This window comes from Manis pentadactyla, chromosome 2 (assembly GCF_030020395.1).
Source record: "Manis pentadactyla isolate mManPen7 chromosome 2, mManPen7.hap1, whole genome shotgun sequence".
Classification (NCBI taxonomy): domain Eukaryota; kingdom Metazoa; phylum Chordata; class Mammalia; order Pholidota; family Manidae; genus Manis; species Manis pentadactyla.
The window spans coordinates 20,639,001-20,783,179 of NC_080020.1; the positions used below are offsets into that span (position 1 = coordinate 20,639,001).

At 38.6% G+C, this 144,179-nt stretch overlaps 1 long non-coding RNA gene across 2 annotated transcripts; it reads right to left on the reverse strand.

The window, feature by feature from the left end:
* Positions 1 to 19,523: 19,523 nt before the first annotated feature.
* On the reverse strand, positions 19,524 to 104,441 carry LOC118923334 (uncharacterized). 2 transcript variants are annotated; one of them, XR_008993238.1, is made up of 3 exons: positions 104,205 to 104,441; positions 24,602 to 24,724; positions 19,524 to 22,821 (listed from the first exon to the last, which is right to left on the reverse strand). It is a non-coding gene; the product is annotated as an uncharacterized LOC118923334 (long non-coding RNA). The 2 variants fall into 2 exon arrangements; XR_005029180.2 differs by lacking the exon at positions 104,205 to 104,441 and adding an exon at positions 24,815 to 25,551.
* Positions 104,442 to 144,179: the final 39,738 nt, after the last annotated feature.

Genomic DNA, 144,179 nt, shown 5'->3' on the forward strand with positions numbered 1-144,179 from the left:
TACACAGAAATCTGTGGCTTTCCTATACACTAACAATTAACTAGCAGAAAGAGAAATCAGGAAAACAATTTAATTCCCAATTGCATCAAAAAGAATGAAATACCTAGGAATAAACCTAACCAAGGAAGTGAAAGACCATTACTCTGAAAACTACAAGACACTCATGAGAGAAATTAAATAAGATACCAATAAATGGAAACACATCTGTGCTTTTGGATAAGAAGAATTAATATTGTCAAAATGGCCATCCTGCCTAAAGCAATCTACAGGTTCAATGCAATTCCTATCAAAATACCAATAGCATTCTTCAATGAACTAGAGCAAATAGTTCTAAAATTCATATGGAACCACAAAAGACCCCAAATAGCCAAAGCAATCCTGAGAAGTAAGAATAAAGCTGGGGGGATTACACTCCCCAACTTCAAGATCTACTACAAAGCCACAGTAATCAAGACAATTTGTTACTGGCACAAGAACAGACCCATTGACCAACGGAACAGACTAGAGAGCCCAGATAGAAACCCAACCATATATGGTCAATTAATATATGATAAAGGAGCCATGGACATACAATGGGGAAATGAGAACCTCTTCAACAACTGGTGTTGTCAAAACTGGATACCTAATGCAATGAAACTGGACTATTGTTTAACCCCATACACAAAAGTAAACTCAAAATGTATCAAAGACCTGAATGTAAGTCATGAAACCATAAAACTCTTAGAAGACAACATAGTAAAAAATCTGAATATAAACATGTGCAACTTTTCCCTGAACACATCTCCTTGAGCAAGGGAAATAAAATAAAAAATGAACAGATGGGACTACATCAAACTAAAAACCTTCTGTACAGCAAAGGACACCATCAACAGAACAAAAAGGCATCCTTCAGTATGGGAGAATATATTTGTAAATGATATATCTGACAAGAGGTTAACATCCAAAATATAAAAAGAACTCACACGCCTCAACACCCAAAAAGCAAAGAACCCAATTAAAAAATGGATGAAGGATATGAAGAGACAGTTCTCCAAAGAAGAAATTCAGATGGCCAACAGACACATGAAAATATGCTCCACATCACTAATCATCAGGAAAATGCAAATTAAAACCACAATTAGATATCACCTCACACCAGTTTGGATGGCCAGCGTTGAAAAGACTGAGAACAACAAATGCTGGTGAGGATGTGGAGAAAGGGGAACCCTCTTACACTGCTGGTGGGAATGTAACTAGTTCACCCATTGTGGAAAGCAATATGGAGGTTCCTCAAAAAACTAAAAATAGAAATACCATTTGACCCGGGAATCCCACTCCTTGGAATTTACCCAAAGAATACAACTTCTCAGAGTCTAGAAGACATATGTACCCCTATGTTTATTGCAGCACTATTTACAATAGCCAAGATATAGAAGCAATCTAAGTGTACAACAGTAGATGAATGGATAAAGACGTGGTACATATACACAATAGAATACTACTCAGCCATAAGAAAGAAACAAATCTTACCACTTGCAACAGCATGAATGGAGCTGGAGGACATTATGCTCAGTGAAATAAGCCAGGCAGAGAAAGACAAGTGCCAAATGATTTCCCTCATTTGTGGAGTATAACAACAAAGCAAAACTGAAGGAACAAAACAGCGGCAGACTCACAGACTCCAAGAAGGGTCTGGTGGTTACCAAAGGGGAGGGGTGTGGGAGGGCAGGTCGAGAGGGAGGGTGATGGGGTTTGCAGGGTATTATGTTTAGTACACATGGTGTGAGGGGTCACAGGGAAAACAGTGTAGTACAGAAAAGGCAAACAGTCAATCTGTGGCATCTTACTACACTGATGGACAGTGACTGTGTTGGGGTATGGGTGGGGACTTGATAATACGGGTAAATGTAGTAACAACATTGTTTTTTTTATGTAAAACCTTCAGAGTGTATATGAATAATACCTTAGTTTAAAATTAAAATAAAAAAGCATGGTCTATGTCTAAATCATGCTCAGTAAACATGGAAGTTGAAAGTTAGGCCACTGTTAAATCACAGAGAGAACCCTAAATGCCCTGCAGAACATCATGGACTTTGTGGCAGAGAGAATGGCTGCCAACTGGGGGACTGTGACGATGCTGCCTTACACGGTACTCAGGAAAGACATCTGAGGCTGCTCACATTCAGATGTCAACTTGGGTGTTTCTTAAGTATGTGGTCCTAGGCCAGTTATTTTACTTCTTTGAGGCTATTTTCTCAAATGGATTATGGGAAAAATAATAGATCTCATTTTATAGCTTTCTTTCATATATATATGGCAAGGAAGGCAGCCCTTGGTAATTATATAATAATAAATATTCAATCCTCATATAGCTTACAGGAAATGATTATTATCCCTCTTTCCAAAAATGAAAGCCTCAGAAGGTAATAACTTGTCTATCATAACACAGCTAATAAGAGCAGAATTTGGCAGTATTTTGGCCTACATAAAAGCTGGGTGGTACATCAGGGACCATTTATTTCAACACCCTTATTTTATAGTAAAGAAATTGAGTATTAGAGAGGTGAAGCCACTTGGCCAATGTCATACATTATGCAGTATGAGCACATCCCAATGTTAGGTAAAGAGATATAGTGGGGGTGGGATAGACCCCGCCCATAAAGAGCTTTCAGACCAGCTGGGAAGATAGCAGGTGTAGCAAGCAAGTCTGAATAGGATGAAATCATAGAGTTTGGGGTGGCCAGGAAAAGGTAGTTGCATCTGTGCCTTAGAATTTTGGCCCAATAGGCAGATGAAGGAGGTGAAGTCAGACACATACTGGAAATTACCCAGAGTGCTTCCTCAGCAACATACAGCCCAGGTGTTGGAGGAAAGCAACTTTGGAGCAGCCCCAGCCTCTTTAAACTACTCTCTGTAATTACGTCTGCTTTAAAAAAATTACCCAAAAAAGCTGGAGGAGCAGGGAACAGACCCTGTAGTTGGTCCCAGTTCCCAAACACGCCCCACCCCCACCACACACACACAATTCCCGTGGGGCACACCTGGGGCACATGCAGTGACACCTGTCACTCCTCGAGCCGCTTAAAATCCCAAAGTGGCCTGGGAGCAGAGGAGAGCCAGGGAAGATGCCTCTGCCCCCGCAGGGTGGCCGCCCATTGTGGTGGCTGTGCCTTGGAAGCACAGCCTGCGAGCCCCAGGCACCCCGGGCCTCAGCAGCTTCACTCTTTCCCCTCGACAGGTTGGAGTCCTGGGCTTCAGTTGGGGCTTTTCTACCAGTTGACAAACACTAATACAGATCTGAAGGCTGGACTCCCTCTCCAGAGCCTGTGTGACCGCCCGTGGCGCCAATCACTCCGTGGTCTCGCCGGAGAGCAGGTAGGGGAGGAAGACAGTCATTATGCAGGGAGCTTGCTGGCAAGAGGCTCCTGGGGAGGAGCACCTTTGCTCTGGTTCTGGGAGACGGTAATCCAATTGTACATTTCAAGAGATCCTTAATTTGAAAGTGACTGTCATAAGCTAAATGTGTAACTCAAGGAGAAGAGGCCAAGTAACCCTGTGGAAAGTAGAATTTTTGTTTTTGGGAGAGAAATCCCCTTCCCCTGTGATCCACTCCTTGACTGAAATACCACTACTTAGGGGCATAGACATGGTCTCTTTGGGACCTGAAGGTTTTCTGGAAAGGATAGCTGTTGAGGCAAGCTTCAATTATCAGGTAATACCCTAAAGAGGAATTTCTCTTGGGCTTCCTTCCAAAATCTGATCAGTAGGTGAGAAGAAACTAGCCACAGTGAGCAACCCTCTCCCACTAGGAAGAGTGAGTGGGCCAGGTGCAGGTTACATTTTGCCATGACCGTCCTTGTGTCTCTCTTACTGGAAATGCTGCCAACTTCCTCAACTCAACAGGAGTCAGATTTTGATCAGACCCAGCTTCTATCCATCTCTTCTGCTGGCTATACTCTGTGATCTCGGCAAGGTGGTTTATTATCATTGTCTCGTAACTACAGACAATGGCCATCCAGGTTCTTTTCAGAGCATGTTCTGACCCTTAGTATGCTTATCTTTGAAGTCCTACAGCCAAGCCATATCTCTCAGGGAGCCTTCCCTTCACTTCAGCAGCCACAGGGAGCTCTTTTTCCTCTAAAATACAATAAAAAGTAAGAATAACATAGCACTTTGTATTACTTCTAAAAATCTAATAAAAGTCAGAGTGAGGGATCCTACTTAAGTGGATGTTTACTGCATTTTTCACACCCATAAGAGTAAGTATGAAAGTAAAAGTCATGAACTCAGAATCTTTACAAGTTAAATTGACCCCCAATAAAATTAGTGTCTATGCAGCCATCTCTGTTTGCTCAACACTAGTATCAATCCACACTAAGGGTGGGCAAACATTTCCTGTAAAGAGTTTAGCAGTAAATAATTTGGGTTTTGTGGACCATATGGTCTCTGTCACAACTATTCATTTCTGCTATTACAGCATGAAAGCAGCCATAGACAATATATACATGAGTGGGCGTGGCTGCATGTCAACAAAACTTTATTTACAAGAACAGACAATGGGCCAGGTGACCCTAGTGTAGACTGCTATGTCACCTTCACTTAGCAACGTCTGCTGACTGTCAGAGTTTAGAGTTATGACACACTGTGAAGCAGCTACAGAGTCAGTTTGTAAACTGCAAGACTTCTCAATTTCTAGAGAGTGAAGTGGGGTAATTAATTGCTTAAGTTATACTTAAGCCATGGTAAAAATGAGAATCTGGTGGAATTAGACCACAGAGAGAGAGAAGAATTCTGTTAAGTGTTCCAACTGCATGGGAGCTTCAAGCAAGACAGGCTTGAATATTGAGAGATGTAGAAAAGCTCTTGTGAAAATTGATGAACCATCAAATATTTCACAAAAGTTGCTCATTTCACGATTGTGGTTTAAAAATCCAAACTAAAGCAAAGGGTGATATATCTTGCTATTACAAAATTAAAGAAAAATTATGGCAGCTGATAATGTGGTTCATATTTTATGCATCCTATGAATTAGGACATTTTGCAATTTTAAATTAAAAGCTGATAAATGAAAAAAAACCAACAGTTTTTATATTTTAATTTCATTTTTTCAAGACCAGTTCCTGGCCAAATTTTTTCCCTCATATATTTACTATAAAACTTTGTTCCCTATTTTGAGTGTTTATTTTTAAGGTGAATTATCCTTATACAACAAATACTTCCTTTATGTGAAATCCTCATCTTAAAGAAGGCCTTGAAGTCCTTGACAGTAATAACCACATCTAATTCATTCTTCTTCCCACAGCTTCCAGAACCATATTGTATAGCCAGTAGACACTAAATGAATATGTACTTCCTTTGTAACTCATGTCCCCTAATTTCTCCCTTTAAAAAAGATGCAGTCCTCACTTTAGATGATGATACAGGACCATAAAAGTGATTGTGTACACTGGGACTGTGCAAAGCCATCCTAATGATCATGCAATAATTATGAATGTTCTATAACCTTTAAAGTATTTTTAGCAAACAATAAAACTCTCTTACTGTCATTATACATATATAAGGAAATTAAAAAATTGTGAATCTAACATTTATCTATATATAATTAGGATATTAGAAATAGTGTGAGAATGTTTTATTTCTTCCTAAAAAACCTATCTAGGGTAGTTTGAACAGTGGTGTATCTCATTCTTAGGTATAATTTACCACACAGTGAACATGTTTTCTCTGCCTTGAAGAATTGTCATTATCCTAAGTTTTGATTCACTTTTAACATCTTATCTTTTTATTTCAATGTCATGAAATATCTCTTAAGCATTCTTTTTCTTTTGGAGAGGAGGGAGATGTTACTTTTCTTTTTTATTGAAGTATCTTTGATATACAATCTTATATTGGTTCCAAATATACAACACAGTGCCTCAACAGTTACCCATATTCTTAAATCCTCACTCCACTAGTGTAATTACTATCTGTCAACATAGGAAGATGTTACAGAATCACTGGCTATATTCTCCATGCTGTACTACCATCCCTGTAACCAACTTATATTATGGCTGAGAATCGTTGTGCTACTTTATCCCCCTTCCCCTCCACACCCACCCATTTCATCCCCTCTGTGGTAACCACCAGTCACTTCTCAGTGTCTATGAGTCTACTGCTATTTTGTTCATTTTGTTTTGTTTTGAGATTCCACAAGTAAGTGAAATCATATGGTATTTGTCTTTCTCTGCCTGGCTTATTTCACTTAGCGTAGTATCTTCTAGGTCTATCCACATTGTTGAAAATAGCAGGATTTCTTTTTATGGCTGAATAATATTCCATTGTGGATATGTACCACATTTTCCCCTTTATTTTTTTATTAAGGTATTATGATATACACTCTTATAAAGGTTTCACATGAAAAAACAATGTGGTTACTACATTCGCCCATGTTATCATGTCCCCCCAATACTCCAATGCAGTCACTGCCAAACAGTATAGTAAGATGCCACAGAGTCACTATTTGCCTTCTCTGTGCTACACTGTCTTCCACATGATCCCCCACACACACCACGTGTGCCGATCATAATACCTCTTAGTCCCCTTCTCCCTCCCTTCTTACCTGCCCTCCACCACCACTCCCCTTTGGTAACTGCTAGTCCCTTCTTGGAGTCTGTGAGTCTGCTGCTGTTTTGTTCCTTCAGTTTTGCTTCGATGTTATACTCCACAAATAAGGGAAATCATTTGGTACTTGTCTTTCTCCGCCTGGCTTATTTCACTGAGCAGAATATCCTCCAGCTCCTTCCATTTGTTTCTGCAAATGGTAGTATTTGTTTCTTTCTTGTGGCTGAATAGTATTCATTGTGTATATGTACCACATCTTCTTTATCCATTCATCTACTGATGGACACTTAGGTTGCTTCCATTTCTTGGCTATTGTAAATAGTGCTGCAATAAACATAGGGGTGCATATGGCTTTTTGAACCTGAGAAATTATATTCTTTGGGTAAATTCCAAGGAGTGGAATTCCCGGGTCAAATGGTATTTCTATTTTTAGTTTTTTGAGGACCCTCCACATTGGTTTCCATAATGGTTGAACTAGGTTATTACATTCCCACCAGCAGTGTAGGAGGGTTCCCCTTTCTCCACATCCTCACCAGCATTTGTTGTTCTTAGTCTTTTTGGTACTGGCGATCCTAACTGGTGTGAGGTGATGTCTCATTGTGGCTTTTATTTGCATTTTCCTGATAATTATGTGGAGCATCTTTTCATGTGTTTGTTGGCCATCTGAATTTCTTCTTTGGAGAAGTGTCTGTTCATATCCTTCACCCATTTTTTAATCAGGTTATTTGCTTTTTGGATATTGAGGCGAGTGAGTTCTTCATGTATTTTGGATGTTAATGCCTTGTCGGATATGTTGTTTACATGTACCACATCTTTGTTATCCATTCATCTGTTGATGGACACTTAGGTTGCTTCCATATCTTGGCTATTGTAAATAATGTAGCAATAAACATAGGCGTTCATGTATCTTTTTGAATCAGGGGTTTTCTTTTCTTTGGGTAAATTCCTAGAAGAAATTTGTTGAGGTACATGAATTCTTTATATATTTTGGATGTTAACCTCTTATGAGATGAATCATGTATGAGTATATTTTCTCATACTGTGGGTTGTCTTTTTGTTCTGGTGATAGTGTCCTTTGCTGTATAAAATTTGTTAGTCTGATATAGTCCCTTTCGCTCATTTTTTATTTTGTTTCCTTTGCCTGAGGCTTAAATTGCTCATGCTTATGTTCAAGAGACTTTTGCCTATGTTTTCTTCTTCTAATAGTTTTATGGTTTCACGTCTTACATTTAGGCCTTTAATCCACTTCAAGTTTACTTTTGTGTGTGGAGTTAGATAGTCTTCCAGTTTCATTCTCTTGCACGTAGCTATCCAGCTTTTCCAATATGAGTTCTTTTTCATATGAAGTGTTTTATGGCATTACTTTCTCTGGGATGTCTTTATCCTTCTTGTTAGCAACACTTTCTTAATTAATTTTGATAAGTTTGCCTTTGCTAAGTTTAGTTGGGCTGCATATTTGGAGTATTGGATGTTAACAATGTTAACATTTCCATGGTTGGGTCAGCTATTTTTTCTATTAATTCCATCATATCTGATTCAAATTTCACTTCCAACGTTACCACTTTTTTTCCTTTGTTGTACTTTTTTCTTTGTGGGCATATTCCTTTTTTGTGATTATCCATTTCTACAGAACTCACATGGGCTTATCACTGCAATACAAGAAGGCAACACACTACACCCTTTGCTGTATGTGTGTAACTGAACACCAGACATGCAGTGACCAATTACTGCCAGACTGTTAAGAAGTGACATGTCTATTCATTGAGCTTGATGTGCACATATTATTTATGTAGTGATCTGTGGACTGAAGAGCTAGCATCAAACTTGACATTCTGTTCACTACTCATAGTTAATAGACTATAATAACTGAACTACGATTGTTCATAGAACTGAATGAAGTTGTAGAACCACAGGATTGCAAGCCCCCACCCTCAAGGGCCAATAATTTACTTATTCATGGATGAATCTCATGCATGGATGATTGTCTCCCTTGATGAGTTTCTTGGAGCAGATACAACTCTGGAGAAAGCCTACCGTAGTAAATGTCAGAAAGTTCTGAGTTTGAGGTATGTGCTGCAGGATCAACAGCAGGCTCTGGTAAGGAAGACCAGTGCCCCAGGATGACACCTGTAGTGGTGGCATTGAATTAAAAATATTGGTTTAGTAAAGGGACATTTAAACCAAAGGAAGATCTGCCTTTCTGTCTGGAGTCGACCCTGCTGTGCCCACCACAGTGAACATTCTCCCACCTGCTACTGTAGCACCTTAATTTCCTTTTGGAGAATCCTCCCAGCTCACTCTCTCTTCTTGTAATTTTAATGAGCTCTGGGGTCCCAAGGATGACAATAATACAGCCATAGCTAAATCAACCTTTCTTTCTGGCCAGGGACAAAAGCATGAGTGATGCTGGAAGTGGTAAAATAGGATATTTTCTCTACCAGGATTGCACCTGGGAAGATACAAACCTTTAGTTGTTAGGCTCCATCATACAAAGAAAGGCTGCCCGAGGAAAGCTAAGGGAAAAGCAGAGATGAGTGTTGGACAGTGGCAGAGGTCTGATATTATTGGAACCCCTGGATCCAGCCATCCCTGATGCCACTGTCTGAACTCTTCAGTTACATTATCCAATAATAGTCCTAATGGTGGGAGGGAATGAGGGATCTCAGTATAGCAAAGAAGAAGGGTCTTACTCAAAGTCACATGGCTTATAAGTGGCAGAATTGAAATAACCACTCAGATCTTTAGACTCCAATTTCAGGGCTCATTTCACTCTTAAGATTATAGGGATAAGGGATGAAAAGAAAAAAACGTGAGAGGTGAAGTTAGCAGAGCCATGATTCAGGGTAGGAGACAATGCTGTTATAGGAACACACAGAGGTTAGCACTTCAAATTGCAAAACCATACTGCCATAGCACATAGCAGAAATATTACACTGTAATTTTGGCCACTCAAATATGACCAAACAATGTGGTTGATGAAGCTCTCATCCCTGGAAACTGGTGACCAGAGCAATCTCCTTTATGCATTAGAGTTTAATGCCAAGTTTCACTTTCTCCCACATGGTTTGCACTTTACCATGTAGTTCCATCACTGAATGTCTCCCATAAGCCTATGGGGAGCATCGTCTCTGCCTCAGAGAAGTCTTGGCTTTTAAGTCACATATTTGTGGCTTTTAGAGCCTAGAACAAAAGTTTTGTTATTTATTTAAAAATCACAGAGTAATGACGATTTTTAAATGTAGGCACTAAATTTCTCTATTGCTCAATTTTGATGATAATATAAGAAAAGAAAATTCCAAGCACTGAGTTTTGAGTACATACCAGTGTCACTGAATTTTAAGTATGTACCAACATATGTTTTGCCTGATGGATTGAAAGATTTTCTGGAAGGACCAAGACTCTGGTCTAAATAGCCCACAGTCTCACCTTTTAGACCTTGCAATCACTTTCACTTGGTTCCCAAATAATTTTTGTCTGTCTTTGTTCCCATGCCTTCCATAAATTCTATGGGGTCATTTTATTTTACCTTTGGAGTATTTACCTTATAAAAGTTCCAGCAAGTTACATGGCAATATGGCGGGATTAGGGACATACTGAAAATGGTTCTTTGGTATAAACACATGATTCTATGGAGATAGTTACAGTCAAGTACATCTTTCTTTCATGGACCTGCCTGTCCTCGGTCTTTCCTCCAGAAACTGAGAAGGAACAGATTACAATGCCTTGATTATGTCCTTATCACTCTTACAAACACATCTGTGTCTTTGTTTCCAAGATAATCCCGCACAATATTATGAGATGAGTGGCAACAAAACATTTATATTTTTCTACAAAGGAAGAAAATCTAGGAAATGATTGAATTTGTTTGGTGAGAGAGAAAGCCTGTTTCTGTCCATATGTTTTCTTTGGTTTCCTGACAGTGAGAATACTCCTTACAAATCAAATGATAGAATGGCTATTGTTAGTTGAGAATGGGAACTCAGTATTATGAAAAGGCATGGTAAGAATTACTCTCAAAAAGTTCTATTTTCCTGGCCTGGGAGAAAACACACTTAGAGAATTGTTAAATAAGATTACTGAACCACTGACTAGTTTTTGAGGGACCCTTTTAAAATAGAAACTGTCATAGGTAATTAGAGATGGGCCTGGAGATTCAAGCAACTCCTGACCAATGAGCACAATGTCAATTTGGAGGAAAATTTAGAATAAAGTATTTGAAGATGTTTTGTAACCCCTTTTAAGAAGTTGTAATTAGTGAGAGCCAACATGGCTTTATCAGAATTATTGATTTATCCTTAAAACATTAATGGAGAGACAAATTTTTCTGGGTGTTCATTTGGATACCTTGTGGAATAACTCAAGTTTCTGCTTTCATGTTCCCTACATCTAGTTGGGTAAGACAGACAAATAACTAAATGGATATTTTCTGCTACAAGTTTTATAAGGAAAACTGTATTAAGTTTAGGACATAATATAAATTAGCTCCTTTTAATTTTTTTGATGATATTATTAATCTAGAGCAAATGATTCTCAACTGGGAAAATTTTACCCTTCTCCCTTGGGGCATTTGGCAAGGTGTAGAGACATTTTTGATTACCACATCTGTGTAGAGGAGCTATTTGCATCTAGTAAGTAGAGGCCTGGGATGCTGCTAAATATTCTATAAAACACAGGACAGCTTCCCACAATAAGAATTATTTGCCCCAAAATATCAGTAGTGCTGAAACTGAGAAACTGGTGTAGAGCATGCATTCTCAACAGGGGCAATATTGTCCCCAAGGGGGAGAAAATTGGCTTATAGGAAGTAAAAAAAACATTATTTTTATGTATAAAGCACAGATACACATATATTACATGAACAGATATATAGTATATCCATGGCATTAAAATTTTATGGGGCTGGATGATTAGGGGGAAAAAAGGTCTCAAAAGTCTCCTTTTGAGGGGAGAATGATAATGGAAGAAATTTTGGGAAACACTGTCCTAGAGTGGAGATGAGCAAACCTTTTCTGCATAGGGCAAGATAATACATATTTTTGCATTTGTGGCCATACAGCTTTTGTGGCAACTATTCAGATGCCATTATAGCACAAAAGCTGCCACAGACAATATATAAAAGGGGATGGCTACATTCTAATAAAACCTTATTTAAAAAAAGACAAGGACCACATTTGACCCATGGGCTATAATTTCCTACATCCCAGCCTAGGGCCTCAGGAAAAAAACCCAAAACATTATAAGATACATGCCTTATTGTACAGAAACATTGATGATAATTATCAATGCTTGGGTGTGTATATGAGCATTTAGGATGATTCTGTTATATGAATGAGTGATTAAGGAGATTTTTCCCTTTAGATATTAAATGATTATCCTCCAAAATTTGCTGAGTGGCTGGATATCAAACTTGAGGGAAATCTCTGATGATATGCCACAGGGTAGTATGGTTGGTATAATTTAAAGTTATAACAAAATAAATTCATGGGACATGCTTATCATGTGTTAAAAGGCTGAGTGTGAGAAAGGAGGAAAACTTCATTAAATGTCCAATTAAGGAAGCACAACAGAGAGGAATGGAGGGACTGGAGTGGAGAAATATAATGAGGTTTAAGCATCAAACTGCAATCTCAAAGAGCCCCCTGTCTGCCTCCCAGGATGTTACATGGGATAGTAAGAGCCATCAGCTTTAGCTTGTAGTGTTTACATCTTCCCCATCTACTTCCCGAATCAACACCATATATTCTGGGTTTATTTTATCTGCTAAATGTTACTCCTGGAACACAATACAGAGAGCTGGCACTATTAGTAGAGTGTGGACCTAGATGCATTTAATAATGTAGGCAGTGGCTTAAATAAAGTAGTGTATTTCTCTCTCATGTAGTTGTCTAAAGGTAGGTAGTCAAGGGTATGCCACACCATCTTGGTTCACTGAGATCATTGAGGGACCCCAGTTTCTTGTCAGTGAGCTTTATTTCATTTTATCCATGTAGATTTAATACCATCATAGTATGTATCTGTTCATGTTCTTAACTTATTGTCCTGCTATCCCTAAGATGCAGCCCCTCTTCTGTGCCATTCAAGATGGCTTGTTACCAGGTGTTGGGATGAGAAGAGGGAGGGAGAATACTCCCTTTAGGATCATGACTCAAAAGTGGTACATGTCACCTTCGTTCACATTTCATTGACTGCAATAGCCATAGTCATGTCTGTCCCAAAGGAGGGTGGGAAATGTAGTTTTAGCTGGGAGTCATGTGTTCACATTATATTAGAAATGGTATATGGACATTGAGGGCCAACCAGAAGTCTCTGCCATGGAATTTAAACAAAAATAAGCAGGTTTTTGAACAGCTTGAGGAGGGAGATTAGAGTGTTATTGGTGCTTGAAGCCATGTACTAAAAGGAAGAAAAGGATATTTATAAAGGAAAAGAAACTGGGAATCATGAGACCAGTCTTCAGGTGCTTGGAAAAGAGATGGAAGCTCTTCAATACCTAAGTTAGATCGGTACCAGGATCAATGGCTAGAAGTTACAAGGGGGAGGTTAAGAAAATGGAAAGTCAAGGTATCTGTATGAGTTCAAACAAAGTAGTACTGGGTATAAAAGGGAGCATATCACTCATCATTCAAGTTTTCAAACATTCTGTAAATTAAAGAAATACATATTTATTGAGTAACTACTTTATGCCAGGCACTGATTTTTGTGGCAAGGATATAAAGTTGAATAAAACAGTTGTGGCATGTAACCTTCTAGATAATAATAAGCAGTGAGTGAGTGTGTATGTATGTGTGCAATGGGCTAAAGGGTTGTGTAACTACTAGCAAACTGGTAGAAATATTTGGAAATGTAGTCATTACCAATAGTAGGGATTTTTCTGTACTCTTGAAATGTCTTTGTATTTCCAAGAGGTATGATTCTCTCAAATATAGTTTTTCATTTTCAAGTCCTACCAACACGTTGCTTAAGGATCAAAAACAAGAAATTGTTTAAAGAATGGTGGCCTTAAAAAAATCAGGTATTTAAACTACAACAACGCTTGTTTGTTTTAAGGACTCTAAATTAAATACAGTGTCGAGGGCGTCTAATTGGTGGGTGCATTTATTCGCAAGTCTTGGCCCTTGTCATCCCTGCAGAAATCTATAACCCTCATGCTGGAGCACTCCGCAATCTGTCACTCAGGGGTTGATGCCCAGCGGGGAGCAATTTAAATGCTCGGGTGCCCCAGTAGGAGTAGTCTCATTCCCACAAGCACTGCTCAGAATCTCTATGTGGATGCATTTCTTCAGCTCATAAGGAAATCAGAACTTATTTACAGAAATAAAAGCAAGATTAGTTTTTCAGGGAGTAGGAAGAGACATATACAGAGCAGTAGACGGAGACCTGGTTAAGGACAAAATAGGGCCTAGAGTCAGTGTCAAACCCCACCACTGAGAAACATCCCGGTAGGTCCATTTGTTTCTCTGGGCTTCAGTTACCTCACCAGTAAACTAGGGGTTCATGACCCCAATCCATTCTGCCAATATTAGTTATGTAGCTTATACTATTTGGTTAAAATTGGCTGGAAAATGTACAGACAAGTTGTGACCTATGTAGTACACCACAGTCCTTATCACTCCCTAATGTCATGCTGAGGCCTGCTTTATTCCTGAACATTAACTTTCAAGTCTTGTAGGCATGTGAGTTTGAAATATAAACTCACAGTAGCACTTTGTATGAGCGAGGCATTTGTATATATTATCTCTCTTAATATTTGCAGCAATTCTGAGAGAGGTACAGTTGATAGATAAAAAAACTGACTTCACAGGATTTAAGTAACTTGCTCAAACTAATGCAGTCAAGAATTAGTTGAGACAAGATTCAGATCTAGGCAGTTTGTCCTCAGAGCATGTGCTCTTAACCACTTTGTTCTGTTTAAAAAGTTTCTGAAGTCATGAGATCTGCCAGAAATTAGTGAGGTATTAGAGAGTTCTAGAGTCTCTAAGGTAGTTGGGTAGACCAGAAGTTACAAAAAAGGCCTTGTGGTATATATACAATATTGCTGTGTTCTCCTTGTTCCCCTCAGCCTGAACCCAGATGAGGCTCACACTTCACTATTTTCAAAGCACATAGTGGTACCAACCATGTGGCACATTTAAGGTGCATTAGCAGGAAGGAAGGAACCCTGAATGAGGCAGCACTCTGCACTTCTGGGCAGAAATCCAAAGGAAGTGGACTTTTCTTGCTTTGAATTAGACTAGATAATGACCAAATCCCCATTTAACTTATATCTATGTTGCCTATTTTATTAAAAACACTGTGCTATGCACATAGGGAAACTTCAACCCATCAGAGATATAACTTCCAAAAAATGTACATACATTATTCACTTGCTTCACCAATCTGGCTTCTATCTTAAGTGCCCTCATTTCATTATGCAGATATAGAAAAATCAGCATTTTGGAAGTATTCTTTCTCCCACTTCATAGAGAGAGAACTTTCTTTGTTATTTGTTGATTTCCCCCTATACTACATATTCCTGACTGAAGAGCCCTATACATTTCCTAATTCCAAAGTGGTCTTTTGAGATAAGAGTCAGAGCCTCTCAAAGGCAGAGAAATAGTCCAGTTTACTGTGTAACCCATATGAAAACCAACCTCAAATCTATTTTACCACTTGGTGGATTTGATTCACAAATGATTCATTTAAAATGGAACCCCTTCCCTGCCAACAAACAAATAAATAAATAAGTAAACCTTAGCAAATTTAATCCTAGTGGCTTCCTAGGGTACTTTAGAATACAACAGCTATAAGTTGGCTAACCAGATGAAAGGTTGTATGTTTTATTCTAGCACTATAAACCTCAAAATGTCCCTAGTAAAAAATATTGAAGTACCATTATGGACATAAAAAAGATTCTGTTAAAGTGGTATCCTGGTGTTTCATGTTTATTCATTCATTGTGTAGCATTTGAAATCAGTTTTGCTTTCTAAGGTTTAAGCAATTCTCTCTCAAATTGGTAATAGGTTACATTGTGAGACTCCCAGGACAAGAGTGTAGAGGTCGGAACACACTATGAGATCACCTGATTGATTCTTGTGGTTTCACAGATGAGAAAAATGGATATTGAGATAAAAATGGAGGTTGTTCTAGGCCATAGCAAAAATGAGGAGTGTATCCCAATCCTTAGGCAATAATCCTTTTTTTCCCTATAAAGTATTTTCTGATAAAAGAAATTCAAGGTGCTTCTAGTCACCTTCTTAATGTAACTGACTCCTTATCATGTTTTGGAATGTAGCTGAAAGATAGAACTGACTTGTAGGATCCTAAATCCAGGGATATTATTGATGATCAGTAGAATTGTGAGTAGCTTATTACTGAGCTATCTATTATTGGACACCTACTATGTGCTGGTAATTGTGCAGGCCAAAGGGATACAGGAATGCATAGGACCAACAAGGTCCCTATCCTCATGAAGCTTACATTCTACTGGAAGAACAAATAAAATAAGTAAAATAAACATAATAATGTGGAGCTTAATAAAGACTGTAAAATAAATATATTGGGATGAGATAGTGATTATCTAGAGGTGAAGGAGCTGCAGGGATGGGGAAGGCAGAGCTCTTATAGGAAAGGTTGTCAAGAATGGCCTTTCCTGAAAGGTGATATCTGAGGTGAGACTAAAGGGATGAGAGGTTTTTTCCAGGGGCAGAAAACTGCAGCAAGAGAGAATATCCAATGTAAGGACAGTGATGAGATAATGGCTTAGGGTGTTTGAGGAATAGAAAGAACCAGATGAACCATTCAGTTCATAGTGACTGGAGGAAAGTCAGATAAGAGAGAAAAGCAGGGGACTGGGTCATGTAGAGTCTTATAAACTGTGATAAGCACTTCTGATTCTATAAATCTATGTAATCTATACAAGCTATAATGTATACAGAATAAGCACACATACAAGTAATTTGTGACACCAGACATAATAGTGGATTAAGAACTTCTGAAAATCTTCTTGTCTATAAAGCATCAAGAATGTGGGAAAGTTCACCAGCATCAAATTCTTTAGAACTCTGGAAATTGACCAAAGAACTGTAGGAATCTGAGGAACATTATTTTTTTTTAAAAAAGGCTAAATATTAGTACGAATATCAAGTTTGTAGCATTTTAATCTGCCCTATTCTCCCCTACTCCCCCCACACCTCTGCATTAGCCTTGGAAGTCAGCAGGCTGCGATGACCATGAAAACCAGCCTGGCAGCTCCTAGAGGTGACAGACTTAGCGGAACTCTTTGAAAGCCCTACTCTAAGAGAGAGGATTATGATCCTTTTGTCTCTTTGGTGGTTTATTGGCATATCTGATTTGTAAGACTGACTTCATTAGACCTGGTTTAGAGCTCACCCAGTGTGACCAGCCTTTACCCTGAAGTGTTTGTTGAAAACAGTTAGAGGCAGTTTATTTCTATTTTTATTTCTTTTTATCATTTGCAGCAGCCTGGGGTTATGAGTAACAGTTGGGGCAAGCAATAAATTAACCAAAAATCTTAAAAAAGTTGAGGAAAATGATGTTTGTAGAGGGCTTTGGAAGTTTCTGATAAATAACTGGGAACCTAGAGGGCCACACAAATACATGGAGTTTGTGCCTGCCTGGGGCTATTCACGTGTTCAGGAAAGAGCTGGGAGGTGCCTAGGTGCCTTCTCTGGCTGACCTTGATGTTATGTGTATGCAGGAAGTGAAGGCTTAGACAGAGTTATAAGTTTCTGGCTGAGTGTTGAAGGCACATACACCCAGCTCCTCAATGTCTGGGAGGCTTGCTGCTATGATGTATTTAAGGAAATCTTTACTCTGTTATCAGTTTAGCACTAAGATAACTGAGCAAAGGTTTCAGTAGCCACACAATAAAGGAATATAGGCTTTAGAAAATTAGACCAGAAGAGTCTCCAAATGGACAAAAACATCCTCAACAGCAACAAAAAGCAATGAAACAAACCCGGGGAAGTAGAAAAATCATTTCCAGATTTTCCACTTTATAGTGTTTAAAAAGTCTGGCTTTCAAAAAGTAATTATAAGACACACTTAGAAGAAAATATGGCATACTTATAGTGTGGAAAAGTAAGTGTCTTTAATGGATCCCAGGCATTGGACTTACTAGATAAGACTTAATATCAGCTATTTTAATTATGTTCAAAGAGGGAAGAGAATGTCTAAATAATTAAAAGAAAACATGAGAACAGTGTTTCAAGGAAATAGGAAATATTAATGAGGTGATAAAAATTACAAAAAGAACAAAGTAGAAATTATGGAGTTAAAAAATATAATACTGAAATGAAAATTTAATGAGAGGTGTTCAATAAAAGATTGGAACAAACAGAAGAAGGATTCAGCAAACTTGAAGAGAGGTCATTTGAGAACATCCAGTGTGCAGAACAGAAAGAAAAATGAATGAAGACAAATAAACAGAGCTCAGAGACCTGTGGAAAGCTATCACATATACGAGCATATATGCATAACGGGATTCCAAGAAGTAGAGGAGAGAGAAATAGTTCATAAATAATATTTGAAGAAATAATAGCCCAGGTTACCCAAGAAACTCAGCAGACTCTACACAGGATAAAATATCAAAGAGTTGCTCACCAAGACACATCATAATCAAACTGTCAGTAGCCAAAGGTAAGGAGAAGGTCTTTAAAACAGCAAGAGAGAAGTGGCTCATCACATACAAGAGCTCCTCAATAAGACTAACATTTGATTTCTCATAAGAAACCATGGAGGCCAGAAGGCAGTAGGATAACATATTCTGAGTGCTGAAAGAAAGAGTCTATCAATGAAGAATTCTTATATTCAGCAAAACTGTCCTTCAAAAATGAAGGAGAAATTAAGATATTCCCAGATAAACAAAAAGAGAGAATTCATTACCAGTATACCTGGCCTGTAAGAAATACTGAAGAAAGTCCTTCAGAATAAAATGACAGAACACCAGATAATAAGTAACTCGAATCCACATGTAACTCCATAGATAAATATAAGACAGGCATAAATGCATTATTTGCAATTCTTTTTTCTCCTATATAATTTAAAATCAACAGATAACTGCATAAATAAAAAAGTGTAAATCTGTGTTGATAGGCACCTAATATATAAAGAAGTAATTTGCATGACAATTGCAATACAAAAGAGGGGAAAGGAATGAAGATCTATAGGAACAACATTTTTGTATACTATTGAAATTCAGTTTGTGTTAATATATCAAAGATACAACTGTAAGAATTAAAACTATAAAATTATTAGAAGGAAACAAAGGGGCAAATTTTGATGTCCCTGGATTAGACAATGGTTTCTTAGATAAATCACCAATATTAGAAGCACCTAGAGAAAAAAACAGATATAGTACACAGTACCAAAGTTAAAAGGTTTTGTGTAGGAACAGTATCAAGAAAGTGAAAAGGCAGTCTATCAAGGGGGATAAAATATTTGCCAATGTTATACCTGATAAAGGTTGCATAATCACAAATACAATAACACTTAGAGATCAACAATAAGAAGACAAATAAACCAATGAAAATATGGTAACAGATTTGAATAGACACTTCTCTATAGAAGATACACAAATGATCAATAAGCATCTGAAGTGATGTTCAGTATCATTAGTTACTAGGGAAATGTGAATCAAAACCATAATGAAATGCCATCCTTATCTACTGGAATGGGTAACACCAAAAAGACAAACAGTAGAAAGTGTTAGTGAGGATGTGGAGAAACTGGAACCCTTCTATATTACTAGTGTGAATGTAAAATTATATAACTGCTTTGGAAAACAGTTCCTTAAAATTTACATGTTGAGTTACCATATAATCTGGTAATTTCATTCCTAAATTTGTACACAAGAGAATTGAAAACATGTTATATAAAAATTTGTAAATAAACATTGATAGCATTATTTATAATAGAAATAGGAAAACTCAAATGTCCATCAGTTGTTGAATGGATAAATAAAATTTGTATATAATACAATAGAAAATTATTCACTTACAAAAAAGGAATGAAGTACTGATACATACAATGTGTATGGACCTTAAAAACATTATGCTAAGTGAAAGAAGCTAGACACAAAAGGCCATGTATTTTATGATTCCTTTTATATTAAATGTATAGAATAATCAAATCCAGAGATAGAAAATAGGTTAGTGGTTCCTAAGGGCTGGGGTACAGAGGGTGAGGGAGAAATGGGGAATGACTGCTATATAGGGTTTCTTTTGTGAGTAATGAAAATGTCCTGGAATTAGATTGTGAATATAGTCAAACATACTCAATTGAGCACTGTAAAAGGATGAATTGTCTGGAAAGTGAATTATATTTCATTTAAAAAGTGTTATTTGCAGTATGGGAGCTTATCACTGACCAGGTTCAGGAAGGGTTATCACTAACATATTCACTGAGGTGGACTGATTCTTCATGGAACAGTCAAGAAGAGTGTGGAGATGGACAAATGTGGCTCAAATAGTTCATAACTGAAGAATTTGAATGGTATAATCAGATTAGTATGGAAATTTGGTATCCTGGGCTCTATTTAGGTTAGCCATCATTAGGGGATGATAAACTGATTTAAATTTTCATGCTAAATTTAATTGATTTGAAGTGGCTACCTGGATCTTTGTGTTGAAAAGGATTCTGAAGCTCAGTCCAGGCTTTACAGAGAATTGGTGATGATTGCCATGAGTGTGGCACACATGTCATAGTTCTACTGCTTCCATAAGTCATTGTTTGACTTGAGACAAATATTTTAAAAATATATGGCAGACAGATGTTCAGATAGGTGTGCTGCATGATCTTTAAGCATCACTTAGTTTTTAAAGCTTTTCTTATATGATATAATGATCCAATTGCCACATCTTTCAAAAGTATGATTTATACAGTTTAAAAAAAGACTTAAAAATAAGCAATGTCAGTAGCAAGCATGCACAGTCTGAGGTATTCGAGCTGGAGGAGTACATAAATAGCTGTGGTTGATGATCTTGCCTTGTTATTTTCTAAATACAGTGCTTCTCAGTGCTAGCATTTAATTATGCACTGTACTTGGATAAAAATGAGCATTAGGAAAGATAGCTTTTATGATGGATATGTTGGATCCTAAATATGGCTTAAATCTTTGCTACTGCAATTGGAAAACCAACAACCCACAGATGAATGCTTATTTCTTATGGAAGTGCAGTGGGATATATTTGCTTTTGTATTATTTGAAGACATGCAGTCAGCACCAACTTTAACACTTGACAAGGTGGATATTGTAGTCTTCTAAGAGGCCTCTATTTGCAGCCCAAATGTCCCACAAATAATTTCAACGTACTTGTCTTCACTCTCTTATAGAGACTTACACTCTGGTCCTCGGACTGCTTAGAATGACAACTTTTCAGCTTTTCTCTTCCTCAGTATATGGAATGGATGATACTGAAATGGGTATGCCCATGTGTCCATTGGGATAGGTTAAACTATAAACCTCTCCCCTTAATTCAAGAATAATGATGATGATAATAGTAATAACAATTACCAATATCTATATAGCACTTACTGTGTGTCAGATGCTGTTGTAAGAACTTTCTATATATTAACTTATTTAATTTCCTATGATATATTATTATTATTATTATTCCAAATTCTATGAAGCACAGAGAGGTTAAAGAATTTGCCCAAGATCGTATGTCTAATAAGATCTAAGATTCAAATCCAGACTGTCTGATCAGAGGGCCATCTTTCTAACCATTAGGCTACACTGTCTCTTGGATGCATGCTAAGGAGAAGGCTATTATCATGAGGACGACTATATATCCAACTTAGTGCATAAAAAAGAGAATTAATTTATTAACTATGGTATTTTGTCTACTGACAATGAATTGTTTGAGGTGGACCCCACAAGCTTCCTTACAGAGGACTGTGACCCCAGTGTGCTGCAGTATTGTGGTTCAGAAGCCATGGGCTTGAGTACCCACTCCCACATCTGTCCCAGAAGTCCAGTTCTAACCTATCTAACCTTTTTTCTTTACCATGGCATTCTCCACTGGTCATCATTCCTTGTGTCACTGAACCCTCTTACCTAAGTAAGAACAGATTTTCTTACTACCACCCACTGTGCTCTTAACTTTTCCAGAGATCTTATTTCTGATCAGCTTATTTATTATATGAAATGGACTTATCTGACTACTAGAAAATAATCTGTTCATCCCACACTGGTCCAACACCACAGGGACATGACACACAGCTAGGAAGCCGAGGTGATTTATTCTCTCCTCTGTCCATAGTCACCTTCTTCTTAGAGTTGCCACTTCGTCTCTCCTTCTCCTTAAATCTCTTCCAAGGGTGTCCCTCACCACAGGTGTGCACACATGATTCACCTGGTCCTGGTAAACTGCTCTCTGTCACAGTGTTATAGGGGGATGAACACGATTGAAGTCAGACCAATTGCAATTCTCTTCTGAGATTTTTTTAACTGAAATGTTCTGGCAGGGAAGAACTTTCTTTGGTCTCCAGCCACACAGCTCTGAGTACAAAAGCTATGTAAAAATGATTATAAGTTTCTGAGGACATCAGATTTGAGAGTGAAGCCAAAACCTAGGATAAAATGCAGAAAGAGAGAGAAAGAGCCCGTGTGCTATTTGTGTCCCTGGTTCCAGCTGTCTCTAAGGCCAGATCCTCCTCTTCCCCTCTGGAAATGTGATGACATGGGACAACACAGCCCCCTTCTTATTCATAAGCTGGGTGAATTTGAGTTTCTGTCACTTTCAACCAAGAGATTTAACTAATACAGACTGACACTGAAAAGGATATTGGCGAACAGGAACAGCCCCGTGTTGGAGCAAAAGAGCAGAAAACTGAGCCACACAAAGGGAGATCAGAAAAGAAAGGGGGATGTTTAAACAGAAGAGAAGGTCAGGAGTAGCTGTCCTTTAAACACTAGAAAGGCTAAGTATTAGATATATGTGCGGTGTAACAAATTACTCCAAAACTCATTAGCTTAAAACAATCACTATGTATTAGACAGTTTCTGAGGGTCCGAAATCTGATAGAACATAGCTAAGTGTTTCTGGCTCCGGTCCTTTCATCACGTTGCAGTCAAAATGTTGGCTGTGACTGCAGTCATCTGGCAGCTTGGCTGGCAATGACAGATCCATTTCCAAAATAGATTATTGGCATGGCTTCTGGCAGGAGGACTCAGATCATTGCCACGTAGACATCTCCACGAAGCTTCTTGAGTGTCCTCAGGACATGGCAGCTGGTTTTCCCCTGAGCGAGTAATCCAAGAGGAAAAGATGGCAGGTTCAATGACTTTTATGGCCTAGCCTTGGAAGTCACATTCTGTCATTTCAGTATTATTCTATTCAATACTTAAGTCAGCCCTCTTCAGGGTGGGAGACTACACAAAGGTGTAAATACTTAGAGGCAGGGATTGCTGGGAGTCATTTTGGCAGCTGGCTCCCACAGGCTGTCACTTGGAAGAGGCCTTAAATATATTTCATTTACATGCAGGATAAAAGTTGGCCACCAGTGGGAGATTCCAGCAGATTCTGACTCCATATAAATGAAGTCAGTAATATACAGGGATGATCCCAAAGCACAAAACAAAACAAAACAAAAACATAAAGAATGACATCTGCATATAAAGTGTACCCTGACAATGAAAGGATAGCAGAAATCACTTTTTTAAGTGATATTAAATTAAGGGTCTTCACCTTTCATGGGTTGTAAAAGAAGGGGTTAAAAGAAGCAGTAAATGACTTCTGGGATTCAGATACATCTTTCTTCATTTAACTCCTAAAACACTTTTTAGTGTATTTTGTGAAACCAGCCCCTATCACCTTGGCCTACCCTAGGGGTTACTGGGAGATAATTTTCATATATGATTCCTATATTGCTCTGCCAAGGTTGTTTTCTGGCCAAGAAAAGCTGTCAACCAATGGACAAGAGTTAAGTGTACCAGCTTCCCTACACCTCTGGTGGGATAATTCTAGGCCATGAGGTTCTCCAAATTCCACAGTGCTATCCCTTTGGTTAACACATCAATTTCTAACTTACTCTCCTTTACTCCTCAACTCCTATACCGTGTCTTGGAATCACCAATAAATTAAACTGTTCATGTCCAAATGCTTCTCTCAGGTCTCTTTCTGGGGGAACTTTAAGACACCCCACTATTCCAAATCTTACAACTGAGCAGTCCATTGTATACTTCTGGTTATTTCGATATCAATGCACTAGATATATAAACCTCCTACTCTTGAGCAATGAATTTTATGTGTTTTGTGTTTTCAAACCCTAGTTGTAGGCTCCAATTCAAACACAGTCCAGAGGAGAAATGCCTGCATTGTTGGTGACTCAGAAGCAGCGTGCTAGCACTGGGGTAGAAACCAGAAGTTCTGGTGTCTAGAAGTTCTGTCTCTCTCTAGCCATGTGATCTGCAATTCACTTGACCTCCCTGGGCATCTGTTTGCTCAAATTTAATTAAATGTTGATCTAAATCAGTGATCCTTAAATATTTTGAGCCCTTTAAAAATACTAGTACAAGTTTTATACTCTCTTCCCTGGAGAAAAACTAATGTGTCCAGTGTTTACACATGTACATAAATGAATCTGTGCATAATCTCTGGTTATTAATGAGGCCACTGAGGCCTATGAATGGCCTCTAGGTAGAACTGAAAGGACTTCAGATTGTACCCTTCTGGTTTAGATGCTCTTTAACGTCCCTATAAATTTCATCAGTCTATGATTCAAGGAGTAATTAATTAAATAATGATTTCTTACAGACTGGGGTTTCTCAATAAAGCAATCTTCCAGCTAAAATTTAGCTGCTTTACTAAACCTGACATTAGATTCAATAACCAATCTATTGGAAACTCATGCTTGTTTCCCCAGAAAGTGTAGCTTCTCTGGAAAAACTAGGGAGTCAGTCATTTCAGAGAGATATAAGCAAGAAAATCTCAGACCAAATCCATACCAACAGTTGGTGTTTTTCTTAAGCTGATGGACTACCTCTAGAAAACATAAGATTTCCTAAAATAAACTTCTTCACCTGACCAAACTGCTCAGAGGGAAGGATAGGGCAGAAAATTCAATCCCACTTCTTAGGAGTAGAAATATCTCTGCCATTCGGTAGTCTTGCTGAAGTCTCCTCTCTGCTGTCATAAGTCAGGGCCTGGAATAGTATAGGAAGGAATAGTATTTCAGGCCGCATGAGAGACCCCATTTCAAGTACCACATGGTTTCCTCTGCAGTCAGTCAGTACCTTTTCCCACAGTCGTTTTGTTAGCCATTTCAAATGGGCACCTCTGAGTTGCAGGATTGATTTATGTCTCTGGAAGAGTTATGATCAAATCCTATGGGCCACTGAAAATTTCTGTGAAGAACATACAAGCCAATTCTTTCTCTTCTTACAATATTGGGCTGCATCTTCTCTGTGGTGACCGTGAAATATTAATCCACATTTTTATGGAACTGTCCTACAGAGCTTCAGAGGAAGAAAATCTAGTTTCAGGTGTTGAGAAAGTGCACAGCAGGAATATAGCCACAGACCCTTGTGTTTCATTTCGTTAGATGGCTTATATGTCTGTTTCTCATCTTAAGTAGTATCTAAATACTTAATGTGATTTAACTAAAAACCAAACAAACTTGCATTTATGCAATTAAAGACATGGTAGCAATTCTAACCAACTAGTTGCTCTTTAAAAACTGGCTTTTGTTAAGGGATGGCAATTTCAACATGCAGCATTGGCTGAAGCTTTCAGAATAACAAGTTGCTGCTTCTTGGCCCAACTGCTTTAATTAGGGACAATAAGCCTAAGATCAGAATAGCGCAGAGGTTCTGGGCATGAATTTTAGTAACAAATAAACCTGAAATCCAATGCTTGATTTATATACATCAGCTATTGACCTTGGATGAGTTTCTTAACATCTGTAAGTCTCATTTTTCTCAGCTGAGAACCTTTTTTACCTTGCAGCACTGTGGAAGGATTAGACGAGACAATGTATGGTAACATCCTAACCAGCAAACATTCAAATAATAAATATGGTTGTCTTTATTTAAAACATGTGAGAATTTTAATGTTCATGTATTTTATTTTTTAGATGTAATAAAGTTCCCAAGAAGGAGATGTAACAAAATGCCTATTTCCACTTTGGCCAAGTGTTAGACCTGCTGGGTTTTTTAAGGGCTCAGCTGCTCTGGACAAGCTGAGCGTGTTTGTAAAGAAGGGGCAAGCAGAAGGCAAGAATGAGTATCAACAACTACTCTGTTACATCAAAGAAATGCTCAACTACATAGCCAACAACTGAAGTAGTTTAAAAGGAACTCTTAAAAAATAAAGACAAAAAGAGGATTAAAGACAGCGGCGTGAGAGGAGAGACAGAATCTTCCTCCTAAAACTGGATACAATTAGAAAATTTAATTGGCGCAACTAATCCTGAGAGAGCAACAGGAAAGAGGACGGGTCAGACTGCACACACCTGTAGAAAAAAAGCAGACCTCACGTACCAGAGCTGTGGCTCCACGGGACCCGAGCCCCTCCCCCACCCAGCTCACGGGCGGGAGGAAGACAAACGGAGCAGGGAGGGAGTGGAAGGCCTGGGACTGCTGAATACCTAGCTCTGGAGATCTGCGCTGAGAGCACAAACCTACATTTCATGGTGCTTTCATGAGACTTGCATGACTACCGGGTTGGAAAGTTAATACAGGCAGAATTCCTGGGGAGACTGGTATTCCAACTGCTTGTGTAAAGCAGGGATCCATATCTGGCTGCTCTGAGATAAAAACATACCTGTGTGCCCAGCCCACTGGCTCAGGCAGTGGAGACAGGCACAGGAGCCAGGAGGCGGGGAACAGCTCTTTCCTACCCCCAGTACCGCTCCCCTGCAACCCACGACATTGCTTCAGGGGCTCAGCAGCTCCAGAATAGAGCTTCTGGACACTAGAGGGCGCCATATACAAACATGAAACGCCAAAGGAACCTTGTCCAGAGTAAAATTGTTAATACAACTCCCAAAAAAGATTTAAATGATATGGACCTCGTGACTCTTCCTGAAAGGGAGTTCAAAATAAAAATCATCAACATCCTAATGGAGGTACAGAAAGACATCCAAGAACTCAGGATAGAATTCAGGACAGAGATCCAATCGTTAAATAACACGATGGAGGGTATTAAAAGCAGGTTGGATATGGTGGAGGAGACAATAAATGAAATAGAAAATAGAGAAGAGGAATACAAAGAAGCTGAGGCACAGAGAGAAAAAAGGATCTCTAAAAATGAAGAAATATTGAGAGAATTGTGTGACCAATCCAAGCAGAACAATATTCGCATTATAGGGATACCAGAAGAAGAAGAGAGAGAAAAAGGGATAGAAAGTGTCTTTGAGGAGGTAGTTGCTGAAAACTTCCCCAATCTGGGGAACAAGATAGTCAATCAGGCCATGGAGATCCACAGATCCCCCTACACAAGGGATCCAAGGAAGACAACACCAAGACACATAATAATTAAAATGGGAAAGATCAAGGATAAGGACAGACTGTTAAAAGCAGCCAGAGGCAGAAATAAGATCACATACAAAGGAAAGCCCATCAGACTAACAACAGACGTCTCAACAGAAACCTTACAGGCCAGAAGGGAGTGGCATGATGTATTTAATGCCATGAAGCAGAAGGGCCTGGAACCAAGATTACTTTATCCAGTGAGATTATCATTTAAACTTGAAGGGGGGATTAAACAATTTCCAGATAAGCAAAAGCTGAGAGAGTTTACCTCCCACAAACCATCTCTGCAGTCTATTTTGGAGGTACTGAGATAGATGGAAGTGTTCCTAGGGTTGGATAGCTGTCACCAGAGGTAGTAAAATCATGGTAGGGAGGGTGGAGCAGCTGATTGCAAGACAAATGCAAAATTAAATTGACTATCCCCAAAGCCAATCACGGGATAGAGAAAAAGTATAGAATCTGATACCTAATACATAAAGAATGAAGGAGGAATAAAAAGGAGGAGAAATAGAGAAGAATCTTTAAATTGTGTTTGTAACAGCATGCTAAGTGAGTTAAGTTAGACTCTTAGATAGTAAGGAAAGTAACCTGGAACCTTTGGTAACCACGAATCTAAAGCCTGAAATGGCGATAAGTACATAACTATCAATAATCACCCTAAATGTAAAAGGAATGAATGTACCAATCAAAAGACATAGAGTCACTGAATGGATAAAAAAACAAGACCCATCTATATGCTGCTTACAAGAGACTCACCTCAAATCCAAAGACATGCACAGACTAAAAGTCAAGGGATGGAAAAAGATATTTCATGCAAACAATAGGGACCAAAAAGCAGGTCTTGCAGTACTAGTATTAGACAAAATAGACTTCAAAACAAAGAATGTAACAAGAGATAAAGAAGGACATTACATAATGATAAAGGGCTCAGTCCAACAAGAGGATATAACCATTATAAATATATATGCACCCAACACAGGAGCACCAGCATATGTGAAACAAATACTAATAGAACTAAAGGAGGAAATAGACTGCAATGCATTCATTTTAGGAGACTACAACACACCATTCACTCCAAAGGACAGATACACCAGACAGAAAACAAGTAAGGACACAGAGGCACTGAACAACACACTAGAACAGATGGACCTAATAGACATCTACAGAACTCTACACTGAAAAGAAACAGGATACACATTCTTCTCAAGTGCACATGGAACATTCTCCAGATAGACCACATATGAGGCCACAAAAAGAGCCTCAGTAAATTCAGAAAGATTGAAATCCTACCAACCAACTTTTCAACGACAAAGGTATAAAACTAGAAATAAATTGTACCAAGAAAGCAAAAAGGCTCACAAACACATGGACACGCTTCTAAATAGTCAATGGATCAATGACCAAATTAAAATGGGGATCCAGCAATATATGGAAATAAATGACAACAACAACACAAAGCCCCAACTTCTGTGGGACACAGCAATAGAAGTCTTAAGAGGAAAGTATACAGCAATCCAGGCATATTTAAAGAAGGAGGAACAAACCCAAATGAATAGTCTAACATCACAGTTATCAAAATTGGAAAAAGAAGAACAAATGAGGCCTAAAGTCAGCAGAAAGAGGGACATAATAAAGATCAGAGAAGAAATAAACAAAATTGAGAAGAATAAAACAATAGAAAAAATCAATGAAACCAAGAGCTGGTTTTTCGAGAAAATAAACAAAATAGATAAGCCTCTAGCCAGACTTATTAAGAGAAAAAGAGAGTCAACACACATCAACAGAATCAGAAATGAGAAAGGAAACATCATGACAGACTCAACAGAAATACAAAGAATTATTAGAGAGTACTATGAAAACCTATATGCTAAGAAGCTGGAAAACCTAGGAGAAACGGACAACTTCCTAGAAAAATACAACCTTCCAAGACTGACGAAGGAAGAAACACAAAATCTAAACAAACCAATTACGAGCAAAGAAATTGAAGCAGTAATCAAAAAACTAACCAAGAAAAAAACCCCTGGGACAGAAGGATTTACCTCAGAATTTTATCAGACATACAGAGATGATATAATACCCAATCTCCTTAAAGTTTTCCAAAAAATAGAAGAGGAGGGAATACTCCCAAACTCATTCTATGAAGCCAACATCACCCTAATAATAAAACCAGGCAAAGACACCACCAAAAAAGAAAATTACAGACCAATATCTAATGAACGTAGATGCAAAAATACTCAATAAAATATTAGCAAACTGAATTCAAAAATATATCAAAAGGAACATACACCACGACCAAGTGGGATTCATCCCAGGGATGCAAGGATGGTAAAACATTCAAAAATCCATCAACATCATCCACCACATCAACAAAAAGAAAGACAAAAACCACATGATCATCTGCATAGATGCTGAAAAAGCATTCGACAAAATGCAATATCCATTCATGATAAAAACTCTCAGCAAAATGGGTATAGAGGGCAAGTTCCTCAACATAATAAAGGCCATATATGATAAACTCACAGCCAACATCATACTGAACAGCGAGAAGCTGAAAGCTTTTCCTCTGAGATCGGGAACAAGACAGGGATGCCCACTCTCCCCAATGTTATTTTATATAGTACTGGACGTCCTAGCCATGGCAATTAGACAAAACAAAGAAATACAAGGAATCCAGATTGGTAAAGAAGAAGTTAAACTGTCACTATTTGCAGATGACATGATACTGTACATTAAAAACCCTAAAGACTCCAGTACAAAACTACTAGAACTGATATCAGAATACAGAAAAGTTGCAGGATACAAAATTAACACACAGATATCTGTGGCTTTCCTATACACTAACAATGAGCCAATAGAAAGAGAAATCAGGAAAACAACACCATTCACAACTGTATCGAAAATAATAAAATACCTAGGAATACTCCTAACCAAAGAAGTGAAAGACCTATACCCTGAAAACTGTAAGACACTCTTAAGAGAAGTTAAAGAGGACAATAACAGCTACGCTGATGGACAGTGACTGTAAAGGGGTATATAGGGGGGACGTGGTATAGGGGAGAGCCTAGTAAACAAAATATTCGTCATGTAAGTGTAGATTAATGATAAAAAAAAAAGCAGTTCCTGTGTGGTGACCTCCACTGAGTTCTACACAATGATATAAAGGGCATATAAAAGTGTAGGCAAAGGGTCTGTTTGTGTTTATACAGAGGATCAAAGCCTAATTGGGCTACCCCGAAAATGAACTAAGATACGATATGAAAAAGAACTACCAACATCAGCACTCTCGGGAAGACTCATGCCAGAAGATGATCATCAAAAAACCCTAACAAAGATCCGCACACTGCTACAGGTGTAGATGCACTCATCCCACCAGTTCCTGGACTTGCCATGGGAATGAAGAAGGAGATATCTAAGCTGGCCTGTGCATATAGTAAAACAACAAATTTGACTGGCTCTATACTGTTGGAACTCAACCAAGAATTAGGAGAAGTGCAAATTGTAGTGCTCCAAAATCTTACAACTACAGATTATTTACTGTTAAAAGAACATATGGGATGTGAACAGTCCCCAGGAATGGACTGTTTTAATTTGTCTGATTTCTCTCAGACTGTTCAAGTTCAGTTGGACAATATCCACCATATCATAGATAAGTTTTCACAAATGCCTAAGGTGCCTAACTGGTTTTCTTGGTTTCACTGGAGATGTCTGGTAATTACAGGTATGCTTTGGTTATGTAACCGTACTCCTATTATGTTAATGTGTGTGCACAATTTAATTAGTAGTTTAAAACCTATATATGCTGAAGTTACTCTACAAGAAGATGTCAAAGAAATAATCAATATTCCCATGTTTTCTTCCACCTGCTACTTCTATAGCTTTTCTTCTTCCTTCCTAATTACAACCCTTAAATAGAATTCGTGCCTCCTATCAAATTTACCGAGTATCATAATTCTTCCAAGTGGTAAAGATACCTCAAGACAAATGCTGGGCATAGAAGCCACAGGGCATAAATATGCAAAGAAGTAAAAAGCTAACCTTTTCAAACAATAAGGCTTCTCTCTCACTTACCAACTTTACATTTCCCTGTATGGCCCTGGAAGATGACTGGTTAGCCACAGACGGGTAAGATTCCTCAAGGGAGGAACAACGTAAGACAGGCACAGTCGCAGGGGGGCCATCAGGTGAGAAAAAGGGGGATCAACAGAGGTGAGGCTTAGAACCCCCCCCCCCCGTTCTGAGAGAAATCTTCTGCATCCGTGGATGTTTTATGGCCCTTGTCTAGCTTAGATTAACTCATAGTCTACAGGCACACACCTGATCATCTGCATTTGCTCTCTTACAACACTAAACTATGTTTTCTACCTTTATCTTGTATCTACCTACCACCTCAGCATTTTATTAAAAATAATAATAGAGAAATGTGGTATCCACATATAAATCAAGTATAAAGATCAAATGAGTATTCATATTTGAACTGTTTATAGTTCATAATGCATAAGCAAAACTGAAAGCTTCTGTGATGACTGCCCTTGTAATGTTCACCATGTAACTTATTCACTATGTAAGAATTTGTTCTCCATGTAAGAACTTGTTCGTTATGCTTCAGAAGATTGGAGACTGACAAAAATTAGGCTTGGGGTGGATTAATGATTGTGCATTGAGCACTGACCCCCCTATACAGAATTTTATTGTTGTTAACAACCATTTGATCAATAAATATGAGAGATGCCCTCACAAAAAAAAATATATATGTATACACACTTCCAATTGTAAAATAAATAAGTAACCGGGATGTAATGTATAGCATAAGGAATATAGTCAAAATATTGTAACAACTTGGTATGGTGATAGCTGGTACCTAGAATTATCATGTATATAAATGTTGAATCACTGTGTTGTACACCTGAAACTAATGTAATACTGTGTGTCAACTACCCTTCAATAAAAAATAATTATCTAAAAATAAAAAAAAAGAGGACAATAACAAATGGGAACTCATCCCATGCTCTTGGCTAGGAAGAATTAATATCGTCAAAATGGCCATCCTGCACAAAGCAATATACAGATTTGATGCAATCCCTATCAAATTACCAACAACATTCTTCAATGAACTGGAACAAATAGTTCAAAAATTCATATGGAAACACCAAAGACCCTGAATAGCCAAAGCAATCCTGAGAAAGATGAATAAAGTGGCGGGAATCTCACTTCCCAACTTCAAGCTCTACTACAAAGCCATAGTAATCAAGACAATTTGGTACTGGCACAATAACAGAGCCACAGACCAGTGGAACAGATTAGAGACTCCAGACATTAACCCCAACATATATGGTCAATTAATATTCGATAAAGGAGCCATGGACATAACAATGGGGAAATGACAGTCTCTTCAACAGATGGTGCTGGCAAAACTGGAAAGCTACATGTAAGAGAATGAAACTGGATCACTGTCTAACCCCATACACAAAAGTAAATTCGAAATGGATCAAAGACCGGAATGTAAGTCATGGAACCATAAAACTCTTAGAAAAAATCATAGGCAAAAATCTCTTAGACATAAACATGAGTGACCTTTTCTTGAACTTATCTCAAGGAAAAGAAAAGCAAAAATGAACAAGTGGGACTATATCAAGCTGAAAAGGTTCTGTATAGCAAAAGACACCATCAAAAGAACAAAAAGTTACCCTACAGTATGGGAGAATATATTCGTAAATGACAGATCCGATAAAGGCTTGACATCCAAAATATATAAAGAACTGATGCTCCTCAACAAACAAAAAGCAAATAATACAATTAAAAAATGGGCAGAGGTGCTGAACAGACAGTTCTTCAAAGAATAAATTCAGATGGCCAACAGACACATGAAAAGATGCTCCACATCACTAGTTATCAGAGAAATGCAAATTAAAACCACAATGAGATATCACCTCACACAAGTAAGGATGGCCACCATCCAAAAGACAAACAACAACAAATGTTGGCAAGGTTAAGGAGAAAGGGGAACCCTCCTACACTGCTGGTGGGAATGTAAGTTAGTTCAACCATTGTGGAAAGCAGTGTTCCTCAAAATGCTCAAAATAGACTTACCATTTGACCCAGGAATTCCGCTTCTAGGAATTTACCCTAAGGATGCAGCACTCCAGTTTGAAAAAGACAGATGCACCCCTATGTTTATTGCAGCACTATTTACAATAGCCAAGAAATGGAAGCAACCTAAATGTCCATAAGTAGATGAATGGATAACGAAGATGTGGTACATATACAGAATGGTATATTATTCAGCCATAAGAAGAAAACAAATCTTACCATTTGCAACAACATGGATGGAGCTAGAGGGTATTGTGCTCAGTGAAATAAGCCAAGCGGAGAAAGAGAAATACCAAATGATTTCACTCATCTGTGGCGTATAAGAACAAAAGAAAAACTGAAGGAACAAAACAGCAGCAGAATCACAAAACCCAAGAATGGACTAACAGTTACCAAAGGGAAAGAGACTGGGGAAAATGGGAGGGTAGGGAGGGATAAGGGCGGGGAAGAATGGGGGTATTATGATTAGCATGAATAATGTGGGTGGTGGGGGAAAGGGGAGGGCTTTGCAACACAGAGAAGACAAGTAGTGATTCTACAGCGTCTTGGTATGCTGATGGACAGTGACTGTAATGGGGTTTGTGTGGGGGACTTGGGGTAGGGGAGATCCTAGTAAGCATAATATTCTTCAAAAAAATAAAAATAAATAAATTAAAAAAAAACCAGACACACACACACACACACACACACAAAACAAAAAAAACAAAAAAAAACTGATCAGTGCTGAAGTGAATTCCATACATCTCTTTTGTTTCTTTAAGCAACTTGAGAGCAAGAACTGTTTTGTTTTTCATGTTGTATCCCGTATATAGATTTTAAGAGTGTTTTACATGTGACAAATGCTTAATAAATAGTTATTGAATAATTGAATAAATCTATTTTAGTAATTTTGGAGAAAGTTTAAAGTGATCAATCTAGTATTAATTCATGGAAGTTTCCAGGAGATCAATTTATACTCAGTTGAAGAAAGACCTTTCTCGGAGTCTGCACTACATAGTTTGCAATGGATTGTTCTGGAAAATACCACTGGGTATATTCTAGTCTAGGTGAAAGTCTGCTTTTGAGGATTATCATAATGGGAATTCACAAAAGGATTAAAGATTGAACTACATGTCCTCTATAATTCCCATTTTATCTTCCTGGGAACTCTGAATCCAAATGCAGGCAAGAAATCTCACTGGAATATGTTTTGATCATTTGCTCATGCTGTCAACAAGCTAAGCTCTCCATATCCGTCATTAGCTATTTTTCTTTTTCCTACCCAGTTTTCCTTTCTGGACTATTAAACTATATTAGGTGACACCATAACAGCTAAAAAGCATTAGCAAGGGTAACTGATACTTCTTGTGAATCCATGAAATGCATGTATTTTATTTGAGACTAACTTGGCTTTGAGTTAAAATATTTACCAGGTTTCTCTCCCCATTTTCCCTTTAAAGGGTAGTTTCCTGTTATTGGGTCTTGGTTTCTGAGAATTGCCTGTTCTACTGCCTATCTTACCTGTGGTACTGAAATCCAATTTGTAGCAACTAAATTCCTTTCTCTGAATCCAATTTATACAGTGACAGATGGGGGATTCCAAAAGGGACAGTTCCATTCATATCCAGCAAATCTTCTTTATGGGAAGAAAGTTAGACACAAACTTGGTGACAAATCCAGAAATATCACTTCTGGAAAGCATTATCTTCTATTTTTTAATTATTTTCCTATGAAGTAGCTGGAGCCAGCATAAGTTTGTGCCTATTTTCAGATATTCAAATTAACCATTGATGAGTGATGATGAATTTACCTTAGTAAGCAGTATTATAAATTAGTTTTCATTTCCTTCCTATCTTCATCTTTGGATGTACCATTCATACCACAAGAACTACTTGATAGGGACATAATTCATTTCAAGAAATTAAATGTCCAATTTCTGACTTTTTACCCCTTTTCTTATTTTTGAAAAATTTACATTTACAGAATTACTTTGGCCCCAAACTATTGCATACATAGAATTTTTAATATAAATGATCTGTTGTTAAGTCAACTTCCTTGCCTGATAGCTTATCTTTTTTGAGTTTTCTTTGTCCTGAAAACCTAATAATGTTGTTTTGGCTACTGTTTGATGTGTGCATGGGGGAATAGTAAATGAGATTAATCATAAGATTGAAAATTATAAGATGTAATCATGAGATTAAAAATGGCCTGAGCAGAGTATACCATAGCCTGCTAGAATGCTGTGGGAACCCTAAGGCTGTTAGGTAGTGAGGACACACGAAGTTGGTGGCCATAATAATAACGATGCCAAACTTCATTCTGTGCTCCTGATGTTCCATGTTCCAGTCACTCTTCTAAATTCTTTTAAATTACACTTCATTTAATTAATTCATTTATGGTGTTGTTGCTGTTAAGAATAGATGAGAAAAAATGAGTTACAGAAAGGTTAAATATTTCACCTAAAGTCACAACTCTAGTAAATGAGAGAATTGGGAGCTGAACTTGATGTGAATGCTTCCCAAACCTTGCTCTTACACATTATGGTATTCTATTTTCCAGAAATATGTGGACTCATTTTGAAACGTCTATAAATGTCTGCATATATATAGGAGAGGAGAAACACACACATACGTACATATATCTAGCCTACATGGATATTGTCCTGTTTTATTTGCAAAGCTCTGCCTCTAAACAGGGACAGGATGACTAACAGCTCCTTCTGGTTGGTTCATTATCACAATATAAATTCCTACAAATGGAAACCATTGCCCTAGCTAATCTTAACATCCCCACATCAGTAGCTATTTCAAGAAAAAGTAATTCCCATCTGTTGCAGAGGCACATTCAGTGGCAGCACACACCTTGTCGTAGTACACCATTTCATTGCAGCGCAATGGTGAAAACAGCATGATTTTCTTTGTTAATTCTGGAAAGCTCTCTCTAAGCCAAATGTGAAGGGACTCAGTACCTTCTTGGTTGTAAGCCACAAAAGCTCAACTACTACCTTTGTTTTACCTTTTGAATTCACCTAAGTGATCAGGTGTAACCATCAAAGCTTTGGGTTTTACATATTTTTCTTAGAATATAATGGACATCTGTTACTTTTCTGCTCAGCATGTTTTTCCTTTGGGGAAATACTCCACCCCATTGTCATTCACATGATTCGGACTTGCCTGCAGGGATGGGCTCATGATGGCATGGCCATTCAGTGTATCCCACCTGCCTGGATGCTGAGATTGTATCAGGGATGAGCACTTGACCAAAAGTGGGCTTTCCCTAGATTTCTGCACGAGCCATTGAGGAAGATGGTCTGTCCTCTCTTGAAGATTTCTAGGTGTGAGGAGAGTATGAGCCTGGGATTGCTGAGAGCCTTGGCTGGCATGTGAAAGGAATCTGCCTGAGAAGCCAAAAAGGAAAAATGAAAAAAATAGAGATACAAAATTGTAAACTGTTGAATGCAGCCATATCAGAAGCTAGGGGCAAATTTAGGGTTTCCATCACTCAAGTTTAAGTGGAAGGAGAGCTTCTGTCACTCGCAACAGGAAGTCCTAATACATGGATTCTTAGGGAATTTGGAGGGACGTTAATGACTTAATTTCCCACTGGTAAGAAATGGTTCTGTCATTGGTTCTATCTCTGTGTGAATTCCTCTAGTGACAGTAGGTTTGTTATTAAACTTAGCAGTTCATTCCACTATTGGCCAACTTTCCAGACAGCTTATTTTCCTAATATCAAACAAGTTGCCTTCTTAAATCTTCCCTTCACCAGCCTTACTCTGTTCTCTGGCGCTTCACAGAAAAGTCAACTTGCTTCTTAAAATAATTGAAGGTAGTTATCTTGTCTCATTTCTTTCAAACATTCCCTCCACTTCATTCAAAGAGGAGCAGACTGCTGCTCTTCCTCCCTGCCTACATCGTAGTTCGTAAACACTCTGGTTCCACGAACCATAAAGCTTCCCTCCAGCTGTCTCAGAAGCTACCCAGGGAAAGTGAAAGAGGCTGTTCCACCTACACCCCGCTAACTGTAGTTTTTTGTAATGTTTCTGTATATTGCTTCCTTTGAAACAAAATTGGATAGTCACTGCACTTTTGGTTTTCAGCCTTAAACTATTCCTGGATGTCAGAAGTAATCGGAGTATGATATGAAAAGAACCTCTCTAAATGAGGGTTGATTTGCTCAGAGTTCATTTAGATTATCCCTGGTCATGATGCTGGCATTATGTATTTACCAAGAAAGCCTTGTATGGCTCCTAGCTCAGGGAAGCTCAGAATCAACTGAAATTCTCAGATCCTTTATTGTTTAAACAATTACCAAATCTGAATGTTTGAAATTCTCAGATCCTTTATTGTTTAAACAATTATCAAATCTGAATGTTTATGTGTTTCCAATTAAAATAGTGATACCAATGATGAAAAGGAGAAATGGATTAATCTCTGGATTTGACGGTTTTAAGCACATTTTCTTGCTAACATCATCCTTTATGTAAAATTAAACTATGTTCTCTCAAAAAATTTATTAATGTAACTCCTATAATAAGCCAATTAATTTAGAGATGCTTAAGGGAAAACCTTAATAAGTCACATCATTGCTTCCACTTGTACTTCATTGAGGGAATCATAGTGAGCAGTCAGATTTATATTCTCCCACATAAAAAATCTATATACTCATAAATATGCACACATGTATTAATTTACCTTTGTGAATGTCTTTTAAAAATTCATGGATTCAGCAAGTGCTTATGGAAGGTCCATCATGCATCAGGCACTGTTCTAAGCACTGGGGACAGGGAGTGAGCCGAACAGAACTCTGGCTTTCCTGGAGCTTATATTCTAGTGATGGGGAGAGAACCAATGCACAATGTAATTGGGTAAAATCCATGGTATTGTTATATAGCAACGTAATTAAAGGGAAAAGTAAAGTAGTAAAGGAGGATTAGAGGTATTAGGGGGTTGCATTTTAGTTAGTGTAACCAGTCAGGACTGTGGAGTGAAGAGTTGGCTGTGTCTGGGGAAAGGGAAGAGTATGGACCAAAGCCCTGGGGCTGGAGGTCCTGTGTGTTCAGCTCAGCTGGAGTAGGGTGACTAAGGGAAAGCGTAGAGTGGGTGAGGCAAAGTAAAGGTGGGGGTCAGTTCTTGTAAGGCCTTAAAGTTTTCTGTAAGGACTTTAGAGTTTATTCTGAGAGCCTGAATTGTTTTGACCCAAGAACTAACACCCTGATTTACCAGGGTCACACCAGGTAATACCAGGTATGACCAACATACCAGGATCCCTCTGACTGCAGTGCCGAGAATAGACTGAAGAGTGACGAGTCTTAGCAGAGAGCCCAGCTGGCAGGCCATTGTAATAAATCTAGGAGAAAGATGATGATGGAGCAGTATGTTTGGATGTGTGTGTGATATAAAGGGATAGAATTCTGGATACATTTTCAAGGTTGAGTCCCCAGATTTGCTGAGGAACCATGTATATCGTATGTGGTATAAGACAAAATGTAGAAGCAAGGTGTGGATAAAATGAGAGTTCCTGTGGCCAGGATTCTCACCTGGCCCTGGCTGATTAGCTCACTGCACACCTGTGGGCAATACATGGCTGTTGACTCTATATAAAGAGCTCCGCCCAGTGCTCTGGGTGTGACATGGTGGCAGGGCTGCAAGGCTGCAGGAGAGCAGAGGCTGGAGTGGTGGCAGTGCCAAGGACTGAGGCTCAGAGGATGGCTGTGCGGACAGAGGGGCCCAGAGGCAGAGTCCGGCTTGCTGCATGCAGACTCGCTCTGAGTGAACGGGATTTTAGTCACTGACCTGCTACCTGGAAATAAAGTTGGGTATAACCCTTTCACCCCAAGAATATTCTGACAGTTTGTTTGGACACATTGAATCCATAGCAAGCTTGTCTGGGGCTGAAACCCATTGCTGAGACACGAGGATATTAAGGCTTTTATCCTAAAATGTTAAAGAAGAGTTGCTGTAAACTCAGATGAGATTGACTGCATAAGGAGTCAGTATTTTCAAGAGAGAGACAAGAAGTCAAGTTTTAAGGCATATTTAAGTTTCAGATGCCAATTGGACATTATTTTAATAGTGGCATAATATTTCATAACATAACTAATCTAACCATTCCTTTGTTACTAAAATTCAGGTTGTTATCAGACGTTTACAAGTATAAACGTCACTGCAGTTTTTCCAAGGCTGGACTCTTGTTTTTCAATTCTCAGCTTAAATGTCACCTGCTCAGAGGGCCCTTTATTGATCACCATTTTTAAAGTTACAAGTTATTACATTGCTTTATTTAGAGTCTCTATGTAACATTATTCTCTGCCTGTTATTTTTCCTTATATATTTATCATCTATCTCTGTCCCTTAGAAATATTAGCACAGAGGAGGTACTCAAAATATTCTTACAGAAAGAACAAACACTGAATGTATCCAGGACCTCACATACTGATGCCTTTGTTTTTTTATAGGATAGATTTCCCATAAGTGGTATTCCTGTGTCAAATTGTATTTTTAATTGTCTGATATCATCAAATTAATTTCCTAAAAGGTTATAGCAATTCTTCTACCAGTGATTCTTCTACCAACAATGTGCAAAAGCAGTCATTTCCCTGAATCAATGGCACTGGATAATTTTGTTCTTTGATGTTTTTCTTTAGCACTGCTTTCTCATTTTTTAATCTTTCTGCTTCTGATGGCTCCAAGTAGCTTAATTAATTCACATACAGTTAATGAATTCCTATATAAGGCAGCAAACAATTTGTCTTGGTTGCTGATATTGTCTTAAAGACTATATTCACTTTAACTTCTAGGATTGCTTGGTATTGTGAGCATAGGTGGTTTATCAAGGATAGATTTAACTCTTCAGCCCCTTTCTCTTCAGTGATTGGAAACTTGAAACCACTAGGAGAATAAAGTTTTTCCCATTAAATACCAGATGGTTCTTTCAAAGAGAGATTTATGAGAAGTTCTGTAAATCTGTATTTTAAAATGCATGCATGTTTGATCATTCTAGGAGAGGGATGTGAATAATGGCATAATTAGTGAAATAAGTGTTGGGTCCATGTTGAAAATAATTTATTTCTGCATAAAATCTATAAGGCTGTGAAACCATCCAGCTGAAACACATTATTTACATCTCCATTCAGGAGAGGTAGATATTCTTCTCCTCTGCCCCTTCAAATGGTCTTTTCAGGATCTTCATTCATATCATTCATCTTGAGGAAGCTTTTCTTTTGTTCCTTGACTGTCATGTGCCCTTCTTTTTTAGTCTGAGTTTCTTCTTTTCATCCAGCTGTGATATTTTCTTCCCACTCTAGGAATCAGGATATTTTTAAAGTAAGAGTACACCAAGTCTGAGACTGAGTTGAGGTCAGATGCCTTCCCTTACTCTGAGCCTACTGTGTGATGACAATCAAGCTCCACAATCTCATTCTTCCAATTTTTCCAGCACAAACACATCAGGTACAGAAATGTCTAACAACTAGATGGGTGGGCTTTCGGTGTTAAAGTTATAGTACCCCCAAATTCCACCATCTGGCTAGAAAGAAAGTGGTATGGAAAAATCTCCTTGATAAATCGTATCAGCAACAGCATTTGTTGAGCTTCTGAAAACCAGACACTGGGTAAGGTCTTTCCCAAAGATCTTATCTACAATACAAAATCCAAAAACCTCTGAAAATAGTAAGATTTGATGTGAATTTATCTGGTGGTAAACTTGACCTGAAGTGACTTGAGGCTATTTATAGTCTTTATCCCACTTAAAATGAATAGTTACATCTTTTTCTGTATAGATATTAAGGTGCACAACTATGAGGTACTGATCAGATCCTATATATTACCTGTCAAAATCCAAAATAACTAGACCTCTGTTACCCAGGGGTTTAGGGTAAAAGCTTGTGGACCTGTAGATAAACCTATATGAATATTGAAAAAAAACAATTAGAATATCTCATAGATATAAAAAAGAGACAAAGTATCTAATAGTACCACATCAGAAGCAAAGAGACAAATGGAATTAAGGTATGTGTAAGTGTTTTCACAGACTAGGTGAACAAAAAGCAAGGGTAATTTCTAGTGTAAACAAAGAATAGAAAATATATCTAAATTTCAAACTAATAGAGGGAAAAATTCTTAAAAATTAAAAAACAAGGCAAAAAAGGAGTAAAAGGAACAGAATAAGCAAGGAAAATATGAAATATACATTGTTTAATGGAACTAAATACACCACGTAGAAGTAATATATGTGTATATATATATACATATATATTATATATATATATATGTGTGTGTGTGTGTGTGTGTGTGTGTATGCACATGAATAAAAAAGAACAAGACAAAAACTCATTTAATATTTCTCCAAAAACCAAAGTGGCATCTTTTGCACATAAAGGTATAGCAAAGTTGAAAATGAAAAAACAAAATTTATGTGAACACTCACCAAAGGAATGTTATGTGATTATATAATAACAGAAATAATAGACCTATGGCAAAAAGATTTGCTGGAGATAAGGGAAGTTATTTCATAATGTTAAAAGATTTGATTCATCAGGAAGACATAACAATTTTAAATCCCTGTGCACATAATAATCCATTTCAAAATATATAAAGTGAAAATAGAAATACAAGGAGATATAAACAAAGTTATAAAAATAATAGGACAATTTTAATAAACATCTCTTGTTAACTGATAGAATAATCAAAGACCAGTAAGGATCTAGAAAATTTGAACAATTTCTTTAAATAAGTTGACCTATTGGACATAAGTCCAATAACTGTAGAACTTGTATTATTTTCAAGCACATGTAGAATATTAATAAAATTTATTCTATATTGGGTCATAAGCAATTTTGAATAAATTCCAAATGTTTGAAATGATTTAGAGCATTTTCTGAGACCCCAATGCAGTAATACTAATTCTAATTAATCAATTCTCAATAGCTCATATATTTGGATATTAAGAAGTACACATTTAAATAGACTTTTGGTTAAAGAAATGATCATAATAAAAATTGGAATATTTTTAACTGAATAACAAGAAAACACTACATATCAAAAGTTATAGGACTCAGCTAAACCAGTGATTACAGGGAAATTCATAATTATAAGTGCATATAAGTTAAAAAAACCCTGAAAATTAATTAACTAAACATCCACACAATGAAGTTAGAAGAAAAGACTAGCAAATTTAGAACAAAGGAAGGATAGAATATAACAGAAATTAATTTTTTAAAGACTGCAAATATGTAATAGTGAGTATCAACAAAGGAAAACATTATTTTTTGAAATACTTCTTAAGCTGATAAATCACTGGTGAAACTGATCAAAAAGAGATAAAATACAAATAATTTGTTTTGAAAATATAACATTACTTTCAATCCTTTAAATATTAAAATAACAATGAGTTATATTAACCACTTTAACTAAATTTATCTTTTAAAATTGACCCAGAAGAAAATTGAATAATTCTATACTTTTTATACTAATTAAATCTGCAATTAAAATCTTCTACAAAGTAAACTTCAAGCTAAATGGCTTTACTGGGAAATTCTTCCAAAAATTTCAGGAGGTAGGTAACTTTAATCTTACATAACCTCTTTCAGTCAATAGAAAAAAAGATACACTCCTGAAAATTTCTTATTAGGCTAGCAAGGATTTTACGAGGATTAAAAGTTATATGTCAGTGTCACTGAAGGACAAAAACAATGTTAAATTCTAAATTAAATACTCTTAAACAAATGGAATCCAGCAATATGTATAAAAATAATATGATCATGACCATGTTGGGTTTATCTCAGTAATGCCATATTACATAACCTTAAAAATTAGTCCATGTAATTAAATCACATTAATATAGAATAAAATTATTTTGTATCAAGAGAAAATCTTTGATGAAATTTAATATCCAATCAGAATAAAAATTCATAGTAAAATAGGAACAGAGGTTATATTCTTAATCTGATAACCACAACAAATGTCATGCTTAATGGAGATGTGCTGAAATTTTTTCTTTGATATTGGAAGCAAGGCAAGCATTCCCAATATTACCACTTATAGTTAACATTGTACCTGATATCCTAGCCAGCATATTAAAGGAAGAAAGAAAAGTAAAAGTACAAGGTTCAGAAATAAATAACTGCCATCCTTTATGAATTGTTTAATCACATATTTAGACAATCTAAAATAGTTTATATATAAAATTTATTAGGAACAATAAAAAGAATCTAGAATTGTATCCAAATTTGCTGGATACAAAAATTAATGCAGAACTGATTGTCATCCTGTTTGCCAGCATTAAACACTGTGAAAGTAAAATTTTAAAAAAGACTATTTAGTGGGCAAAGGAACTGAACAGACGGTTCTCCAAAAAAGAAATACAGATGGCCAACAGACACATGAAAAGATGCTCCACATCGCTAATTATCAGAGAAATGCAAATTAAAACTACAATGAGGTATCACCTCACACCAGTAAGGATGGCTGCCATCCAAAAGACAGACAACAACAAATGTTGGCGAGGCTGTGGAGAAAGGGGAGCCCTCCTACACTGCTGGTGGGAATGTAAGTTAGTTCAACCATTGTGGAAAGCAGTATGGAGGTACATCAAAATGCTCAAAACAGACATACCATTTGACCCAGGAATTGCACTCCTAGGAATTTACCCTAAGAATGCAGCAATCAAGTATGAGAAAGACCAGTGTACCCCTCTGTTTATCGCAGCACTATTTACAATAGCCAAGAATTGGAAGGAACCTAAATGTCCATCGATAGATGAATGGATAAAGAAGATGTGGTACATATACACAATGGAATACTACTCAGCCATAAGAAAAGGGCAAATCCAACCATTTGCAGCAACATGGATGGAGCTGGAGGGTATTATGCTCAGTGAAATAAGCCAAGCAGAGAAAGAGAAATACCAAATGATTTCACTCATCTGTGGAATATAAGAACAAAGGAAAAACTGAAGGAACAAAACAGCAACAGAATCACAGAACTCAAGAATGGACTAACAGGTACCAAAGGGAAAGGGACTGGGGAGGGTGGGTGGGTAGGGAGGGATAAGGGGGGGCAGAAAAAGAGGGGTATTAAGATTAGCATCCATAGCGGGGTGGGAGAAAGGGGAGGGCTGTACAACACAGAGAAGACAAGTAGTGATTCTACAACAGTTTGCTACGCTGATGGACAGTGACTGTAAAGGAGTATATAGGGGGGACCTGGTATAGGGGAGAGCCTAGTAAACAAAGTATTCGTCATGTAAGTGTAGATTAATGATTTAAAAAAAAAAAAAAAAAGCAGTTCCTATGTGGTGACCTCTAATGAGTTCTACACAATGATATAAAGGGCATATAAAAGTGTAGGCAAAGGGTCTGTTTGTGTTTATACAGAGGATCAAAGCCTAATTTGGCTACCCCAAAAATGAACTAAGATACGATATGAAAAAGAACTTCCAACATCAGCACTCTCGGGAAGACTCATGACAGAAGATGATCAGCAAAAAAAAAAAAAAAAAAACTCCAACAAAGATCCACGCACTGTCACAGGTGTAGATGCACTCATCCCACCAGTTCCTGGACTTGCCATGGGAATGATGAAGGAGATATCTAAGCTGGCCTGTGCATACAGTAAAACAAAAATTGGACTGGATCTATACTGTTGGAACTCAACCAAGAATTAGGAGAAGTGCAAATTGTAGCGCTCCAAAATCTTACAACCACAGACTATTTATCGTTAAAAGAACATATGGGATATGAACAGTCCCCAGGAATGGGTTGTTCTAGTTTATCTGAATTCTCTCAGACTGTTTAAGTTCAGTCGGACAATATCCACCATATCATAGATAAGTTTTCACAAATGCCTAAGGTGCCTAACTGGTTTTCTTGGTTTCACTGGAGATGGCTGGTAATTACAGGTATGCTTTGGTTAGGTAACTATATTCCTATTATGTTAATGTGTGTGCACAATTTAATTAGTAGTTTAAAACCTATCCATGCTGAAGTTACTCTACAAGAAGATATGTCAAAGAAATAATCAATCTTCCCAGGTTTTCTTCTGCCTGCTACTTCTATAGCTTTTCTTCTTCCTACCTAATCACAACCTTTAAATAGAACTCGTGCCACATGTCGAATTTACCGAGTATCATAATTCTTCCAAGTGGTAAAGACACCTCAAGACAAATGCTGGGCATAGAAGCCACAGGGCATAAATATGCAAAGAAGTAAAAAGCTAACCTTTTCAAACAATAAGGCTTCTCTCTCACTTACCAACTTAACATTTCCCTGTATGGCCCCGGAAGATGCCAGAGACGGGTAAGATTCCTCAAGGGAGGAACAACCTAAGACAGGCACAGTCACAGGGGGGCCATGTGGTGAGAAAACGGGGAGCAGCAGAGGTGAGGCTTAGAACCTCCCCCCACATGTTCTGAGAGAAATCGTCTGCATACATGGATGTTTATTTCCCTCGTCTAGCTCGGATTAACACATAGTCTACAGGCACACACCTGATCATCTACATTTGCTCTCTTACAACACTAAACTCTGTTTTCTACCTTTATCTCGTATCTACCTACCACTTCAGCATTTTATTAAAAATAATAATAATAGAGAAATGTGGTATCCACATATAAATCAAGTTTAAAAATCAAATGAATATTCATATTTGAACTGACTGTGTTCATAATGCATGAGCAAAACCGAAAGCTTCTGTGATGACTGCCCTTGCACTGTTCACCATGTAACTTATTCACTATGTAAGAATTTGTGCTCCATGTAAGAATTTGTTCGTTATGCATCAGAAGATTGGAGACTGACGAAAATTAGGCTTGGGGTGGATTAATGATTGTGCATTGAGTATTGACCCCCCTATACAGAAATTTATTGTGGTTAACAACTATTTGATCAATAAATATGAGAGATGCCCTCACAAAATATATATATATACATATATATATATATAAACACTTCCAATTGTAAAATAAATAAGTAACCGGGATGTAATGTATAGCATAAGGAATATAGTCAAAATATTGTAACAACCTGGTATGGTGATACCTGGTACCTAGAATTATCATGTATATAAATGTTGAATCACTGTGTTGTACACCTGAAACTAATGTAATGCAATACTGTTGTCAACTACCCTTCAATAATAAAAAAAATAAAAAAATAAAAAAAACGACTATTTAGAATAGTTTTGAAAAAAATATCAAATACTTAGGGCCAAAGTTAGCAAGAGATGTAACAAAGTGTTACATAGGTTAGTTACGGAATATTATTGAGAAAATTTAATGAAGAACCAAACAAATGGAAGGGAATACCATAAGCATGGGTTGGAAAACTCACTATGTAAAAATATGAGTTATTTCAAAAATGTCTTACAGAGTCAGTGAAATTCCAGTCAAAATACTAGTAGCTTTTATATGAACATGAATATAATGTGTAACTTGGCAAGATTATTGTAAAATATATATAGAAATGTAAATGGCTAACAATATACAAAGTAACTTCGTAGAACAAGGTAGAGAATTTGATATATTAGATATATTAAAAACCTACAATAACTAAGATAGTGTTGTATTGACATGGAAATAGACAAACCAGTGTACCAGAGGAGAGATACATACACATATGGCTACTTGATTTATTATGCAAAATGGTGTGGAGAGTAAAATCTTCTCAATAAATGCAGCTGGAACAATTTTAGCTACTTGATTAAAAAATAAAAATAAGTCTATATTTCTCACCATATATAAATGTCAATTTTGGATTGTTATAAAGGGAAAAAATAAAACTTTTTAAAATATAAAGGGAAAGATATTCATATTCTTCTAATTGAAATTTTTTTCTTGAAAAGGACAGAATAAGTACCATCCTAAAGAAAATTATTGAGATTTGCGTACACTGAAGTTAGGAATATATATGTATTAAATGACACCATTAAAAGAAGGAAAAATCCAATCACAAAATGAAAAATATTTTAAACATATTAATTAGTAAAGGACCATCAAAATAAAAAAATAACTTACATTTCCATAGAAAACAAGGAATACCCAATAAAAGAAATGGCAAAAACCTGAAACAGGCATTTTACAAAAGAGGAAATCCAAATTGGTCAATATGAATATACAAAGTGCTTAAATTCATAAGTAATCTAGGAAATGCAAATTAAAAGCATGGGGGAAAAGCCACCTACTTCTGCCAACATGGCTAAAATGACAGTAGGTGTTGCCAAGAATGGGCACCAACAGTAACACTTACGTAATGTTGGTTAGAGTATGAAATGGAAAAACTACTGGGAAATAATTTTGACACATATATTAAAGTTGAAAATACACAGACAGCAATTACACTTACTGTGGTGAGCATTTAGTAATGTATATAATTGTCAAATCACTATGTTGTGCACTTGTATCTTGCCAGTGGGTTTCAGCCCTTGGCATGTTCACTCTTGATTGGGTGAGACTGAAAAATGACAGTGGAACATTCCTGGGATAAGAGGGTTTATACCCAACTTTATTCCCACGGTGGCAGGTCAATCACCAGAATCCCATCCATCTCAGAGAGAGTGGGCTTGCAGCACGCTGGTCTCCGCCTCTGGGCCTCTCTGCCGTGCAGACGTCTCAGTCTTTGGCCTCTGGCCTCTGCGCTGCCACCACAACCGTCTCTGCTCTCCTGCAGCCATGCAGCCCAGAGCACTGGGCAGAGTTCTATATAGAGTCAATAACAACGTATTGCCCACATGTGTGTAGTGAGCTAGCAGACTGGGGTCAGGTGAGAATCCTGGCTGTATGAACTTTCACTTTCTCTACAACTTGCAACCAACATAATATTGTATATCAACTGTATTTCAATTTTTAAAAAATTAGTTATAAAAATAAAAAAAGAAATACCTCTCCCCCCAAATGAAACACATCCTATGATCAGCCAAATGTATTTATAGGAAATTATCTTGAGGAAGTGATAGGCTCCGAGTATACTGTCAGCCATGCTATCCAAAAACTCATGGAACACAAAGATTCAGAGATCAAATTAAAACACTGAAATTATATGGCCAACTGATTCAATTTAAAACAAACACCAAGAAGCGAGGAAAAATACAGGGTATAAGGATATTTCCCAAATTCTGTGTTTTGCAATGTTCGTGTATCTTCCTCTTCCTCTCTCTCTCTTCTTCCTCTCCCACTACCTCTTTTTGTCTTTCTCCCTCCCTCTCTCTCATTGGGTTTAAATAAGGCCAACAGAGGGAAGATGCTGATATCCAAAACACAATTGCTCTATTGAGAATATGCGCATGCTTGCACACAGCTGGAGCTCATGCAGTTACTCTGATGAGCAAACATGTAGTTTATGTGTTTCTTGCGCAGAGGAAACACGAAGCAAGAATGAAATCATAATGGACGTCATGTATGAGTAACTGATTTAACACCTTATGAATACTGAGTTTGTAATGTGGATCACGCATATTTAATATATTATGTATCTTGTACCTTATGTGCCTCATGAATATTTAGCACCTACTGGATCCTTCCACCTTTTTCTGCGTTTAGCACACATTTCTCCTTATCAGTCCAGCATGAGTATGTCTCACAAGATTCTCACTCCTAAACTCATTGTTTTTCTTATTTTTCAGTAGAATCAAATATTCTTTTTTTATTGAAGTATAGTTAATATACAATATTAAACTGGTTTCAGGTATACAGCATAGTGATTTGACAGTGATATACATTATTAAATGCTTACCCCAACTAGTGTAGTTACTGTCTGTTAACATAGGTGTTATAGAACTACTGACTATATTCTCTGCGCTGAACATTCATCCCTGTGATGACTTTACACTATGAAACTGTTTGGCTCTTTATCTCCTATATACAATTTTTTGGTGGAATCAAATGTTCTTAAAAATACAGAAAAAATACACTGCACTACTTCTAGGCACATACCACAGAAATACATGCTTATATGCATCAGGATAGAAATATGGAAACACTCACAGGACACATAAATTAACCATAGCTTGGTTAACTAAACTAATTTGTTTAATGGTATATCACACAGAAGTGAAAATGATGGGTAAGAACATAGATAAATCTTAAAACTAATGTGAGTGAAAGAACACATAATACATGTGTTATGTTTCCATTTATATTGTTCAAAAAAGAGTCACAAATAAACTATAGCTAGAATCTGAGGATCCACATTCTGGAATGGTGGTGATAAGAGTTCCATGAGCCTGATTTCTGGTGAAACACCCATAATTGGTGAAAATTATATATACAAACACATATATGTGTATATATGAATATATAACTTAAGTTCTCTCTATATAATTTGTCATATATAAAATTTATATATATGTAATTCATGTCTGTATAATAACACATACATAAAGTCTGTAGAAATTACATATATATGTGTGTGTGTATATATGTTGGCACAGGCTCTAGAAACTTTAAATTTTATATATATACATATACATATATACACACTAAATCATGTATAATTCTATATTATATAAATATAACTTAGGGTATGTATATGTAATTAAAAGTCTCTAGAAATTGTGCCAAATATCTTAGGGCATACAGTAAATGAAGAAGCGTTTATTCAAAAAAATCTATGACATCTCAGAAGAGCAGGAGCCTGTGGTATGTGAGTCGTGACCCACTCCTTTCCCCTCCCCTGAGCACAACATGGCAGAAGCTCCTTTCCAGGAGGAACTGCAGAGACTAGGGGAACCCCTTCCCCCAAGTCCTAGCCATTCACTCACTTGCTCTGCATTACAGAAACTGGATTCCGTTTGAATGTCATCAAAAAGGTCAAAGGATTTCCTCCTTCACTTGTAGGAAGGAGGCTCTACCTCTGGTATAGTGAGCCCAGATTAGTGGGGGTCTGACTGCCCTCACTCCAACTCACTTATAGAACATTATATGCCAGGAGAGGCAAGCCAAGAACACCAGAAGCTACCGTTCCCTGTCAATGCCCACCTCGCCTGCAAGGGAAGCTGTCACTCTGGGAGAGGAAGGTCACTTTCCCATCCCTAGCTGTGGAGTACTGGCTCAGAGACTCTGCACAGCGAGAGGCAGGCCATAACCACCGAGCTCTTAAAAGATCCCCCTAAAGAAATTGACTTCATTTATTTAGTTTTTTGAAACAGTGTGGGAAACTTTAAGCCTAAAGGTGCTCTCAGAAACAATGGAGATTTTGATGGTAAAGAATTGAGATGAGGCTGATAGAACCATGAAAGCAGCAACCTAAACTGTAGGTCAGTTAGTTTGCCTGAGAGAATCAGGGAAAAAGAAGACCATTACCTGAGACAAAGCAATGAGTATATGTTTGTTTTCTTTCATGTTCTTTGAGCTTTCTTAGGGTCCAGTGAAGTATAAGGATGATCTAGTAATGGCGATAGTGATGATGATGGTAATGGCTAGCATTCAGGGCCTTCTCTAAGGCAGACACTGTACTTCAATTCATCTCATTTTCTCTTAAAAACAATGCATAAAGTAGTGAGGAATTTTCTTTCTGACTTTTCATCTTAAGAAACAGAGGATTAGAAATTTCAAATGAATCACACAAGGTCACCCATTTGGGAAGTGGAAAAGTAGTGACTGAAATCTAATCTATCTCCAGAACCTGGTTCTTAGTCTTTACTTTAGCCTTGAATAATAATTTAAAGTTTAATTTGACTATATTGACTTTTTTTTTCCTTTTCTGCCATTTGAGAGGGGTAAGTGAAAGTGTTATGAATTCTAATCTATGACAAAGTGAGTCTTACAAGCATCAACCAATTTATAAACTGCTTGTGTATAAGAGCACTGCTAAAAGGTTACAGGAGAAATCCAAATCCAGCTTTCTTGTCTGCAGGTCTACATATTTCTTTGACATCTCAGGAGGTCGCATTGGTAATTAGGTGCCAAGAGCATTTCTATTAGTTATTCCTTTTTCTTTTTTCTTTTAGCCATGGAATTATTGAAGAGAAGGCAAGCTCACACGTGCATTTCTTCCTGAGTCACTTGAGAATGTTTTAATTAGCTTGAATTGTTTAGCCACAGCTTGTTGGAAGCTAAGCTTCCTGTACTGCAAATCAAATTTCAACTCTGCTTCTTTGAGGAGCCTATTCCTTCCTAGCCTCCTAGCCTTTGCAGTCAGAGCATAGTGCGAACTAAACGCACTGGCGATATTTTCTCCCTGAAGTCTTGTCCCACCCTCCCATGGAAATGCTGGGGCCTCATTATCACGTCCTGCTGTAGCTCATTCATTTCTTCTCCTGCAACCACAGGGAACTCAACAGTTCCTGGAGCTCCTCCCCAGCCACATAATAGGATACATTGACAATTGTTTCTTTGGCAGCTTGATATAATTAGAGATATTTGCATCTCTTGATAGCTCACACTCCTCAAGAACAATGTGAGATGACAGAATAGCTTTCTAGCTTTCCTGCTGTCTTTCACAGAATGAAAGAACTGAAAAGAGACCCATATTTAAGAACTGTTCCCTCCTTTTACAGACAAGGAAATAGGGACTCAGAAGGGAAATGACCTATTAAATGGGAATTAGTGAGAGAAAGCATTAGAAACCAAATCTGACTCTCAGCTCTATACTCTTTTTGCAGTTCTATGTTGCATGAACGTATAAGACCAATTATATCTTGGTGCTTGATGTTATTTAGACAGTAGAAGTTACATGTACAAAAGGAGTATGACTGTAGGCATACCTAGAGAATGAGCCTCTATATTCAGGACTATCTAAGATTACTAAAATTCAAAGAAGCAGCAAATGATGATAGAAATAATTGCAAGAAGATATCAAAGAAATAAGAATGGGTTGGGAGGAATGGCTTCCAATATTATGATACAAGAAGATGGCTAATACCTTTTAAAACGTGAATATAGGAATATTGTTAGTCATTGTGTCAAACAGCATGAAGAATCCTTTGAGGCAAGGATGATCTTCAAATCCATCAATGCTAAATGTGGGAAAAGCTGTTTGTATGTGTTTACCTAAGTAGTGTGGTTTGGTAGAAAAGGATCTGAACAAGAACTGAGAAGGCATTGGTTGTAATTTGAACTAAAAGTGGTTATCAGAGATGTTGTATCTATGAATCTTAGTTTCTCCTTAGGAAAACAGACTAGATCTATAGTTTCTCAAATATTAGTATGCATAATAATCACCTAGGCAACCTAATAAAATGCAGGTTCTAGGGGTCCATTCCCAGAGATTCTGATTCATTGATTTGGGACAGGGCTATAGAGTCTGCCTTGCATCAAACTCCTGAGAGGATTCTAGTGATGGTGCTTCTGTGACCCACACCTGAAGAAATGAAAATATACTAGGAAAAAGGATCCACTGACGACCTAATATTTTATAACACTTTCTTCCCACCTGCTCAAACCTAACAAATGCTGAAATTCTCTGACATTTAATAGAACCTTTACTACCTGTTTTACCTGTTTGGATCATAATGCCATACATCAATTTATGCATCAAATTTATAGGCTTTTGTGGAGGCCAGTGCAGCCCATCAGGGGGTAGCATGAGTCTGAATTCCCAGGCAAAGTGGTAGCCTATTTGCCCATGACTTCATTTCCTTTGACTCCCCAGGTAGATATTAAAGGTCTCTGGTGCTTTCAAAATAGCTGAACAAGGAGAGGCCCTTCCAATTTTTTAATTAAGCAAGCTTTGACCTTCAAGGTTGTAATTGCTCTTGACATCTAACTTATTGCTTAATTAAAACATGGTGAGATATGAGACCTCATTTTTGCAAAAACAGAGAGTCATGGTTGTTTCTATTTTATTAAAGTCCCTCTTTTATCTGAAAGGTATGGGCTGAGGTTATCAGAATAATGTTCCATCTCAGGGAGAAAGGATCCACCAGGCAGCAAAGCTGAGGTGAGTCATTATCCTTCTAAAACAACCAGAGCTTATGAAATTATCAGAGAGCTAAATCATTTTGCTGAGTTATCTCAGAAGAAGAAACAATGAAAAATTAAGAATGATGGCACTTCAGGGCACAACTGAATAGGAGTATTATTTTCTCCCATTTTAAAAACAAAGATAAAATGATACGAATTTTCTTTTTTTATGTGCTTTTTTTCCCATGCTTTTTAAGTGTCTTTGCATCTACAGGGGAAAAAAAACACAACTTGAAAAGGCCCTTTTTTGGACAAAATCACTGAGGATTTTAAGTAATAATATATTTTAAAAAAAGACCAACATAGTTCCTTTCTCTATTTTCAGAAGAATGACCTCAATAAAGAAAACAGACAAAAGAAAAAGGAAATTTTAAGTATGGAGGTATGGATGATTTCTGTAGATTCCCACATGATATTTAATTTTTAAGTAATATTTACAATTTTTAAATAGTAATGGACACTTTTTAAAGAAATCCTTGACTGTATTACTGATTATTTTCTTAGCATAAATTTATAGATTCAGAATAACTGAGTCAAAGGACAAACCTGTTTTTAGGCTTTTGACACATCTTGGCTTTGAAATACTCAGAGGCTAAATAAACAGGACCCATCTTCTATGCCTGTATTCTCAAAAAAGTGAGAATTAAGACAAGTAATGTGGCAGATGGAAGTAAAAATGTCACACAATTGTTAAGATTAGAGTGGAGGACATAGCTTAGCTTAAGATCCCATTGGGCTTCTTAACAAAACCCTATGGTTAGACTTGTGTAGGAGCAGATAAGAATGAATACCTTTTTCCTGTGGGCAATGCACTCACAAGAAAATAAAAGTGAGCAGTTGAGGGCAGCATGCATAATTTATTTTCCCCAAATTGCCAGTCATGTAAGTTGCTCCATGTTCTCCTGGTGCAGCTTGTAAATCAGCAGAAACATCTAGAAGCATGACTATCAAAATTCCCTCCACGTGGAAGGACACATTAGTGGAAGAAGCAGGGGAAGAGGGTTCAAGCTGGTGGCAAAGGAAGATCCTGAGCTCAACTTCCTCCCATGGACACAAGTCTACAACTACATATGGAATAGTTCCCTTTTAAAGGACCTAGAAACTGGATGAACAGAGTGTCCACAACAAGAGATAGCACCAAGATGTGTAGAAGAGGCAGAGATACAGTCTCACTAAAAAAAAAAACAAAAACACTCCAGGCGTGGTATTCCATGGTCAGCAGGGATCTCAAAGTTTTGGAACTTTTTGCTAAGAACCAAGAGATTCAAGTTCCACATTAGGTACCCCAACCCTTAGATCTTTCAAAGGATTGATGAGACCCCCCAAATACCCGGCTTTAACAACCAATAGGGAATATGTCCAGGAAAACTATAGAATTGTAGGGAAAGGAAAACCCCCTCTTAAAGGGCTCATGCACAGATTTAATCTGGAAACCAGCACACAAACATCAGGTCATAAAGTGCATAGACCACAGGTGATGGACACCTACTTATTGATCTTGGTGTGTCTGCTGGAGAGGCCGGAGGCAGCTGGACACTAAAACACTGCTTCCAGCCAGTTTTGGTGTCTCATCCTGCCATGCTGATCCCAGTCCTAGCAAGTGCCATTTTGGAATCCCACCTCTAACCTGCTATTTCCAGGGAACATAACCCCCTTAAAGTACTGCACAATCCCAAGACCTCAGTCAGGCCTTGTAGTCAATAGGACATAACCCTGCTCACCAGCACACCTCCAGAATTTGCAGCTGGTCCTTGCAATCAGCCATGCTGGAGGCCAGCTGACTAACCAGCACACCCATAGCAGTTGCAGCCATGCCTTGAGGCCAGCCATGCTGGGGGCCAACCTTGCTTACCAGCAAACATACAACAGTTGTAGCCAAGCCTTGTGGCCAGTTGGGCCATGGTCCAGCCCTACACACCAGTGAGCTGCAGCCTTGCCACAATAGGGGGGCACAAGCAGCCCCCACAGGGGATATCCCTGGAGCATCTGGCTCTGGTGGCCAAGGAGCACTGCACTTCTGGGCCCAGTAGATCATCTCCTACATAAGGCCACCCATTCAGGCCTGGGAGTCATAACTGAACTACCTAATAGACACAGTGAGGCAAAATGAGGAGACAAAGGAATGTGTTCCAAAAGGAAGACAAGACAAAACATCAGAAAAAGAACTAAGGGAAATGGAGATAAGTCTAATGAAGAATTTAAGTGATAGTCAAAAATATGTTTACTGAACTCAAGAGAAGAATGGGTGAACACAGTGAGAACATCAACAAAGAGACAGAAAGTACAAGAAAGTAGCAATCAGAGCTGAAGAATACAATAATGGAAATGCAAAATACACTAGAGGGAATAAATAACAGATGAGGTGATACCAAAGAACATCTCAGCAATCTAAAAGAGAAGGTAGTGGAACACCCAAATTGAATAGCAAAAATATTTAAAAAAATAAAATAAAAGGGTGTTGTTTAACACACCTTGGGACAACATCAAGCAAACTAACATTCACATTATAGGGGTCCCAAAAGGAGATGAAAGAAAGGTGAAGAAAACTTATTTGAAGAAGTAATAACTGAAAACTTCCCTCATCTGGGAAAGGAACCAGACAACCAAGTCCAGGAATCACAGAACTTCAAACAAGAAGAACCCAAAACACATTATAATTGAAATGTCAAAAATTAAAGACAGAGAATCTTAATAGCATCAAGAGACTAATAATTAGTTATGTATAAAGAAACCCCCATTAGACTTTATACTGATTTTTCAGCAGAAACTTCGCAGGCCAGAAGGGAGTGGCATGATATATTTAAAGTGATGAAAGTAAAAAAACTTACAACCAAGAATGGTCTATCCAGCAAGATGATCAATCAGAATTGAAGAGAATATAGAGAGTTTCCCAGACAAGCCAAAGTTGAAGGAGTTCATCACCACTAAGCTGACTTTACATGAAATATTAAAGACTTCTTCAAGCAGAAAAGAAAAGGCCATAACTAGAAATAAGAAAATACATGAAAGAAAAAATATCTGCCGGGTAAAGACAAATATATAGCAAAAGTAGTGGATCAACCATTTATAAAGCTAGTAGGAAGATTAAGAATCAAAAGTACTAAAATCAAGTTTATCTACAATAATTAGTAAAAGAATATGCAAAATAAAAAGACATAAAATATGATATCAAAACCACAAAATGTGGTTTTGAGGAGTAAAAATGTAGTGCTTTTAGAATGCATTTAAACTTAAGTGACCACTAACTTAAATAGATTGCTATATACATAGATTGTTATATATGAACCTCATGGTTAACCACAAACCAAAAACCTGTAATAGATTAAGAAAAAATAAAGAGAAAGGAATCTAAACATAACACTAAAGAAGATCGTCAGATCACATGGGAAGAGAGCAAAGGAAGAAAAAATAGAAAGGGAAGAATGACAAAAGCAACCAGAAAACAATGAACAAAATGGCAATAAATATATACCTATCTTTAATTACTTTAAATATAAATGGATGCAATACTCCAGTTAAAAGTCACAGGGTGACTGAATGGATTAAAAAATTCAAAACCCATCTGTGTGCTGCCTACAAGACATTTCAGAGCTAAAGACAGATTGAAAGTGAAGGGATAGAAAAAGATATTCTATGCAAATGGAAATGAAAAAATATCTGGGAAAGAAATACTTAGACAAAATACACTTTAAACAAAGGCTGTAAGAAGAGATAATGAAGAGGATTACATTATGATAAAGGCATTGGTCCAACAAGAGGATTTAACAGTTGTAAATATCTATGTACCCAACACAGAAATACCTAAATATATAAACCAAATATTAATAGCATAAAGGGACAAATTGGCAATAATACAATAATAATAGGGCACTTTAACACCCAAGTTATGTCAATAGATAGATCATTCAGACAGAAAATTAATAAGGAAACATTGACCTTAAAATACACCTTAGAACAGGTGGATTTAAAAGAAACATACAGAACATTCTATCCCCAAACAGCAGAATATAGCTTCTTCTCAAGTGCACATGGGACATTCTTCAGGATAGATCACATGTTAGGCCACAAAACAAGTCTCAATAAAATGAAGAATATTGAAATCATATCAAGCATCTTTGCCAACCAATGCAGTATGAAAGTACAAATCAGTTATAATTAGAAAACTGGGGGGAAAACCATGAACACTAGGAGACTAAACAACCAGTGGGTCAACAAACAAATCCAACAGGGATTAAAAAAAATATCTTGAGACAAATGAAAATGAAAATACAACATTCCAAAATCTATGGTATGCAGCAAAAAGCAGTTCTAAGGGGGAAGTTATAGCAAAATAGGCCCACCTTAAGGAACAAGAATAATACCAAAGTAGTATTTCCAGGGTTATCCAGCTACTGGGGGGAATTAACTGAAATTCAAATTCAAGTGTGCATAGCTCCAAAGCTTGAACTTCTATTACATTTCACATATAGCAGAGGAGCAAGTGATTCCACAGTTAGGTAGAACAGTCAGTAAATCTTGGGAGAAAGGATAGTTCATATGCTTAGTAAGTGAGCATCCAGGAAATGTCTCAGCATATTCCGTGGTTCAGGCCAAAGATAAAAAGGAAATTACAGGTAAGATCAGGCCACAACCCAGCAGGGTTTTGTGGGTACCAGAAGCAGAATTTTCAGGAGAAATTACTGTGATACAGACTCTAGATGAAGCAGAAGTTTAGTTATTAAAACAGGGCTCTAAAATTTGAGAATGTACAAGTCTCCTCCTGTATTTATCAGAGAGGAAGAACTTTTCCTCTATCCTCTTAGGTTCAGTGGCAGGGGAAGCGGCAGTCTATGAATTAAATTAATAAAAAACGGATTAACAGGAAAGAGGCATAGATGTTTTAGTACTGTTTTATGTGCACTGAAGTTCATAGCCAAGAAGTGAAACTCAAATTGGCTAGTCTTGAGGCTTATATACCATTTTAACAAAGGAAAGGGGGTATGGCCTTTAAAGAATTATAAATTGTGGGAAGTGACTAGGAAATACATGGGGGAAACTAATTGGAAGATAAGTTTTATTTTAGTATGATTTGTTTATGTAGACTCATCTTGATACTGGCTCTCCATCTCCCGAGGTAAGAGTCATTCTCTTCTTGTTCATATGGGAGAGGTGGATACCTTCACAAGGGAGTTTTATGCCACTGTCATAAGGAGAGATTTATACTCTGCTTTTAGACAGAAAAGGGAAGGGCAGACAATTCTTCCTGCATCTGCTGGTTCTCACTTGCATTCAGCTTAAAATAATCCTTATACCAAAGTGGCATTTTTTTGGTGTGACATATCCTGATGCTCTTCAGATCTATATTCTCTTCTAATAAATCTCCTGAAATGATATTGATACCTTATGGTTGACAACCATGAAAGGGGACTTATCAGCCCACTTTTTCCAAAGCAGAGGTTATATCCTTTGAATAGAATTCTCTGAAATGGGTAATTGGCTATAACACAAGGGCATTAATATGGATCCTCTGTAAAGCAGGCACCAAGATAGAATTAAATGTGCAACCATTTTATTAGGCAAAATGCCTAAACTGCCACGCAGTTTATAGAGGGTTCAGCAAATCTGAAGGGAATAGCAGCCATCAGAGCAGTCCATTTCCTAGGATGAGACCATCTCAGTGTCTCCTGTGGACACAGTCACTGGCTGGCAGCCAGCGGGAGTCATGGTATCAGTGCATAGTGTGTCCGCTGAGACCGTAAGTCACACTCCCTATAGCAGGAAGTGAAGGAGACACATTTCCAGGACTGCCATAAATAAATATCAGATCCTTCTTCAAAACTAAGAAAGATATTTTTTCCCATTTTATAGGTGAGAAACTGAGGAACAAGGATATTGATTAATTTCCTCAAGTTCAAATGCTGATTTTGTGATAGAAACTTAGGTTGCCTGGGTGTGAATTTCCTGTCTTTCAAGAGACACTCTAGTTCTGCCAGAGAGGTTTTCTCAGACTTGAATGTGCATCAGAATCCCTGGAGGGCTTATTATATCAATGATTTCTGGGATCTGCAGAGTTTCGGACTCTAGGGATCAGGAGTGGGGCCTGAGAATTTGCATTTCTAACAGATTCCCAGATGATACTGATACTGTTGGTGAAGAGAACAAACTTTGAGGACCACTGTGCTTAGTAATTTATGCTTTTCATTTCTTTAAGCATGTATGTGTGTGTGTGTGTGCGTGTGTGTGTGAGGGGGGAGGAGAGGGGGAGATTACAGAGAGGTGAGAGGGAGGGAAAGCAGGGGAAATGTCTTCTCTTATAAACTCCCCATCCTTGTACAGTCCAAACACCATGCCTGAATTGTGATAGATATGTAATAAATATTTGTTAAACTTAATTTATTTTACTTTGGGAAAATTTTATGAAATACTCAGTATAGTGAAAACAGAGCTATCTTTCTAGCAGGAAAACATGGAAACTGACTCATATTTCTGCTAGAAAGGATTTCTCCTTAGGACAAAAGGTAGTTGCTTTTGTCTGTTGTCTCTAGCCCCCTGGCATTTTACATGTCTTCTGCTTCAGCCACATTACTGAAGCCAGGAAGACCAAGGGACAGGAACAAGTTGGCAAACTTAGTGTGATTTCTAGTTTATGGGTACTTCTACTATATATATATATATAGTATATATATTGTTTCCTGTTTTTGGTGTATGCAAAAATAAGCACAAGGGAAAATATGCTGGCTGCTAGTTTTCACATTTGATGATTACTCTAAGAGTTCATTTCCTTTAATGAGGCTGCTGAGTTTGTTATTTTGGTGTCAGATGATAAGCAAAAGGGCCCAGAGACACTTCATTTTGCTGCAGTGGCTGCGTGGTGGGGACATGGCCTGTACTGTCCAGCTGCAGCAGCCACACATGGCAATAGTATTGTGTGTCTGACATTGAGCTAAGGACTTTACATACTTATTTTATTTAAACCTCACAAAAACCATAAAATGAACCTCAACAAAGATCCAGGCACTGCTACAACTGTAGCTGCATTCATCCCACCGGTTCCTGGACTTGCCATGGGAATGAAGAAGGAGATATCTAAGCTGGCCTGTGCATACAGTAAAACAACAAATTTGACTGGATCTATACTGTTGGAACTCAACCAAGAATTAGGAGAAGTGCAAGTTGTAGTGCTCCAAAATCTTGCAACTACAGACTATCTACTGTTAAAAGAACATATGGGATGTGAACAGTTCCCAGGAATGTGTTGTTTTAATTTGTCTGATTTCTCTCAGACTGTTCAAGTACAGTTGGACAATATCCATCATATCATAGATAAATTTTCACAAATGCCTAGGGTGCCTAACTGGTTTTCTTGGTTTCACTGGAGATGGCTGGTAGTTATAGATCTGCTTTAGTTATGTAGCTGTATTCCTATTATGATAATGTGTGTGCGCAATTTAATTAGTAATTTAAAACCTGTACATGCTGAAGTTACTCTACAAGAAGATATGTCAAAGAAATAATCAATATTCCCATGTTTTCTTCCGCCTGCTACTTCTATAGCTTTTCTTCTTCCTTCCTAATTACAACCCTTAAATAGAATTCGTGCCTCATATCGAATTTACCAAGTATCATAATTCTTCTGAGTGGTAAAGATACCTCAAGACAAATGCTGGGCATAGAAGCCACAGGGCATAAATATGCAAAGAAGTAAAAAGCTAACCTTTTCAAACAATATTGCCTCTCTCTCACTTACCAACTTTACATTTCCCTGTATGGCCCCGGAAGATGACTGGTTAGCCAGAGACGGGTAAGATTCCTCAAGGGAGGAACAACCTAAGACAGGCACAGTCGCAGGGGGACCATCGGGTGAGAAATTGGGGATCAATAGAGGTGAGGCTTAGAACCTCACCCCCCGTGTCCTGAGAGAAATCTTCTGCATCCGTGTATGTTTAATTGCCCTGGTCCAGCTTGGATTAACACATAGTCTACAGGCACACACCTGATCATCTACATTTGCTCTCTTACAACACTAAACTATGTTTTCTACCTTTATCTCATATCTACCTACCACCTCAGCATTTTATTAAGAATAATAATAATAATAATGATAATAATAATAATAAAGGGAGAAATGTGGTATCCACATATAAATCAAGTATAAAAATCAAACGAATATTCATATTTGAACTGATTGTTTATAGTTCATAATGCGTGATGAAAACCGGAAGTTTCTGTGATGACTGCCCTTGTACTGTTCACCATGTAAGAACTTATTCACTATGTAAGAATTTGTTCACCGTGTAAGAACTTGTTCGTTATGCTTCAGAAGATTGGAGACTGATGAAAATTAGGCTTGGGGTGAATTAATGATTGTACATTGAGCATTGACTCCCCTGTACAGAATTTTATTGTTGTTAACAACCATTTGATCAATAAATATGAGAGATGCCCTCTCAAAAAAAAAAAACCATAAAATGTTTGTTGGTTTTATTATTATTATTATTCCCATTCTACCAATTAAAAGAATTAGAGAATAAATAGCATGGCTTAGCTATGTGGCTGGTGAGCGGTAGATCCATGAGTTGAACCGTGGTCTGTTTGACAACAATATCTTTACTCTTAACCACAAACTATATTGTTTCCTGAGTGCATATAGATTATTTCACAGAGCAGGATCACTTAACCCACCCAGTACATATAACAGAGATAACTGAAGCAGAAAGAGGTCAGGTGATTTTCCTCATGTCATGCAGTGAATGAGCAATAGAATCAGACCTGAATGAAGGACTCCATATTCCCTGAGTCCATGTGTCAGTGGCTTTCCTAGTTACCATGTTTTGTATTTAAGCACCATTATTACTCTTTTTTCCTTTGTAATTCTCCAAGGCAACTGAATGTGTTTTTAGTGATCCCTCTCGTGACTCAGTGTGGGCAGCATTTGTGCCCTATCTATACTTACTCAGGCTACAAGTCCACTTCCACTCCAACGCAGCCTCCATTCTTGTCAGCCTGGTAGGCCTAAATATCTTCTCCAGTTATTTAAATTTCTCCTCAAGCCATTTTCCTGGATGTTAGGTCTGATTCCACAGAAACTTTAGGAAAGGGACAACAACTCCCTCTTGTATCTCATTACTAATGGAATGATGTTGTGAAAGCCATGGAAGATACTTTGCTTAATCTTCTGCACTGCAAATAATTATCAGGTAACCCCAAAATGAGCTTGTCAGGGCCTCCATCACAGGGGCAAGCAAGTGACACAATGGCACAGACAATGACTGCAATCAGTGCACTCACTCATCTTTTCACAACTGCAGTGAACCTGGGCAAGTTAGTTCTGGCTTTATAATCACATCTTCCCAGGCAAAGAAACTACACAAATTAAAAGAAATTGCTCTTTTCTTATCTCTTGGAAACAGTGTCATCCCTTTCCACTGGTATTCTGAAGGTTAGAGTGCCACACCTCATTTTACATTCCCAGAGAGAGTAATACAGTGATTTTTATGTTGATAACCCATCATATCTTGAATCTATTACAGTTTCAGCCAGTGAGTAGAATTTAAAAAAAAAAAGATTCACAAGCAAAGTTGGGGATTTCTTATATATCTAATTTCCCAACACACTCAAATAAAAATAAAATACCTTCCATGTCCTCTTAGATTCTTTTGTTGCGTCTAAATTTTTCCAACCAACATTGATATGTCCCCATGCTCTATTATTTATGACAGACACTCTAGACATTGTTAACTATGGAACCTGGGAACTGTTGATTCTCTGGAGGAATGGTTTCCCAATTCTGGCCCAAGAGTGGTTGTTTCTTGGTATTTTCACTAGTCCATGGTGAAATGAATAAAGGAATCTGTACAACAGATAGGTTACAAAAGTTGTTAGCCCCCTATTTTCTTTCACGTCAGCCCCAGTGGGACTTGTCTGCTTCTTCACCACGTATTTCCACCACCAGGAATACCATGGCTCACAAAAAGTATTCAATACATATTTTTGAGTAAATGAAAAAATTCAGTGTCCTATTTTGGGTAGAACTGTTCTTTATTCTGTGATTATGTCCTTTTTTGGCATTAAAGTATTTCTTTTTTTTAAAAGGAAATTATGGTGATACAATTTATTTTTAAGGTCTTTACTTGACAAAACTAAAGGCTAAGGATCCTGCCTTGATAATCTGAATATGATTATTGAGATTTCTCTTGTTTGGGAGTACAACCACCTGGAAATAATGGGTATGATCTAATTTCTTTATGTTAAAAGGGGGAATTGCTGCCAGAGAGAGGAAGTAGGTTGCCCCAAACCCCAGTAACTGGGTTGTTATCTGTTCCCCTGTGACTTCTTTTATTTTACAGAGTTATAATTATAAGTTAATTTTCTTCCTTTCTTTCTCCTTTCCTTCCTTCTTCCTTCCTTTGTCTTTATTTCTTTTCCTTTTTTTATTGCCTTCCTTGCTTACATTTTTATGGATCACTGTGGTCTCTGAAACCACTTGGTAAGCTCCTTGAGAATGAAGACAATTGTTCTTTAGAGTTAACAGTATCCCTTGTTTGGGATGCTATCCATGTACTGAACTTCTGCCATGAAGACTAAGCTAAGTGGGTACACATAAAATCAAAGAGTTTCTTCTATTATGGATATTAATCCCTTACCTGATATATAGTTTGCAAAAATTTTCTCCCATTGTATAGTTTATCTTCATATTTTTCTTAATTGTTTCTTTTGCTGTGGAGAAACATTTGAGTTTGATGTAGTCTCATTTGTTTTTTTGCTTTTGTTGTTTGTACTTTTGGTATCATGTCCAAAAAATAATTGCCAAGACCAGTATTGAAGAACTTCTTTCCCTATTTTCTTCTAGGTGTTTTAGGGTATTAGATCTTTTAAGACTGATGCATTTTGAGTTGTGAGTGGTATTAAGATACTGGTCCAATTTCACTGTTCTACATATGTTTCTCCTGTTTTCCCAGAACCATTTGTTGAAGAGACTATCCCCATTGGGCTTTTTTATCTTCCTTATTGGATATTGACTGTATGCTGGAATTTAATTCTGTGCTTTCTATTCTGTTTTTTTTCTTGAGAGGGCATCTCTCATATTTATTGATCAAATGGTCGTTAACAACAATAAAATTCTGTATAGGGGACTCAATGCACAATCATTAATCAACCCCAAGCCTAATTCTCAACAGTCTCCAATCTTCTGAAGCATAACCAACAAGTTCTTACATGGTGAACAAGTTCTTACACAGTGAATAAGTTCTTACATGGTGAACAGAACAAGGGCAGTCATCACAGAAGCTTTCGGTTTTGATCACGCATCATGAACTATAAACAATCAAGTCAGATATGATTATTTGTTTGATTTTTAGACTTGATTTATATGTGAATCCTACATTTCTCCCTTATTATTATTATTATTATTTAAATAAAATGCTGAAGTGGTAGGTAGATGCAAGATAAAGGTAGAAAACATAATTTAGTGCTGTAAGAGGGCAAATGTAGATGATCAGGTCTGTGCCTATAGACTAAGTATTAATCCAAGTGAGACAAGGGCAACAAAACATCCACGGATGCAGAAGATTTCTCTCAAAACAGGGAGGGGGGGTTCTAAGGCTCACCTCTGTTGATCCTCAATTTCTCACCTGATGGCCCCCCTGTGACTGTGCCTGTCTTAGGTTGTTCCTCCCTTGAGGAATCTTACCCGTCTCTGGCTAACCAGTCATCTTCTGGGGCCATACAGGGAAATGTAAAGTTGGTAAGTGTGAGAGACGCAATATTTTTTGAAAACATTAGCTTTTTACTTATTTGCAGATTTATGCCCTGTGGCTTCTATGCCCAGCATTTGGTGTCTTTACCACTTGGAAGAATTATGACACTTGGTAATTTTCTATATGAGGCACGAATTCCACTAAAGGGTTGTAATTAGGAAGGAAGAAGAAAAGCTATAGAAGTAGCAGATGGAAGAAAACATGGGAAGATTATTTCTTTGACATATCTTATTGTAGAGGAACATAAGCATGTATAGGTTTTAAACTACTAATTAAATTGCATACACACATTAACATAATAGGAATACAGTTACATGACCAAAGCAGATTTATAATTACCAGCCATCTCCAGTGCAACCAAGAAAACCAGTTAGGTACCCTAGGCATTTGTGAAAACTTATCAATGATATGATGGATATTGTCTAACTGAATTTGAATAGTTTGAGAAAAATCAGTCAAATTAAAACAACATATTCCTGGGAACTGTTCACATCCCATATGTTCTTTTAACAGTAGATAGTCTATAGTCACATGATTTTGGAGCACTGCAACTTACACTTCTCCTAATTCTTGGTTGAATTCCGACAGCATAGATCCAGTCAAATTTGTTGTTTTACTGTATACACAGGCCAGCTTAGATATCTCCTTCTTCATTCCCATGGCAAGTCCAGGAACCAGTGGGATGAATGCAGCGACAACTGCAACAGCGCCAGGATCTTTGTTGACATTTTTTGATGATCATCTTCTGGAATGACTCTTCCAGAGAATGTTGATGTTGGAAGTTCTTCTTTATATTCATTTTCTGGGTAGCCAAATTAGGCTTTGATCCTCTGTATAAACACAAACAAACCCTTTGCCCACACTTTGATATGACCTTTATACCATTGTGAAGAACCTATTGGAGATCACCACACAGGAACTGCTTTTTTTTTGAGAAAGGAATATTATCAGAAAAATGTACTTCCATTGCTGATCATCTGACACCCTTTAAAAGATCAAAATTAAGGATATGTAAACCATGCATTAATCGTTGATTTGCAGTTAGTATTATCCTATCAGGGAGTAATCCCCATTTCTTTCTCTCTCTTTTTTTTTGTTATCATTAATCTACAATTACATGAAGAATATTATGTTTACTAGGCTCTCCCCTATACCAAGTACCCCCCACAAAACCCATTACAGTCAATGTCCATCAGCATAGCAAAATGTTGTAGAATCACTACTTGTCTTCTCTGTGTTGCACAGCCCTCCCCTTTCTCCCACCTCCCCATTATGCATGCTAATCATAATACCCCCTTTCTTCTTCTCCCTCCTTCTCCCTCCCTATCCACCCACCCTCCCCAGTCGCTTTCCCTTTGGTACTTGTTAGTCCATTCTTGGGTTTTGTGATTCTGCTGCCATCTAGTTCCTTCAGTTTTTCCTTTGTTCTTATACTCCACAGATGAGTGAACTCATTAGGTATTTCTCTTTCTCCACTTGGCTTATTTCACTGAGCATAATACCCTCTAGCTCCATCCATGTTGTGGCAAATGGTAGGATTTGTTTTCTTCTTATGGCTGAATAATATTCCATTGTGTATATGTACCACATCTTCTTTATCCATTCATCTACTGATGGACACTTAGGTTGCTTCCATTTCTTGGCTATTGTAAATAGTGCTGCGATAAACATAGGGGTGCATCTGTCTTTTCCAAACTTGAATGCTGCATTCGTAGGGTAAATTCCTAGGAGTGGAATTCCTGGGTCGAATGGTAAGTTTATTTTGAGCATTTTGAGGAACCTCCATATTGCTTTCCACAATGGTTGAACTAATTTACACTCCTACCAGCACTGTAGGAGGGTTCTCCTTTCTCCACAACCTCGCCAACATTTGTTGTTGTTTGTCTTTTGGATGGCAGCCATCCTTACGGGTGTGAGGTGATATCTCAGTGTGGTTTTAATTTGCATTTCTCTTATAATTAGCGATGCACAGCATCTTTTCATGTGTCTGTTGGCCATCTTAATTTCTTTTTTGGAGAACTGTCTGTTCAGTTCCTCTGCCCATTTTTTAATTGGATTATTTGTTTTTGATTTGTTGAGGTGGGTGACATCTTTATATATTTTGGATATCAAGCCTTTATTGGATCTGTCATTTACAAATATATTCTCCCATACCGTAGGGTACCTTTTAGTTCTATTGGTGGTGTCTTTTGCTGTACAGAAGCTTTTCAGATTAATATAGTCCCACTTGTCATTTTTGCTTTTGTTTTCCTTGTCCGGGGAGATATGTTCAAGAAGAGGTCACTCATGTTTATGTCTAAGAGGTTTTTGCCTATGTTTTTTTCTAAGAGTTTTATGGTTTCATGACTTACATTCAGGTCTTTGATCCATTTTGAATTTACTTATGTGTGTGGGGTTAGACAATGGTCCAGTTTCATTCTCTTACATGTAGCTTTCCAGTTTTTCCAGCACCATCTGTTGAAGAGACTGTCATTTCCCCATTGTATGTCCATGGCTCCTTTATCAAATATTAATTTAACATATGTTTGGGTTAATGTCCGGCATCTCTAGTCTGTTCCACTGCTCTGTGGCTCTGTTATTGTGCCAGTACCAAATTATCTTGATTACTATGGCTTTGTTGTAGAGCTTGAACTTGGGGAGTGAGATCCCCCCCCACTTTATTCTTCTTTCTCAGGATTGCTTTGGCTATTCGGGGACTTTGGTGTTTCCATATGAATTTTTAAACTATTTTTTCCAGTTCGTTGAAGAATATTGCAGGTAATTTGATAGGGATTGCATCAAATCTGTATATTGCTTTGGGCAGGATGGCCATTTTGACGATATTAATTCTTCCTAGCCACGAGCATGGGATGAGTTTCTATTTGTTAGTGTCCTCTTTAATTTCTCTTAAGAGTGTCTTGTAGTTTTCAGGGTATAGGTCTTTCACTTCTTTGGTTAGGTTTATTCCTAGGTATTTTACTCTTTTTGATGTAGTTGTGAATGGAGTTGTTTTCCTGATTTCTCTTTCTATTGGTTCATTGTTAGTGTATAGAAAAGCCACAGATTTCTGTGTGTTAATTTTGTACCTGCAACTCTGCTGTATTCTGATATCAGTTCTAGTAGTTTTGGAGTGGAGTCTTTAGGGTTTTTTATGTACAATATCATGTCATCTGTAAATAATGACAGTTTAACTTCTTCTTTACCAATCTGGATTCCTTGTATTACTTTGTTTTGTCTAATTGCTGTGGCTAGGACCTCCAGTACTATGTTGAATAACAGTGGGGAGAGTGGGCATCCCTGTCTAGTTCCTGATCTCAGAGGAAAAGCTTTCAGCTTCTCGCTCTTCAGCATGATGTTGGCTGTGGGTTTATCATATATGGCCTTTATTATGTTGAGGTACTTGCCCTCTATACCCATTTTGCTGAGAGTTTTTATCATGAATGGATGTTGAATTTTGTCAAATGTGTTTTCAGCATCTATAGAGATGATCGTATGGTTTTTGTCCTTCTTTTTGTTGATGTGGTGGATGATGTTGATGGATTTTCAAATGTTGTACCATCCTTGCATCCCTGGGATGAATCACACTTCGTCATGGTGTATGATTCTTTTGATATATTTTTGAATTCGGTTTGCTAATATTTTATTGAGTATTTTTGCATCTACATTCATCAGGGACATTGGTCTGTAATTTTCTTTTTTGGTGGGGTCTTTGCCTGGTTTTGGTATAAGGGTGATGTTGGCTTCATAGAATGAGTTTGGGAGTATTCCCTTCTCTTCTATTTTTTGGAAAACTTTAAGGAGGATGGGTATTTTGTCTTCTCTGTGTGTCTGATAAAATTCCGAGGTAAATCTATCTGGCCCGGGAGTTTTGTTCTTGGGTAGTTTTTTGATTACCTTTTCAATTTCTTTGCTCGTAATTGGTTTCATTAACTTTTGTGTTTCTTCCTTGGTCAGTCTTGGACGGTTGTATTTTTCTAGGAAGTTGTCCATTTCTTCTAGGTCTTCCAGCTTGTTAGCATATAGGTTTTCATAGTAATTTGTAATAATTCTTTGTATCTCTGTGGAATCTGTTGTGATTTTTCCATTCTCATTTCTGATTCTGTTGATGTGTCTTGATTCTCTTTTTCTCTTAATAAGTTTGGCTAGAGGCTTATCTATTTTGTTTATTTTCTCAAAGAATCAGCTCTTGGTTTCATTGATTTTTTCTATTGTTTTATTGTTCTCAATTTTGTTTATTTCTTGTCTGATCTTTATTATGTCCCTCCTTTTTGCTGACTTTAGGCCTCATTTGTTCTTCTTTTTCCAGTTTTGATAATTGTGATGTTAGGCTATTCATTTGGGATTGTTCTTCCTTATTTAAGTGTGCCTGGATCGCTATATACTTTCCTCTTAAGACTGCTTTCGCTGTGTCCCACAGAAGTTGGGGCTTTGTGTTGTTGTTGTCATTTGTTTGCATATATTCCTTGATCTCTATTTTAATTTGTTCATTGATCCATTGATTGTTTAGGAGCATGTTGTTAAGCCTCCGTGTGTTTGTGAGCCTTTTTGTTTTCTTTGTAGAATTTATTTCTTGTTTTATACCTTTGTGGTCTCAAAAGTTGGTTGGTAGAATTTCAATATTTTGGAATTTACTGAGGCTCTTTTTGTGAGCTATTATGTGGTCTATTCTGGAGAATGTTCCATGTGCCCTTGAGAAGAATGTGTATCCTGCTGGTTTTGGATGTAGAGTTCTATAGATGTCTATTAGGTCCATCTGTTCTAGTGTGTTGTTCAGTGCCTCTGTGTCCTTACTTATTTTCTGCCCAGTGGATCTATCCTTTGGGGTGAGTGGCATGTTGAAGTCTCCTAAAATGCATGCTTTGCATTCTATTTCCCCCTTTAGTTCTGTTAGTATTTGTTTCACATATGCTGGTGCTCCTGTGTTGGGTGCATATATATTTAGAATGGTTATATCCTCTTGTTGGGCTGAGCCCTTTATCATTATGTAATGTCCTTCTTTATCTCCTGTTACTTTCTTTGGTTTGAAGTCTATTTTGTCTGATACTAGTACTGCGACCCCTGCTTTCTTCTCTCTGTTGTTTGCCTGAAATATGTTTTTCCATCCCTTGACTTTTAGTCTGTGCATGTCTTTGGTTTTGAGGTGAGTTTCTTGTAAGCAGCATATAAATGGGTCTTTCTTTTTTATCCATTCTGTTATTCTGTGTCTTTTGATTGGTGCATTCAGTCCATTTACATTTAGGGTGACTATTGAAAGATATGTTCTTATTGCCATTGCAGGCTTTAGATTCGTGGTTACCAAAGATTCAAGGTTAGTTTCTTTAGTATCTTTCTGTCTAACTTGGCTCACTTATTGAGCTGTTATATACACTGTCTGCAGATTCTTTTCTTCTCTCCCTTCTTACTCCTCCTCCTCCATTCTTTATATGTTGGTTGTTTTATTCTGTGCTCTTTCATGTTTCCTTTAACTGCTTTTAGTGGGTAGTTGTTTTGATTTTTTGCCTTTAGTTAGTATTTGGTTGGTCTGCTTTCTTTGCTGTGATTTTATTTTCTCTGGTGACATCTGTTTTGTCCTAGGAGTGCTCCTGTCTAGAACAGTCCCTCTAAAATACCCTGTAGATGTGGTTATTGGGAGGCAAATTCCCTCAACTTTTGCTTGTCTGGGAATTGTTTAATCCCTCCTTCATATTTAAATGATAATCATGCTAGATAAAGTATCCTTGGTTCAAGTCCCTTCTGTTTTATTGCATTAAATATATCATGCCATTCTCTTGTGGCCTGTAAGGTTTCTTTTGAGAAGTCTGATGATAGCCTGATGGGTTTTCCTTTATAGGTGACCTTTTTCTCTCTAGCTGCCTTTATAACTCTTTCCTTGTCCTTGATCTTTGTCATTTTAATTATTATTTGTCTTGGTGTTGTCCTCCTTGGGTCCTTTCTTTTGGGAGTTTTGTGTATTTCTGTGGTCTGTTTGATTATTTCCTCCCCCAATTTGGGGAAGTTTTCAGCAATTATTTCTTCAAAGACACTTTCTATCCCTTTTTCTCTCTCTTCTTCTTCTAGTACCCCTATAATATGGATATTGTTCCTTTTGGAGGGTCACACAGTCCTCTTAATATTGTTTCATTCCTGGAGATCCTTTTATCTCTCTCTGTGTCAGCTTCTATGCGTTCCTGTTCTCTGGTTTCTATTCCATCAATGGCCTCTTGCATCTTATCCATTCAGCTTATAAATCCTTCCAGAGTTTGTTTCACTTCTGTAATCTCCCTCCAGACTTCATCCCTTAGCTCTTGCATATTTCTCTGCATCTCCGTCAGCATGTTTATGATTTTTATTTTGAATTCTTTTTCAGGAAGACTGGTTAGGTCTGTCTCCTTCTCAGGTGTTGTCTCTGTTTCTTGGTCTGCCTGAAATTTTGCCTTTTCATGGCGATAGAGATAGTTTGCAGAGCTGGCACGAGTGACTGCTGGAAGAACTTCCCTTCTTGTTGGTTTGTGACCTTCCTCTCCTGGGAGAACAGTGACCTCTAGTGGCTTGTGCTGGGCAGCTGCACGCAGATGGGGCTTCTGATTCTTGCCCGGCCGCTGTGTCATTTATCTCCACTGTTGCTGTGCGCGCGGCCTGCCTGGGGCTCCTGCTTTGATATGGTGGAGCTGTGTTGGAGGGGGAACAGCCATGAGGCTATTTATCTCTGTGAGGGGCCTCCATGCTCTCTGGTGCCCCAGGTGTTAGAGTGCCCAGAGTTCCCCAGATTCCCTGCTGCTGGACTAGGTTTCCCAGGATGCTTCCATCTGGCTGTGGGGTCCCTGTCCCTTTAAGACTTCCAAAAAGCACTTGCTTTTCTTTGTCCCCAGGGCGCCGGCTGCAGGGACCCGCTCACAGGTCTTACTGTCCTGTTTCCCTAGTATCCAGGACCCCTCACATGCAGTGTGTCTGCACTCTGGTGCAGATGCCTGGGGCTGGCTATTTAGCAGTCTTGGGCTCCCTCTCCCTCCCTGCTCCGATTCCTCTCCTCCCGCCCGGAGCTGGGATGTGGGGCACTTGGGTTCCCCGGGGCTGGGGCTTGTATCTTACCCCCTTCCCGAGGCGCTGGGTTCTCACAGGTGTGGATTTGGGTTGGATGTTGTCCTGTGTCTTCTTGTCTCTCTTTTAGGAAGAGTTGCCTTTGTTGTATTTTCAAAAATATATGTGGTTTTGGGAGGGGATTTCTGCTGCTCTACTCATGCCGCCATCTTGGCTCTGCCTTCCTTTCTATTCTGTTTTATTGTTCTATTGTCTATTTTTGTGCCAGTACCATACTGTTTTTATTGCTATGGCTTAGTAGTATAATTTGAAATCAGGAAGAAACAGACACAGAAAGATGCTCAGCATCACTAACCATCAGGGAAATGCATGTGAAAACCACAATGAGAAATCACCTCACAGCTGTTAAAGTAGCTATCCTCAAGAAGACAGAGACAAAAGGTGCCAGGGATGTGGTGGAAAAGGATCCCTTATATACTGTTGGTAGGAATATAAATTGGTCCAACTATTGGGAAAACAATATGGAGTTCCTTAAAAAAATTCTGTGACAATATGGATGGACCTTGAAAACATTATGCTAAATGAGATAAGCCAGAGACAAATACTGTATGCTATCACTTATATGTGGCATTTCAAAAAAGTCAAACTTGCAGAAAACAAGAGTAAAATACTGCTTACCAAGGAATGAGGGGAGAGGGGATAATATTGATGTTGTTTAAGGGTACAAACTTGTAACAGCTAGCAAATAAACCATAGATATCTAATGCATGTATAATAAGTATAAACAAATATTGTACTATATTATGTAATGTGATGTATCACTACAATGGCAACATACTACAATATATAAATGTTTCAAAGTAACACACTGTACATCTTAAATTTACATGCTATATGTCAAATCCATTCAATAATAATAAAAAGAAGTCAAGAAGCTCTTATTAACTGTCATCCTTTTTGCAGAGTATAAATGGAGGAAAGGAAAAGTAAGTCTGAACCTGACATGTAAACCAAGTGAAAATCTGTTATCCAGTGAGACCCATTTAGGGAAAGAAATTGATTTATAACAGATCAATCAGTTCACAAAGGTGGATGAACACATAGAGCATTCACCTTGAGCATAGGTTTTGAAAACAGATTTGCAAAGGTGATTGATATCCCCTGCCTACCCAACCCTCAAGAACAGGAAAAGGATAAGAGGGGCATTCTTTCTACATCTTGTTGAACACTATAATATTACAGGAAAGGATCTCATGTCTAATATTTAAACCGATGAAATAGGTAGATGTAAACACCTAAATGAAATGAACTTTATTAATGATGCAATGAACATTAGATAGCTCTAGTGAGAAATATAATTAATTTTGTCTAGGCATTTGCTGTAGATACATGGCAAGAAGTAACAGACCTCTCTTTAACTCTATTCTCTTATACTTTTTCACCTTTCTACTTTACCTAGTATTAGTTATTCATAAAAATCTAATCAGTAATTTGGTTGAAATCTCCTTTTGCACTAATTGGTCAGAATGCACACTCATACTAAAATGTCCCTGATCTACTAAGGACGGTTCTTTCCTTGTCTTGTTCAAATTCTAATTATGTTTACTTTTTGCTTCTAACTTCAATTGTAATTTCTTACATGTTTGTCCTTGTTTCTTTTGAAAAAAATTCTTACATCTTAAACAGTTGTATAATAGGGAAAGATTCATTTTTTCTTTGCTTTTTTATATTGTGAGTTTATACCCTTGTTATGCATTAATTACAATCTGAAAAACATTCAATGAGAATAGAAATAAAATTAAGCCTGAATCTAGAAAAGGACCAAGTCCATGTATTTTCTACCTAGTTCTAAATTTGTCCATACTAGTAAAACCCAAGTAAAATAAAATAAAAAGACCTTATTAAATGTAGGGAAAATTTTACTGCATTTTGTTTAATTACTAATATATCTTGGACATATAAATACAGCCCTAAATCTTGCCAAAAGAGTCATCATTAAGGGTGAGCCAAGCTGCCAGCTTGGTTTTCCCCACAAAATGCCCATACAGCCAATGGGTGGGGGCAGGGGTAATTTGGGCATGGCAGCTCTGAAAAGACACATTCAGGATCAATGTTCCAATCAAATGCTTGGCTCTGAGCCTTTGGATATCACTTGTCTTCCTCCTCCTGCAGAATGTCAGCTGAGGAGAGCCTGTTCTTAATAATAAGAAAAAAAGATAATAGAGAGGGAAGCAATCCTTCTGAAATTGCCTTGATAAAATGCCAGTTACTCTCAGTGCAGTCATAGCCACAGGGGTGAAGTCATCCAGTCAAGCAGCTGCCTTTTGAGGGGGGGAAGAGTACCCCATCCTTGGTCTGCTCTCAGGAGCTTAATATCTAGAATAACAGAGTTTCTTTTGTGTACTCCATAGCAATGAATGCAATGGGTTTGGTCTAGCCCATTCACCCACTTATTCTCTAAGGACTAGTCTGACTTTATAGACAGATTGATTTATTTTTGGGTGTTGAGGTGCATGAGTTCTTGATATATTTTAGATGTTAACCCCTTATCAGATGAGTCATTTATGAATATATTCTCCCATACTGTAGGGTGGCTTTTTGTTCTCCTGATGATGTCCTTTTCTGTATAGGTTTTTAATTTGATGTAGTCCCACTAGTTCATTTTTTATTTTGTTCTCCTTGCCCGAGGAGATGTGTCCAGGAAAAATATTGCTCATGCTTATAATCAAGATATTTTGCCTATGTTTTCTTCTAAGAGTTATATGTTTTAATGACTTACATTCAGATCTTTGATCCATTTCAAGTTTACTTTTGTGTATGGGGTTAGACAATAATCCAGTTTCATTCTCTTACATGTAGCTGTCCAGTATGGTCAACACCAGCTGTTGAAGAGGCTGTCTTTTTCCCACTGTATATTCATGGCTCCTTTATTATATATTAATTGACCATATATATGTGGGTTTATATCTGGACTCTCTGTTATGTTCCATTGATCTTATGGGTCTGTTCTTGTGTCAGTATCAAATTGTTTTGTTTACTGTGGCTTTGTAGTAGAGCTTGAAGTCAGGGAGCATAATCGCCCCAGCTTTGTTCTTCCTTCTCAGGATTGCTTTGACTATTCAGGGTCTTTTTTGGTTCCATATGAATTTTAGAACTATTTGTTCTAGTTCATTGTAGAATGCTGTTGGTATTTTGATAGGGATTGCACTGAATTTGTAAATTGCTTTGGACAGGATGGGCATTTTGACAATATGAATTATTCCTATTCATAAGCATGGAATAGATTTCCATTTATTGGTGTCTTCTTTAATTCATCTCACAAGTGTCTTGTAGTTGTCTGAGTATAGGTCTTTCACCTTCTTAGTTAGGTTTATTCCTAGGTATTTTATTTATAGACAGATTGAGATGGATATGTGTGTGTGTGTGTGTGTGTGTGTGTGTGTGTAAGTGTTTAGGGGTGGACATAGGGGCAGATTTATGAAAAAGGTGCAATGTTCAATGTCAGGGCAAAAAGTTCTGGTGAGTTTGAGGCTGGTAAATTTAGAAAAGGCTGTTTTAAGTTTTACCTATTTTACATTTATACATGTAATATAAGTGTTTACAAAGTGCTTTTATGTTGCAGTCTAATTTAATCCTAACAAGAATCCAGTGATATTACTTAGGCCGGCATAATTATCCTGGTTCTTTTCCACAACTGAGGTTACACTGTTTGCCTGAGGTTGAATAGTCAGGTCTCCCACACGGGACTTTTAACTGTGAACACAGTGTTCTCTCCTTATTCCCAGATTTGCTGATCAGTAACCATATAATGACTAATTTGTTTGCTTTTATCTTAATTTTAATTCTGAATACATCAAATAGCAGTGAAATCTGGTTTATCCTTTAACCTTGAGAACATTTTTTGTCTGATGTAAAAAGAAAATTTTCTCATAAAGTTGCAATAATAATACTGCTGACATTCAAACTGTCATTATACAGATTATCTCATTTGAATTCCAGAGCAACTCTTTGAGATGAGCAGGGAAGACAGAGTTCTTGTGACAGTAGTTTACTGTCCATAGCATTTCATTTCTTACGTGTAGCAAGTGTCTTGTTAGCCCACTAAATGCTCTTCTGGCTTTGGAGAATAACTCCAGGCCTTTTTTGGTGGTGGTGTCTATTTTCCTTGATCGTGACTTCACCCCTGGCTAGTTTTCTGTTTTCCTTTTGCTCCATATCCCACAGCCTATAATCCTGTCCTCCTACCCAGCCTGGCATTGAGTACTCTGAACTTGGCAGATAGTTATACATCCCGCTTATTTGGGAAAAGAGCCAGTTAAACTCAGCGAGAGAAACTGAGTCTTACAAAGTTAGATGACTTAACCAGAGTCTGCCTAAAACTGACCAATATAGATGTTGGAGCTTTGGCATTATGAAGATCCATCATGGAGTCTCCCACAAAAGGAGTGGTGTCTGGAGCAAACATATTCACCGTATGTCTTTGGATAGCTTTTTACACATTAAATAAGGAGGCATTCTGTTTGGTATAGTGATTTCAGAGGCCATCACATTTCCCTAAATAACTTCTCCAGGGGTTGACTTGTTGCCAGAATTCCACCATTGGATAAACGCTTTATTTAATATCTTTTACTACTTAGATAACTGTAAGGGTCATTGGGAAAGGTAAATATTAACTTCCTTTTAATCACTATCCCATTGATTCAAACTATGCTTTCAGTCTTTTTGGTACTAAGATTGAGGAGAGAGAAAATGAGGGTAAATTGGTGGGGGTTGGGGTTCAATAATAGTCATGTTACTTGTTATGTTCCAGTTACATATGACACATAATGTAATCTGAAGAGAAAATTAGTTTATATAGAAGGCCTTTTCCCAAGGCCTCCATTTTTGAAACAGATTTTTGTTTTTTGTTTGATATGTCCAGATTCTGTCTTTTCTATTATACTCTCTGTCTCAGACAAGATATTTTCAAGGAATCAGACAAAAGAGCCCTGGGCTTTTTCTATTTATGCAAAGTAACCATACAGCTTCCTGTTAACACAATGGGAAAGACTTGTCTTCCTTGTCTTTGTAGATAACATCACTGTCCTGTAACAGTGCCCAAGGACCTAAACTTTTACTTACGGACACTTCTTTTGAATTGTGTTGTGTTGGTCTCAGACCTGCAGAGCTGGAGAGCCTATTCAGCAATTTTTAGTAAGAAAGACCAATAAGGACTGTTTTCCCACCTAATTGAAGTCACTGAAGTACCACATATGGTCACAAAGCCCAGAGCAATTAAGCCTAGAATTGACTCAGCCCCCACCTGTCTCCCGGGCAGGCCTCAGTCAGTGTGGAAAGTAAGAAATGAGTCTTTAGCCCCCTCTGGGTTTCCTTGTGCCTTTATCCTTCTTGGACATAAGCCTCCCACTTTTCTATGGAGGCCCAGCATGTAGCTCATTGTGCTCTATTGTGTATTTTTGTTTCTTTTCCTGTTGGATAGGAGTTTGGTGTAGGATTTGGGGTTGAAGGCATTTTGTGCACCTTTGAAAGTTTATGCCAAAGAAACCAGGATGGTGAGGGAAAAAGCCCGAGACTGGGACTCAGGGACAGCCGGGTTCTGGGCTGAGCTTTGACACTGAGCTGCTCCCTGGACTTGGATAGCCACACTGGATGTCCACACTCCACAGAGCAATTCAGTGGACCTGTGGTTCAAACTACCACTGCTGTAGGCAAAGATTACCATTTTTGGAGTGCCTGTAAGACTCAATTCTCAGTTTCTTGGGCCTTTAAATTAAATGAACAAATATAACTCATACAGGGCTCGCCTCTAGAATTGCCAACAGGGACTAATTTTCATGGATTGTGAATTGGGGGATGAATGCTGATGGGTGCAAGGTTTGTTTACAGGGTGATGAAAGTGTGCAAATTATATTGTGGTGATGATTATGCAGCCCTGTGAATACACTAAAAGCCATTGGATTATGTATTTTAAATGGGTGAATTGTATAGTATATGAATTATATCTCAGTAAAATTGTTGCTATTTTTTAAAAGGCCTTATAGATCATAACCTAGATTTTTCAGTGTCTCAGTCTACCTTCTTGTCGCTTTTTACGTTGAGAAATGTGTGCCCTTTGGGACAAGGTATGCTTCCTCTTGAATAAAGGCAATGCATTCTTTCCACAGACCATCTAGGGCAAGGGTGCATAGTAGGCTTACAGTTTGTGGCTGATAGGCTAGAAAATTACAATTTCCATTTTGATATGACATGAGTCAACCTTTTCTGGAGGCAAATTAGGTGTGATTTCATAGAGATATAGGAATATGTGATGTTAGATATGGGGAACTAGCAAGGACCATCCACCCTAAATACCTACCTCTACCAAAAATGTCAGTTATTTGGGGATAAGCTTTGCATCTCTAATTCTCCTTGTAAACCCAAATCTTACTTTCAATGAGTTCTTTCATCTTCATCTTAGGGTGGATTGGTTGATCTAATCTGTTTCCTATATGATAATGGATGTGTGATTACAATAGTGTTGAAATTTTTGAAGAAAGCCTTGAAAAGTGAGTTAGGGACTTGAAGTGGAAGAAACAGAAAGAAGTTAAGAGGCCCCAGCAGCAGCCTTTAATCCAGGTCCCCTCTGAATTACAACGCTGAAGGGAGCAGAGATGAGAAATCAGAGGTCAGGATGGGTGTGTTTCATTCAAAAACTGGATACACATTGAAATTGGGAAATAATGCTATTCAGTGGAAAAGGGACTATTTAATTGGAGTTCTTTAAAACCGATTCACTCTGCGAGTGTGTGCACTTAGAAAAATGTGTTTTATTCAGAGAGAAAAAGGAGGGAGAAAAATAAATGGTTGAAAAAAGAAAATGCCAACAGAATTAAGACAAAACCCATTAGATTAAAGACCAAAAATGTTCCTTTCCTCTAGGATTGCTCCAACCTTAAGCTCATGGTTCGCCTTCCTCAGCAGCTTGGGTGACTCAGCACAGGATGCAATGCAGAGAACAGAAGTGTGGGAGAGCAACTGCTTGTGTGCCCTGCTATCCTGCCTCTCCTGACTTAAAAGATTCTTTGGGGAAATGGCCTTTTCACGAACTCCACTCATGAGGTTCTTGTCGAAGCAGGCTTGTTTCATGTGATCCCTCTCAGCTGGCCAGCACTGTTGTCTAAGAGTGACTGATCTGTATAAAGCATTCCCCTTTTTAGGATTTCTGGTGCCCACTAATTGTTTTCTCAACAAAAGATTGAGCAAAGTTCCATGCAACCCGTGATATTATTTCAACATCTAAGTACCCAAAGGGAACTCTGAACAGAATATTTTCACTTGGTGTTTCTTTTTTTGTAATTGAATTATAATTGACATTCAATATTATATTAGTTTCAAGTGTACAACATTGTAATTCAATATGTTTATACATTTCAAAATGATTACCAGGATAGGTCTGCCACCATACAAAGTTATTATAATATATTGACTATATTCCCTGTGCATTGCATCCTTATGTCTTACTGTTTTATAAGTGGAAGTTTGTACCTCTTTATTTCTTTACCTGTTTTTTCTATTCCCCACCCTTCTCTCCTCAGGCAACCACCAGTTTGTTCTCTGTATCTATGAGTTTGTTTCTGTTTTGTTTTGTTTGTTTACTTCTTTTGTTTTTCAGATTCCACGTATAAGTGAAATCATATGGTATTTGTGACTTATTTCACTTATTATAGTACCCTCTAGCTCCATCCATGTCCCAAATCAGTTGGTATTGCCAATAAACGTTGATGTGTTATTTGCTCCATGGATAGTTACTGCAAACTCCACGGAATTAAAAAATAAAAATAAAAACAAAAACACACAACTCTAAGCCTATTGAGAAACTGGTGTTACTTGATTTATAATGCCCAGAGCATACACAATGAGCCAGTAATTGGATCAAACACATCATAAACATCCATCTTAACTTTACCTCCTGGCTGAGCAGATGATGCTGCCTTCAATTTTTAAATTTCATGATAAAATGCTTAAGCCAGTATAATACAATAATAGGGCATTAGCACCAAGGATAAGATCACCTTTCTGCTGTTTTGCTACTTTACTGGGGGGATGTATTGCTATTAGTACTGCTTTTTCAGGGTCAAAGTCATAGCGATTTCTAGGCAAGTATTTTTGACATAAAGGAGCCACCTGATGTAGAGAAGACCCTGGAGCTCGTCTGCCTCCAGCCCTGCCCGTTTCTAGCTGTGTGGAGTAGACCAGACTGAGCCCATGGCCGGTGCTGGTGCACCTCAAGATCTTTAAGCAGATTCTTTGAGTCTAGCTTTTCTGGCATTCTCAGTGCAAATCTTTGTTTCAAACAAGAACATTGCTGGAAGTAGGAAATCTCTTCATACAAACCTGAATCTTTTTTCATACTGGAGGAATAAATCTGTATAACAGAGTGGGTAAAAGTTCACATTCCAGAGTATGATTCTTGGTTTCCCCATTTATAAAATATGGCAAAGGATTAGATAAACTTTAAGTCTTAATCTAAATATGTGTCACTTAGAGTAGGACATTTAGCCAGATAGATCCTGACTATTACTGTTCTATAATATAAAAGCATCTCACAATTTGCATTCAGAGGAACTAGTGTGTAGACATCAGATCTGGCCCTTGCTAGTTGTGCAATCTTATTACTGTATCACTTAGATGACGTAAAGCTCAGTTTCTCTGAAAATGAAAAGAATCTAATGTAATAATAGCTATCATACAGAGTTCTTACGCCTTGCAAATGAAGTATTGCCTCTGAAGATACTTAAACTTCTGTATGTTTTCATGGTAGTAGAAGTAGTAGAAATGGTAGCAGTAACTAGTAGTATTCAAATGATTGTGATATCAACTAGTATTTATTGAGAACTAACCATGCCCCTTACACTAATTGAGTGTTGTATGTGCGCTGTCCCAGTTCATCTCTGTAACAATCCTTTGAGAAACTGTCTCAATTTCCCCATTTTATACTTATATAAATACTCCAAAATTCAAGTTACTTACTCAATGACACAGTTAATAAATGGGGGCACTCAGATGCAAGCCTGGGGCAATCAGACTCCGGAGTGTGAGTTTTTGCCCACTGTGTTATATAGATTTATTCCTACAGTATAAAATGGATTCATATTTGTAATATGGAGATTCCTACTTCCAGCAATGTTCTTGTTTGAAACAAAGACCTCCACCGAGAATGCCCGAAAAGCTAGACCCAAACAATCTGTTGAAAGATCTTGAGAGGTTCAGTGGCATTGGCAGTCAAGGGGTGAGCTGCCAGGGAGAAGGTGAGCTCAGAAAGGTGAAACTCACATTCAGCACCATTTTTTTCTTCAGGCATGGAACAACTAAAATCTGCACCTGAAAGGCTGAAAAGCTGAGGAGAACTTTTGGGAGTTTCGTGGAGGAAACAAATTGTAGTTCAAAGCCCACCAAGGAAGGGTGGCTGGTAAATACTCCAGGTTTTTAATTGTGACTTCTTCTAATAAGGTGAACTGGAAATAGCTTAACCCTCGTGAAAGACTGAGGTCTTCTCTAAGTCAACTCAATCCATAATTGTATTGAAATGATCTGTCCCTACTGAAACTACCTGCTAGAAAAGTTAAATCATTGGACATGGATTACAATATCCAGAGTCTCAAAATCCTCTGAGATTTTTCATAAACAATGAAAAATCAAAAGTGAAGTAAAAAAAATCACTACGTGTCAAAAGACAAGAAATGACCAATGACTATGAGAACAGATCGGAACCCAAAGAGATTCAGATATTATGAGTTCTGAATTTAAATTAGCTGTCACTCAATGCTCAAGATACTAAATGACAAGATGGAGAATTTTCATAGAAAACTGGTATCTAAAAAAAAGAATATCTACAAAAAATAGAAACCACAATGTCTCAAATTAATAGTACAACAGACAAGTTTAAAGGTATATTTGGCAGAGTAGAGAAGTGGAAGAAAGGACAGAAGAAAACATTTAGCCTGAAACATAGACAAAAAGATGAAAATGCAAACAAAAAATAAAGACACAGTGAGAATATTTAACATAAGTATAATTGGAGTCCCAGAAGGAGTAAGAATGGGGCAGAAGCATTGCTTTAAGAGAAAATATCTTAAAACTGTCCCAAAAGAAAGAATTATTTGTATATGTGTGTGTATGTTTCTATTTTTGACACTAAATTACAAATAAAAATTTACAGTCTGGGGTTTTTTCCTTTACTTTCTAGCTGGAAGAGACCTTTGAGATAACGGGAATTGCAAGCCACCCTGGAATAATATTGGTGAAGGATGGACAGTTAGAGGCATTGTGCTTGGAGAATAGAAGGGAACTTTGATGGTGCTGAATTGGAGTGAATGAGAAATATTGGGATGAGTATTGGGAAAGTGAAGCAGTTTGGGCTAAGAATCTTTGCTTCCTCACAGAAGTAGAGCAACAAGATCATGATTTGGGGATCAGAAGGATTTGGGGCAGAATCATTATGTGTTTTGAGAGGGAATTAAGGAAGTTCCTCCTTCCTACTAGTCCCTCATTAGTTGTATCATTCAGCTCCCTTGAGGCTAAGCAACCTTAGCTGAAAATAGGAAAGACAAGGCTTCTTCACACAGTTTTTATGCAACTGAAAATGTATGCAAAGAACTTGCCTAGTGCCTGGCACATTCAAGGTGCTCCATTAATGTTAGCCAAATCACCCCCCATTTTTTTCTTTCCTATATCAATTTTTAAAATCATTTCTGACTCCAGTGCAGTGCTTGTTCTATCACTGTCAAAGTTCCATGGCTTTCTGCTGAACAGACCCAGAAACAAGGAACAACCAAGCATTCAGGTGCAGAGCAGTTTTATTAATAAGATCAATACCTGTGTGAAAATTAACTTACCCAGACTTTTGGAAAAATGAGAGAAGGAAGATATTTAAAATTACTAGGTACTTCTTGAAAAGTTAGTGCCCCATTTAGCAAAGAAGGAATCAGCTAACAGAGAAATCTCATTCACAGTACATTATTGGCATACTCACCTCTGGTGGAATGGTTTTGCTTCAGCAGTGGGCTATGGTTTCCCTTTCTATTTCATCCCCAGAGATTTTTCCCCTTACCTAATAGGTGATTTCATGTTTCTTGTATTCTAGTTTCCGTCTGGTGGCATGGTCTCAAAGTTCTTATTAAATGCATGTCTTACTAGAGTTCATATTTTCTGTGTTACCAACATACCCATAACACAATGTTAAATAACATGCACTAAGCAGTTTATACCCAAGTACATAAAAAGCAGAATGGTTGGGGTGGGAGTGGGACATGACTCATGTTTATCCTGGGGTGAGTCAAGGTCTTGTACTTGCCTGTACTGTACCTCCAAAGGTCCCAAGCCATTCTAATATATGTTGTCTTTCTACCCTATTTATTCAGTGGTACTGTTGTGATGAGAACTAGATAAGGCAACACATGTGAAGTGTGAGGATGTAGAACTCTTTTAATGACTATTCCTCATTGAACATTGAGGCTGATGACATGATGGCTGTGAGTGTTTTCGAGCAGAAGTTGCAAGTAAGTGTAAAATAAATAAAAGAAAGTTATTCCTCTCCATGAGAAATGTATAACTCATGCTGGATAAAGAGGTAGCATGGGCTGAAATTATAATTAGGTTCTGGGAAGATGAAATTGAGACTAACTACTAAATCCACCACAGATAATTTAGGGCAGGAGATCCCTTATCTTGCAATTACGGGTTTAGTCATCCAGAATGCCTTCACAGTTGGATGTCTCTGTTCTTTGTGACAGCAACTCACTCTCTGACAAAATGCAGGCAAGCCAGAAAGCTTGCCCTATGGAGATGACTGAGAAAAGGTCATTCTCTGTGTTTGTGAATGAGAGGTTTCCTCTATACTTCTGGAAACATCTGGTTTAAAAGGAAGACCCAAGATGATAAATTTAGGTCCATATTCCTTTGATTTCCATATGAATTTGCCATCCATAAACATGTTCTTACAGACAATTCTTTAGTATTTAGACAGCAACAGGGCAGCCATGTTATAAAGTTAGGAAGACCAGAAAATGTGGATTGACTTAGGTGATGATGGGCAATGAAAAGAAAATATGGTAATCCCTTTCTCCTTCAAGGAGAAAGGTGGCCCAGCTACTAGGAATGCTGTCAGCAGACCATCTTCAGCTTGGAGAGCCGTCCAGGACCACATCAGCTGTTGGAGTCACATCACCCAGTGTCCAGTCCTTTGGGGGCGGCCACTTCCAGTGACCCACCAAGGCTGGAGTCTAAAACCCAGCCCTTCGGGGTTAGTGTGGGTCTCTTTAGCTCCTGAGCTCCCTTTATGTTGGCAAGGGTGTTGTGTCTGCTTCACAGACCAGCTTCTCTCTGTGCTGAATCCTGTTCCCTTTCTGGCCCTTCCCTTTTACAGGTTTAATTCCAATCATACTCCTATAATAAATATGGGCACATGGAACTGTTTCAGAGTCTGCTTCTCAGAAAACCCAACGTCTGACAGATTTCTACCACATGGGGTAAGTAGAAAAACTCTGGATCTTAAAGCTGAAAATTACGGATTCTAGTGCTGTCTGTGTCACTCACTGGATGTGACCTTTTACCAGGCATCTCACATGGTCAACAACAGGCCTCTGTGTGTTTGCATGTGTGTGTAAAATACAGATAAAAATACCTTTCTCGGGGAGCCAAGATGGCGGCATAAGTAGAGCAGTGGAAATCTCCTCCCAAAACCACATATATCTATGAAAATATAACAAAGACAACTCTTCCTAGAATAGAGACCAGAGGACACAGGACAACTTCCAGACCACATCCACACCTGCGAGAACTCAGCACCTCGTGAAAGGGGAATTTACCCTAATAACGCAGCACTCAAGTTTGAAAAAGACAGATGCACCCCTATGTTTATTGCAGCACTATTTACAATAGTCAAGAATTGGAAGCAACCTAAGTGTCCATCAGTAGATGATTGGATAAAGAAAATGTGGTACATATACACAATGGAATATTACTCAGCCATAATTAGGAAAAAAATCCTACCATTTGCAGCAACATGGATGGAGCTAGAGGGTATTATGCTCAGTGAAATAAGCCAAGCGGAGAAAGAGAAATACCAAATGATTTCACTCATCTGTGCAGTATAAGATCAAAGGAAAAACTGAAAGAAGAAAACAGCAGCAGAATCACAGAACCCAAGAATGGACTAACAGGTACCAAAGGGAAAGGGACTGGGCAGGATGGGTGGGAAGGGAGGGATAAGGGAGGGGAGACGAAGGGGGGTATTAAGATTAGCATGCATAAAGGGGGGGTGGGAGAAAGGGGAGGGTTGTACAACACAGAGAAGACAAGTAGTGATTCTACAGCATTTTGCTATGCTGATGGACAGTGACTGTAAAGGGGTTTATAGGGGGGACCTGGTATAGGGGTGAGCCTAGTAAACAATATTCTTCATGTAATTGTAGATTAATGATAACAAAAAAAGGGGGGGATTACTCCCTGATAGGATAAAACTAACTGTAAATCAGCGATTAATGCATGCTTTAAATATCCTTAATTTTGATCATTTAAAGGGTGTCAGATGATCAGCTATGGAAGTACATTTTTCTGATAATATTCTTTTCTCTTTAAAAAAAAAAAAAAGCAGTTCCTATGTGGTGACCTCCAATAAGTTCTTCACAGTGGTATAAAGGGCATATCAAAGTGTGGGCAAAGGGTCTGTTTGTGTTTATACAGAGGATCAAAGCCCAATTTGGCTACCCAGAAAATGAAATAAGATACGATATGAAGAAGTTGTTCTAACATCAACATACTCTGGAAGAGTCATTCCAGAAGATGATCATCAAAAAACGTCAACAAAGATCCTGGCGCTGTTGCAGTTGTAGCTGCATTCATCCCACTGGTTCCTGGAATTTCCATTGGAATGAAGAAGGAGATATCTAAGCCGGTCTCTGCATACAGTAAAATAACAAATTTGACTGGATCTATACTGTTGGAATTCAACCAAGAATTAGGAGAAGTACAAGCTGCAGCGCTCCAAAATCATGCGACTACAGACTATCTACTGTTAAAAGAACATATGGGATGTGAACAGTTCCCAGGAATGTGTTGTTTTAAATTGTCTGATTTTTCTCAAACTATTCAAATTCAGTTAGACAATATCCATCATATCATAGATAAGTTTTCACAAATACTTAGGGTGCCTAACTGGTTTTCTTGGTTTCACTGGAGATGGCTGTTAAGTGTAGGTCTGCTTTGGTTATGTAACTGTATTCCTATTATGTTAATGTGTGTGCGCAATTTAATTAGTAGTTTAAAACCTATACATGCTTAAGTTACTCTACAAGAAGATATGTCAAAGAAATAACCAATCTTCCCATGTTTTCTTCCGTCTGCTACTTCTATAGCTTTTCTTCTTCCTTCCTAATTACAATCCTTAATTACAATTCGTGCCTCATATCAAATTTACCAAGTATCATAATTCTTCCAAGTGGTAAAGATACCTCAAGACAAATGCTGGGCATAAAACCCACAGGGCATAAATCAGCAAAGAAGTAAAAAGCTAACCTATTCAAACAATATGGCTTCTCTCTCACTTACCAACTTTACATTTCCCTGTATGGCCCTGGAAGATGACTGGTTAGCCAGAGATGGGTAAGATTCCTCAAGGGAGGAACAACCCAAGACAGGCACAGTCACAGGGGGGCCATCAGGTGAGAAATTGGGGATCAACAGAGGTGAGGCTTAGAACCTCACCCCCCTGTTCTGAGAGAAATCTGCATCTGTGGATGTTTTGTTGCCCTTGTCTCGCTTGGATTAATACTTAGCCTATAGGCACACACCTGATCATCTAAATTTGCTTTCTTACAGCACTAAACTATGTTTTCTACCTTTATCTTGCATCTACCTACCACTTCAGCATTTTATTAAAAATAAAAATAATAATAATAATAAGGGAGAAATGTGGGGATTCACATATAAATCAAGTATAAAAATAAAATGAATATTCATATCTGACCTGATTGTTTATAGTTCATAATGCGTGATCAAAACCGAAAGTTTCTGTGATGACTGCCCTTGTACTGTTCACCATGTAAGAACTTATTCACTATGTAAGAATTTGTTCACCATGTAAGAACTTGTTCGTTGTGCTTCAGAAGATTGGAGACTGATGAGAATTAGGCTTGTGGTGGATTAATGATTGTGCATTGAGTCCCCTGTACAGAATTTTATTGTTATTAACTGTTAACAACCATTTGATCAATAAATATGAGAGATGCCCTCTCAAAAAAAAATACCTTTCTCATTGTGTCATATAAAAAATAAAATAAAGAACAGTGTGAAGTGATATAAAGAAGTAGGATGATTTGTAAACCCCAAAGCATAATGATGATGATAATTACTGAACCTCATGGTATATTTTGTTAACCTCCAAGCAAGACCTCTGCAGATTATGGTCCCTTATTAATACATAAACACACTGCTAACATATTACTCTCTAAAAACACTCTGGAAAACATTTTAAAGGAGTTCTTAAATAGTCATGAGCATGGGAAATACAGGAATATGGTTTGCTTTCCAAATGAATGGGGAAAAAATATAACTGGTGGAAGAAATGGATGGCTATGGCTTTATTGTAATTATCCATATTTGTATTCATATAGCACAACATTATACTTTGATCTCAAAATTGAGACTTCTATGGAAAGAGAGGAATACAGAGAGCTACTCTATGATATTTAGTTTGATTTATATGTTTCTTACCATTTTCTTTCAGAGAAAAATTTTAATGTTTCATATGTTAAAGATGCCACAAAGAATAAAACTAGACAGAACTTGAAGAATTGTGTAAACATGCATCTTCTAGTCCTATGACGGAATCAGGGATCACGAAACCCAATTCAGTGCAGAAAACTGAACATTAACATCTGTTTTCAGGGAGACAATGGTTAGGTTCATAGGTTGTAAATAATAAGGAAAAGTCTACCAATTAATGAGACTTGGAAGATTCAAATATTTCTTTGTATTTATTCATTGATTTGTTCACCCATCATCATTTAATGTGCAGTGCATAAAGCACATGGCTTCCTGAAAGCAGCATTTATGTTCTTTGTGTTCACTGTTACCTCCCCAGAGTTTGGCACAGTGACTGGCATGGGGTTAGAGATCAAAAATCTTTTTGAATTGGTGCATGAATAAGTGAATGAGAGCACTGTTCTGGGTTCTTTTGCTGAGAGACAAAATGAATCAAAGACTGTAGGTTTGTGTCTCCTCCTAACGCCTCCACTGAATGTCTCCTCCGCTCAGGCTGTAACTATTGTCTCAGTTTTCACCATCCTTTACCTAGGCAAGTTCATCAAATTCAATATTGTTTTCTTTTAATTGGAAATACACATTCAGGGAAGTGTACATACCATAAGTGGAAAAAAATTGTGATCTGTGTAACATGAATGTACTCATGAAACCAGCACCCAGGTCAGGATGTAAAATGTTACCAGCAGCCCATAAGCTATTCTCAAGCCCAGTATCAGCTCTTATTCCTGAAATTCACAATTTTAGTTTTCATAAGGTTTTAGTTTTTCCTGTTTATTAATTTTGTGAAAAACAGAAATGCACAGGTAGTATTCTTTCATATCTGGCTTTTGTTTAATATTATATTTGAGATTTATCTCTGTTGGGTATAGTAATAGTTACTTTTTATCATTTCTGGATACTACTCATTGTATGACTATATCACAATTTGTCTCTTCTACTGTTGATGGACATTTGACATTTGACTGGTTTTCAGCTTTGACTGCTAGGTTGAGGCTGCTGTGAATAATCTCGTGTTCTTTTGATGCACATAGTTAAGTATTTTGTTGAGTGTATATTTAGGAGAGTGTGCAGTTTTCAGTGTGTATTTAACCAGAGTTCTCTGAAGTGGTGTATTGGATAAGCAGTGTAGGAGTCTTCTAGCCACTCCATATCCCTACCAACATTTTTTTTTTCCATTTTACTCTTTCTGGTGGATGTGTAATGGTACCTCATTGTGGTATTAATTTGCATTTCTTAATAAATAATGCAGTTGAGCTCTTTTCCATATGCTTGTTGATCATTTGGATATCCTCTTTGGTGAATGCCTGTTTGGCCATTTTTCTATTTTTCTATTGATTTTTAGAAGTTTTAATATATTGTAGTTGTGAGTCCTTGTTAGATAAATGTATTGCAAATACATTCTACCATTCTATTGCTTGACTTTTCTCTCTTTTTATGGTATTTTGTTTTCTTCTGATGAGAGAAGTTCTTAAATTTTGAAATAGTCCTGTATAAGGAATCCATCTTTTCTCTTTAATGTCATAAGGATAATCTCCTATATCTTCTAAAAGTTTATTGCATTATCTTTTCTGTTTAAATGAACATTCTACCTACAATCAATTTTGCACACAGTATGAAATAGGGCTTAAAATAATTTTTTCCATATGGATGTCCAATTTATCCAGCATACTCCATTGAAAAGACCATGGTTTTCCTACTTTCCTGTAGTATGTGGCACCTTTGTCATCAACCTTGCGAGTATAAGCATGAGTCTATTTCTGAACTCGTTATTCTGTTTTGTTTATTACATTTCATTCCATCTCTTTATTTCTGTCTTTGTGTTAATACAGCATTGTCATTGTTACTGTTACTTGATAATAAATTATGATGCATAGAGAGGAAGTCTTCCAACTTTGTTCTTTTTAATAGATTCATGGCTATTCTTGGCCCTTTGAATTTCTGCATTTTAGAATCAGCCTATACGTTTTCTCTGTCTCTCTTTCACACACACAAAGTGTCTGTGGTGAAGTTCATTAAATTTTTTAAAATCAATAAACCAACTTACCACACTACCATAAAAAGGAAAAATGCAAATGTTTTAATTCTATATATTCTTTGGACTCTACATTATTTTTAATGTATTTTAATTTTTAATTTTATTTATTATCACTGTTACTTAATATATTTACTGATCACTGCATTCCCATGCTTACATCTGGTATCATATTCTTTCTCCCTAAGGAATCTTATGCCCCTATATATCTAAAGGCCTATGCACATATACATTCGTATCAGTCTTGACCATTTTACAGTAGTTCATTGACTACTCCCTTCCTGAAATGCTCTCTATCTTTGTTTCCATGACAACTGTCTTCTGGTTTGCTTTATTCCACACTGGCCCACCTTCTCAGTCCTTTGTGGGCTCGTTTCCCTCTGCCTGACCTTTACATGTTAATGTTTCAGAGGGCTCTGTCCTGCTGTCCTTCACTGACGTTACCCTGTAGTGCTAATGCCCAAGTCAGGCAGAGAAGCAGACAACTCCTCTGGGGAGTCAGAGAAGAAATTCCTGGTGGAAGGAGGTAGGTCATGGAGTTTATATCTTAATCAAAAGGAGAAATGTGTTAAATAAATTCAACAGTACTGTTTTTCACCTCTTGCTGGTAATTGCATGAAACCACTCACTTTTGTCCTTCAAATGCCAACTCTTAAATCTCTAGAACTTCCTCAGACTTCTCACCTGAGCACATTCAAATATCAAATGATTAGTCACATTTAAATGTCCCACAAATACCAAACACTCTTCATGTCCCAAATAAATTTACAGCCCAGACTATTCTGTCCTACTGGATGCCTTATCTCTGTGAATGATACCATCTTTGACCCGACTGCTCCAGCCAGAAAGCTAGGAGTCCTATTTCTTTCCTGTTAATATTCAGCCCAGATGACATAATTTCCCAGCTGTCTTTCCAAGGGGTTTTACCTGCATGCTGTGTGTATGAAATATTATATATTTTATACCATATTATTGTATCTTTTGGTGTGACTTTCCCCTCTACCTGACTGTTGCTCAATGACAGATGACACATATTTCACCTCTTACCACCCAGGGTCTAGCATGGATGACTACTTGTAAATATTATTTGAAACAATCTGCATATTTTAAGGTTAAATGGGATAAGTATCGTGGAAGTAGAACAGATGGATTGCTTGTAGCAGTCAGAAAAAGGATTCTTGGGATTGGGGACATCAAGAAAGGTTTCACTAACCAAGTAGTAGTTAGGATTGGATAACAGGTCGTGGCAGGGAGGGAATTCTAGACTGGTAGTTACTACCAGGGTTTACTGCAACAAGGCTTATAACATGTATAAGCCTAAGTTTTTTCATCTGTAAAATGGGGATCATTATAATTTTTACTATAACTGTGAGAATTAAATGAGATGGTACATGTAAAGCACTTAGGAAAATGCCTGGCACTCAGTAATGTTAGTTGTTAATACTAATGAAAGAACTTAAGCACAGGCAATCAGGAGAATACAGGGTACAGGTAGAGGACAGGAGAGCTTTGTGATTTGAAAACTGAGACATGAAGGAGAATATTGCAAATCTAGATTTTAAAGTGAAGGGATATTTTATTCAAAGACTTTGAATGCCCTAAGTGGTATTAATTCTGAAATATGTAGTTGTCTGGACTTAATTAATGGAAGTAGGACAAGAATCATCTGGCCAGCATGCAGGCCTTCACCACCTCAATTCTCTGCCCATGCCAGGAAGTACTAACTGATGCCACACTCACATGTAGCTTCCAAATTCCCAATAGACTGGTCCAGGCAGGCATTATCAATCTATCCAGAACCTACTCAAAATCTCTGAGTAACATGTGTCTCTGTGGCTCCACTTAATTTTGCTTGTGCAGATGGCCGAAGGGGAGAAACTAGACAAATAACATGAGAATAGTTGAAAGACTATTAGTTAAAAGGATCATTTCTTGTCTATCCTGAAATGTTCAGGCCTTGCATCCCTTGCATTAGTATGAGCCATCGAGCTTTCAGAGTCTGTATAGGTGATCCTCAGGAGCAGCCCATAAAGCTTTGGAACCAAACTCAAAGAATCCAGTTCACCAATTAGCAAACTGATGCTGTGTGATACCTTCAAAATTCTCAAGAGTGAATTAATGTTAGTGCCAAGGCTGAAATGCTGGCCTTGGACACCTGATTCAGAGCTGAGGGGACAGGGGACCGATTTTCCCAAGCAGGTTTTGCCCTCTACCCCAGTATTCTAGTGTGGCTTGGCTTTCCAAGTAACTAACAATCAGGAGCTTTGTCATAGCACATTTTCCTTTCTTTTATGACAATTCCCTTTTAATTTATTTAGTTCAGCTACTGGGATTCAGAAGTGATCTCTGAGAGGAATAGAAACTTAATTAATTGCAGGTTCCCTCCAATCTCTTGTCTAGGGTGCCTGTGAAATATTGAATTAATTGATTCCAGAAGCACAGTAATAGGAGAATAATAACTTTTGTCAACCTCAGCCACCCACTGACAACATCAGTTTAGGAACTGGTGACTCATGTCTTTGCTCTCAGATCTCCCTGCATGTCCTCCAGACTCTCATCAGGAGACATTCAAGGAATTTTTCCGTATGCTTGTTAATTAAAACATGTGCAGTGTGGCATCATAATAAAGGCACAATCAGTTGGAACAAGCCATGTGCCAAAGGAATAAATAGAAATGGAATGCTGTGCTTTCCTGTAACTGGAATGCTTTCCATCACCCCTTTCTGCATTACAAGTCCCAAACTACACATAGTCAAAGTCAGATTCCTTTTCCCTCCAGTCAGCTTGCTGACTTCCTGACCTTTAACTACCAATCAGGAGCTTATCATAAGCACATTTTCCTTTCTTTTATGACAATTCCCTTTTAGTTTATTTAGTTCAGCTACTGAGTTTTAGAAGTGATCTTTGAGAAGAATAGATGCTTAAATGATTGCATGTGCTCTCCTACCTCTTGCCTAAGGGGCCAGTACCCTAGATAGGGCTGGGAAGGTAGGTTCTGAGCTCCCCACTCAAACCCATCCATCAAACACTTAGGGAAATTCTAAACTGAGCAAAGGTCAACAGTTTCCTTGACTACAGGACTCAGAGCCTTTATAAGTCCAGGAGGATAAAATAGTTTTCAGTGTCTCTTATCTTATCCTGCATTCTGACTTCTGATCACATTTTACTTCACTATCTATCTTACAGAAATTACTCTTCCTCTGTTTTTTTCCGTAAGTGAAAATCTCTAAAATTAGACTCTAGACTCCTTGGAACTGAAGATACAATAGATTTATTTTGTAGCTCCCATACTACCCAAGGTTGTACTGAGATTATGCTATTAATTTCATGTTTCAGATGCTGAAATTGAGAATAAGATGAAGAGAGTTTCTTAGGATTTCACCGAAGGGCTCTTGGCTAGACTGTCTTGTGTCAGTTTTCTCATCTGTAAAATGGGAATATTAATAGTATTTACCTCATGTTTACTTTTTAAAATGAAGATTGAGTGAATTTATGGAAATTTTTTGGTACAGTGAGTAGCATATAGTAAATACTCAATAAAGACTATGTATGTTATTGTATGCAGACGAATACATGATAGAAAATAGAATGTACTGTGATCACTCAGTAAATAACTGCCCAGCCAAGTCTTCAACCAAGTTGTCTGAAGTTCAGCACCTGGCCTTTTGCCCCTAGTTAATCTGAAAGAGGAGTAACTTTTTCTCTTGATGACTTCTTAGATCGGCCAGCCACTAAAAATCAGAACAGTTTGACTGTAGAAGACATTCTATTCCGAGGTGTTGGGCTATAATAGGATTCAACCCTAGGCTCACTGTGTTCTAATCTGGAAAGCTCTGTTCCTGCTTTTTATGACCTCCCTCCAATAAGAAATACTCCAATTTAGTACTGGAGGTTTAGGGTAAAAGAACCTGACCAGTTGTAGCATATCTTAGCTTCCATGATTTTGCAGACCAGGGTAAGTCAGATGGAAGCTTAAAAGAAGGAACTGGGAAAACTCTCAAGTGCACGCAAAGCTTGCCGCAAGGTTACGAATGTTTCAATCTTGAGTTGTGAGTGCTGAAGTGGAACAAGAATAGGATCTGGAATCAGAAAACCAAGATTCCAACCCTGGCCAAATCATTAGTTTGGTGTGTGTAATGGCATGAATTTGTTTTCTCATCTGAAAATGGGCACAGCTATGCCACATGATGGTGAGGGTAAAATGAGGTGAGGCGTGGGAATGCATCCAGCATGTTTTCACTGCGGTCATCAGAAGTGAAGGACCTGTGTTATGGTAATTCAACTGCCCGGAAATTGTGAAACTCTCAGCACTGTTCTGGCCTGTTGTTCAGGTGGAACATAAAGCTATAGTTTCATCTACAAGAACATAACCTAAGGGCACAAAAAACTAGGACCAATTATTTGAACTACAATATGCTTCCAAATATTTTTTTTTAAACTCTTCGACATAGTTTACTTGAAAATAGCTAATGCATCCTTAGTACACATTTTTTTAATTATGTGAAAGAAAAGGGCATTGAAGAGACCTAAAACTGAACTTGATTGCTGCTTATTGAGAGTCAATCACAGACAATGATTAAAATAACAATAGTATCCATCCAAGCTCAGGAAACTAGCATTTGATTTACTAACATTTAATCAGAGTTCCTTAGCACTAGGGCTACTGAAAGTGGTGTGGAGAGTGTGTGGAGAGAGGTGAAAGACACAGATTTTGGTTTCAGACCAGAGCACAGTTTGCAAATCTGACATTTGTAAGTTGCAGAAATTTGGGCAAATATGTAGCCCTGCAGCCTCAGTGTCTTCACCAATAAAGTGGGAATATTAGTCTGTGTGGCCTGTAATGAGGGCTGAATGAGGCAACACATCTATAGATAATGCCCAGCACTTACTTAGTGTCTCATCCTATTTTACTCAATTACCTAGGGAGGCGAGTTGCACAGAATCCTTTCTATATCTATTACATCTGCTTAGCTCTAGAGATACACAGAATGTAAGAGCTGGTTGGGCCTTAGAGATCATCTCATTTCAAACCATCGTCTCTCAGAAGGGCTTCTGATGCTCTGATTAGCTGTGTTCCTTTCAGAGCACAGCTATTGATACTCATTTCTCTGCAGTTCCCCATCCCCTTCATCCCCTGAGGGACATTGAGACCACATGGAAGGGAATAGATGCAGAGACATGGAGAGTCCAAATGGACATAGGAAATTTAATTTATTAGAAAGGGAACTTGGAATAAATTTAGACTTAAATCAGGAAAAACATGCCCCTAAGCCCTTTTCAAATAAGCCCATAGCCAAAGGAAATCACTTGCAGCAAAAGAAAATGTTGAGTTCAATGAATTAAAAGTTGTATGTGCCAAGATGGAACACACCTGCTAACCATGAGAGACCCATTTAATGAATATTGGCTAAGGTATAGATTTATGCACAATAAAATTCTGTGTTTGACATATTTTTACTACTCTGCATTTCAAGTTGTACAAAAAGCTAATAATTTTTCTTGTCAGGTCATTCTTCCCAGATGTGTTTAATCAGTGATAAGAACAACAAAAAGGCCTCATTCTATGCCTTAGCCTTTATAGTTTTATAGCTTTACCATTTTTCTATGTTTAAAATAAAATTTCTCTTTGGAGAAAGAGTTTCACAGGCCTGGAGGATGCTTTGAATATGGCTCAGCATTCTGTAATGTCCAGGCTGCATGTGGCTGTAGGGATCATGTAAGAGGTCATTTTCAATGTGAGAAACTAAGATACCAAGGCAGTTCATAGCAGAAAACCAAGTTCTCCTGTAGAAATACTTGGTAAACTTCCAGGCTGGAAAATAAAGTATGCTTGGGACAAATAAAGTGTATGTTCATTCATGGTATGATGGAAATGCTTCATTTCTTCCACTTCCACGTATATGACATTGATGTTTGAAACTACAGTGTTGTGTCAGGCTTTACCTCTGTCATGCAAGGAGTCATGGTCACATGGTACTAGCACAAAGCAGTACAAATATAGCACCGGCTTTATCAGGGGAAAACTTGCAGAAGTAGTAGGCCGCATACAATCTCCTGACCTCTCATTTCCCGCCGGTTAGGCCAGGTAGAACTCTTCTGTATGCATCACGGCTATGTTCAAGAAGAGAGGGGCCATGGCATAATGTTCTACATATTTATAGGGTCAGAGGGACAGAGAACATCCACGTGGCTACTTTAGTAGTGCCCTGGAGCAGGATTGCCCTGCATCAGGAAAGCTGATTGTACTCCTCTTCCTGCTGGGCTTTCATGACTTTACATTGTTCACTAGATATTGACCAGGGTGAGGGTGTTCACACCTTAGAAACTGACAAACACTACAGACTGGAGATTTGTTTTGTTTTGGTTTGGAAAGTTACTTTATTAGCACAAACTACAGTGTCATAATGGAAACTCTCTGGTTAGAAAGTACCCCTATCAGAGACAAAGACAGGAGCTAGCCCAGATCTGCTGAGCTAACTTCTGCAAAGCTATCCAAATTGCAGGGTGGGGATGAGCCTTACAGGCCCATCCAAATGTCCCTTGTCAGCATTCTCATAAAAGCCTTATTCTCCAAGATGGGAAAAGAATTATACTAACACTAACAGCTAATATTAAAAAGCACTTCTCTGTGCCAGCTACATTGCTAAGCACTTGACATAAATTTTGTCATTTTGTTCTCAAAGCAATAATTGATACAATTATTATCACCATTTTTTAGACCAGGAAATGAAGGCCTATAACATAATTAGGCAACTTGAGGAATTCGAGCTTTTTAAAAGACAATGGTTAAGATCTGTCACATTCTAGACCTGGAACTCCTAAGCAGGACTCTATTCTGTGTATTATTCCCTTAAACTGACAGTTCCCAGTTTGCAGGTTGTAGATACCAGGGGTAAGGAGGTATAAAATAAGCTGTAGAAAACTTTCCAAGGGTAATCGGATCCATATATGTAGGAATCATTGTACACCAAATAATTATCTCACATGTGTGCATAGTACTGTTTTCAGATATATGTAATATTGAGATGAATACACATTTACTTATTGAATTTATATTAGTATTTTTAATTACATTAGTTATTAATCACCTATTATGTTTGAGACTTTCACCATATACTAAGCATGTAACAGTGAAGTAGGTGAATATACTTTATTTACAAATGCCAAAGGGCAGTCCTATTGTGTTGGGTGAACAAAATTTGCACTACTACAAAGAGCACCTTTCTTTGGAAATGTTTGGGAACTCCTGCCTCTTGAGTGAATGCCTGTTGCCTCTATAGTCTTCTCCCAAAAGCTCACTGTCCCTTGTCATAAGCCTGCCTCTATTATATCCTCAAGGGGACAATTGTTAGAGCCTCCTCACTGATCTATCACCTCCATTTCCCTTGACCCCATCTTCCCTGTATGCACTGCCAGGTTCTTCTTTCTAATACTTAGCTTTGATAAAATTATTTTCTTTACTGAATGATAGTCAAGTCTGACCCACAGACTATGGATCTAAGAGTCAATGCATGTCAATTCTCCAAATTGTGTGTGAGTATATGTAAGTGAACTATGTTCATGTTACTTTACTGCTGAGTGTTCATTGTAACTCCTGTATCCCCCCCCACACACACACATGCACACACCACCCACCCAAAGGAAATACAACAACAAAACAGAAAGTGCCAAAACAACAAAAAACATTTTTTAAGCATTTTAAAAGCTCCAGGGAAAGCAAAGAGCTCATCTGACCAAAAGTTTAGGTGCTGATAGCTTTCTAAATATGCTCTCAATAAGCTGCAGGAATCTCCTCTGTCAGCTCTAAAACTGGCATAATTTCCAAACCCACATGCAAATTTCTTTTCATTTACATTATTTTTAAACATAATTGATGACAGAAAAATACCATAGATTAAGCTTCAAAAACCAGATCTAGATCAATTACCTGCTTATTACTCCTGAGCTAATACGCCTTTTAAAATCAATTGGTATTTAACCTGAGAAACCCACCTTTTGAAATCTTAATGAAAACCTATCCTGAGAAGTTAATTTGAAATACTGTCACTCTTTCCCCATCCCCCAGCAATAGGTGTTGCTGTGTAATGAGGATCTGCAAGGGGAATGTTTCCTTATTCATCTTCAGAGGCTGCTTTTGGAAAGAAAGCACAGGTTGGTTTTAAGAAACATGATGAATATATTGCTTCTAATGGTGTAGAAAATGCCAGAGCAATTCCAGTGTGATCTGGGAGCTGATTTCCAATTTAGCTGGGCCAGTGTAGAAACTCTTAGACTGGCATGGTGATAAAATCCAAGGAAATCATGGATGAGCCTGGGGGGCCAGCTCCGGGTAACCTCCCCCTCCTGACTCCAGCCCTGGTCTCACTGTGGAAATGTTCCTGGCACTAGAACACTTCCTGCATGGCCTCCTGCCTGTAACACCAGGCTAGCGCTCCACAGCTTCATTAGCGAAGGAAGGGTAATTGGGAGATCGCCGTTAGGTTTCAAAGTGAACATCTGGTGTGGAACATTTGTAATTTTTTTTCTTTTTTCTCCTTTTTTGGCTTCCAAGGAACCTCACATTCACTGCCAAGATGGGGGTATAATTGAAACCTTCCCTGCTGACGGTAAAACTGCTTTTCTTTCCTAAAGCACAAACAATTACTTATAAACAGCAGGTGGTCTGCTTAAAAAATACAAATAAATGTTCTAGGTATTTTTAGACATCCTTTGCTACAGGCCTTTCTCATTCTTTCCTGGATCAAGTGAACACTCTTAAATGAATCAGCATGATGAATACTTGGCCCGCTAGCTATTTACTATACATGTCTTTGTCTTAATTTCTCTGTTCTTTTTTCTACTTGTTGAAGATTGATCTTGTCTCTTCCCTAAGCCATCTACATCTGAAGTACAGGTTCTGTGCTTTAATATATACAGTTCTTTCATTCGAGGACCCAGTAGTGAACTTATGTAACTCATTGTGCTTGCCTGTTTTCATCAGAAATAGCAGAAAAGCTAAGAGGTTTGTTTGTTGAAAGAAAAGAACAGAGTTTAGAATTCAGCATGCCAAGTTGGATTTAAGTTTGGTGCCATATTCCAACCATGTCTCAAAATTGATTTTTCTACCCATTATACCTGGGTCTATCTTATCTTTTTCTCTCCTGCCTTCTATGAAGGCCCCCAAATTGTTGGTTATATGGGAAGCTACTGTTGTTAGAGCGATACCATGGATTATAGGCCAGAGAAACCTGATCTGTTTATTTTAAAGGATATTTATTTAAAGGATGTAGACAACACAACAGGAGCCAAGAGGGTAACTAATGACATACACAGGAGCCAATCTGTATTCTGCCTTTATTTTGAAATTCAAAGTCTAGGAAAGAGGAAACAATTGCCTGAATTTAGAGCATATGCCGATCACCAAGCTTTACCTGGGTGATAAGAGTTGGATTTGGCAGAAGTGACCTCAGGGAAGTTCTTAACTGTGTCAGGACATGTCAGGCAGAGTTCATCTGGATCATTGAGCAGAGAATTCAGATTTCTCAGTTCTTTCTTTTAGGGCTGGTCCATGACCAGTATCATTCCACATGTATGGGAGAGAAAGTACTACATCCAATGGATGCTTTACACAACAAGACTTAATTTTTTCCTGGAACCAAGTTGGCTTTATTTTGTAAAGTAAGCATCTTAGTTTAATAGCCCACAAAGACTTCCCACAAGAGGGGAGATATAATTCCTCAAAAGGAAATCAGGGTATGATTAGGAAGTAGAACTTGAGCAGCTGAAAGCTGACAAATGTCTATTCCACTACTTACACAGTAAATTCCTGACTTTCTCAAGGCAACATTTTCCCAAGTGTTTTGCATAGAATATTTATATCTCTGAATCCACTGATAAGTTTTCCTAGATAAAAGAGTTCTTGGGAGGAAAAGTTTGGAAATGCAGTATGTTATATACTCTTTCTCCAGGAGATTAACAGTATGAAAGGCTCTGAGAAGTCCTATAATAAATAGTTAAGAGATCTGTAAAAATGTGTTTCCCAAAATTACATGCTTATTGAATATAATATAGTCCACAGAATACTACTGTAAAGAATATATATCAGGAAATAGCCTTAAAAATATGTTACAATACTTCTAGGTTGTGGATAAAGTGAAGGCTCCTATGGCCAGGATCCACACTTGACCCTAAACTACTTGATAATGTAACTGGCCTACTACTACACTACTGCTCCAATACCCATAGGAAATAAGCTGTTTTTGACTGAGTCACTATATAAAGAGCTCTGCCCAGTGCTCTGGGTGGAGCCAGGGATGAAGGAGGATTACACACCTCCAGACAGTTGGATGCAGACATAATTCTAGTGCTCGACCTATCGCTGGGTAAACAAGCCAGGTAATAAACCCTTTCAGCCCAAGAATGTTCCATGTCATTCCTCCGTCTCACTGAATCTATGGTAAGCTTGCTCGGGGCTGAAACCCATTGGCAAGACACAGGCATAATCAAATTCTCTAATGTAACACTGGGGTTTAATTTTCCTATTTGAAATGGTAAGAGCCAAAATGGAGAACCTTGAAATGATACCTTGTCTTGCCAAGAGCACTGGGCTGAGCTCTCAATATAGCACAATAATAGCTTATTGCCTACAGTTATGGAAGCAGTAGTCTAGAAAAGGCCAGATACATCATCAAGTGGTTTAAGATCAGTCAGGATCCTGGTGATAGAAACCCCATTTTCGACATACAATCTACACGCTTTCAATCTTCCTAAATGGTCCCTGTGTGGAAAGCTGGAGCACTGTAACCAGATTCTGTAATAGCAACAGAGCATAACAACAACTTACAGATAATAAAAATTAAGACAAGATTTTGAAACAGGTAACAAACATTATAATAATCCTAAAGCCAGAGGAAGTTCCTAATAACAAAAGTTGTAATAATCCTGAAGCCAGAGGAAGGTCGCAATCCACAATGACTTTAGGGGCTCTAATAGACATGTTTTAGTGCCACCAGCATATGAAAATCTTGTCCATCAGGTAGGATGCATGCAAGAGAGTGGACCTGTGATAGAACTGCAGGAGAATGGGTGTCCCCTCCAGGTCTAGAATACCATATTTTAACTTTTATCCCTGTGGGGTTACTAAAGGGTCTATCTACAGTGCTACTGGAGGTACATGCACTGGCCATAATGATGAAATGAAACTCCCCGGTAAGATGCCCCTATCTTCTGGCCACTCAGGATATACAACTGTGAAGATTGGTGGCCACCCTACTGCTATTCAAGGAATACACAGGAGGCCAGTTTCCAGGGTTCTCCCCAAGGTGCATGATGAGCCAGCCAACATTGTGACATGTGTAGAAAGTTCAAAGGACACGTCCACTCCATGGAGATTCCGGGCTTCAGTGAAGTTGGTGCAGGGAGCAAGATGTTACTCTGGGGAAGGGACCTCAGCTTCAGTGATTCTTCCTTGGTTCCCACTTGCACTTGGAGAGGGGAGGCAGCCATATGTGCTAACATATCTATGGGTCTCAAGGCTTCCTTTCTGATCTGTTGTAGCCGTAGCCTAGCAACAGTCAGTTACATAATAAAGCAGTTTAAGTTCAGTGAGGATCTTGGCCATAGAAACCCCAGCTTCGATACACTCTACCCCTCCAGAGTTCTCGCCTTACAGTCTACATGCTTAAAGTCACCCGCAACGGTCCCTGTGCCAGACAGCTGCGGCACTGTAACCAGATGCCACAACACCAAAAGAGGATAACAACAACTGAGAGATAATACATATTAAGATATAGTAAGATTTTGATACAGGTAACAAACATTACAATAATCCTCAAGCCAGAGTAGGTTCCTAGTAACAAAAGTTATAATAAACCTCAAGCCAGAGGAAATTCCGAATTCACAAAGACTTTAAGGGCTCTAAGAAACATGATTAATGCCACCAACATAGGAAAATCTTGTCCACTATTCATGAAAGAGAGTGGTCCTGTGATAGGTCTGTGGCTGGAAGGGTGTACCTTCCAGGTCTAGTATGCCACACTTTTACTTCTTCCCCGTGGGGTTAATGAAGGTTATATATATAGTACTGCTGCTGGTGCACGCACTGCCATAATGATATAACAAAATTCCCCAGAAAGATGCTCCTAATTTCTGGCGGTTCAGGATATACTACTGTGGCCTTTGGCAGCCACCCTGGTGTTGTTCCAGGAACACACAGGAGTCCAGCTGCCAGGGTTGACCCCAAGGTGCCAGGAGAGCCATCCATCGTTGGTCCATGTATCGAAATGCCCAAGGCCATGTGCACTCAATGGAGACTCGGGGGTACAGTGCAGTTGGTGATCACAGCAAGGGTTTATTATGGGGGCCAAACCTCGGCTTCAGTGATTCTTCCTTGGTTTCTAATTGCAGTTGTATAGGGGAGGCAGCCATATGTGCTAACATGTCTACAGGGCTCAGGGCTCCCTTTCTGGTCTGTCTGTTGTAGCCATAGCCTAGCAACAGTCAGTTACATCATAAAGTAGTTTAAGTTCAGTGAGGATCTTGGCCATAGAAACCCCAGCTTCCCCACACTCCACCCCTCCAGTGTTCTCGCCTCACAGTCTACATGCTTACAGTCCCCCGCAACGTTCCCTGTGCCAGACAGCTGCAGCACTGTAACCAGATGCCACAATACCAAAAGAGGATAACAACAAATAAGAGATAATACATATTAAGATAAGCAAGATTTCCATACAGGTAACAAACATTACAATAATCCTCAAGACAGAGTAGGTTCCTAATAAACCTCAAGCCAGAGGAAATTCCCAATCCAGAAAGACTTTAAGGGCTCTAAGAGACATATTTGAATGCCACCAACATGGGCAAACCTTGTCCATCAGGTAGGATGGATGAAAGTGAGTGGACTTGAGATAGGACTGTAGCAGGTAGGGGGCTGATTCCAGTTCTAGTATAATGTACTTGTAATTCTTCCCCATGCAGTTATGGAAGAGTCCATATTTAGTCCTACTGGAGGCGCATGCACTGGCCATAATGATAAAATAAAACTCCCCGCTAAGATGCTCCTACCTTCTGGCCCTTCAGGATGTACTAGTGTGACGTTTGGTGTCCACCCTGCAATTATTCCAAGTAAACACAGGAGGCCAGCTTCAAGGTCTTGAGCAAGATTATGGTTACTAGACTCCTCAGATCATCAACTTCCGCCAACATACCTCATTACAGTCACTGTCTATCAGCATAGTAAGATGCTGAAGTATCACTACTTGACTTCTCTGTACTATACTAACTTCCCCGTGGGACCTCCCCCAGACATTACATGAGCTAATCGTAATGCCCCCTTTCCACCCTTCTCTCTCCCTTCACAACCAGTCTTCCTAGTCCCTTAACCTTTGGTAAATTGGTGATGGAGGGAGTCGACTAAACAATGTTACTCATGGAGTTGTAGACTAATGATAAATGAATAAAGAATAAATAAGTAAGTACATAAATGAATACATACATACATACATAAAAAATAAATAATAAAATGCAGCTGCCCAGTTTAAAAAAGACATGTGTACCCCTATGTTTAACACAGCACTATTTACAATAGCCAAGCTAAGTGTCCATCAGAAGATGAACAGTGCAATATTATTGAGCCAAAACAAAAGAAAAAAATCCTACCATTTACAACAACATGGATGGAGCTAGACAGTAATATGCACAGTGAAATAACCCAGGCACAGAAAGACAAGTAACAAATCATTTCACTAACCTCTCAGAAGGAGAACCAAGAGAAACTGAATGAGCAAAACAGTACCACATTCATAGAAGCCAAGAATGGACTAACAGTTACCAAAGGGAAAGGAACTGGGGTGGATAGTTGGGACTGGAGGGATAAGGGGAGAGGGAAAGAAAGCGTGCATTACGATTAGCATGTATAATGTGGGAGGGGGGGTCACAGAGAGGCCTGTACATCACAGAGAAGACAAGTAGATTTTAACAGCATCGTTATGCTGATGGACAGTGACTGTGAAGGGGTATGTGGGGGGATCTTGGTGAAGGGGGGAGCCTAGTAATCATAATGTCCTTCATGTAATTGTAGATTAATGGTACAAAAATACAAAGAAATTGTAAATTGAATTAAGAAATGGAGAAAAGTGAAGAGACATTTCATAAAAGAAGAGATACAAATGGCCAATGAGTCCATGGAAAAACATTCAGCAACACTGGTCCTCAAATAAAAGTAAATTAAAATAGCATTGTGACATCACAATTATGTTAGAATGATTAAAATTAAAAAAAAACTGACACTGCCAGACCTCAACTGTTGATCAATCTGGTGGGCATGTAAAATGGTATACCATTTTGGGAAAAAGATCTGGCAGTTGGGATAAACTTAAAAACATACTGCCCTCATGGCCCTGCAATTCCACTTGTAGGCTTTTTACTCAAATGAAAATGGGTGCTTGTGCTTACAAAAAGACCTATACACAAACCTTCTCAGAGACTATATTCACAGTAGGCCAAACTAAAAACAGGCTTCTTAAAACATCTGTGGTTTATTCATAGAAAGAAGTACTACTCATCAATAGAAAGGACTGAATCACCAATACAAGCTGATTGAATCTCACAGACATGCTGAGTAAAAAACCTTATGCAAGAAAAAAAAACTTACAATTGCAGGATCGCCGCTCGGGCGGTGGGCACGGGCGTTGGGCACGGATGGGGCCAAGGGCGCCCCAGGGCGGTGCCAGGTGGCGGCGAGGGGAAGGCGCGACGGGCGCGGGAAACTGTCAGCATCTGCTCTCGCAGGGACGCCCCTCTGGCTGTACCCTTCCGCCAGGCGAAGGCCTTCAGGGAACTTCGGCGGCGGCAGCAGTGGTGGCGGTGTTGGCGGTGGTGGGCGGTTCGCCCCTTTCTGTGGAGGGAGGAGCGTTCATCTGGGAGAACCCGAGCAGGCGGCCTACCCTCGAGCGCCTGCGCCTGCGCTCGCCTCGCTCATCCCAGCAGCCCCAGCCGCCTGCACACGGTGGTCCCCCACCCGGAGGTTCCCCGAGGACGCCCTGGAGGCAGGCCCCGGCGGCGACAGTTCGGCAGCCAAGCGGCCTCAGGGTACCGAGGGTGGGAAGGAGGGAGCGCGCTCAGGGGCCGAGGGCTGGCGGGGCCGCTGCGCAGGCACCTTATGAAAATGACACCGGGGTCACCATGGCGCGCTGCCAGATGAGGGAGGCTGGGGAAGCCCTGCGGTCCAACCTGGAGAGCGCAGCAGCTTGCAGGGAGCGGCGGAACGCCCGCCGCGAGCTCACGCTGCTGCAAACCTCGCCTCTCTGATCTTTCTTTTTTCCTGGGTCTCATCTTATCTAGTCAGGAATACACGGGGTTTTTTTTCAGTATCATTAATCAACAATTATATGAGCAACATTATGGTTAGTAGACTCCCCAGATCATCAAGTCCCCCCCCACCACATACCGCATTACAATGACAGTCCATCAGCGTATGCTATAGAATCACTACTTGAATTCTCTGTACTACACTGATTTGCCCATGGAACTCCTCCCACATTATGTGAGCTAATCTTAGTGCCCCCTTTCCACCCTTCTGCCTCCCTTAGCAACCAGCCTTCCTAGTCCCTTACCCTTTGGTAAATTGGTGATGGGGGGAGTCTAGTAAACATAATGTTGCCCATGTAATTGGAGAATAATGATAGATTTAGATAGATAGATACATAGATAGATAGATACATACATACACAGATACATAGATAAATGAATTAATGAATGTATGAATACATACATAGATAAATGAATTAATGAATGCATTAATAAATACATACATACTTACATACTTACATACATACATACATACAGAAAGACAGAGAGAGAGAGAGAGAAAGAAATAAAGAAAGAAAGAAAGCAGCAGTCCACTTTTAAAAAGACGTGTGCACCGCTATGTTTATCACAGCACTATTCACAATAGCCAAGCTAAGTGTCCATCAGGAGATGAACAGTGCAATATTATTCAGCCATAATTAAAGAACAAATCCTACCATTTACAACAACATGGATGTAGCTAGAGGGTATTATGCTCAGTGAAATAAGCCATGCAGAAAATACAAGTATCAAATGATTTCAGTAACATCTGGAGAAGGAGAACCAAGAAAAACTGAATTAGCAAAACAGCCCCCGATTAACAGAACCCAAGAATGGACTAACAGTTATTAAATGGACAGGGACTGGGGTGGACAGTTGGGATTGCAGGGATAAGGGGAGAAGGAAAGAAGGCGTGCATTATGATTAGCACATATAACGTGGGAGGGGGGCCACAGGGAGGGCTGTACAACACAGAGAAGACAAGTAGTGAGTGATTCTACAGTGTGTTACTATGCACATGAACAGTGACTGCAATGGGGTATCTGGGGGTATCTTCGTGATGGGGGGAGTCTAGTAAACATACTGATACTCATCTAATTGTATATTAATGACAGAAAGATAGGTAGGTAGAGAGATACATAGATAGATGAATTAATGAATGCATGGAGAAATAAATACATAGATAAATGAATGAATGAATAAGTAAATAAATACATACCTACTAACTTACATAAGAAAAGAAAGAAAGAAAGAAAAGAAAGCAGGAAGGAAGGAGGGAGGGAGGGAGAGAGAAGAAAGAAAGAAAGAAAGAAAGAAAGAAAGAGAGAGAGAGAGAAAGGAGCACCTCACTTTAAAAAAGACATGTGCAACCCTATGTTTATCACAGCCATATTCACAGTAACCAATCTACAATTGTATGAGCTACATTATGGTTACTACACACCCCAGATAAAGTCCCCACACAGACCCCATTACAGTCACTGTCCATCAGCATAGCAAGATGCTATAGAATCACTACTTGAACTCTCTGTACAATACTGACTTCCCTGTGGGACCGGCCCACACATTATGTGAGATAATCGTAATGCCCCCTGTCCACCCTTCTCCCTCCCTTCCCAACCAGACTCCTAGCCCCTTACCCTTTGGTAAATTGGTGATGGGGGGGAGTCTAGTAAACATAATGTTACTCATGTAGTTGCAGACTAATAATAAATAAACAATAAATAAGTAAGGACATAAATGTATACATACATACATACATATATACATACATAAAAAATAAATAATAGAATGCAGCAGCCCAGTTTATAATAAAGACATGTGCAAACCTATGTTTATCACAGCACTATTCACAATAGCCAAGCTAAGTGACCATCAGAAGATGAACAGTGCAATATTATCCAGCCATACAAAATAAACAAATCCTACCATTGACAACAACATGGCCAGAGCTAGAGGGTATTATTCTCAGTGAAATAAGCCAGGCACAGAAAGACAAGTATCAAATGATTTTACTAACCTCTGCAGAATGGGAACCAAGAGAAACTAACTGAGCAAAACAGCACCAGATTCACAGAACCCAAGAATGGACTAACAGTTACCAAAGGGAAAAGGACTGGACTGGATAGTTTGGAAAGGAGGGATAAGGGGACAGGGAAAGAAAGCACGCATTATGATTAGCATATACAATGTGGGAGGGGGGGTCACAGGGAGGGCTGTACAACACAGAGAAGACAAGTAGTGATGCTACAGTATCTTACTATGCTGATGGACAGTGAGTGCAAAGGGTATCTTGGGGCATCTTCGTGAAGGGGGAGTCTAGTGAACATAATGTTACTCATGCAATTGTATATTAATGACAAAGATACACAGACAGAAAGATAGACAGATGGATAGATAATGAATGAATGAAGGAATGAAAAATAAATACATACATGCATACATACATAAAGGACAGAAAGAAAGAATGCAGCAGCGCAGTTTAAAAAAGACATATGCACCCCTATGATTACCACAGCACTATTCACAATAACCAATCTACAATTATATGAGCAACATGATGTTTAATAGACTGCCCAGATCATCAAGTCCCCCCACATACCCCAATAAAGTCACTGTCCATCAGCATAGTAAGATGCTATAGTATCACTACTTCACTTCTCTGTACTATACTGACTACCCCGTGGGACCTCTACCCTACATTATGTGAGCTAATCGTAATGCCCCCTTTCCACCCTTCTCCCTCTCTTCCAAGACAACCTTCCCAGTCCCTTACGCTTTGGTAAATTGGTGATGCGGGGAGTCTAGTAAACATAATGTTACCCATGTAGTTGTAGACGACTGACAAATAAATAAAGAATAAGTGAGTATATAAATGAATACATACATACATAGATATATACATAAATAAAAGAATGCAGCAGCCCAGTATATAAAAGATATGTGCACCCCTGTGTTTATCACAGCACTATTCAAAATAGCCAAGATAAGTGTCCATCAGAAGATGAACAGTGCAATATCATTCTGTCAGATGAAGAAAACAAATCCTACCATTTGCAAAATCATGGAATGAGCTAGAGGGTATTATGCTCAGTGAAATAAGCCAGGCAGAGAAATACAAGTGTCAAATGATATCACCAACCTCTGGAGAAGGAGAACCATGACAAACTATATGAGTAAAACAGCACCAGATTCACAGAACCCAAGAATGGACTAACAGTTACCAAAGGGAAAGGGACTGGGGTGGATAGTTGGGAATGGAGGGATAAGGGGAGAGGGAAAGAAAGCATGCATTATGATTAGCATTTACAATGTGGGAGCGGGGTCACAGGAAGGGCTGTACAACACAGAGAAGACAAGTAGTGATGCTACAGTATCTTACTATGCTCATGGACAATGAGTGCATAGGGGTATCTTGGGGCATCTTCGTGAAGGGGGAGTCTAGTGAACATAATGTTACTCATGTAATTGTACATTAATGACAAAGATACATAGACAGAAATATAGATAAATACATAGACAGAAAATAAATGTATGAATGAATGAATGAGTGAATAAATACATACATGCATTCCTACATAAAGAACAAAAGAAAGAAAGAAAGAAAGAATGCAGCAGCGCAGTTTACAAAAGACACGGGCACCCCTATGATTACCACAGCACTATTCAAAATAACCAATCTACAATTATATGAGCAACATTATGGTTACTAGACTCCCCAGATCATCAAGTCCCCCCACATACCCCAATAAAGTCACTGTCCATCAGCATAGTAAGATGCTATAGTATCACTACCTCAGTTATCTGTACTATACTGACTTCCCCGTGGGACCTACCCCCTACATTATGTGAGCTAAGCGTAATGCCCCCTTTCCACCCTTCTCCCTCCCTTCCCAGCCAGCCTTTCCAGTCCCTTACGCTTTGGTAAATTGGTGATGGGGGGAGTCTAGTAAACATAATGTTACCCATGTAATTGTAGATTAATGATAAATAAATAGATAAATTAATAAATAATAGAATGCAGCTGCACAGTTTTAAAAAGACATGTGCACCCCTATGTTTCTCACAGCACTATTCACAATAACCAAGCTTAGTGTCCATCAGAAGATGAGCAGAGGAATATTATTTGGCCGTATGAAGAAAACAAATCCTACCATTCGTAACAACATGGACAGAGCTAGAGGGTATTATGCTTGGTGAAATAAGCCATGCAGCGAAAGAAAAGAGTCAAATGATTTCACTCACCTGTAGAGTATGAGAAAAAAGAAAAAGAGTGAAGGAACAAGATCGTAGCAGCCTCACAGAACCCAAGAATGGACTCACAGTTATGAAAGGGAATGTGACTGAGGAGGATGGTTTGGAAGGGAGGGGAAGAGAGGGAAAATGGGGCACTACAAGTAGCACACATAACGTGCGCAGGCGGCGGGCATGGGGAAGGCAGTATAATACAGCGAAGATCAGTAGTGCTTCTCCAGCATATTACTGGGCTGATGGACAGTGACTCTTACGGTCTATGTGGTGGGGACTTGATAATGGGGGTAGTCTAGTAACCATAATGTTGCTCATGTAACTGTTTAGTACTGAAACCATACTAAAAAGAACCACACAGTACCCTGGCTCTGGATTCCATTCTCCCTGATGCTGTCAAGTTGGTCAGTGTCCACCTCACCGGAATCACAGCTGCTCCTCTCAGCATATACATTCTGTCTCTAGGAAAGAGGCACCACTGTAACATCATGGAATCTCTAAGCAACAGTGCTGCTCCTGCAGACTCCACCCCCAGATGGCGGGCAATGCCCAGCCGTGGGGAGCTGCATCATCTTAGCAAACATCAGTGGTTCTTGCCTACATATATATAGATATATATATAATAATTTCACTCATCATTGGTGTATCAGAACAAAGAAAAGACTGAAGGAGAAAACAGCAGCAGTCTCACAAAACCCAAGAATGGACTAAAAGAGAACGAGACTGGGGTGGATGGGTGGGAATGGAGGGATCAGGGCAGGGGGCACAAAGGGCACATTAGAAGTAGCATATATAATGTGGGAGAGGGGGTACGGGGAGGGCTGTACAACACAGAGAAGACAAGTAGTGATTCTACAGTATCTTACTATGCTGATGGACAGTGACGGCAATGGGGTATCTGAGGGTACCTTGGTGTGGGGGGACTTGAGTAAACATGTTACTTGTGCAACTGTAGATTAATTATAAAGAGATAAAGATATAGATAGATAGATAGATATAGATGATAGAGGATTAGACAGATAAAAAGACAGGGAGATAGATAAGATAGATAGACATAGATAATATAAACAAACAAACAAATAAATAAATAAATGCTAGAATGCAGCAGCCCAGTTTAAAAAAGACACTTGCATAGCTATGTTTATCACAGCACAATTCAGAATAGAAAAGCTAAGTGTCCATCAGAAGATTAGCAGTGGAACACTATGAATGAATAAATGAATGAATGAATGAATAAATAAATAAATAAATAAAAGAAGGCAGCAGCCAAGTTTAAAAAAGACACGTGCACCCCTATGTTTATCACAGCACTATTCACAGTAACCAATCTACAATTATATGAGGTACATTATGGTTACTACACGCCCCAGATCAAGTCCCCCCCCCACATATCCCATTACAGTCACTGTCCATCAGCATAGCAAGATGCTATAGAATCACTACTTGAACTCTCTGTACTATACTGACTTCCCTGTGGGACCTCTCCACACATTATGTGAGCTAACCGTAATGTCCCCTGTCCACCCTTCTCCCTCCCTTCCCAACCAGCCTTCCTAGTCCCTTACCCTTTGGTAAATTGGTGATCGGGGGAGTCTAGTAAACATAATGTTACTCATGTAGTTGAAGACTAATGATAAATAAATAAAGAATAAGTAAGTACATAAATGAATACATGCATACATACATACATACATAAAAGAATGAAGCAGCCCAGTATATAAAAGACATGTGCACCCCTATGTTCATCACACCACTATTCAAAATAGCCAAGATAAGTGTCCATCAGAAGATGAACAGTGCAATATCATTCTGTCAGATGAAGAAAACAAATCCTACCATTTGCAAAATCATGGAAGGAGCTAGAGGGTATTATGCTCAGTGAAATAAGCCACGCAGAGAAATACAAGTATCAAATGATTTCACTAACCTCTGGAGAAGGAGAACCAAAACAAACTAAACGAGCAAAACAGCACCAGATTCACAGAACCCAAGAATTGACTAACAGCTACCAAAGGGAACGGGACTGGGGTGGATAGTTGAGAATGGACGGATGAGGGAAGAGGGAAAGAAGGCACACATTATGATTAGCACGTATAATGTGGGAGGGGGGGTCACAGGGAGGGCTGTACAACACAGAGAAGACAAGCAGTGATTCTACAGAATGTTACTATGCGCATGAACAGTGACTTTAATGGGATATCTGGGAGCATCTTCGTGATGGGGGGAGTCTAGTAAACATAATGTTACTCATCTAATTGTATATTAGTGACAGAAAGATAGGTAGATAGAGAGATAGATAAATGAATTAATGAATACATGAAAAAATACATACATACATACATACATACTTACATTCATAAAGAAGGAAAGAAAGAAAGAAAGCAGCCCAGTTTAAAAAAGACACGTGCACACCTATGTTTATCACACTATTATTCACAATAACCAATCTACAATTATGTGAGCTACATTATGGTTACTACACGCCCCAGATCAAGTCCCCCCCACATACCCCATTACAGTCACTGTCCGTCAGTGAAGCAAGATGCTATAGAATCACTACTTGAACTCTGTAGTATACTGACTTGCCCATGGGACCTCCACACACTTTATGTGAGCTAATCGTAATGCCCCCTTTCCACCCTACTTCCTCCCTTCCCAACCAGCCTTCGTAGTCCTTTACACTTTGGTAAATTGTTGATGGGGGGAGTCTAGTAAACAGAATGTTATTCATGTATTTGTAGACTAATGAGAAATAAGTAAAGAAAAATAAGTAAGTACATAAATGAACACATGCATGCATACATACATATATAAAAAATAAATAACAGAATGCAGCAGCCCAGTATATAAAACACATGTGCACCCCTATGTTTATCACAGCACTATTCAAAATAGCCAAGATAAGTGTCCATCAGAAGATGAACAGTGCAATATATTCTGTCAGATGAAGAAAACAAATCCTACAATTTGCAACAACATGGATGGAGCTAGAGGGTATTATGCTCAGTGAAATAAGCCAGGCGCAGAAACACAAGTATCAAATGATTTCACTAACCTCTGGAGTAGGAGAACCAAGACAAACTAAATGAGCAAAACAGCACCAGTTTCACAGAACCCAAGAATGGACTACAGTTACCAAATGGAAAGGGACTGGGGTGGACAGTTGGGAATGGAGGGATATTAAAAGTTCTCATCCCAAGAAGGAAAGAATCCTAATTATATATAGTGATGGATGTTCACTAAACTTACTGCTGTAATCATTTCACAATGTATAACACATATATCAAATCATTATGTAGTACACCTAAAATTAACACAATGCAGTCTGTCAATAAATCTCAATTATAAAGCTACTCATTTTAGAATCATCTAGCAGCACTTAAAAACTTACAACTGCAGGCGCGCCGCTCCGGAGGTGGCACGGGTGGGGCCGAGGGCGCCCCGGGGCGGTGCCAGACGGCGGCGAAGTTCGGGCGCTCCGGGCGCGGGGAGCTGTCAGCGGCCGCTCTCACAGGGCCGCCTCGCTGGCTGCACCCTTCCGCCTGTCGAAGGCCTTCAGGGAACTTCGGCGGCGGCTGCGGAGGCGGCGACGGCGGGCGGTTCGCCGCTTCCTGGGGAGGGAGGAGCGTTCGTCTGGGCGAAGCTGGGCAGTAGGCGTACCCTTGAGCGCCTCCCGAGACCGCGCCTGCGCCCGCGCCCACTTCACTCATCCCAGCAGCCCCAGCCGCCCGCACACGCTGGTCCCCCGCCCGGAGGTTCCCCGAGGACGCCCTGGAGGCGCGCCCCGGGGGTGGCGGTTAGGCAGCCAAGCGGCTTCAGGGTACCGAGGGCGGGAGGGAGCAAGCGCGCGCAGGCCGAGGGCCGGCGGGGCACCACGCAGGCGCCTTGGGAAAATGACCCCGGGGTAACCGCGCGCGCTGCCTGATGTGGGAGGCCGGGGAAGCCCCCTGCGGACCAACCGAGAGAGCTCAGCAGCTTGCTGGGAGCGGCGGTACGCCTGCCGCCGGCTCACGCTGCTGGAAACCTCGCCTCTCTGATCTTTTTTTTTCCTGGGTCTCATCGTTATCTAGTAAGGAATACGCGGGGATCTTTTACAGTATCATTAATTAACAATTATATGAGCAACATTATGTTTAGTAGACTCTTCAGATCATCAAGTCTCCCTCCACCACATACCCCATTACAGTGACCGTCCATCAGCGTATGCTACAGAATTACTACTTGACTTCTCTGTACTACACTGACTTCCCCGTGGAACCCCTCCCACATTATGTGAGTTAATCTTAATGCCCCCGTTTCACCCTTCTCCGTCCCTTCCCAACCAGCCTTCCTAGTCCCTTACCTTTGGTAAATTAGTGATGGGGGGAGTCCAGTAAACATAATGTTACTCATCTAATTGTATATTAATGACAGCAAAATAGACAGGTAGGTAGATAGATAGATAGATACATAAATTAAGGAATGCATGAATAAATACATACATACTTGCATACATACATAAAGAAAGAAAGCAGCAGCCCAGTATAAAACACACACGTGCATCCCTATGTTAGCACTTTTCACTATAACCAATCTACAATTATATGAGCAAGATTATGGTTACTAGACTGCCCAGATCATCAAGTCCCCCCCCCCGCCACATACCCCATTACAGTCACTGTCCATCAGCGTAGCAAGATGCTATGGAATCACTACTTGAACGCTCTGTACTATACTGACGTTCCTGTGGGACCTCCCCACACATTATGTGAGCTAACCGTAATGCCCCCTGTCCGCCCTTCCCTGTTCTCCCTCCCTTCCCAACCAGTCTTCATAGTCCCTTACCCTTTGGTAAATTGGTGATGGGGGGAGTCTAGTAAACGTAATGTTACTCATGTAGTTGTAGACTAATGATAAATAAAGTATAATTAAGTACATAAATGAATACATACATACATACACACATAAAATATAAATAATAGAATGCAGCATCCCAGTATATAAGAGATATGTGCACCCCTATGTTTAACACAGCACTATTTACAATAGCCAAGCTAAGTGTCCATCAGAAGATGAACAGTGCAATATCATTGTCAGATGAAGAAAACAAATCCTACCATTTGCAAAATCATGGAAGGAGCTAGAGGGTATTATGTTCAGTGAAATAAGACAGGTGGAGAAATACAAGTATCAAATGATTTCACTAACCTCTGGAGAAGGAGAACCAAGACAATCTAAAAGAACAAAACAGTACCAGATTCACAGAACCCAAGAATGGACTAACAGTTACCAAAGGGAAAGGGACTGGGGTGGATAGTTGGGAATGGAGGGATAAGGGGAGAGGGAAAGAAAGCGTGAACTACGATTAGCATGTATAATGTGGGAGGGGGGTCACAGGAAGGGCTGTACAACACAGAGAAGACAAGTAGTGTTTCTACAGTATCTTACTATGCTCATGGACAGTGAGTGCAATGGGGTATCTTCCGTCATCTTGGTGATGGGGCAGTCAAGTAAACAATATGTTACTCATCTAATTGTATTTTAATGACAGAAAGATAGATAAGTAGATATATAATAAATGAATGAATGAATGAACGCATGAATAATTTCCCAAGGCCAATTTTTTGTCTTCCCCCTAGATTGTATGCCTTGTATTAGCATAATGCCTGGCACACAGTGAATGGCAGTTTCTTACCCGATTCATTTCTTTTATGTCAGCAGTAAGCAATGTGTATTGTAATTATCTGCCTGTATGTCTTTCCCACAGACTGTGAGCTTGTTGAGGGTAGTCATCACTGCTTATTGCTTGTCTATACCCAGTGTCTGTCCCATATTATTAGCGGCTTCAAAATTACATGTTTCAGTTAGTGGCATGCAGCAGATGCTAGGAGAGAAGGTAAGGGCTACAAGTCAGTCTGCGGACTGCACTTTCCCTGCTCTAAGCGGAAGTGACGGCAAGGGTAGCGGAAGACGCGGCCGGCGCACTCCGCGTGGAAACCCACACATCTCAGCCACCACGCTGGCGGTTGGGCCTCAGAATTCCGCGGGTGGGGAGGATAGTGGTGCGGGAAACCGAAAACCGATTTCTGTGCTCCCGGCATTCCACGTGGACGGTGCTTACTTTGACCCTTCGCTCCCTTGCTACATATCCGGGCTTCTGCTGCTACTAGTCCCGGGAAGATGGTGCCTGCTGCTGTCCTGCTTCCTGTCGAGTGGATAAAGAACTGGGAGAAATCAGGGAGAGGCGAATTGTGAGTGTCCAGGTTGGAGGCGGGCGCGGGCCGGGGCGTCAACTACGCTCTCACCTGTGCTGGGAGGTTGAGAGAGGGGTGGCAGTGCTCCTTCCCCCATCGCGCAACGGGCGGGGATGGTTGTATTGTTTCAAACTCGGAGAGGAGCGGTGCTGGTCACCGCCGCTGACCTCCTTCCTTCCCTGGTCTCCTGAAATCCCCGTAAAAGGCTTTTCCTGCGACCCCCGAGGTGGCGGACAGAAGAGACAGCAGGCACAGGGCTCGCAACAGGGTTTATTATCTGCAAAGACAACAGTGGCTGCCTCAGAGCTGAAATGAGAGCAGCAGCTAGAGTGGGGGCTCCCTGGCCTATATACTCTCTTGAGGAGAGGAAGTAGGTCAGGTGCTTTCTGAGAAGCGTTGCCTTACAGGGAAATGAAAACAAGTTCGTTGGGGCTGTTTTTCTTGGCAGCTGGCTCTCGGATGTGGGTGTTCTCATTACATTCCCACTGTTTTTTATGGTATTCTGAGAGGGAGTATTGGTAGTGGGGAAAATGGTCGGGATCGTCTTTTCTTAGCTGCTTCTTGCGGGTTTAGGACGGAGGTTCTCTGCTGGTGTAAAGTTCTCTGTTGGTATGGAAAAGAAGAAAAGAGAAGTGGAGGGATGGTGTGTAAGTCTGCACTCGAAGGTCTCTCAGCAATTGGAGGTGGCGCCCGTGTCTGAGTCTCTGTGCATCTGGTCTTCTTGAGTCTTTAACCGTTAGTAGTCTTGGGTCAGCATTTGGTTGATGGTTTAATTGGTGATTTTAGAGATTTGAGTAAGGAGTAGGGCTCGGAGGCAGTTGAGGAAGCAGGGGGCTAGTAGAAGTAGGGCGCAAACAACTAGTAGGGGTGAGAGAAGAGGTAAGAGAAGATTTAGAAAATGGTCAGAAAAAGGCCATCTCGGGCTGCTACTGGGATTTCTTCTTTTATTAAGGAGTTCTTTTGAGAGGTTAGTTAGCTGCTGGAGATTGTATTCAATTTTACCTGATTGGTTAACATAGTAGCAGCACTCTTGTAATAAGAGGCATGTTCCACCTTTTTCTGCAGTTAGGAGATCTAAGGCCCTCCTATTCTGTAGGGTAACTTCTGCTAGAGAGGAAAGTTGGAGTTGAAGAGACTGAATGGATTGAGCAGTGACTTCTACAGTACTTGCTAGCTTGTTGGTGAGGTCTAAGAGGTCTTGAGTGAAACGGTGGGAGGATAATAACGAGTGGGCTAGACACCCTGATGGTAGCCCAGCAGCTGTCATAGCTGTGATGAGGCTCGCCCCGACTAATCGGACTCGGTGTCTGTGCGCAACTGCTGCAGCGTTTTTGTGATGATAATTTTCCCTCTCCCGTCGGGGGGGTTGACGTTGTGGAGGCCTCCTGCTGCGATTCGGTCTGAGTGCCAGGATGTGGAGTTGTTAATGGTGAAGGTGACATTGGGTTGATTATTAGATGATAACAAGCGGGTGGGATTTATTCCCCAGGCTCCAGTTTGTTTTACAGTGGGGTAGGAGTAGTGGTATTTACAGCTCCACGAGGGGCACCCCACCCACCCGTTGGGATCACTTTTGCAGAAGGCGGAGTCTTGGTCTTCTGCGAAGAAGAGATACTTGGCAAAGACGTTGTGGGAAGAAAGAGGACAGCTATGGTCTACACAGGTTTTGAGGGCATTAAAGGTTAGGGACATAGATGGGCAGTTTGAGAGGACATGAGGAGGAATTTAGGAGTTTAATTTTTTCTCCATTGTGAAGTTTCCAGACTTCAAAGGTGTATACTGGCAAGGGGGGGAAGTACAGTCATTTGGGAGGGATGTGTGAATGAGAAGAGCGAGAAGGAGGGATGAGGTTAGGCTAGATGGCATCTTTCTTTCAGGATAGGACAAGGCACGAGAGTGTTTATTCTTCGGCGATGTGTGCAAGAGGTGTGGAGCGGATCTTCTTGAGCTTGAGGGTCAATGGTACAGTAGAGGTAATTGAATAATGGTCTGTGGGATGAGAGTGGGGAGGAGAGGAGTGGTAAGGTTTGACATGAGAGTTATGGAGCCAGTACAGAAAGTTGGCTAACTTTACTGCTGTGGGAGTTGTGAGTATGGCTTGGTAGGAGCCCTGCCATTTGGGGGTTAGGGGGTTATGTTTTTTATGAGGAGGGGAGATAAAAACTCTGTCGCCTATGTGATAGGTGTTCATGGAAAGCTGCACTGGGGCAGGAGTGAGAAAGTTGGCACGAGATCAAAGGAGGCTTCTTTTAAGTTGGAGAAGAGGTGTCATGTAGTTGGGGGGCAGTTGAAGGGGGGCTGGAAGGATTCCTGGAGGGAGGATTGGCCTTACATATAAGAGCTCGAAAGGAGATAGGAGGTTGGGTTTTTCTGGTAAGCTACGTAATCTCAAGAGTGTGAGAGGAAGGAGTTGAATCCAGTCTAGGTGAAGTTCGAGGGATAGTTTGGTGAGTATACTCTTTAGAGTCCTATTTGTTCTTTCTACTTCTCCTGAGGATTGGGGGTGATATGGGATGTGGAAATGCCAGGGAATGCCAAGTGATTGGACTAGGGATTGGGTAATTTTGGAAACGAATTCAGGGCCATTATCTGATTGTATGGATGTGGGAATGGCGAAACGAGGGATGATATCACTGAGGAGGAGTTTGGAGACAGTAGAGGCTTTCTTGCTGATAGTGGGGAAGGCTTCAACCCAGCCAGTAAATGTGTCTACTCGGACTAGGAGGTATTTGTGTTTTTTTATCGAGGGCATGTGAGTAAAATCAATTTGCCAATAGGAGCCTGGCAGATTCCCTCAGGCTTGGTGGAAGGGAAAAGTGGGTTTGTGAGATGAGGTATTAGGACTGGTTTTTTGGCAAATTCACAGGATGAGGCGAGATGCTGTAGGAATTTGATACTGTTCGGTGAGAGGGGGATGAAAGATTTCACGTACTGCTGAAGCATGTGTGCATCTGCATGAAATAGTTCATGTAAGTAGGTCAAAAGGGATTGAGGCGTAGGGGTTGAAGAGGGCTTTTTTTGGGAGTGATGAAGAGGAGTTTTGCTGATGTTAGGGTTGCCTTTTTTGTTGCTTCATCATCTTGGTTATTACCCAGAGATGATGGATTGGTCTGTTTGATGTGCTTTGCAATGGACTAGGCCTATAGCTTTTGGGAGCTGTGATGCTTTGAGAAGTGTGGTGATGTGAGGGCGGTTTGTGATTGAGGTCCCTTTTGTGGTAAAGAGGCCCCTCCCTTTCCAGATGGCAGCATGGGAGAGAAGAATATGGAAGGCATACTTGGAGTCAGTGTAGATTGTAAGAGAAGAATTACTGGAAAGAGTAAAGGCTCTAGTTATAGCAGTAAGTTCGGCTTGCTGGTTAGTGGTGTTGGAAGGAAGGGGTTGGGCCTCAGTGAGAGGCCCTCTCAACTTCAGTGAGAGATACTACTGCATATCCTGCAATGCGGGTATGGTTATGGATAAAAGAGCTCCCGTCCGTGAACCAGGTGTAATCGGCTTGAGGGAGGGCTCCCTCCTGCAGATGTGAGGGCTGAGGGACTCACTCGCTTAGGTGTTACGTACAAGAATGGGGAGTGTAAGGGGATGGATGTTGTGCAGATAGAAGGTTGGCTAGATTGTGAGGAGGGCAGGTTTCAAAGGTAAGAGAGGGATCTTCAATGAGGGATGTTTGAAGGGTTAGGATTTGGCAGGGGGGTAGCATTTGAAATCCCCTGTAAGTGAGAAGTTCTGTGAGGTGGTGTGGGGAACACATGAGTGAAATCATTTGGTACTTGTCTTTCTCTGCCAGGCTTATTTCACTGAGCATAATGCCCCCTACCTCCATGCATGTTGTTGCAAATGGTACAATTTGTTTTCTTCTTATGGCTGAATAATATTCCATTGTGTATATGTACCACATCTTCTTTATCCATTCATCTACTGATGGACACTTAGGTAGCTTCCATTTCTTGGCTATTGTAAATAGTGCTGTGATAAACATAGGGGTGCATGTGTGAGGTTACTTGTGTGAGGTGATATCTCATTGTGCTTTAAATTTGCATTTCTCTGATGACTAGCGATGTGGAGCATCTTTTCATGTGTCTGTTAGCCATCTGAATTTCTTCTTTGGAGAACTGTCTGTTCAGCTCCTCTGCCCATTTTTTAATTGGATTATTTGCTTTTTTGTTGAGGTGCATGAACTCTTTATATATTTTGGATGTCAACCCTTTATCGGATCTGTCATTTATGAATATATTCTCCCATACTGTAGGCTCCCTATTCTATTGATGGTGTCCTTTGCTGTACAGAAGCTTTTCAGTTTGATGTAGTCTCACTTGTTCATTTTTGCTTTTGTTTCCCTTGCCCAGGGAGATATGTTCATGAAGAAGTCACCTATGTTTATGTCCAAGAGATTTTTGCCTATGATTTTTCCTAAGAGTTTTATGGTTTCATGACTTACATTCAGGTCTTTGATCCATTTTGAATTTACTTTTGTGTATGGTGTTAGACAATGGTCCAGTTTCATTCTCTTACATGTAGCTGTCCAGTTATACCAGCAACAGATGTTGAAGAGGCTGTCATTTCCCCATTGAATGTCTATGACTAATAGGAGTATTCTTATTCAAGTATCTTGGTGTATACATCGTGTGTTTTGTTGGTTATATATTGAGGTGTACAATTACTGGGTTCTAGATTGTGATTAACTTCAGCTCTGGTGGATACTGTCAAACTATTTCAAAATATACTCCCATCAGCAATGTATGACAGACAGGTCATTTTGCTTCACATCCTGGCTAACATTTAATATTGTCAGACTTGAAATTTTTGGTCAATATGATATGTATATAATGGTATTTTATTGGGGCTTATATTTTCAAGGGCATCTTGTTATATGTTATTGGTCATTTAGATTTCTGATTTCTTGTAAAAGGCCTATTTATATCTTTTTCCCACTTTTCTATTGGATTGTTTGCATTTCTTACATTGATTTGTAGTTTTTATGTAGTCTGTATTTGTGCCCTTTGTCGGTTACATTGTGTGTGGCAAATATGTTGTTATTCTTTGGCTAGCATTTCTGCTTTTATAATAGTGACTTTGGAAGAACAGAAGTTACTCGCTTTAATGTGGCCCAGTTTATCAGTCTTTTGCAGCATGATTAGTACTCTTTTGTGTTTAGCAGTCTTTCCCCATTCGAACGTTAGTGAATTTAATCTTTTTAAGATTTTCTGGAAACACATTATTTTGCTTTTCATTTTTAGGTTTTACCTGACTAGAATTGATTTCACGTCTGCTGGGAAGTGGGAGCAGCAATACATTATCATTGATATATATGAAGAAAATCCACCCTCACACTGATAGTTGTTGGCAGAAGGAATTTAATACCCTTTTGAGATAATTGTAGATACCCTTCTTTGATACCATGTTAAAATTTGTCTAGTGGTAGGTTCTTAATGGTTTGTTGTAATGCCAGATCCAAAACCACATCTGTGAACTTTGTGTACTTTGTTAAATTTAAATGCATTTGTCTCTCTTCTACTTGATGTCTTTTACCCATGCATTATTTTGCAACATCACTTATCAGTCCTTTGGAAAATATTGGTTCACTGAATGATGCAGCTCTTTCAAATACTGACACAATACATTGTATTACATTAAAAAAACACATTGTTTAGTAAAAGCATTGAACTAATCAGGAAAGTTGTTACCATCTGGGAACAAATCCATGGCAGCAGATACAAGTTTTCCAAAATTCTAATTTTTGTTTGAAACCTTACCTTCTATCATTGACAACAAAGATTCTCATTTGTTTTCCTTGAAGTTCCTTTTTGAGAAAATGTCTGCAAAAGAGCCAAGTCTGAATAACCATAGTTTATCAGTTCTTTCTAGTAAAAATGGTATTCTGTGAAAGCAGCTAGTTCAGCTCACAATTCAAATATTGCATAAGTGATTTTCCTGGTGACAATAACAGTATTTTGATGTGCAGCAGAAATTCTTTATGTAATTTCCATTTCATTACATAGAAATTAAAAATGTACTAAAAAAGACGTTTTTAGGGCTGAAGATTTAATAAAATTAATAATTTTTACTGCATTAAAGACATTTTCTTTTTTCTCTTTTTTATTAAGGTGTCATTTATATACACTCTTATGAAGGTTTCACATGAAAAACAATGTGGTTGCTACACTCACCCATTTTATCAAGTCCCCCCACACCCCATTGAAGTTGCTGTCCATCAGTGTAGTAAGATGCCACAGAGTCACTACTTGTCTTCTCTGTGCTACACTGAAAGACATTTTCTTTATTGTAGATAAAAACCCATAACAGATCAATCCTTAACAATTTTTTAAGTAAACAGTGTTGTGTTGTATTACGGACCTATAGATCTTTTTCATCTTGCATGACTGAAGTTTTATGCCCATTGAGCAACTCCCCCATTTCTCTTTGCCCTTAACTGCCTAGCAGCAACTGAAATTCTGCTTTTTGCTACTATGACTTTGACTACTTTAGATACCTCATATAAGTAGAATCATACAGTATTTATTGTCCTGTGACTGATTTCACTCAGTCTCTCAGGGCTCATCCATGTTTTGGTATATGACTGGGTTTCTTTCTTAATGACTCAATAATATTCCATCATATGTATAATCTACATTTTCATTATACATTTATCTGTTGATGGACATTTGGGTGGTTTTTACCTCTTGGCTACTATGAATAATGCTGCAGTGAACTTGGGAGTGTGAATACCTCTTTGAGATACTGATTTCAACTCTTATGAATGAATACCCAGAAGTGGGATTGCTGGATTGTATGTATGGTAGTTCTATTTTTAATTTTTTGAGTAGCCTCCATACTGTTTTCTATAGTGGCTGCACCATCCATTTCACATTCCCACCAACAGTGCACAAGGATTCCCATGTCTGCACATCTTTCTGCCCTTTTTTTTAAGAATTCAATTTTTACAGCAGTTTTAGGTTCACAGAAAAATTGAGAGGAAGGTACATAAATTTCTTATTTACTCCTTGCCCACCCCAACATGTATAGCTTGCTCCATTATCAACATTCAGTACATTATAATTGTGAACCTACATTGACACATTATAATCACCCAAAGTTCATAGTTTACCTTTTACTTCACTGTTAATGTTGTACATTCTGTGGGTTTGGACAAATGTCTAATGATGTGCATCCATCATTATACTATCGGAGTATTTTCACTGCCTTAAAAATCCTCTGTGTTCTACCTATTCATCCCTTCTCCTACCTCCACCTCCTGGCAACCACTCATATTTTTACTGTCTCCATAGTTTTGCCTCAGCCAGAATGCCATGTAGTTGAAAACATAAAATATGTAACCTTTTCAGGTTGGCTTTTTTCACTTAGTAATATGCGTTTGAGATTTCTCCGTATCTTTTCATGACTTGATAGCTCATGTCTGTTTGGTGCTGAATAATATTGCATTGTGTGGATGTACCAGTTTGTTTTTCTAATCACCTACTGAAGGACTTCTTTGTTATTTTCAAATTTTGGCAGTTATGTATGAAGCCACTTTAACAATTGGTGTGCAGGATTTTCTGTAGACAAAAGTTTTCACCTCCTTTGGGTAAATACCAAGGAGTGGGATTGCCACATCCTAAAGTAGAGTATGTTTAGTTTAAGAAACCACCAAAATGAAAAAAAAAATCTTCCAGAGGGGTGGAAGATGGCGGCGTGAGTAGAGCAGCGGAAATCTCCTCCCAAAACAACATATATCTATGAAAATATAACAAAGACAACCCTTCCTAGAATAAAGACCAGAGGACACAGGACAATATCCAGACCACATCCGCACTGAGAGAACCCAGCGCCTCGCGAAGGGGGTAAGATACAAGCCCCGGCCCCGCGGGAGCCGAGCGCCCCTCCCCCCCAGCTCCCGGAGGGAGAAGAGCAGGCAGAGAGGGAGGGAGACGGAGCCCAGGACTGCCGAACACCCAGCTCCAGCCATCCGGACCAGAGTGCAGGGCGCTCGATACTAGGAAAACAGGGCAGCAAGAACAGTGAGCAGGCACTGGACGTTGGGCGACAGAGGACATAAGAAAAGCGCGCGACCTTTTTTTTGCTTTTTTGCTGTTTTGCTTTGGCGAGCGCTTTTTGGAAGTCTTAAAGGGATAGGGACCCCAGTACTAGGGAAACAGGGCAGAAAGACCGGTGAGCAGAGGCCTGAGGCTGGTACCGCAGAATAAAGAAAAACGAACGACCACCTTTTTTTTTTTTTTTAATTAAAAACTTTTTTTTTTTTTTAATTAAAAAAATTTTTTTTTCTTTTTGCTTTTTTATTTTTGGTGGGCGTTGTTTTGTTTTGGCGGGTGCTTTTTGGAAGTCTTAAAGGGGCAGGGCGGGTCACTTAATCCAGAGGTAGGGAATCCGGGATCTCTGGGCACCCTAACCCCTGGGCTGCAGGGAGCAGGGAGGCCCCTTACGGAGATAAATAGCCTCCCAGCAGCTCCTGCTCCAACGCGACTCCACCATTTTGGAGTAGCTGCCCGAGCCAGGCCACGCCCACAGCAACAGCGGAGATTAACTCCATAGCAGCCGGGCAGGAAGCAGAAACCCTGTCTGCGCGCAGCTGCGCAGCACAAGCCACTAGAGGTCGCTGCTCTCCCAGGAGAGGAGGGCCACAAACCAACAAGAAAGGAAGTCCTTCCAGCCGTCACTCGTCCCAGTTCTGCAGACTATTCCTATCACCATGAAAAGGCAAAGCTACAGGCAGACAAAGATCACAGAGACAACACCAGAGAAGGAGACAGACCTAACCAGTCTTCCTGACAAAGAATTCAAAATAAGAATCATAAACATGCTGACAGAGATGCAGAGAAATACGCAAGAGAAATGGGATGAAGTCCGGAAGGAGATCACAGATGCCAGAAAGGAGATCGCAGAAATGAAACAAACTCTGGAAGGGTTTATAAGCAGAATGGATAGAATGCAAGAGGCCATTGATGGAATTGAAATCAGAGAACAGGAACGCATAGAAGCTGACATAGAGAGAGACAAAAGGATCTCCAGGAATGAAACAATATTAAGAGAACTGTGTGACCGATCCAAAAGGAACAATATCCGTATTATAGGGGTCCCAGAAGAAGAAGAGAGAGGAAAAGAGATGGAAAGTATCTTAGAAGAAATAATTGCTGAAAACTTCCCCACACTGGGGGAGGAAGTAATCGAACAGACCACGGAAATACACAGAACCCCCAACAGAAAGGATCCAAGAAGGGCAACACCAAGACACATAATAATTAAAATGGCAAAGATCAAGGACAAGGAAAGAGTGTTAAAGGCAGCTAGAGAGAAAAAGGTCACCTATAAAGGGAAACCCATCAGGCTAACATCAGATTTCTCAACAGAAACCCTACAGGCCAGAAGAGAATGGCATGATATATTTAATACAATGAAACAGAAGGGCCTTGAACCAAGGATACTGTATCCAGCACGACTATCATTCAAATATGACGGTGGGATTAAACAATTCCCAGACAAACAAAAGCTGAGGGAATTTGCTTTCCACAAACCACCTCTACAGAACATCTTACAGGGACTGCTCTAGATGGGAGCACTCCTAGAAAGAGCACAGCACAAAACACCCAACATATGAAGAATCGAGGAGGAGGAACAAGAAGGGAGAGAAGAAAAGAATCTCCAGACAGTGTATATAACAGCTCAATAAGCGAGCTAAGTTAGGCAGTAAGATACTAAAGAGGCTAACCTTGAACCTTTGGTAACCACGAATTTAAAGCCTGCAATGGCAATAAGTACATATCTTTCAATAGTCACCCTAAATGTTAATGGGTTGAATGCACCAATCAAAAGACACAGAGTAACAGAATGGATAAAAAAGCAAGACCCATCTATATGCTGCTTACAAGAAACTCACCTCAAACCCAAAGACATGTACAGACTAAAAGTCAAGGGATGGAAAAACATATTTCAAGCAAACAACAGTGAGAAGAAAGCAGGGGTTGCAGTACTAATATCAGACAAAATAGACTTCAAAACAAAGAAAGTAACAAGAGATAAAGAAGGACACTACATAATGATAAAGGGCTCAGTCAAACAAGAGGATATAACCATTCTAAATATATATGCACCCAACACAGGAGCACCAGCATATGTGAAACAAATACTAACAGAACTAAAGGGGGATATAGACTGCAATGCATTCATTCTAGGAGACTTCAACACACCACTCACCCCAAAGGATAGATCCACTGGGCAGAAAATAAGTAAGGACACGGAAGCACTGAACAACACAGTGGAGCAGATGGACCTAATAGACATCTATAGAACTCTACATCCAAAAGCAGCAGGATATACATTCTTCTCAAGTGCACGTGGAACATTCTCCAGAATAGACCACATACTAGGCCACAAAAAGAGCCTCAGAAAATTACAAAAGATTGAAATCCTACCAACCAACTTTTCAGACCACAAAGGCATAAAACTAGAAATAAACTGTACAAAGAAAGCAAAGAGGCTCACAAACACATGGAGGCTTAACAACACGCTCCTAAATAATCAATGGATCAATGACCAAATCAAAATGGAGATCCAGCAATATATGGAAACAAATGACAACAACAACACTAAGCCCCAACTTCTGTGGGACACAGCAAAAGCAGTCTTAAGAGTAAAGTGTATAGCAATCCAAGCATATTTAAAAAAGGAAGAGCAATCCCAAATGAATGGTCTAATGTCACAATTATCGAAATTGGAAAAAGAAGAACAGATGAGGCCTAAGGTCAGCAGAAGGAGGGACATAATAAAGATCAGAGAAGAAATAAATAAAATTGAGAAGAATAAAACAATAGCAAAAATCAATGAAACCAAGAGCTGGTTCTTCGAGAAAATAAACAAAATAGATAAGCCTCTAGCCAGACTTATTAAGAAGAAAAGAGAGTCAACACAAATCAACAGTATCAGAAACGAGAAAGGAAAAATCACGACGGACCCCACGGAAATGCAAAGAATTATTGGAGAATACTATGAAAACCTATATGCTAACAAGCTGGGAAACCTAGGAGAAATGGACAACTTCCTAGAAAAATATAACCTTCCAAGATTGACCCAGGAAGAAACAGAAAATCTAAACAGACCAATTACCAGCAACGAAATTGAAGCAGTAATCAAAAAACTACCAAAGAACAAAACTCCCGGGCCAGATGGATTTACCTCGGAATTTTATCAGACATACAGGGAAGACATAATACCCATTCTCCTTAAAGTTTTCCAAAAAATAGTGGAGGAGGGGATACTCCCAAACTCATTCTATGAAGCTAACATCACCCTAATACCAAAACCAGGCAAAGACCCCACCAAAAAAGAAAACTACAGACCAATATCCCTGATGAAAGTAGATGCAAAAAGACTCAACAAAATATCAGCAAACCGAATTCAAAAATACATCAAAAGGATCATACACCATGACCAAGTGGGATTCATCCCAGGAATGCAAGGATGGTACAACATTCGAAAGTCCATCAACATCATCCACCACATCAACAAAAAGAAAAACAAAAACCACATGATCATATCCATAGATGCTGAAAAAGCATTTGACAAAGTTCAACATCAATTCATGTTAAAAACTCTCAGCAAAATGGGAATAGAGGGCAAGTACCTCAACATAATAAAGGCCATCTATGATAAACCCACAGCCAACATTATATTGAACAGCGAGAAGCTGAAAGCATTTCCTCTGAGATCGGGAACTAGACAGGGATGCCCACTCTCTCCACCGTTATTTAACATAGTACTGGAGGTCCTAGCTACAGCAATCAGACAAAATAAAGAAATACAAGGAATCCAGATTGGTAAAGAAGAAGTTAAAATGTCACTATTTGCAGATGACATGATACTGTACATAAAAAACCCTAAAGACTCCACCCCAAAACTACTAGAACTGATATTGGAATACAGCAAAGTTGCAGGATACAAAATCAACACACAGAAATCTGTGGCTTTCCTATATACTAACAATGAACCAACAGAAAGAGAAATCAGGAAAACAACTCCATTCACAATTGCATCCAAAAAAATAAAATACCTAGGAATAAACCTAACCAAAGAAGTGAAAGACTTATACTCTGAAAACTACAAGTCACTCTTAAGAGAAATTAAAGGGGACACTAACAGATGGAAACTCATCCCATGCTCGTGGCTAGGAAGAATTAATATCGTTAAAATGGCCATCCTGCCCAAAGCAATATACAGATTTGATGCAATCCCTATGAGACTACCAGCAACATTCTTCAATGAACTGGAACAAATAATTCAAAAATTCATATGGAAACACCAAAGACCCCGAATAGCCAAAGCAATCCTGAGAAAGAAGAATAAAGTAGGGGGGATCTCACTCCCCAACTTCAAGCTCTACTATAAAGCCATAGTAATCAAGACAATTTGGTACTGGCACAAGAGCAGAGCCACAGACCAATGGAACAGACTAGAGAATCCAGACATTAACCCAGACATATATGGTCAATTAATATTTGATAAAGGAGCCATGGACATACAATGGCGAAATGACAGTCTCTTCAACAGGTGGTGCTGGCAAAACTGGACAGCTACATGTAGGAGAATGAAACTGGACCATTGTCTAACCCATATACAAAAGTAAACTCAAAATGGATCAAAGACCTGAATGTAAGCCATGAAACCATTAAACTCTTGGAAGAAAACATAGGCAAAAACCTCTTAGACATAAACATGAGTGACCTCTTCTTGAACATATCTCCCCGGGCAAGGAAAACAACAGCAAAAATGAGTAAGTGGGACTATATTAAGCTGAAAAGCTTCTGGACAGCAAAAGACACCATCAATAGAACAAGAAGGATCCCTACAGTATGGGAGAATATATTTGAAAATGACACATCTGATAAAGGCTTGACGTCCAGAGTATATAAGGAGCTCACACGCCTCAACAAACAAATAACCCAATTAAAAAATGGGCAGAGGAACTGAACAGACAGTTCTCCAAAAAAGGAAATACAGATGGCCAACAGACACATGAAAAGATGCTCCACATCGCTAATTATCAGAGAAATGCAAATTAAAACTACAATGAGGTATCACCTCACACCAGTAAGGATGGCTGCCATCCAAAAGACAAACAACAACAAATGTTGGCGAGGCTGTGGAGAAAGGGGAACCCTCCTACACTGCTGGTGGGAATGTAAGTTAGTTCAACCATTGTGGAAAGCAGTATGGAGGTTCCTCAAAATGCTCAAAACAGACTTACCATTTGACCCAGGAATTGCACTCCTAGGAATTTACCCTAAGAACGCAGCAATCAAGTTTGAGAAAGACAGATGCACCCCTATGTTTATTGCAGCACTATTTACAATAGCCAAGAATTGGAAGCAACCTAAATGTCCATCGATAGATGAATGGATAAAGAAGGTGTGGTACATATACACAATGGAATACTACTCAGCCATAAGAAAAGGGCAAATCCAACCATTTGCAGCAACATGGATGGAGCTGGAGGGTATTATGCTCAGTGAAACAAGCCAAATGGAGAAAGAGAAATACCAAATGATTTCACTTATCTGTGGAATATAAGAACAAAGGAAAAACTGAAGGAACAAAACAGCAGCAGAATCACAGAACTCAAGAATGGACTAACAGGTACCAAAGGGAAAGGGACTGGGGAGGATGGGTGGGTAGGGAGGGATAAGGGGGGGAAGTAGGTGGGTATTAAGATTAACATGCATGGGGGGGTAGGAGAAAAGGGAGGGCTGTACAACACAGAGAAGTCAAGTAGTGATTCTACAACATTTTGCTATGCTGATGGACAGTGACTGTAAAGGGGTTTATAGGGGAGACCTGGTATAGGGGAGAGCCTAGTAAACATAATATTCGTCATGTAAGTGTAGATTAATGATACCAAAAACAAAGCAAAAAAAAAAAAAAAACGTCAGTTCCTGTGTGGTAACCTCCAACGAGTTCTACACAAGGGTATAAAGGCCATATAAAAGTGTAGGCAAAGGGTCTGTTTGTGTTTATACAGAGGATCAAAGCCTAATTGGGCTACCCCGAAAATGAACTAAGATACGATATGAAAAAGAACTTCCAACATCTGCACTCTCTGGAAGACTCATGCCAGAAGATGATCATCAAAAAACCCCAACAAAGATCCACGCACTGCTACAGCTGTAGATGCACTCATCCCACCAGTTCCTGGACTTACCATGGGAATGAGGAAGGAGAAGATATCTAAGCTGGCCTGTGCATACAGTAAAACAACAAATTTGACTGGATCTATACTATTGGAACTCAACCAAGAATTTGGAGAAGTGCAAATTGTAGTGCTCCAAAGTCTTACAACTACAGACTATTTACTGTTAAAAGAACATATGGCATGTGAACAGCCCCCAGGAATGGGTTGTTTTAATTTGTCTGATTTCTCTCAGACTGTTCAAGTTCAGTTGGACAATATCCACCATATCATAGATAAGTTTTCACAAATGCCTAAGGTGCCTAACTGGTTTTCTTGGTTTCACTGGAGATGGCTGGTAATTACAGATATGCTTTGGTTATGTAACTATACTCCTATTATGTTAATGTGTGTGCGCAATTTAAGTAGTAGCTTAAAACCTATACATGCTGAAGTTACTCTACAAGAAGATATGTCAGAGAAATAATCAATCTTCCCATGTTTTCTTCCACCTGCTACTTCTTTAGCTTTTCTTCTTCCTTCCTAATTACAACCCTTAAATAGAATTTGTGCCTCATATCAAATTTACCGAGTATCATAATTCTTCCAAGTGGTAAAGATACCTCAAGACAAATGCTGGGCTTAGAAGCTACAGGGCATAAATATGCAAAGAAGTAAAAACCTAACCTTTTCAAACAATAAGGCTTCCCTCTCACTTACCAACTTCACATTTCCCTGTATGGCCCCGGAAGATGACTGGTTAGCCAGAGACGGGTAAGATTCCTCAAGGGAGGAACAACCTAAGACAGGCACAGTCGCAGGGGGGCCATCAGGTGAGAAATTGGGGATCAACAGAGGTGAGGCTTAGAACCTCACCCCCCCTGTTCTGAGAGAAATCTTCTGCATACGTGGATGTTTTATTGCCCTGGTCTAGCTTGGATTAACACATAGTCTACAGGCACACACCTGATCATCTACATTTTCTCTCTTACAACACTAAACTATGTTTTCTACCTTTATCTTGTATCTACCTACCACTTCAGCATTTTATTAAAAATAATAATAATAAAGAGAGAAATGTGGTATCCACATATAAATCAAGTATAAAAACCAAATGAGTATTCATATTTGAACTGACTGTTTAGAGTTCATAATGCATGAGCAAAACCGAATGCTTCTGTGATGACTGCCCTTGTACTGTTCACTATGTAACTTATTCATTATGTAAGAATTTGTTCTCCATGTAAGAACTTGTTTGTTATGCCTCAGAAGATTGGAGACTGACGAAAATTAGGCTTGGGGTGGATTAATAATTGTGCATTGAGCATTGACTCCCCTATACAGAATTTTATTGTCGTTAACAACCATTTGATCAATAAATATGAGAGATGCCCTCACAAAAAAAAAGAAAAAAAAGGACAGACTTCCAATGGTAAAATAAATAAGTAACCGGGATGTAATGTATAGCATAAGGAATATAGTCAAGATATTGCAACAGCTTGGTAGGGTGATAGCTGGAACCTAGAATTATGTATATAAATGTTCTACCACTGTGTTGTACACTTGAAACTAATGTAATACTGTGCGTCAACTACCCTTCAATAAAAAATAATTATTTAAAAAAAAAAAAAAAAAAAAGAAACCACCAAAATGTTTTCCAATGTGGCTATACCACTTTCATTCCCTCTAGCAATAATTGAGAGTTCCTGTTGCACCACATCCTCACCAGCATTTGGTGTTGACATTGTTCCAGTTTTGGCCATTCTACTAAGTGTATAGTGGTGTCTTGTTGTTTTAATTTACATTTCCCTAATGACATGTGGAGCATCTTTTCATATGCTTGTTTGCCATTTGTGTGTTGATGAGGTGTCAAGGGCTTTGTCCATTTTTAAATTGGTTTGTCTTACTGTTGAGTTTTAAGGTTTCCTTTTATATTTTGAGGAACAGTCCTTTATTATGTGTTGTTACTGTTTTTTAAAAAAAAAAATTTATAATGGCCATCCTTGCAAATGTGAAGTGGTAAGTTATTGTGGTTTTGATTTGCATTTCTTTGATGTGATGAACATCTTTTCTTATACCTATTGGCCATTAGTATGTCTTTGGATAAATGTTTGTTCAAGTCCTTTGCCAATTTTTGATGTTTTTTTTTCTTGCTATTGAGTTGTAGATGTTCCTCATATATTTTGGATATCAACACCTTATCAGATGTAAAGTTTGCAAATATTTTCTTCCATTCCATAGGTTGCCTTTTCATTCTGTTGCTGTGCACACAATTTTTAGTTTGATGCCCCACTTGTCTGTTTTTGCTTTTGTTGCGTCTGCTTTTGGTGTCATAACCAAGAAGTCATTGACAAGACAAGTGTCGTGAACCTTTCTCCTTGTGCTTTTTTCCTAGGCATACAGTTTCAGCTCTTATGTTGATGTATTTAATCCATTTTGAGTTGATTTTTGTGTATGACATAAGTGTCCAATTTCATTCTTTGGCATGTGACTGTCCATAATCTGTTTCATTCTTGTGTGTGTGTGTGTGTGTGTGTGTGTGTGTCTGTCTGTCTGTCTGTCTGTCTGGATAGTCCTTTTGTTGAAATTCTCATTTTGTTCATGTATCATTTTTCTTAGCTTGTTGAGCATCTTTATGATGAGTAATTCAAATTTTTTATTGGATAATTCATATACCTCTATCTTTAGTGTCAGTTTCTTCAGACTTATTTCGTTATTTTTATTGGACTGTTTCCCCTGTTTCTATTATGTTCCTTGTAATTTTTTGTTGGTATCATTGCATTTGAAAAAACACTCCTCTCTTCCAGTCTTTACGTTCTGGCTGAGTACAGAGAAAGGCCTTTACTAGTCAGCCTGGCTGTAGATTGTGGGGGCTTCGCCAGCCTTTTCTCTGGGTCTGTCTTCTCTGTACCTGTATATGTAGATTCCAAATCAGAGGGATTTTCCAGTTTTTTCTTCCTGCCCTGGAGGCTTGTTCTCTCTTGCATCTTCTGTACCATGGGTCCTGTGAAGGAGCACACTACCCAGCTCTTTTTGTTCCTAGTGGCCCCCAGATAGCTAGAGTATGCCAGGTACTGTTAGCGCCCTAAGTCAGGCTAGATAAGAGACCAGCCCCACAGGCAGTCCCACAGAAAACTGAAATGTTGGACACAGCCGCCAGTCTTCCCTTTCTCCCATGAGGGAGAAGTTGCTGAGCTGTATTGGTCTGTTTGTTGTCCCGTGGGTTCTCTGGATCTGTAGTTAACCACCCAACTCCTTTTTTAGTTCTCAGTAGGCCCCAGGCACCTAGGGTGTGCCAGTTCTTGTCTGTGCTCCAAGAAGTGGAGAAAGAAGCTAGTCCCTCAGGCAGGCCCCACACTCCCCTCTCCTCCCTGCCAAGTTAGAATGTTAGATGTAAAGTACAGTCTTCTTTCCATCCCCAGGAGAATTTCAGAGGCCAGTTCTCTTCCAGTTGTGTGGTGCTGTGCTGGGACGAGGGACTATGATGAAAGGGTGTCATGAATTTTCCTACTACCTTTGATGTAGCTGGTTTAGTAGCACCTGGGGTGCAGGAGCCTCTTGACTGATTTCTGAGTTCTCATAAAGGGAATTGGTATATGTATTGTTGAACTGGTGTTTCTGAGGGAGGAAGGAAGACCTGGGGCTTCCTGTTCTGCCATCTTGCTGATGTCACTTCCATCAAGGACATTCTTAAGTGAAATTGGCTTTTGTTTGTGAATGGTCATGAAAAATAAAATGAAATAGTCTGCATCATACCTGAGACTGGCTTTATTCTCTGATTTCTTTATCACATAGAATCAATGAAACAGTTTGGAGCTACTGCCCTGATACATTCTAAGGTGCCTGGAGTCCTGCCGTCCTTTGTTTTTGAACAATTAGTATAAATGTAAATACAGCAAAAAAGGAAAATGAAGTATTGGTATTATAGATACAGTTTTGACCTCTCAGAACTCCAGGAACTGTCTCTGGGATCAGGCATTTGTGAAGCACACTGAACTACAGTTTTTCTAAGTGTCTTAAAAATAATAGTGAATGGATATTGAATTTTATCAAGTGTTTTTATGTATCTATGAAACTATCATGTGATTTTACAAACTCTGTTTAATGTGATGAATTAATTAGAACAAATATTTGGGATAAACCTGCATTAGTCTTGATGTATTTCAATATTATTTTTCCATTTGTATATTATCTCTCTATACTTAATACTACATGTTTAAATACCACAAAACACTATTATTATTATTGAAGTTAATATTCACTTAGAATTATCCATGTACTTGCCACTTTTTTCCTCATTATTTCTTGCTGCAACTGTAAGGTTCTATCTGGGATCATTTTTATCCTGTCTAAAGAATGTCCTTAAGCATTTCTTCTAGTGTGTGAACTCAGTTACTGTTTGTGTGAAGTTCAGTCCTTACTTTGCCTTCCGTTAGAATTGTGTTTTTTGGGTACAGAATTTTAGGTTGGCGGATACTTCGTTTTAGCACCTTGAATGCATCGTTAATAATCTCACATTCAGTGTTCTTGTTGAGAAGTCATGTAGATAATATTGTCTTTTTTTTCCATAGGTGCTTAAATGATTTTGTCTTTTTCTTACCACAGATAAGACAAGTTTTACAATGACATGTCCACATGTGGATTTCACTTCAGTTCTGGAAAACTGAATTCTAATTACTGGCTTTTAATTCCTTCAAATATTATTTTTGCCCTGTTTTCTCTCTTCTTTCTAGGATTCCATTTAAGTATACCTCTTCACTGTATCCTGTATATCTTTCTTTACTTTACTTACTCTAATGAGGAAGTATTAAAAATACAAGTATTTTTTTTCAGATTTTCAGTTTTTGTTTTTAAACTTTATTATTGAAAAATATTTCTAAACATATGAGCAAGTAGGATGGTATATCCCCCATGAAATCATCAACCAACTTTAATAGTTATCAACTGCTTGTTTCATGTGTAACCCCACCACCCATTTTCCCATTCTACTGAGGTAAATATTTCATCTGTAAGTATTTCAGCATCTGTCTTTTAAAGATAAAGAGTCTATAAAATATTCTAATTGACTCATAAATGTAAATTTTAAAAATACTTGCTTGAAACAGGATCCAAGTAAGGATCCATACATTGTGATTGATACATCCCTTAAGCCTTTTTTACCCTAAAGATTCCCCACTATCTTCTATTTTTCCTTGCAATGTATTTGTTGAAGAGATTGGGCTATTGTCTCATAGGGTTTCCCATACTCTGAATTTGGGTTCATGCCTTTTTTAAAAAAAGACAACTTCACAGGTGGGTGGTGTGTTTTTTCATTAGGATCAGGAGGCACTAATGTCAGATTGTCTCTTATGATGTGAATAGCCATTGCTAGATGCATATGTAGATTCTTTAATTTTTAGGGATTTAAAATGATGATGTTCTAGTTCTAGCATTCTTTTATTAGCTGAAATACTTCAATACAGAGACATTTCTTATCAACTGTTGGTTCATATATGAAAGGTAAGTACTTGGTTTTTATTTACCAGTTTTAAAAATAATCAATTGATTCACTAGTGTCCTTCAGTTCTGACCAGTTAGGGCTTTTAGATTTGTTTTATTATGGATTTAATATATATATTTCCAGATATTTTTAGCTGATATGACTTGTTCTTTAAAGACATCTGTGGTAGTATTGAAATTAATAAAGATTATTTCTGGTTTATTCTAGTTTCCATTTATGCCGGATCCTGAGTGAAAATAAAAGCCATGATTGTTCATCTTATAGAGGTAAGACTTTCAAAAGTATCAAAGCTGTTATGATTGGCTTGGCCAAAATTAGTAAATAATGTTTTCCATTAAATTGTTGCAAATGAAAACAAAGCTGTAAGATAGTTCACACTATATAAAGCTTTTATATGAATATATTACAGTTAGGATTAAAACCATAAGTAAGACTATATATCTCTATATGGATGTTATTAACCTGCAAAATAGTCATAATGATATTGCTTGACTTTATTATTAAGACATGGAATATTTGGCTACATTTCAACATTTGTTTGCTGTATTAAAAATTATATAAACTAGATATCAGTCATAAACAGAAGAGAAAAGCTAGCATGGAAAGAAAAAAACTGTTTTGATATTGTTTGTGCTAGGAAATTTCCAGAAATTGAGGTTCAGTGTTTTTACTAAAGCTGGTTATGTTTAGGTGGTATCTGGGGATCTTGTTAAAGGCAGTTGTCATGGAAAACATTAAAAGCAAAGGAATTTGTTACGCACATCACAAATACGGTTTATTAAGTAAAATGTTTTGTAATTAACTAGGATGTGAATTATAATTTTAAAGGACTTTACTATTTAACACTCATTAATTTCAAAATAGGCATTTAAGAAATTTAGATTTAGAAAAGGAGGGGTAAAAACAAAACAATTATGTCCATTATGTTTAAATAATTTTCCTGTGTAGCTTTCATTGTGGGTGGGACACATGACATTTTTTTCAATCTGGAAAAAATGTTTTATAACCAGTATTCTATTTTAAATAAAAATTATTGGATAAAATTCATTTTATTTAAATTATGCTTTTGTGAATAGATAATTAAGAATAGAATATATTTCTATAGAAATGATTATTTTAATCAAAATATTACCTTGATGAAATATATGAGAGTACATACTTTTTAAAGAATATTTGAATTTTTGAATAGAAAGCATTCAAATGGGAAGAATTCAAACAAATAAATGAGCCATTTTTTCCCTGTCATTTGAGTAAGATCTGTTATAAGAGTTAACATTTGTAAGCCCACATTTCCAAAGTTATTTTCCAGTTAGTCCTGCTTATAAAATTGTAAGATTGTTCATAAGAATTCTGAGGTTGATAAAATGCCTTCTTTTTGAATAAATCAGTTGACTTCCAGAAGTATAAGAATGTAAAAAAAAAAGAGTCCTTCCTAAAAGCACTGGGATACTTAATTTTTTTCTTTCCTGTGTTTGATACAAGTGTGTGACTTCTTGGTTAACTTTGATCTTGTTTACAATTGAAATCTTAAGTGGATAAAATAAGAATTCTCAGAAGAACTATGCATAATATAACCTAGGGGATTACTCTTTTAGTTTTAAATGGGACTGGGTTTATCTTCTATCAGATCTAACTATCATATTATTGTTACTTTTTGCATGTTTGTTCTGATTCACATATGAAACAAAAAGTAGTTGAGTGTGGCCTCATTGGCTGGATTGCCAGTGCTCTCTTGCTTGCCCTTGTCTGCCTTCAGCACGTTACAGCTCTGGCTGACAGCTGCCACCAATCAAGCTTTGGTGTGAGAGCCCCAGTTTGTAGTCCATGCTGTAAACTGCATGTCATTTCTTCAGAATTTCTTTTGTTCTATATCGGGGATTGAGTTTGGATAGGGTTCTCTCTACCCTTTCCCTTTCTGCTCCTCTCAATTGATTTCATTTCATTTCAGGCAGGCAGTTTACCTTGCACACACTACTTCCCTTGTTCTTTTATACATCCCTCTTCCCAGTAAAATAACATTGTAATGATGGCTGATAAACCAGGGTAATCCTAGTGATATTCAACATAACCAAGAACTGTTATCTTCAATATTCAAATCCCACAAAGCACTTCTAAGAATGTCTAGAAGTTTTTTTATTCTTGTGGCTATACTTAAAACTGCTTTTTCTGAAATGTTAGCATTAAGATAAAATCTTTTGTTTATTTTTTTGTGTATAAGGGCTTTAAATTTTCCGCTCCATTGTAACTGCAAAGTTTTTCAACATTAGTGTAGATTTTTTCATGATTTTGTGGAGCTAGCCATGGTAGTCTCCAGGTACCAATTACTGTTTCTATGGACAAAATACAGTAGGAGAGGGAGAGGATTAAAGATGGCGGCATGAGAGGAGAGACAGAGGCTTCCTCCTAAAACTGGATATAACAAGAAAATATAGTTGGTGCAACTAATCCTGAGAGAGCAACAGGAAAGAGGCCGGCACCAGACTGCATACACCTGGAGAAAAGAGCAGACCTCGCCGAACAGGGAAATGTACTAGAGTTGTGGCTTGGCAGGACCCGAGCCCCTCCCCCACCCAGCTCACCGGCAGAAGGAAGAGAAACGGAGCAGGGAGGGAGTGGAAAGCTTGTGACTGCTGAATACCTAGCTCCAGAGATCTGCTCTGGGAGCACAAACCTACATTTCATGGTGTTTTCATCATACTCTTCTGATTATGGGATTGGAAAGCTGGGACAGGTGGAGTTCCTGGGGAGACAGGGATTCTGGCCGCTTGTGGAAAGCAGGGATCCATATTCAGCTGCTCTGGGAAAAAAACATATCTCTGTGCTTTGCCCACTGGTTCAGACAGTGTAGACAGGCACAGCAGTCAGGAAGTGGGGAACAGCTCTTTCCTCCACCCAGGCAGCAATACCACTCCCCTGCGACCTCTGACATTGCTTCAGGGGCTGAGCAGCTCCAGAATAGAGCTTCTGGGCACTAGAGGGCGCCATGTACAATATGAAATGCCAAAGAAACATGGTCCAGAGTAAAATTACTAATACAGCTCCCGAGAAAGATTTAAATGATATGGACCTCATGACTCTTCCTGAAAGGGAGTTCAAAATAAAAATAATCAACATGATAATGGAGGTATGGAAAGACATCCAAGAATGCAGGAATGAATTCAGGTTGGAGATCCAATCATTGAAGAGCACTATGGAGGATATTAAAAGCAGGTTGGATACGTTGGAGGGGACAATAAATGAAATAGGAACTAGAGAAGAGGAATACAAAGAAGCTGAGGCACAGAGAGGAAAAAGGATCTCTGACAATGAAATAAATTGCGAGAACTGTGTGACCAATCCAAACGGAACAATATTCACATTATAGGGATAACAGAAGAAGAAGAGAGAGAGAAAGGGATAGAAAGTGTCTTTCAGAAGGTAGTTGCTGAAAACTTCCCCAGTCTGGGGAAGGAGATAGTCTCTCAGGCCATGGAGATCACAGATCTCCCAACACAAGGGACCCAAGGAAGACAACACAAGACACATAGGAATTAAAATGGAAAAAATCAAGGATAAGGACAGGCTGTTAAAAGCAGCCAGAGACATAAATAAGATCACAAACAAATGAAAGCCCACCAGGCTAACATCAGACTTCTCAGCAGAAAACTTACAGACCAGAAGGAAGTGGCATGATGTACTTAATACCTTGAAGCAGAAGGGCCTGGAACCAAGATTACTTAATCTGGCAAGATTATCATTTAAATGTGAAGGAGGGATTAAACAATTTCAAGATAAGCAAAAGCTGAGAGAATTTACCTCCCACAGACCATCTCTGCAGACTATTTTCGAGGGACTGCTATAGATGGAAGTGTTCCTAAGGTTGAACAGCTGTCACCTAAAGTAATAAAACCACAGTAAAGAAATTAGAACAGCTAATTACTAAGCAAATGCACAATTAAATTAACTATCCCTAAAGTCAATCAAGGGATAGACAAAGAATACAGAATCTGATACCTAATATATAAAGAATGGAGGAGGAAGAAAAAGGAGGAGAAACAGAAAAGAACCTTTAGATTGTGTTTGTAACACCATACTAAGGGAGTTAACTTAGACTCTTCGATAGTAAGGAAATTAAATGTGAACCTGCAGTAACCATGAAACTAAAGCCTGCAATGGCAATAAGTACATACCTATCGATACTCCCCTTAATATAAATGGACTGAATGCACCAATAAAAATACATAGAGGCACTGAATGGATAAAAAGCAATACCCATCTATATGCTGCTTACAAGAGACTCACATCAAACCCAAATACATGGACAGACTAAAATTCAAGGGATGGGGAAAGGTATTTCATGCAAACAACAGGGAGAAAAAGCAGATGTTGCAGTACTAGTATCAGACAAAACAGACTTCAAAACAAAGAAGTAACAAGAGATAAAGAAGGATATTACATAATGATAAAGGGGGCAGTCCAACAAGAGGATATAACCATTATAAATATATATGCATGCAACACAGAGAAGCATCAGCATATGTGAAACAAATACTACCAGAACTAAAGGAGGAAATAAAATGCAATGCATTCATTTTAGGAGACTTCAACACACCATTCACTCCAAAGGACAGATCCACCAGACAGAAAATAAGTAAGGAGACAGAGGCACTGAACAACACACTAGAACAGATGGACCTAACAGACATCTATAGAACTCTACATCGGAAAGCAACAGGGTACACATTCTTCTCAAGTGCACATGGAACATTCTCCAGAATAGACCACATACTAGGCCAGAAAAAGAGCCTCAGTGAATTCAAGAAATTCGACCAACCAACTTTGCAGACCACAAAGGTATAAAACTAGAACTAAATTGCACAAAGAAAGCAAAAAGGACAACAAACACATGGAGGCTTAACAACATGCTCCTAAATAATCAGTGGATCAAAGACCAAATTAAAATAGAGATCAAGCAATATATGGAAACAAATGACAACAACAACACAAAGCCACTACTTCTGTGGGACACAGTGAAAGCAGTCTTAAGAGGAAAGTATATAGCACTCCAGGCATATTTAAAGAAGGAAGAACAAACCCAAATGAATACCCTAACGTCACAATTATCAAAATTGGAAAAAGAAGAACAAATGAGGCCTAAAGTCAGCAGGAGGAGGGACATAATAAAGATCAGAGAAGAAATAAATACAATTGAGAAGAAAAAAACAATAGCAAAAATCAATGAAACCAAGAGCTGGTTCTCTGAGAAAATAAACAAAACACAGAAGCCTCTAGCCAGACTTACTAAGAGAAAAAGAGAATCAACACACATCAACAGAATCAGAAATGAGAAAAGAAACATCACGACGGACCCAACAGAAATACAAAGAATTATTAGAGACTGCTATGAAAACCTATATGCTAACAAGTTGGAAAACCTAGAAGAAATGGACAACTTCCTAGAAAAATACAACCTTCCAAGACTGACCAAGGAAGAAACACAATATCTAAACAAACCAATTACCAGCAAATAAATTGCAGCGGTAATCAAAAAACTACCGAAGAACAAAACCCCTGGGCCAGATGGATTTACCTCGGAATTTTATCAGACATACAGAAAAGATATAATACCCATTATGCTTAAAGTTTTCCAAAAAATAGAACAGGAGCAAATACTCCCAAACTCATTCTATGAAGCCAACATCACCATAATAGCAAAACCAGGCAAAGACCCCACCAAAAAAAAGAAAATTACAAACAAATATCCCTGAAGAACAGACATGAAAAATACTCGATAAAATATTAGCACACTGAATTCAAGAATACATCAAAAGGATCACACACCATGACCAAGTGGGAGTCATCCCAGGGATGCAAGGATGGTACATTTAAAAATCCATGAACATCATCCACCACATCAATAAAAAGAAGGACAAAAACCACATGATCATCTCCATAGATGCTGAAAAAGCATTCGACAAAATTCAACATCCATTCATGATAAAAACTCTCAACAAAATGTGTATAGAGGGCAAATATCTCAACATAATAAAGGCCATATATGATAAACCCACAGCCAACTTTATACTGAACAGTGAGAAGCTGAAGCTTTTCCTCTGAGATTGGGAACAAGACAGGGATGCCCACTCTCCCCACTGTTATTCAACATAGTACTGGAGGTCCTAGCCACGGGAATTAGACTAAACAAAAGAAATACAAGGAATCCAGACTGGTAAAGAAGATGATAAACTGTCACTATTTGCAGATGACATGATATTGTACATAAAAAAACCCTAAAGACTCCACTCCAAAACTACTAGAACTGATATCGGAATACAGCAAAGTTGAAGGATACAAAATTAACACACAAATCTTTGGCTTTCCTATACACTAACAATGAACTAATAGAAAGAGAAATCAGGAAAACAATTCCATTCAGAATTGCATTAAAAAAAATAAAATACTTAGGAATAAACCAAACCAAGTAAGTGAAAGACCCATACCCTGAAAACTACAAGTCACTCTTAAGAGAAATTAAAGAGGACACTAACAAATGGAAACTCATCCCATGCTCGTGGCTAGGAAGAATTAATATTGTCAAAATGGCCATCCTGCCCAAAGCAATCTACAGATTCGATGCAACCCCTATCAAATTACAAATGGCATTTTTCAACGAACTGGAACAAATAGTTCAAAAATTCATATGGAAACACCAAAGACCCTGAATATCCAAAGCAATCCTGAGAAGGAAGAATAAAGTTTGGGGGATCTCACTCCCCAACTTCAAGCTCTACTACAAAGCCACAGTAATCAAGACAGTTTGGTACTGGCACAAGAATAGAGCTACAGACCAGTTGAAAAGAATTGTGACTCCAGATATTAACCCAAACATATATGGTCAATTAATATATGATAAAGGAGCCATGGACATACAATGGGGAAATGTCAGTCTCTTCAACAGATGGGGCTGACAAAACTGGAGAGCTACATGTAAGAGAATGAAACTGAATCACTGTCTAACCCCGTACACAAAAGTAAATTCGAAATGGATCAAAGATCTGAATGTAAGTCATGAAACCATAAAACTCTTACAAAAAATCATAGGCAAAAATCTCTAGGACATAAACACGAGCGACTTCTTCATGAATATATCTCCCCAGGCAAGGGAAACAAAATAAAAAATGAACAAGTGAGACTGTATCAGGATGAAAAGCTTCTGTACAGCAAAGGACACCATCAATAGAGAAAAGGTATACTCCAGTATGGGAGAATATATTCATAAATGACAGATCCGATAAAGGGTTGACATCCAATATATATAAAGAGCTCACACACCTCAACAAACAAAAAGCAAATAAGCCAATTAAAAAATGGGCAGAGGATCTGAATAGACAGTTCTCCAAAGAAGAAATTCAGGTGGCCAACAGACACATGAAAAAATGCTCCACATCGCTAGTCATCAGAGAAATGCAAATTAAAACTGCAATGAGATATCAGCTCACATCAGTAAGGATGGCCACCATCCAAAAGACAGAAAACAACAAATGTTGGCGAGGTTGTGGAGAAAGGGGAACCCTCCTACACCGTTGGTGGGAATGTAAGTTAGTTCAACCATTGTGGAATGCAGTATGGAGGTTCCTCAAAAAGCTCAAATAGAAATGCCATTTGACCCAGGAATTCCACTTCTAGGAATTTACCCTACAAATGCAGCAGCCCGGTTTGAAAAAGACAGATGCACCCCTATGTTTATCGCAGCACTATTTACAATAGCCAAGAAATGGAAGCAACCTAAGTGTCCATTAGTAGAGGAATGGATGAAGAAATGTGGTACATATACACAATGGAATATTATTCAGCCATAAGAAGAAAACAAATCCTACCATTTGCAACAACATGGATGGAGCTAGAGGGTGTTATGCTCAGTGAAATATGCCAGGCAGAGAAAGACAAGTATAAAATGATTTCACTCATATGTGGAGTATAAGATCAAAGAAAAACTGAAGGAACAAATCAGCAGCAGAATCACAGAACCCAAGAATGAACTAATAGTTACCAAAGGGAATGGGACTGGGGAAGATGGGTGGGAAGGGAGGGATAAGGGCGGGGTAAAATAAAGCGAGCCTTACGATTAGCACATATAATGGGGGGGGGACATAGGGAGGGATGTGCAATACAGAGAAGACAAGTAGTGATTCTACAGCATCTTACTACGCTGATGGACAGTGACTGTAATGGGGTTTGTGGAAGGGCTTGGTGAAGGGGGGTGTCTTGTAAACATAATGTTCTTCATGTAATTGTAGATAAATGATAACAAAATGTAAATGTATTTAAAAAGTACTTCTATAGTATATCCACTGGAAAAAAGATACTGTAGGACTTCCTAACCAGTTAAATGGGCATTTAAATAATATGTGAGTTGGGGACTGTTTTTGCTACTTTGTGGTTTACGTTGTGATTGTTTTTATGTCCTTTACTGTCAGCAAAATGACCTGGGCTCTTTGTTCTCTGTTTTATAGTCTCCTGTGATTAAGATTAGAATTCCCTCAGACTCTATCAGCTTATATTCTTATGGAAATTTAGTTTGATATTCAGCTGTTTTGTCCTTCTAAGAGTGATTGCCTTTTTAAAAAATTTTAGTTTTCTGGATAACTTTGCATGAGTATTATTTGCTGTAAAAGCATTTCATTAATGTAAATTCAAAGCATTAAATTAACCTCATATTCCTACCATGCTAACAAGTTAGTTTTTATATAGTTTATTGTAAGCATAATTAAGGCATATTTGCGAAAAAGGTGGGATTATTTAATAATGAATTCTTCATAAGGAATTGGGATAATTGGGTTATCGTACATTAACAAATAATTTGAGGACACATTTGATTGTAGAATACTATTTTCATTGTTTAAAAGGGTATTGATATGAGTCTTGATTTCTATTATATTCTCTTTTTGTGAGTAGTAAAACCAAGAGAGAATATTTTTAAATATTTAGTTTTTTATTTGCTGTTTTGCCCTGAAAACTTTTTGATTCCTTTTAAAAGGGATTATAAGTTGACTTTATTTTACATAAATGTTTTTAGAGCTGCTTGTTTTCCTACTTTTAATGAAAGTAAGCAAGTAAAGTTTTCAGTGTATGAAACTAAATATAATGATA